General features: G+C 36.6%; 4 protein-coding genes across 6 annotated transcripts; 3 read left to right on the top strand and 1 right to left on the bottom strand.

The window, feature by feature from the left end:
• The first annotated feature begins 13,675 nt into the window (after window positions 1-13,675).
• Window positions 13,676-67,833, top strand: ltk (leukocyte receptor tyrosine kinase). Of its 2 annotated transcripts, none has more exons than XM_079386522.1 (29): window positions 13,676-13,905; window positions 33,324-33,410; window positions 36,689-36,838; window positions 36,967-37,192; window positions 39,176-39,315; window positions 39,549-39,683; window positions 41,799-41,948; window positions 43,622-43,702; window positions 44,780-44,940; window positions 45,439-45,533; window positions 46,849-46,929; window positions 47,191-47,365; window positions 52,065-52,215; window positions 52,325-52,456; window positions 52,736-52,892; window positions 53,824-54,006; window positions 55,261-55,359; window positions 56,903-57,055; window positions 57,151-57,264; window positions 59,784-59,970; window positions 61,103-61,193; window positions 61,287-61,351; window positions 61,789-61,918; window positions 62,161-62,258; window positions 62,419-62,511; window positions 62,632-62,733; window positions 62,976-63,110; window positions 63,247-63,337; window positions 64,048-67,833. In XM_079386522.1, the coding sequence occupies exons 7-29, from the start codon at window positions 41,904-41,906 to the stop codon at window positions 64,987-64,989; spliced, it is 3,561 nt and encodes a 1,186-aa protein (XP_079242648.1). In that variant the 5' UTR covers window positions 13,676-13,905; window positions 33,324-33,410; window positions 36,689-36,838; window positions 36,967-37,192; window positions 39,176-39,315; window positions 39,549-39,683; window positions 41,799-41,903; the 3' UTR covers window positions 64,990-67,833. The 2 variants fall into 2 exon arrangements, with proteins under 2 accessions (XP_079242648.1, XP_079242647.1); XM_079386521.1 differs by having other exon boundaries at window positions 13,678-13,905; window positions 43,602-43,702.
• Window positions 67,834-67,877: 44 nt separating this feature from the next.
• Window positions 67,878-78,503, bottom strand: LOC306850709 (inositol-trisphosphate 3-kinase A-like). The gene is made up of 7 exons (XM_079386523.1): window positions 77,824-78,503; window positions 73,627-73,726; window positions 72,585-72,798; window positions 71,104-71,308; window positions 70,537-70,635; window positions 70,032-70,103; window positions 67,878-69,313 (listed from the first exon to the last, which is right to left on the bottom strand). The coding sequence occupies exons 1-7, from the start codon at window positions 78,250-78,252 to the stop codon at window positions 69,110-69,112; spliced, it is 1,323 nt and encodes a 440-aa protein (XP_079242649.1). The 5' UTR covers window positions 78,253-78,503; the 3' UTR covers window positions 67,878-69,109.
• A 1,110-nt stretch (window positions 78,504-79,613) lies between these two features.
• LOC306850002 (isovaleryl-CoA dehydrogenase, mitochondrial-like) lies at window positions 79,614-88,123 on the top strand. The gene is made up of 12 exons (XM_079385408.1): window positions 79,614-79,935; window positions 81,417-81,506; window positions 81,600-81,651; window positions 81,769-81,938; window positions 82,160-82,253; window positions 83,101-83,231; window positions 83,411-83,507; window positions 83,594-83,687; window positions 83,777-83,858; window positions 85,924-86,028; window positions 86,153-86,225; window positions 86,659-88,123. Exons 1-12 carry the CDS (start codon window positions 79,807-79,809, stop codon window positions 86,790-86,792), a joined length of 1,251 nt encoding a protein of 416 aa, XP_079241534.1. The 5' UTR covers window positions 79,614-79,806; the 3' UTR covers window positions 86,793-88,123.
• A 327-nt stretch (window positions 88,124-88,450) lies between these two features.
• bahd1 (bromo adjacent homology domain containing 1) lies at window positions 88,451-120,919 on the top strand. Of its 2 annotated transcripts, none has more exons than XM_079386819.1 (7): window positions 88,451-88,857; window positions 110,527-112,080; window positions 116,080-116,453; window positions 117,694-117,853; window positions 117,939-118,018; window positions 118,408-118,499; window positions 118,594-120,919. In XM_079386819.1, exons 2-7 carry the CDS (start codon window positions 110,547-110,549, stop codon window positions 118,775-118,777), a joined length of 2,424 nt encoding a protein of 807 aa, XP_079242945.1. In that variant the 5' UTR covers window positions 88,451-88,857; window positions 110,527-110,546; the 3' UTR covers window positions 118,778-120,919. The 2 variants fall into 2 exon arrangements, with proteins under 2 accessions (XP_079242945.1, XP_079242946.1); XM_079386820.1 differs by lacking the exon at window positions 88,451-88,857 and adding an exon at window positions 107,169-107,323.
• The last annotated feature ends 3,846 nt before the right edge of the window (window positions 120,920-124,765 follow it).

Raw genomic sequence — 124,765 nt, forward strand, 5'->3', positions numbered from 1 at the left:
TCTCTATTACAATTGAAAATAACATACTACATTAAAGGATTAGTTCATCATTTACTCACCCTCATATCATTCCAAACCTGTATAAGTCTTATGTTGAACACAAAAGATGATATTTTGAAGATTTTTGTAGAACCAAACCATTGGTCCCCATTGGCTTCCATTGTAGGGAAAGAGGATATAGTATGGAAGTCAATGGAAACCAACTGTTTGATTACCAGCATTCTTCAACATATCATATTTTGTGTTAAATATAAGAAAGAAACTCATACAAGTTTGGAACAACATGATGGTGAGTAAATGACAAATTTTCATTTTTGGGTGAACTATCCCTTTAAATATTACCTTAAACCTAACCAAAAGAATTAACAAAAGCAAATGTGAGATAAAAACACATTTGTTGAATTAAATTTTAAATTGCTTCTACAAGCCTTTGAGTTCTTTTATTGTGATTAAGATCATAGAAGAGCTATCAAGCAAGTTTACTATGTCAGAAGAGCCATATACATATAGGGCTGGTTATGTGACGCACGTTTCAAAATGTATTAATTTACAAATCATGCTTTTTAAGAGTTTTGTACTATTATTGTGGTACTGTGCAAAAATAATTATGTATAATCTTCTCCTGTAATCATAATATGTGAAAAATAATAAAAATTGTTGGTGTATTACCGTCACTATTGGTCATTTCAGCTGGAAACTGCACCGAATTCTAATCTTTGGCAAATGTGGAGAAGGTTTTTTCTAATGAGCCTGCATTGCCCAAATTGAAATGATTGCATGATTGACAAAATGCTTAAAGAAACAAAACAGCATTTTAATAGCACCACAGAGCCATACTGTTTACAGTTTTGGGGGAAAGCTGAGATAGGCTCAAATATTTTAAATACAATAATTACACAATTCACTTTTTAACAAGAAAAATCTTAGCTAACATCTGATCATTTAATATTTGTGCCTGTTTGCTTTTAGCGTTACAGTTTGAAACAAAAAAAGATATACTGGAAGAGATAGACTCAGGGATAGTCTGATTTATATCATGTACTAAATATGTTTATTGTTCTCCATTTATTCCAAAATATGGGTTGACAGGTTAAACCTAAACAAGTTTAAGACCTCATCCAAGCTGTGTTTCGAGATGTCTTGCAGCATGAATGCCAGGATCTTGTGCAAGAAGCATGTCAAAAGAGAAGGTCCTACAACACTCAAAGTCATCTGTACATACCAGACAAAGCCTGTTTAATGTGTGTGATACACCAGAGACCCACAGATAACTCACTTGCTAGCATTAACACCCATTGCGTATTCTTTCCAGGCCATTGAAATAATGCACTCACCTAATTGCATATCAAGACACACCTGTTTCTCTTCCCAACTACTTCCTTGAGCAGTCCCACACAGCCTGTAAAAATCCTTCAAACTTGCAGCAGCACGTTATTGGCAAGCTTGGAGTACGGTGGACTTATTAGCTTTAGGTTGATAAGCATAATTCACTTTATCTCCTCTCTGCGACTGCCCCAGATTTTACTTTGCCAATAAAAATACACAATGTGCAGTGAGAATATATCTTCCTGTGTGGGAGATTTGAAAATACTCAGATTACTTGTGATTATATCCCTCACTGTGAATGTTGTTAGGGCTTTTATTGTTATTCTTCATTATTTCATGTTATCGCAGTAAATGTCAGTTCTGTCAGGACCACTATCGTAAAAAAAAAAAAAAATCTCTACACTAAAAAACTACACTTTCGTCACCTCCCAGATCAACTTTACCTGAACCCTCTGTTGTAGTAGATCTGGAATACATGAGGCTAAAGCCATGAAATAAGGAATAAGCAAATGATTTTAAATTAACTTCAGACATCTGAAAACTTAAGTACCTAAAAAAAATAAACTGCAGGACCAACTGTAATTATTATATATGAAACAAATTCTTTCCATAAGTCTTTGCTGAGGTGATTCAAGGGGCTGTTTGATAACTTTCAGGTTTGATACACTTCAAGGCACGCTGAATCAATTAACTGTGTTAATAATACTAGATAATATGTGAAACTGTCAAAGAAGAAGCCAGTGTTCTGCTGATTGGTATTATTGAAAACAGTTCACATATGAATTTAGTTTGCACAAGCTGAATAAAAAAAGGCTTTTTAGAGCTACTCATGACGTCAGTTTATAGGCCAACTCAGAAATTTCCCATGGTTTTTAATTTATGATAAAATTAAGCTGTAGGAATGTGTAACAACACACGGATACTTATACTTCAGTTACAGCTTGTGCTATTTAGGAGACTTTAATACAGGGGTCGGCAACCTCTTGGTCATAAAGTGCCATTTAATTGCACACCCACACACACACACATATATATATATATATATATATATATATTTCATTACTAAATTTCATTACTAAAAAATTAAAACCTCACGATCCATGATATTCCAGCATCAGATCAATCACAAACCTGCTTATTTGATCAGTAACAGAAATAGCAGAGAATATTACATATTTCTGAAGCAAAGAAGTTTAAAACTAATTGTACAAAATTAGGTTTAAATTTAAATATCAGGTTTCCAATGTGACCCTACTGAATCTCAATGTATGTACGTGTAATCTTACTAAATTAATTTCTTATACACATGATGAAAAATACTAAGTGAGTGACAAAGCCTTACGTCTTCGATTAGACCTCACATGACTACTGGGAGAAGCTAATTTGCTTGTATAATTATGATAATTTCTTGTTGAGTCGTATTGGGTCTACAGATACGTCATATTAATTGGTTGTATAGATGCACATCACAATAATGAAGCATGCTGGATATCGCTCAATTTGTGTTTTTCCCATTTAACTAATTTTAACGGGTCACTGCACAGCATGACCCTAACCACTAATTACCAATTATTGATGTACACGTCCAGTTTGGTTAAATAGATGTAACGAGATGGAAAACCTGAACAAATATCGGTTAACTACTAATCACTTCTTCCACGAGGAAAATGGTGAATGGTACAAAGGGTTTCTATCAAACAACACTTTATAACATTCAGTCGTCTCTGAACTCTTTATTAGAATTGAGAGGGATCAGATGACAGTATTTAGACATCAGCAAAACCTTTCCACCGAGAAAGTGTTCCTGTGACATTTATTAAGATGCAGCTGGAGTATAGAGATATTTAATAAGTTTATATAGTCCAGATGATTTTGGGGATGGGAAATGAGTTCCTATTGATTGCAGACTGACTGATATCATGACAAATCTGAACATAAATGTGATGCTGTGTGGACTGCTTTTACAAGGTCTTTTACTCAAGAGAAAAATGTATTGCAAAATTTGCTCTCCATACATTTTCATTGGTGTCTGGGAGATATTCTAAACTGTGACATTCATGTCAAATGGGAAGATATCTGTATCATATACCTTTTTCTGCATGGTTTCTTCAAAGCTTAAATTAATGGTGATTAAATTAATTAATGCATAACATTTATATATACAACAAAAGGGCATTGCTGTCTTAATGCAAATGAATAGCTCAAAGAGTGACTCTTGTACAGCCTGTTCAAATAAAGTATTTACTGATACTGGTTCGCTTGAGAAAGTATAGCACTTGAATATTTTAGCAATGAAAAAATTCAATTTTTTTGATAAACTGCTTGAATGGAGGACTCGCTATTCTATTTTTGCTCAGTGTTGCTTGGAAAATATACTTGTCTCATAATTCATCATTATTTCATTATTTTTATTCATACAGTTTTAAATCTGCACATTTGAGTGTAGTTTGTGTGTGCATGTATGCCTTCAAAAATATGCACACTTTACTGGCTTTTTTAAATCCTCATGCTAGTTGATGTTAAATTATCCACAAATAATGTTTTATTCACACACACTGAGGTGCATAAGATTGAAACCCAGATTTAGTGATAATATAGCGGAATGAGAGACTTACTAGCAAGTTTTAAGAGGCTGGTTATTTTTGAAGGGAAACACCAAATTAGGTATGGGATTTTCAGCACAGCATGGGTTAATTTAACTTTTACATTCTTTTATGATCAGATGACACTATAAAATATGAATGGATAATATGATAAAGCTATAAAAAAGGTAATTTGCTGAGTTCAGACAGTGTAATATGCGGCCTCTTGCTATGTGCTTGTTGTTTTCCATCTGATTGTTTGTGCCAGCGCCTCGGCCTATTCTAAATGCAAGTGGAAAGTGAGTTGTTGGATGATTTTATTCTTTGAATGGAATTCAAAGTTTGGGAGCAACTTCAAACTGTTTTCTTTTAATCATATTTTGGATTGCTAAAGGAATATGTTGTTCATTCTTCTCTTGATGATCTACTGAACTCCACAGTCATTTTTCTCTCTAATAGTGTATGAGACTGTGAGGAATCATTTGTATTTTATTACAGGATCTTTAAGGGATGATGTAATGTTCAGGTCCAGTAGTGCTCCAAGATAATCATTTCTAGAGGCTTTTATATGCATCCAGTTGCCACATTCCTACCAGATGAGCATATCCATCTCATTCTAACTAGACAACAACCGCATGCTCTCCAAACTCGACACACGGAAAATGGAACGAAGTCCCATCATGACAATAAAATTCAGTAATTTCAGCAGAAATCCATACGATTGAGAATTTTGCACGATTTCCAAGCTCAGATTTTGCAAAAGGTTTAAGTTGATCACACAGCTTCACTATATTGACCAACAAAAAGCTTGGTCACTATATTTCTGACAATGCTAATGAGCTAATGTAAATAGCTAATGTGACTGCACCTTAATCTCAGGGCAGAACATGATTTCACGCAACTGAACGTGAAATTATCCGGATATTTTTTTAGACCTATTGTTTAATGAATAGAGCAAATTTGGACATACTACTCATCTTGTATACTGCTTTACTGCACTTACTATATTAAGTCACTGGGTAATGTGACTGACCAATCAGTCAATTGTGAGTTTTTCACAATTGAATGTAATAATATTTGATAAAGCATTAAATTTATTATTTATAATTATCTGAATAAACAGTTATCCAAAAAAAGTAATATATTCCAGACTATTGGTTGTTTTAATAACTCTGCCATACTAATAAAATGTGCAATCATAGGTGTGTTTTAGTCACTTTATTACTCAACATGGCTCATCTAATCATAAGTTATTTTATTAATTCACATATCTAAACACAAGCCAGCTTCACTCTAATACCTAATTTCTCACATTTCTATTACTCCAAATCAGTTCTCATCATTGGCTTAGGCAGACATCAATAAAAGGATAAGGAAAGGATCATATATCAAAGTTAATTCTTGTGTTTTTATTATTAAAGTTCATTTTGAGTCAGTACACGATGAGTAACATTTGGCTTGTCACTTGTCACATGGTGTTTATGATCAACTATATTTCACGTACTGTACCACAACTTGTGCAGTGACAGGAGAAGTTATTAAAATGAATAAATAATTTGTACATTAAAACTAATTAGCACAGATGTGGATAGTGGAATTTCTGTTTGCATTTTTAAATAATTTTGACCTTGCATGTATTGGATTGGATACAGTGAGAAATTTTAACAATATTCATCAAGCACATGAGCAGTTTATGCTCCTTATCTAACAACTACAGCTAGCAACATTTATCACAACAGTTTCCATTTTTCCATTACAGTGTGTGTGTGTGCGCGTGTGTGAGGTATGACTGTCTGTCAATTATGTTGTACAACAAAAAAGTTATTTGGCATGCAAGGAATCTCTACATGGAAACTGAACTTAAAATAAGAAATAGAATAGTATATGCATGAGCCTAAAATATGCTGACTACATTATATGGTGAAGTTTGTAAGGTGCAGAGTGAACCTGACTTTATAAAGTGCTGAATAAGCATGTGCATAAGTTTGTAAGGTCAATGAAGGAGATGTTAACACACACCCGCAGCTACCCATGAGATCAACTTTAAATTATACATAAAGAGCTGAACTGACAAAGACAATCTCTGAAAACTGTGACAGGAGTGTCTGACTGACTAATGAAGCTGTCACAGATTCACCAATCACATCATCCACACCAGCCACCTACACCCGTTCACAGTCACCTGAGTACTGATTACAAACACCTGATTCCACTTACCTGGGCACTATATCAGTCTACTCACCTCAGTCCCTTGTTGGCTGGTCTCAAGGTTACATGCCTTCTCTCACGCTCCTACCCACATGTCTGGATCACCGTGACTCTGTCTCCTACCTCTTGCTGGAATTCCCTGAAAAGTATTAAGATAAGGATGATTATTCCTCAGTTTGATGAGCTTCAGTTAAGTTGCCGTTTCGAACTCCTCATTTGATATCTTCTTTCAGTTTGTGTAAATAAAGAACCTCTAAATCATTCATCCTGCGTATGCCTCTCAGTCCAGATGTGACAGAAGAGCAACCCATAAAGAATTATTCACAAATGTGTTTACACAGATTGAAGGTGGCTATGGAGACACGGAATCCCTCTCACCGGATTCCTTCACCGAACTGGTCCAAGCACTCCGTGAGTCTCTTCAACCTCCTCCTGTCATGCTCTCTGCCTCAGCGTGTCCCATGGCCAAACTTGCGACCTTCTCCAGGTGGCTGCCTGTGGTGGCTTTTTGCTCCAATGTTCACTATACTTCGAACGGCAACCTCATCAGTTTATAAAAAATAGAACAAAGATCGTATTTATCATGTCTCTACTGTCTGGAAGGGTGCTGCAATGGGCCGAAGCGCTCTGGAATTTGCGCAGTCAATTAGTGCGCTCCCTGGATGCACTTCATTTCCAGCGATATCGTCGACCTGATTGCAAAGACACTATTTAAACTGAACTGAGCTGGATGATGACATCACTGAATTCAATAATGAAATGCCTTTAATTGAAAATCTTTTTTTTAATCTTTTCATTTTACATTATTGACACACTATTTTCCTTTTTTGATATTGTGCAGTTGCTTTGACACAATTTACTTTGTTAAAAGCGCTATATAAATAAAGGTGACTTGACTTAACTTGACTTTTGTCGATCATTTCTTTGAGGTTTTCAGGAAATCTACCTTGGCGGTTTCAGTGCACGACAAGCTCTTCCGGCTACGGCAAGCGGCGATGTCCATCCACGACTATAGGGTTGCTTCCATACCCTCGCAGCGGATGGAGTGAAACTGCTCTCATAGCAGCGTATTGACGTGGTCTCAACCCGTCCATCACACAACAAATGTCCATATACGAGGACACCCGTGGGTCTAGAGAGCTTTCTACAAAAAGCACTGCACATTTCCCAACATCTCACTGCTTGCCGCACCGAAAATTCCTCTCCCACCGCCTCACCGGGAAGCACTCTACCAGCACCAGAGCCGATGCAACTGGATCGTTATCATCTATTGTCTGAGGAACGAGCTCGCCAAATCACCCAAGACTTCTGCTTGTACTGTGGATCCAAGGATCATTTTCTGCCTTCCTACCCTGTTCTCCCCACACGCTCAGTGATGAGTACGGTCCATCTCTATTCTGATGTCTCTAGTATACCTCACATTAATGCTCAGCTAATGTACCTGAACCAATCTTTTCTAGTCAAAATCCTGGTTGACTCTGGTGCTTCAGGAAACTTCATCTCCTCCATTAGTCTTCTCCAAATCAAACTCCCTCGACTTCGCTGTACCACCTCATATCAAATCTCTAACATCCAAGGTAAACCGCTGAGTAAGGGGTTGGTGCGCCATCGCACCCCGGAAGTCACTCACTGTATAGGAAATTTCCACACGGAGCAGAATTCGTTCCTGGTGCTGGAGGAGGCTACTGTGGACATAGTCCTGGGATGTCCCTGGCTAGCTAGACTAGTACTTTGGTGGAGTGAATCCTGTTTCAGGAAGTGTTTGGCAGATCTCCCGGCTCCAGGCCAAAGCATTCCCTCTGTATCAGTCTGCTCCACCACTATCAAAAGTCCAGCTTCCCACAACTCCGTCCAGATTCCAGCAGCTTACAGGGCTTTCCAGGACGTGTTCAGTAAGGTCGCAGCAATGCATCTTCCACCTCATCGGCCATGGGACTGCGCTATCGACCTGCTGCCTGGGGCCAAGCTCCCGAAAAGATGTGTCTATCCCAGAGCGCGATGCCATGGAGGAGTACATCAAGGAGGCATTACAACAGGGGTTCATCCGTCCTTCCACTTCACCTGTGGCGTCCAGTTTCTTTGTGGCGAAGAAGGATTGGGGCTGCTCCCTTGTAACAATTATCGAGCACTCAACTCTCAAACCGTCAAGTTTACTTATCCACTCCCACTGGTGCAAGCCTCATTAAAGGAACTCTGTGGAACCTGGCCTTTCACTAAACTCGATCTGCGCAGTACTTACAATCTAATCCGCATTCGAATAGGAGACGAATGGAAGACGGCCTTTATAACCCCATCCGGGCACTATGAATACCGGGTTATGCCGTATGGCCTTTCAAACTCACCATCCATCTTTCAGAACTGCATGAATGAAATCTTCTGTGACATGCTCAACCAATTTGTGATCATCTACATCCTCATTTACTCGTCCAATCTCGAAGAACATCAACGACACGTCTCCCAGGTACTCCAATGTCTCCGCCAACATCATCTATACCTCAAACTAGAGAAATGTGAATTTCATCAAACCACAATTAAATTCCTGGGCTACATCATCACACCAGAGGGAGTGCAAATGGGCCCGAACAAGGTGGTTGCCGTAAGGAATTGGCCGCAACCTACCACGATTAAGGAGCTGCAGAGATTTCTGGGGTTTGCAAATTTCTATTGGCGCTTCATCGCCCATTACAGCCAGCTATCTGCTCCACTTACCTCTCTCCTCCAACGTAAGCCAAAGACCCTCACCTGGATGCCCGAAGCCACACAAGCTTTCCAGCAGCTGAAATCATCTTTCTGCACCGCTCCTTCCCTGACTCATCCTGATCCGAACCATCGTTTTGTGGTGGAAGTGGATGCTTCCACTCTAGGAGTCGGTGCAGTGTTGTCCCAATGGAAGGGTGAACCCCCAGTACTCCATCCATGTGCGTACTTCTCCAAAAAAATGTCCCCGGCGGAGCAAAATTATGACATCGGGAACTGCGAGTTGCTGGCCATCTAACTCGCACCGGAAGAGTGGTGGCACTGGCTGGAGGGGGCTCAACACCCCTTCGAGGTAATAACAGATCATAAAAATCTTCAATACCTTCGTGAAGCAAAGCGCCTGACTCCATGACAAGCCAGATGGGCCTTGTTCTTCACACGCTTCAACTTCACTGTCACATACCGCCCTGGTCATAACCTCAAAGCAGATGCTCTATCCCGTCTTCACCTACCAAATCCATCACCTGATAACCCAGATCCCATTCTCTCGCCCACTGTGTTTGCATGTCCTATTGTGTGGAATGTGAATGATCAAATTCGTGCCGCCACTCTGACAGAACCCGCTCCGCTGGGAGGTCCAGAAGGGAAGTGGACTCCATCCACACTTCATCGGGATTTGGTCACCCAGGCAGCCAACAAACCCTCTCGCTCCTCTGGAACAGATACTGGTGGCCCAGCATGGCTCGTGATGTCACCCGCTACGTCAGAGGCTGTTTGGTCTGTGCCATCACATTCACTCCACGCCGCTTACCGGAGGGCAAACTAGTACCCCTACCGATTCCACGCCGACACTGGTCCCATATCGGTATTGACTTCGCTACTGATTTTCCACCTTCCAATGGATTCACTGCCATATTTGTAGTCGTGGATAGATTCTCGAAGGCCTGCAAACTAATCCCCTTACGTGGATTACCCACTGCCTTAGAGGAAGCTGAAGCTCTCTTCCAGCATGTCTTTCGAATCTTTGGTCTCCCAGAAGATATCGTTTCGGATAAAGGACCGCAGTTCATATCCAGGCTCTGGCGTGGTTTATTCTGTCTGCTTGGAGTATCTGTCAGCCTTTCCTCAGGTTATCACCTTCAAACCAAAGGCCAGACCGAACACAAGATCCAGGAGATCGGGCAATATCTCCGAGCCTACTGTCACCAACACCAGGACAGCTGGAGCCAGTATCTTCCCTGGGCCAAGTCTGCTCAGAACTCGTTGCGACAAGAAACAACAGGTCTAACACCATTCCAATGCGTACTCGGATTTCAACCGCCACTCTTTCCCTGGACTGGTGAGCCTTCAGAAGTCCCTGCGGTTGACCACTGGTTCCGTAAGAGCGAGAGGGTATGGGACTCAGCACATCTCAGCATCCATCTCCAGCGGGCAGTACGGAGACATAAGGAAGATCATGGGTGGACAGAGATGATGTTCTGGAGCCATCACTCCTCTCCGACTTTAATCAATCACACCCTGATCGTCCCGCTCCTAGGGGGTGTGGTAGACCTCGCCGTCAGTCACTGGTGCCAGGAGACGCCCGTGGGGGAGGGGGTACTGTCACAGATTCACCAATCATATCAGCAACACCAGCCACCTACACCCGTTCACAGTCACCTGACTACTGATTACCTGGGCACTATATCAGTCTACTCGCCACAGTCCCTCATTGGCTGGTCTCAAGGTTACATGCCTTCTCTCACGCTCCTACCCACCTGTTTGGATCACCGTGACGGTGTCTCCTACCTCTTGCTGGAATTCCCTGAAAAGGATTAAGATAAGGATGATTATTCCTCAGTTTGATGAGCTTCAGTTAAATTGCCGTTTCGAAACTCCTTATTTGATGTCTTCTTTCAGTTTGTGTAAGTAAAGAAGCTCTGAATCATTCATTCTGTGTATGCCTCTCAGTCCAGACGTGACGGAAGCTGTTCAGTTTGTATAAGACAGAAAAGATGAATAAGGTCTGTGGTTAAGATTACTTGAAGAAACATTTGCATTTTGTTCTACAAAACATAAATGACAGACAGTCATACCTCATACACACATCTTTGTAATGGAAATTGTTGTGTGCTTCACAAATGTTGTTAACAATTTGCTGTAAGGATCAATATTGTGCAAATTATTGTTTGATTTATGTTGTAGAACTACAGGAAAATTCCTGATATTCTGCTTCAGGATATAGTTTCCTATAAATCTTTTTCTTTCTTCAGCCTTGCAGGAGGGGTCATAACATATAGTATGAAATCACAGGAAATTGTTCTTTATGAAAGCAGATATATTGCAGAAGTTCAACTTAGAAATATAAGCAGACACATGTCAGTGCATACATTTCATCTTCAAGTAAAATATATTCCGGTCATTAAGTTATTTTCTCAAGTGAGAATTTTTAGTTTTTTTTCTCTCCAGAACAAATATGGCATGGACATGAAAGCATTTCAGGCCTCTCAGTTGAGTTGACTGATGTTCATGAAGAGTTTTTCTTGTGATATGGCAGCCCAAGGCTGGCTTTACAATTATTGGGAAAGGATAAAATTTAATAACTGACCTGAGAGGGATGATTCAGCCTTATTACAAACAAAGAAACTGTATCACATAAAATTGTTTCTGCCAAACCCTTTAGGGCACAGAGTTAAAATAAGGATATAAAATATGAATGCATTTATGCTGCTTTGAGTGTCCTCTGAATCTTGCTGGAAAAATTCAGTGGCATACTGTAAAAAAATAATACAACACAGAAAACTGAAAGGAAAATGTACCCGCCCACCACATAATAATGGTAAATTATTCTCAAGATGAGTCTTACTTATTGGGTTTACTGTGATCAAAATATGTAAAATATAGCATAACCGATTTGCATTTTCTTGGAAATGCTTTTGCAGAAGCTCTACATTATGATTTAGTTTTTTTTTTTCTTTCGTTGCAAAATCTCTCCTTGAGCAGTAAATAACAAGCAGCTAAATGGCTTGGAGAGGGTCAAGGGATTGAGTGCTTTCAGCATATATTATACTGCGCTCAACAGACATATCTGAAGCACACTACTGGAGTAATGAGTGAGCTGTTTAATGTGCTGAAAGAAGCATTGTGCTTTAACTTTCTGTTTATTCGCTGAATGCTGAATATATAATTTATATATTTTTTCTTTAATAATCAGTATGTTCAAATTCCATTTGAATGCTTGGTCAAACTTAGTGCCAATAATTTTGTTTATCATCAATAACATGAAAACAGTCCACTGAGGTGTTTCTACACAATTTCCTATTGATATTAACATTACCATTATGCATTTGGCAGATGCTTTTATCCAAACATATGTTGCATACAGTATATGAATTGTATGCATCTTTTGAATTCATGTATTCTCTCAGTTGACCTATGTTATTATGTTGGGTTGGCTGTCTTTAATGTCCTTTCTTGGAATTATATCATTATCTTATTTTTCCACCAAAGGGCAGAGGCCAGTGATAAGTGAGTAAAGTTTTTAAGAATAGCTGAGGTTTTACAAAGCATATTACAATAAAATTCACACATGTATCTGCCACTATATCCATTGTCTGACAAATCATACAGTTTTAATTGGCAATCAAACTTTAAAACAGACCTCAGTATACATGTTCTGGACTGCTGACAGACATTACATTTTCAATCCTCTCTGCGTATTATAAAGGAAAATTTGAGTGGGAGACATAAACCTTTGTTTTTGGCTTCATTTAAGATTTTAATTCATTTATGAAATGATGCTGTGCTAATGTCATTACAATGTAAATAATTATTATTTTAACTGTAAGAGACTGTAAAAATGCTACAGTAAAAACCTTTTAACTGTAAGTTATCTTACTATACATGGTAACAGTAATAAATGTAATGGAACATTTTAGAAATGACACTGCAGGACACTAATGTATCATTTAACTGCTTTTATGTTCATTTTTCTCAGTGATATACATCAAATAATTAATATTTGCTTTTGTCACAGAGCTGAGAACATAATGAACATATTTTAGTGCATTACATCTACAAACATTATCTCATATTTTTCTTATGCTCGCGTGTTCCACACAGAAATATGGAAAAACACAAGAATTTGGACCAATTATTATTTTTTTTTACTTGAGAGATAATAGTCAATGCCTTTGATATGTCTTTGATAAGTCAGCTATGTGCAGAAGATCTAGGGCAGGAAGTGAACTATTTCCTGAAACATTAAATGCCAAACGTCCCATCATTGTTCTAGAGAGCTGACAGCCGAATCTAAACTCTATATTAGAAACTCATGTCAAACACATGCTCCATCACATGACAGAGAAACACAATAACCCCCAATTCTGGCAACTTGCTGTGATGCTCTAAAGACATCTTTTCTTTTCTTTTCTTTTTTGTTTGTCTCTTTTAGGAAAGTACAATCCAATTAATTAATACTTACCGGTCATGTGACGTCAATATGGCAGCCTTCATGAAAGGGTGACCTGCTCCAAGTAAAATTAATTGGCTTTTTCTAGAAGACCAGTAGCCTATGTAGTGTCACCTCATGTGAATGTACATGCATTAATGTTTTTTCCCCCCTAAAGCCCTGTTCATTTCTTTATATGGAAAGCCTGACTTGTAAAACAAATGTGGAATTTCCCAAAAAATTACTGAGTGCACCTTTAACCCAATGGTGCGTATGAGACTGACCTACCGTGATTAACCGGCATTAGGACCGAGCGTCAGTTTATCAGGAACAGTAACAAAGAGAGAGAGAGAGAGTGAGAGAGAGAGAGAGAGTGAGAGTGAGAGAGAGAGAGAGAGAGAGAGAGAGAGAGGGGCGCTGCAGCATCAGCATCATAATGAATCACAGCAGTTCTGAGGCGCGAGAAGCAGGAGACGAAAGATGGAATTGGATAGTAACTAAAAGACGCTTTATTTGTTATTATTGAGCTTTTCTCCCGGGCCAGGAATAAAAGTGGACAGAGATTAGCCTAACAATACTTTATCTCCAGGATCCTTCCTTAAGGAGCAATGGATTATCATACTCGACAAACTTTTTTAAAACTTGCTTTTTTAATCTTCACAGGTAAGTGTTTGCAACAAATTCTGACCTGCTGGTTTCTGGCGATGTTAAACATGTTCAAACGAGACGTTGATAGAAATGTATTCAGACTTTGATGGTTACAAATGTCATCTTGATGTCATGAGAAACAGAATCGTGAAACCGCTAATTTTTCTTCGATTATTGTCAATTGGCAAACACATGTAAGCGGATTTCCACATAATGATTTTAAAGGACGGCATGAGATGCTAACCGCGCAGATTTCAACAGCACTTTGAAATTAAGTTAATTTATTCCGAGGCATTAAACCTTTTGACATCTCAGAATATGCCTGTGGCGTCGTACTAATTAAATAAAGTACCCTAAGAGGAAGAACTAACCGTCCTCAGACTTGAGCAGGCTTGGGGAGATTCGTCTGTTCTTGCCAACCTTTGTTGACTTAAAGACAAACTCTCTGTAATTCCTCTTTTAAAATTAAAACGAGCTTTATATTAAGGACAAATAGCTATGTGCTTTCCAAAAATATTTCTTACTATTGTTTGTTATTTGTTTTTAATTCATGACTTATAGGAGGCCATTTGAACATTCCGTCTGAAATCAGAACAGATGTTTAGAATGCATTTCATGTGTAGATTTAGGTTACAAAATTATAGAAACCGGGGCCAGTTGTCACACTGTTTATCCCACTAAATATTTTTAAGGGTGTTTATTGCCACAAGCCAAGTTCTGCAAGCTCAAGAGAAGATGAAACAGTTCATTCAATATGCTTAATAATTGATTTTGGCTTTGGTTGTACTTTTATGGGCTATGTTAACCTGTCATTAAACAGCCGTTACATCAAAATTCAAACTGGAACATTTATTAAACAATTCATTTTGGCCAACAAATATGGTAATGAATCAATTTAATATTGAAATCATGTGGCATCTTTCAGAGTTTATGTCTATAAAAAATTGAGATCCCATTCAACACAGTTATAAACCTTCATTATATAGTTAACTCCTGTCTAAACGTATGCCAGTGTGTTTTTATTATATCCATTTAATCAGCCAATACTTTGAAGGACATAATTCACAAAAATTACTCTTATTTAAGAGGGCTTTGCATATGCTAATGTATCTGTTGGTTTGGGTCTACGAGATGTGATATTTAATCTAATCCTTCTCATTAGTACCTCATCTGTCCTGCTTAGACAAAATTACCTCATCAGCATCACAGATTATCAACTTGTGTTTGTTGTCCATTAGGCAGGAGTATGGCAAGAGTATGTATGATTTATATAATGCGTGTGTTGCTTTTATGGTCATTTTTTATGTAATAGCAATCTGGAAAGAGTGGTCCACATGAGCAGTTTTGGTTCATGTTGGACAGTACGTCATTTCTCTGCAGTATTCAGCATTCTGGCCATTTAGTATTCAGTACATACATTATCTGTCTAACATATTTATTTTATGCATTTGTTTGTTTGTTTGTTAATATTTTTGGCACACACCGACAATCAGTTGTATGTAATTTTGCCCTCCTTTGTTGAGCTGAGCTTTTAGCAAAATTGTATGCGCAGATGTCAGTCTGAGAAAAAACTGAAACCCGCTTTCAAGTAACTCAAGGCACGTACACGTATGTAGGTGAATACTGCCTCTAGCCTTTTACATTCCCTTTCTTTTTCTCTAGTGGTTTCGCTATTCTCTTTTCAGTTTCATCTGTTGAATTTTTTTCCAAGCCAAATTAAATAATTTCTGACTCACTCAGGAATGACCTAGAGTACTAACAGCTACGGTATGTAATATTACTAAAATGTTCTGCTTTTTTGATGAACATTAAAGAGAGAAAGCAGCTCTCTGATATCATGTATTATGAGTCTGCCCTGTCAGCTTATAGTCAGCTTTGAGGGTTTTTAACCATCTAGGGATTGTGAATGTCACTGCTTTAGAAAAAAAGTAAGAGTTATAATCCAGACCCAATGTCATTTATTTTACATTTCGTCTGTTGGCAGATTTTCTAACCACACTGAATCAGAAGATAGATTATTATCGTGATAGCAAAGAACCACCCCAAAGACATGTATCATGAAAAACCAGACTTTCTTTTGTTTTACCCATTTTGCAGTGGATTTATGTGAAATATTTCACATGAAATAATAATGTAATAGTGAAATATCAGAAAACAAACTCACTCAACAGTGCAGCAGTGTTGGTCTGTGACAATATAAAACATCCCAAAAATGTGTGGAAAGTTTATAACCACAATTTCCATCCAACCAAATGTATTGATTATCTAAATGGAGACAGGATTGTTAAAAGCCAAAGCTAGCATGAAGCTAGCCAATCACATTATAGCTTGCCAGATCAAGCAACATGAAATATGCATTAGACCGTCTCAAGCAGAGACTAGCAGAATGTTGGACCCCACCCCCCACATTTCTGATTACGTATTGACCTAAATGGCAAGGTCGCACCTGAGGTTTACTACATTTGTATTCTTACAGCACTTTAATTAAGTGTTAATAAAGTGTTTTTATAAGGGTAAATTGTAACTGACTATTTTAGAAGATCATTTTAACTAAATGGGAGATGATCTAGAGAGGTGGCTGCCTATGCAGCTGATTGAAATAAACATTTTTTATAAATTTATCTTTGCACATCATTATTTGTTTTTAATTCATGTGCCCTCATAATCTATAATCAAAATAACTACCAGATTCAGATCCAACGATCCAATCAATTCCCAATGAACCAAATTAAATCCTGCCCTATGTTTTGTTCAAAAAGCCATTTCCCTCAGATATATGTCACAATAGGGAAGAAAAGACGATCGCAACCTCCATTTCATGCCCACTTTAAAATAAATGAAAATTGTTGATTGCGGCATTAAATTTAGATCTGATCGAATTTCTTTTTACATATTTTTGTACATGTGTTTGTGTTAAGCTTATGAATGCAATGGCCAATCAGAGAAATTTAGATTATTACCGCTGACATTGAGCCAATTTTCTCATCCTAAACTGTAAATATCTGATATGACTGTAAGTGATTCATTTTTCAGTGTGCACAGCTTCAGTGATTGTAACAAGTTTGTTTTGTGAGAGTGCTTAAAAAAATCTGAGAAGCAGGATATACGTCGACGAAAGTCTCCATTTGTTTTCCATTTAATCTCATTGATGTTTAGGAAGCTCAGCTGAGATGTTTTACTTATTTATTTTTTAGTTTCCTGAGTGAACTCTCGCTGAATTTGCGATTCAGCGATTGGAGAAAACAGCTCAGCCTTGTCATGTGTGTCATATCAGTTTCTCACATTTTAAATGAGCAATTTCATCATTACTTTTTGTTGTTTGCAATTTGACATATGAGACACTGCTGACACACGAAACCATAGTAACAGTGACCATATAGCCTTAGGTGACATCATTGTGACAGTAATATAATTTGTGAAAAGCTTCAGCATTGTTTTGTTGAATGTATGCTGTAAGTACAGTGTTAAATGTCAGCACCATGGTTTCCGAGGAAACTGCATTTTGTTATTCCCATACCTTGAATTACTGAAATGACAATATGTCGACTTTGACTTAAAGATGGTTTTAGTTGTGGAAGGGAAGTGGGTGCTTGCACGTATAAGTGGTGCTCAGCATGACTGTGTGTCTGGTGAAATGGACTTCCTTTGCCAAGGTAGCTGCATAATCGTCCAGTAATTACAGGACTGAATCTCGAAACACAGATCAAAGTGTTTGCTTTTAGCATCGAACATTAAAGAGGTGCAATAAGTGTGTTGTAATGTGCATCACTGCAACGTCACTTGCAAGCAGAGTGTTTGTGCTCATAGCCAAAATAAGCAGTTCACAGTCACATGTTTTATTAAGCTGTCAGAGATCATTATCATCTCTGGCTCATGCCCAAATTGTGTTGATTGTCTGTTCATCTTTTGACCATATGGATAGATAACCAAAAATAGAGCCAAATAATACAAATAGAGGTCTGAAACTCGTAAAATAGGAGTTTTTTTTTTCTTTTTTGCATAACCTTCAAACAATCTGAAGAGGGCCTTTAGAAAAACCTCTGGAGGTTACACTAATTTTTATGAAATATAAATGCACATTACATACATTTAAAAAAACAAAAAACATTAAACATAAAAGTTCATAGAGAAAAAAATTATGAAGAAATGGTAGAATGGGGATGCAAATTATACCTAAATTAAGCCCACTTAGGTTGTAGCTAGTTTGGGACTTTTATTCATATTTATTTTCTCTAAATTACCAAACAAATAAAACAAATCTTTGTTTGATTAATTTTGATTTACAGGTTTGAATGGTAAAAAAAAAATGGAATTGAGAATATTTACACCCTTCATGCTGTATATTTTTAATGTATGTTTTTTGTAAGGGGAGAAAATCATGCAGTAACAATATTGCACAAAAGTCAAATTTTTTATGATTTTTTAAAATTTATTTATTCATTCATTCATTCATTTATTTATTTTTGTCATGGGAGAAAATCATGCAGTATGTTGCACAAAGGCCAAAATCCCCATCTTAAATGAAGTCATTTGATTTGTTTACAACTACCTTCTTTCCATCTTATTGTTAATTTTGTCTTGCATAATGGTTTAAACTGTGGTTTAAATGGTCTAATTAGTTCTCACTGTAACATGGGGTTTGTGCCTGTAAAAAGATAGCAGGTCACCAAAGTGTACCATAGAAAGGGGCAGATACTTGAAGTACTTGTAAGATTCACACAAGATCCATCTAAACAGTCTCAAGAGGGCCAGCCACACACAATTAGCCTGTAATTATTGTTCCCTCTGTTATACCTACTACATAATAATGAAACACTTTGATTCCCGTGGAGCAGCAGTCCAGATGGGCTTGTGTATGTATACAGCTCTCTTTAGATGCTCTCAGGAGACTGTTTTGACTTTGTCATGTTGTTGACATTTGGTTTGTGACATTTAGTGAATCGATATTAAGGTGGTTTTAGAGACCCGTGGCTTCTTAAGAGCAGCAATTGAATCTGAAATGTTGTTGTTGCATCACTCCTGTTCAGTGAAGATGTGTTGAATACATCCTTCACATCAGAAAGAACAGTCAATCCTTTTGGTTTGCCTGACCCACACATAGTAACCTTATACGATTAGTCCATGAATCACTTGATGTTTTTGACATCTGGCAGTGTAGATTGTTATCAGCAGCTCAGATACGGTCTAGTTAATGATTGAATGATTAACAAGTGATGTTCTCTCAATGGCATTAAATCTGATAAGGGTCCCCTTTTTTATAGAGTTGTGAAAAGAATCAGGAGAGGATGGTGGTTACAGAAACACCACAACATATAAAATGTCACAACATATAAACTTTAATAAAACATAAAAAATAAATGAAATCTTTCACAGGAGATTTTTAATGATATTCTAAAAATATAAATTAGAATATATGGTCCATATGCACAACAACAGCCTACAGAATATTTACAATTATATATATATATATATATATATATATATATATATATACATACACACACACACACACACGCGCAATCCTTCAGAAATCTTTTTAATATGCTAATTTATCCAGCCTTGATGAGCATAAGAAACTGAATTTTCATGCTGATTTGGTGATCAAGATACATCCCTTATTATTATCAATGTTGAAAATAATTGTGCTGCGTAATATTTTTAGTGGAAACATGATGCATTTTTTCAGGATTCTTTGATGAATAGAAAGTTTAAATGAACAGCATTTATTTGAAACAGATTTTTTTTGTAATATAATAAATGCCGTTACTTTCACTTTTGATCAGCTTAATGCATCATTGCTGAATGAAAGTATTCATTTACTTTTTTGTAAGTGTAACTGTGATACTTGAAGTCACAATTGGCCCCTCCCCTCAAACGCAGATGAGCCAATGGCAGTTGAGTATCAGTTGCACGGGGACCAGAACTCAGACATCTTTAGGTTTCAGCGCCATAGAGAAACATTGGAACATCCAAAGCTTTCATCGGTTTGATGGTGTTTATGCTACAAAAATGGAAAAACAATGGGACTGGGGTAAATTAAACATTTACCTAAACCCAACTAAAACAGAGCAAAATGTCCCTAAGCATTCAACCCCAATCCCAATGAAGATGAAAACATTCATTTTCTAGTTGTCATTCTCTCATTAAGTTACAATTTTCATCTGCTTAAGCAGAACATTAATGTCATCTTGTGCTTCAGCAATGTATCTCTGGCTAAAACTATAGCTAACATTAAAGTTAGCGAGTCAATGCTACGGTGCAAACCTAAATAGCGAACTGTTCTCACATCATGTACAGTGTTGGTCAAAAACACATAAACAAAGGTCTACACTTCCATATTTAACTGGTTAAATGTAAATTGATTGAATCTTACACTGTGGTGCATGAGCAGTGTTGATCCGGGATGATGTCATTGTGATCCTGAAGACCTTGACAAGAGGCTTCTCCCATTTGCATTGTGATCTGTATTTTTACATGCTTATTTTAAAAACTTTTATGTATCCCTCCATGGCATATTTAAGTCCCACTTGAATGATGGCCCTTATGTGTCCAAAATTGATCAAAAACATCATGGGACAAAGTTTTCACTCTGACTGCTGTCATTGTAAGACAGTTAGCAACTCCGTTTGTTTGTCCGAGTGAGTGAGACTAAGGGGGGGTGGGGCTTACCGATAGGTCAATTGTGATATTTGTCAGTCTTGCATATGGTGATCAAAACATTTCTTTGAACATACAGTGATCAATTTCTTTCTTGCTATCATGTTAATAACATACTGTACTAGTATATATATGCTCCTTGCAATAACAAACAATAGATTCAGTCAGAATAAAGGCTTGAAACATTTAACTTTGATGGATGTTCCCTCATATATGATAGAGAGTCTTTTCTGCAGTGATCTGGCAACAGGACAAAAGACTGAATGAAAACAGACTCTCTCCAAAGCGAAGGGACACAACTGCTCTCATGTGTGTTTAGTCCCGCTATTTTTTTTTGATCTTCTAATTGATTTTAGTCCAAGCAGAGCCAAATCCCATGATAGATGGTGTAGGCCTGATCTGAATTATTTCGAAAAAATAATAATGCAGCCTTCAGTTAGTCAACATCAGTGTCAGAATGTCATGTTATTTCTGATTATGTCTTCAGGTCTACAGACAGAAAATGACTTTCTTTTCTAAGAATTCTTAGTAGAACTCATCTTTTCTCTCTTGAATTCATTGGTTCATTTCTCTCTTGAATTCATTTGGCAAGCCGCAGCATTCATACTAACTCAATTGCTGTTCCTGCTGTGCTGGCCCGTCTTTGCAAAGCCCACAATGATCTTTTGTGCCTTACTTCACTGAGATATCACAATTACATGTTTTACTGATAAATCTGTAAAGACGTGCAAAATGAAATAAATTTTAAAGGTGTTCTGTGGAATGGATGCAGAGTAACATCCTGCTTTCTATCAATGTCCCCTGTATAATAGAACTGTACAGACAGGAAGTGAATGCTGAGGGTTTAAACGGGGTAGGAGGTTTTTTCCCCCCACTATGAAATATATCTTAAAACCCTTCTGATAATTTGACCCTAGCTGCAAGCAATTACAAGAAAAATTCAATTATGTGAGTAAATTTTTTGCAAATGCCAAAAGCCTGATTTTCCTCTTATGAATGGGGGCTCAGATAAGTGGGCTTACATACTCTCACTCTTCATTTTTTATTACAGTTGACCATATATTTTTTGTTAAAAGTCAAATGTTCTTCATTGTAGGGCTTAGTTTGAACATAATGCACATCTTTATCAGCTAATTCCCTTTAGGGATGCAGAACGAAACATAATCTGTGACTAAAAGTCAGGGCTATAATGTTTCATATTGTTTGCAGAGGTGGATGGAGAGTTCATTTGGACTTTTAACATTTATAATAATAATAAATGTTTCTTGAGCAAAAATCTGAATATTAGAATGATTTCTGAAGGATGTGACAGTGAAGACTGGACTAATAGCTGCTGAAAATTCAGCATTGCCATCATAAATAATACATAAATAATAATAAACTACATTTTATGTATGTTTATATATGTAACGTCTAGCCAGCAGAGGTAGCCCTCACCCGAGTACTGAACCTGGCCGCTCCCTCTGCTGTCACTTCCTGTTTGACTCTCATCAATTCTGAGACCTGTTCACGTGCTAGTCGTGAAGTATTGAATCTGTCAAGCACATCTTATCAACAAATCTACACTCATTCACATCCTTCTCTTCACTCTCTGAGGCAGAAGTCTCCAAACTAACCCTTTCTAATCATCCTACTACTTGTCCGCTTGATCCTATTCCATCTCATCTCCTTCAAGCCATTTCTCCTGCAGTTGTACCTGCACTCACTCACATCATTAACCAGAGGTGGGTAGTAACGAGTTACATTTACTTCGTTACATTTACTTGAGTACATTTTTTGGGTAACTAATACTTTTAGAGTATATTTTAAAATGGGTACTTTTACTCTTACTCAAGTATATTTTTAGAGAAAAAACGGTACTTTTACTTCGTTACTGTGGGCGACTCTCCTCTCGTTACTGTATCTTAATGCAATACAAGTTAAAAATGCTTCGGTTTATTCCAAACGCGTCGTCTACTTTTCTCTGGGCAATGAACGATGCCCATTCGCGAATGATTAATTCTTTTGAGTCGATTCTGTTTAAAGGCTTTATCAAACCAGTTGGCAAACCAGTGAATCGGTTCGAGAATCAGTTTGAATGATTCGTTCAGTTCCCTGCCGCACGCGCTTAGTCTCTGAAGCGGTTCTCTCTCAGATAACAGAGAGTTTAAGAACATCAAGAGCGCTGAAGACGTGGCTTTGGATCTACAGTCAGTTGAAAGCAAATCTGCAAAGGCTTGTTTGCTAGAGCTATATGAAGATCTTTTATTAGATGAACACCGCGTGTGCTGTCTACTGTTCCACAGGTAACGTTAGGCCTATAGGCCACGATACCACTATGACATTACCAGTTTGTTGTTCATGTACCTTACATTAAATACAATGTATAATTTATACATTAAATAAGCTGTCACAGAGTATGAAATTAACACCCGCGGAACCCGCGTTAGCTCTGCGCAGCAGAGACACAATTAATATTCATATTTTTACAATATTTACGCTTGCAAAAATATAGGCTACATTTGTTTACATTTTGCAGAACAGAAGATCCGTCAATATGCATTTGTTTCGTTATGTTCAGAGCAGTCATGTGAGGCGTTTTCAGAGGTTATAGGATAATACATAATTAATTTACTTTAAAATATAATTCAGTGATGCAAATCAGAATTTTCATCAGCTGTTACTCCAGTTTTCGGAGTCATATGATCCTTCAGAAATCATTATAATATATTGATTTATTACCAGTGTTGGAAACAGTTTTGCTGCTTAATATTTTTTGGAACCTGTGACATTTTGTTCAGTATTCTTTGATGAATAGAAAGCTAAAAAGAGCAGCACTGATAATAAATCAACATGATTTCTGAAGGATTATGTGACTCTGAAGACTGGGGTAAAGGCTGATGAAAATTCTGATTTGCATCACTGAAATAAATTACATTAATATATATATATATATATATATATATATATATATATATTATATATATATATATATTTTGAACGGCAGTGTGTGTGTGTGTGTGTGTGTGTGTGTATACACATACACATTACATAAATGTAATCTATATATCTAAATAAAAATAGACTATATTCAGTACCTATATGATCCAAAGTAACTAGTAACAAACTACTTGAGTAGTTTTTTTATCCGATACTTTTTTACTCTTACTCAAGTAACTATTCAGACTATTACTTTTACTTTTACTTGAGTAAATATTTCTAGAAGTACTTTTACTTTTACTTGAGTACAGTTTTTGGGTACTCTACCCACCTCTGTCATTAACACATCACTTCACACTGATGTTTTTCCCTCAGCATTTAGACAGGCTCGTATAACCCCACTACTTAAGAAACCCACCCTTAACCCATTTCTTTCAGAGAACTACAGACTGGTTTCCCTTCTTCCTTTCATTGCTAAAACACTTGAACGAGCTGTGTTAAACCAAGTCTCTGCCTTTCTCACGCAGATCAACCTCCTCGACAGCAACCAGTCTGGTTTCAGAAGTGGACATTCAACCGAGACTGCCTTGCTCTCAGTTGCTGAAACCCTCAGACTTGCATGAGCGGATTCCAAATCTTCAATACTTATCTTGCTGGATCTGTCTGCTGCTTTTGACACGGTTAACTGGTTAACACCAGATCCTCCTGTCAACCCTATGGGTAAAGGGCATCTCAGGAACCGCACTCCAGTGGTTTGAGTCTTACCTCTCAGATAGGTCCTTTAAGATATCGTGGAGAGGTGAGGTATCTAAGTCACAACATCTAACAGCAAACCCATCACAATTTCACCATCCAGTTAGGCACATCAACCATAACTCCTTCAAAAACAGCCAGAAACCTTGGAGTTATGATTGATGATCAGCTGACTTTCTCACATTGCTAAAACTGCCCGGTCCTTGCTTTATACAACATCAATAAGATCAGGCCCTTTCTTTTGGAACATGCTTCACAACTAATTGTTCAAGCTCTTGTTCTGTCCAGGTTGGACTATTGCAATGCTCTCTTGTTAGGTCTTTCAGCCAGTTCTATCAAACCTTTACAATTAATCACAGCAACAAGATAATTTTTTAATGAGCCAAAAATAATGCACGTCACACCTCCGTTTATCAATTTGCACTGGCTACCAATAGCTTCTCGCATAAAATTTAAGACATTAATGTTTGCCAACAAAACCACCACTGGCTCTGCACCCCTTTACCTAAATTCCTTACTTCAGATTTATGTGCCCTCTAGAAGCTTACGTTCTGCAAGTGAACGTCACTATATTGTGCCATCCCAAAGAGGCAAAAAATCACTTTCACAGACTTTTAAATTAAATGTTCCCTCCTGGTGGAATGACCTGCCCAGCTCAATCCGAGCAGCTGACTCCTTAGCCATCTTCAAGAATCGGCTGAAAACACATCTCTTCCATCTTTATTTGACCCTCTAACTCTGGCTCTCTCTATTCTAATTCTATTCTTAAAAAAACAAAACAACTAACACTAGCTTTTCTAATGTTTTTGTATTCTATCTATTTGTTTTCTGTTTATTTATTATAGAATTAACAAAAGCAAAAAAGGTCTCTAACACTATAGCTTGCACTTTTCTTTTTCTATTCTATCTGTTTTCTTTTTATTTATTATATAATTAAAAAAACAAAACAAGCAAACCTTGCTACGTGTACTGCCTTAAGCTAACTGAGACATTTTATAGCACATGCATATCATTGCTCTTTTGTTGATTTTGATTGCTTCCATTGTCCTCATTTGTATGTCGCTTTGGATAAAATCGTCTGCTAAATTACTAAATGTACTTTTGTGCTGTAAAAAATGGTCAAATAAATGCAGCCATGCCTAGGATTTTGAGTTTCAAATCAAAACTCGATCAGATGGTTGTTAGTGTGTCAAACAGAGCAAAATCTTTCCATGATTAGTTGAATTTGTGTCTTTTCTACTCATCTAAATAGCAACACATCTTTCTAGACTCCCAAAACTGCCTCAAAGTCCCAAACAAACCCAAAAGCATGTTCTGTGATCTTCACTAAGTGCTACAATTAAGCTACATTTATGGAGAAAATATGTGCTGACAACATGGTTTAGAGTTGCAGTAGTGGCTTGTGAACATTCATTAATGGCCTACATATGTCTCTTCTTCAACCTTTTTGTTTATGATCTTCTTCATAAACATGTATATGCTCATTATATTGTTGTTAGGAATGTATTGAAAAGGACTGTACGATTTTTTTCTTAACTGCTATTAAACATGCTATTAATATTCAGTATTTGCGTTAAAATACAAAAAGAATTGGATATAATGCCTGAGTTTTATTAGGATGACACAATCAGATTTTCAAAACCCCAAGTGACGATTTGGAACACTCTACAATGATGGCAACTTAAATCATTTTAAAAGCACATTTGGTTATGTCTGTGCAGGTAAACAGCTGGAAAATAAATCATATGTTTATATTAAGTGACAGTGTATTAAGTGTCAGCAGTGTACAGTAATTTACAGTACCTATACTGCTGTCTATGCTGATAACATGACCCAAACAGAATAAAAACAGAAAATGCTCACTGCTTTGGAATGAATAACCTCTATAGCTGTAATAAGAAGACATTTCATACTTGAATGCTGCTTTTAAATGCTCTAGCATGAAGATAAACGGTGGATTGTGTGTTGTTCACTCAGGGGAGGGGGTCTCTGCTAATACGGCAGTGTCTATCAACAGTCGTGGGCGGGGCCTGTGCAAAGTGATGTCACGTTGTACAGATTCTGTGAACCGTTTGTTGTGAAACACTGCTTGTGATTTATTAGAATTAAAAAAAAGGAGTGGGCAGATTTTTATCATTGTAGTGCGGTTGTGTAAACACACTGCCAACACACATTTATGTTCAAACAACATGTAAAAGGGAATTTTGCATAACTGGTGTCCTTTAATGCTAACTCTGCGGTTTAATATTAGATTTTTTTGTTTTATACCCTTTAGAAATGCCGGGATTTAAAAGGGTTTGAGTTTTTTTCTCTACAAATCCTTTAACATGCAATCTGATATTGTTCTGTCCTTGAATGTTGACAAACTGCACCTCTGCACCAAAAACTCAAATTTTTTTGCATATCCCTCTAAATTTAAAATCAGTTTAAATATTAAGTTTAAATATTAGTGACATGCCTAAACCATTAAATGATAATGTTTTTTGGTTAGTTTTCTTCATTTCACAACTGACTCTTTTTTCATTATTCTCAATTTGTCTGCTGTTTTGTCTAAATATCAATAAATATAGCAATCTGGCAACTAGTTATAATAATTGATTTAGAATTATGTATAGATAATAGATTTTAACAAGGGAGAGCAGTTACCTCGCTGAAACAGTTGCTGTGGTTGTGTTGGTTCATTTTCTGCATCTGGCTCAAACATATATGGCTCTATTACAGCGCTTACCATCTCAAGCATCAAAACACGTCACATGTTGTGTTTTTGATAGTGGAAATAAGGATGAAAAATGATCATTATTAAAAAAACTTTTTTGGTGCAAAAGTTTTCTTAATTCATAAGCTAACCTTAGAAACATAATATCAAGATCTGAAAATGCATGACCCCTTTTAACCCACATTGAATGGCTCCTCCACAGCATCAGACATTAGTGGTGAGGATTGCCTGTGCGCCTCTCAGCTGAAATAGAGAGTATTAAGAGTCGACATTATCCTCTCAGAGGAAGAAAGAGTATAAGGCTTGGACAGACTTGGGCACTATCAGCAGATGAGTCAGCTGCACGCTGTGCTGTGTATCATGTTGGTGAGGAGTGACAGCACTCTTCTGAGAGTGTGCGCTTAACGAAGCCCAGCTGTCAGATGTTCCTCTTTTGCCCTAAACTGGGTGGAACAGGTAGGCCAGATGCCATGCTTCACCACTTGGATACAAATCCGAAGACTGTCACACATGCAAATCAAACACAGAGTGCTCTCTTGGCAGAGCAAAATAAGTGCAAATTAGTTGCGCCTGCTGAAGGACGGACCCCCTAGATAAAAGCAGGTTAACTTGAGGTTAAAATCTTGAGCCATTAGAAATGTATATAGAATTACACATGAGAGATTCCTTCATCTGGAGATTTCCATGTAATGGCTCAGGATTTCTTAGTTTTAACCTTCACTGAAAAACCAGCATGGTATACTGTTCATGGTTTATTGGCTCCTCACAGAAGTTCAGATATTCATTATTTCATATTCATACTTCAATAAATCTGCAAACTGGATGAAAATTCATCTCACAGAGCCAGACTTTTGTCTATCAAGTCCAGGCATATCAGTATACCTCTAGTCCACATTCAAAAAAAAGATGCTTAGATGCTTTTTTGTCTAAATGGTTCCATAAAGAACCTTTAATAAATAACATCTGAAGAACCTTTCTGTTTAACAAAAGGTTATTTTTTGTCAAAGAGGGTTCTTCAGATTATAAAAAGGTAAGAAAGAGATGGTTCTTTAAAGAACCTTTGACTAAATGTTTCTTTGTGGAACCACAAATGGTTCTTCTATGACATCGCTGTGAAGAACCTTTTTAAGCACCTTTATTTTTAAGAGTGCTTTTTTTGACAAATCTAAAAAGTATCACTTGAACACACTGCAACGACTACACACTGTAAAAAAAAAAGTTACAAATTTAAAATTTTAAGGCAACCAGCTTCAGCAGATTTTTGAGTTCTCTCAACTTATTTTTGTAGGAGATTCTCAACTTTTTGATGTATAAACTTAAAACAAGACGTTGAGAACTCAAAAATTCGGCTGTATTCTGCTGTAGAATTACAGTGTAAACTGTAATAGTAATGCAACTCAGTAGCCAGTATTGTGTTTTTAATTTACTATAAAATTTATTGTTAATTAAAAACTTTTAATTTAAAATGTACTTTTAAGTTATTATAAAATACTGTAATTTTTACATTTTATCTGTTAACCCATAACACTGGAAATGTGTTCAATTCAAATAAACACAAAAACAATTAATTGTACACATTTATTTTGCAGTTTAATAAATTCTGTCTAAACTTTCCAGCAAAGAGGTTCAGACGGTCATGCTTCTCTCCATTGAACCAGGACACACTATAGAACATATTCAGTGATCATCTTAGTGCATGACTAGCTTAACACAAAGCCAGAGTTGAGTTTGTCCATATTGGCGTTGGAACATTGCTTACACACTAGATTGACATCCATTCAAAGTCAGTGAGTTTCCTGATCAGTGTACAGACTTGCTGGTTGATATGTCCTCTCTGCCGTCTCTGGATTGATGCACAAGAAGTACCTATAAACAAAAAGGCAGAGAGGAAAGCTGTTAGTTTCTTTCAGGTTGGATGAAAAAGGTGTCAGTTCCCAATCACCACATTCAGTGGGTCACCGCTGTTGCAGTACAGACCAAAAAGTTACAGAACAAGGTGATATTAACCCTAACCATTTAAATAACAGCAGCTTAAAAACATTTCCATCACAAACACAAAGTCAAGAACAGTCCTGCAACAAAGTAGAGGTGTGTGATTTATCCAGTCAGAGCATTTGCACAAAAGTATGTACATAACTTCATACTGTTTGCAGAGGATGGAGCATCCTTTTAAAAACAGCTTCCTCTCTGGTCTCCAGCACAGCTTGTTTGGTCTCCACACCACTTGTTTGAGGAGAGAAGGGGGTCGTCCTCACTTGGCTGCTGTGGTCCTGGGCGGCTCACAAAATCCCAACACATCCAAACATTCCTTGTTTAACCCACCAAATAAAAAAACAAGCCCTCAAGTACAATGTTATGTAGAAATGACTTGGTAAATTCCAGAGTGCAAGAAGCATCTTCAGCATAATCCGTCCGATGTCAGCATCCATGCCCTTGTCTTCATTGTGTCACCTGGAACAGAAACAGATATACGTACTGTTACCTACTCTTTAGGAGTGACCCCGAATAGTCGATAATTCAATACTTTGATAGGAGGAGCCTGATTCGAATCCCAATCTCACAGTCGAATATTCGCAGAGGTGTTATGATCATGCCATATGGGGGGGGGGGGGGGGTGCTCAAATGTCTTTATTTCACATAGAACTACCGGTTTTCTCCCAATAAGTTAATATACAGCCTATTAAGATAATGCTGTAAATAAGAATCTGAAAAGAAGGAAGCTTTAAATAAATATTTATATATTGCTCCTGCTGAAGGACGGACCCCCTAGATAAAAGCAGGTTAACTTGAGGTTAAAATCTTGAGCCATTAGAAATGTATATAGAATTACACATGAGAGATTCCTTCATCTGGAGATTTCCATGTAATGGCTCAAGATTTCTTAGTTTTAACCTTCACTGAAAAACCAGCATGGTATACTGTTCATGGTTTATTGGCTCCTCACAGAAGTTCAGATATTCATTATTTCATATTCATACTTCAATAAATCTGCAAACTCACAGAGCCAGACTTTTGTCTATCAAGTCCAGGCATATCAGTATATGTCTGGTCCACATTCAAAAAAAAGATGCTTAACGATGCCAGAGATTAACCATTAATTTTTGTCTAAATGGTTCCATAAAGAACCTTTGATATATAACATCTGAAGAATCTTTCTGTTTCACAAAAGGTTCTTTTTTGTCAAAGAGGGTTCTTCAGATTATAAAAAGGTAAGAAAGAGATGGTTCTTTAAAGAACCTTTGACTAAATGTTTCTTTGTGGAACCACAAATGGTTCTTCTATGACATCGCTGTGAAGAACCTTTTTAAGCACCTTTATTTTTAAAGAATTATTTATTTGACAAATCATACTGTCTCGAAAAAACTTCCAGCGACAGTTGACTGTGTTATTGCCTTGTTTTTGCATATGTCTGGACTAAAAAGTATCACTTGAACACACTGCAACGACTACACACTGTCAAAAAAAAATAAATGTTGAGCCAACTTAAAATTTTAAGGCAACCAGCTTCAGCAGATTTTTGAGTTTGCTCACTTTCATCATTTTCACTTTTTTCTCATGCACTGGTTCACTGAGCTGAACAGTCAATCAGAGTGATCTGTTTCAATTCAACATGCTCAATCAGCCAAAAAGCTGCCGCTGCCGCTAGTGCCGTGGTCCAACTACTGCCGACAGTGCAGAACACAGTGAAAACTGCTAACAGAAATTCATTGATGGTCTAACGTTCAGCTACAGTCGACCATCAACCCCGAAACACACTGTACGATTTTCAGCTGTCCCAGACGAAAGACTGGCATCGTGAAGCAATTGCAGCAATTTCGGATTCGCCACGATTGTTTCACGATGACAGTCTTAAGTCTGGGACAGCCGAAAATTGTGCAGTGTGTTTAGGGCTTTTGTCTGACTTGTTTTTTTTTTTCATAATTATTTTACTGTTTGAATATTGGTGAAACGTCTATACTAAGGTTATATTGTGGCAACTTGTATACTGTGTAACATGCCCCACTATTGCATGTTCAGTAAAATAGGCCTAGCCAATGGTAGAAATGTCCAATACTTTTTATGTAGTAAAAATTTTAAAGTATGTGTCCATACAGAAATTGACAAAAATAAACCCACTTTAATATTCACTGATGTAAATACAGTTGTGCTTGACAGTTGTGTTTGAACTAAACACTGTAATGTCTTTCAAAGATTCAGTGTCACTGACATGGCTGAACTTGACAAATCTGGCAACTATTTCTTCATCTAAACTACTCATACAGTGGCAGCCTAGAACTTGCTTGTAAACGGAACTTTTTTTTTTTGAGGTACTAATAGAAACCTTTGCACTTATACAGCCAAACTGCAGCTTGCAGTGCAGTCAGTCTTTTATTAGTCAATATTTGTTGACTAATCATAAGTTAAGTTTAAAGTATTAGGGCATTTCTTGGATTACATAGCCTGTACTTATATTTAGTTTATTTCTGATAGTGTGACTAATTCGTCAGGAATATAGACCCTTTTTGTGTCATTTACTGGAAATAGGATGTTCATTTGCAGTTAATTTTATGAGGCTTGAAATTTAGCTAACTTGCCCATAATGATCCTTTTGGCAGCTGCAGTCTGTTTGTATATTTAGCAGTAAATCACATGATTTTATCACATGACAAATTCCCCATTGGCTATATGGCTTTGATTGAGCATTTATGAATCTTGACCTTTTGACCATTTGAGTCCTTACACACACACACACACACTTGTAGTCCCATTTGTTGCTAAAATTTGCCTTATTGATTCTTTTTAAGTATCTTCCCAGGCTATTTATTTCCATGCTTGAAACTTTCAGATGAAAAGGAAGCCATTGTGTCACTCATGTCATCGGTTATAACGTCATCAGTTTGATTTAGAATGGCACTTTTTTGTAAGTGTTTTGCTCTTGTGCCGAATGTACCATGACCATTGATTGGCCAAGGAATTTGTTTTTGTATGAATTATTTGCCATTTTATTGGTTTTAGAAATATTTTTTACATGCACTGCAAGTATGTCTTGTTTACAGTTTTTCAATTAATCAGGGCCTGCTAACTTCAGCGGTTCAAAATATATTTCCAGAAAGATTGGCATAGTTATCTGATATGACAAACTTATCTGCTATTTAATATCATAAATGTCACAGAAATTATGATTGTACAGTATTTGGTTCATCTAATAACTTTAAACATTATCTAAACATTAAAGTCACTGATATGTTTTTTGTAAATCCTGCTTCATGGATTCCCATCTTCATTAGCATTCTGTCAGAAGCTTTTCTTTTTAACTTAACACAGTTGACACCATTGAAATCAAGGGAATATTTCAGAAGAAGGAGTTCATTTTAAACCCCATCAAACAGATCTGGTTTAGGTCGGGACATGACTGGAATAAGTGTACACCAGTGATTGTGTAAGTGTGGGTCATAATTGGCAAAGCATATTCATTACAGAGCTGATTTTGGCACACTGTAATCCATTGCTGTGATAATGAACTTTCATCAAATGTTTTTATGTTTTAATAATTGAATGGACTGAGTTTCCCTGTTCTTTCGTTTACTTTGCTTTGGCAACCTCTCTAGATCTTAAAAAAATTTTTTTTTTAAAAATGACGTGTGGTAAAATGCCTAAAACAAAATGCTGACCATCTTTATGCCTGTATATGGAAAATGACTTTTTTTCCCTGGAATGTGCCACTATATGCAAGAAGAAAAGTTGACATTTTAGTATTTTTCTTTTAATGTGCTGTTATAATAAATGACATAACTTGAAAGGTGGCCTGCCTCACAATCCAGTGCTTATCCGAAAAGAAACAGCTGTTGTTTTAGGGAGGCAAACTTTAGAGACTAAAGACTGAAGTAAGATGTTGTTTCAACTATGTCCTATGCAAAACAAGAAACTGTGTATAATTTATAAGAATAAACATGAAAATACATCTAATATTAAGGTGTCTTGTTAAATCTTTAATTTCATGTTTTAATGAATTAATTTATTTGACACATATATAGCCGTGAGTGCTGATGATGAATGTTAGCTGATAAATGGAATGTTTGCTGATTGTTAGAACACTCAGCACTGTATCCAGCTGCTTGAAATGAATGCTTCATTGATAAAACACAAGAACTGCACATAATGTTGCCTGTGTGCAAAACCACTATGCAGATCCTAAAATGTCATGAAGCTTCCTGGGTTTTTTTGGCTACTACTAGCATAGAGATAATCAAACCAAAAATCACTGATCTTCAGTCAAAGATGTTGGTTCTTTAATCTGAAGGCTGTTCTTAAAACTGACTGGTCCTATTATTTATTAAATCATGTCATAAAAGAACAAGGACCTTCTCTGATGGTGTGTTTGACCTTTATTCTTCTCGTCTTTCCTCAGTTGTCAGGAGCAGTTGTGCTCTGTTGGAAAGAGCAGTAGAAGATCCATTGCATCCAAATCCTCTCGATTCCAGTCCTTTAGAAGACAGTGAGTGTAAATCCTTCAGCAGTTGTTTTCTTCCTTTTTGTTTCACAGTATTTTTTTCCTAAATGGAGTTTGTCATTTCAGTTACTACACTGAGCAGAGAAGAAACATTGATCTTGTTAAGTATTCCACCCAGGGGCTTTTTGTGGTTTCCCTTGTTGTGGTCTTTCTTCATCAATAGCCTTACATGATTCCAAAGACAACTTGTCTGTGTTTTTCCACTGGAATGCCTGATGACAAACAGAATGCCCTCAACTGTCCAAACTGACATGCCCTTGTCCTTATTATTTAATTTTATCATAAGGTTTTGCATTTTTGGACATACTTTAGAGGAACAGAGAGTAAAAAACAGTTTAATTACTTTCTCTTGAGGCCATTCCAGTGTGATCCTACCACTGAACCCAATTTCTTTCAAGTTTTTTGTGCTTTTTCTTTCACATTTTGATTCCTGACAGACAATATTGGAAAGGGCAGTTTTAGGGAATTCATTGTATACATATATATTATAACTACATTTATTCAACAAGGATGTAATAAATTGGTGGAAAGTGACAGTAAAGATATTTATAATGTTATCGGGGGGGTGAAAACATCTAATAAATGCTGTTTGTTTGAACTTTGGATTCATCAAAGAATCCTGAAAAAAATGTCACAGTTTGTACAAAAATATTAAGAAGAACAACTGTTTTCATTATTGATAATAATAAAAAAGTTACCAAATCAGCATTTCTGAATACTTTCCTGTGTTTTTGTGAAATATCATTTTATATTTATTGATATTAACATGATTAATATTTACATACATACTTTATAAGAGCACAGTGTAGCTTACAGAGCTGGGTAGATTACAAATACATGACAAAAACTGTAGTTAGTAATGTAATTACATTACACATTTTATATAATAAAAACAGACTACTTTAGATTACTTTTCGATTACTTTTGACCTACTTCATTTTTCACATTGATTTAAATGGGATAATATTGTACGATATTGATATAAAAATGCAAAGAGTAAGAAAATATATTCTTATTTTAAGAAAATATATATATTATTTTGTTGTTAACAAAAACATGAAGTGCATTAAACATTATATTACTTCAAGGTTTCCCAAACTTGGTTTGTGAAGGAACTGCAGGGGGTTTGTGGGTTTAATGAAAAGCTAATAATTAATTAAATCATAAGAAATAAACAAATAATTGTAAAGCGAATCAAAACACTTACTGAAAAATGAAATATTTTATTTTTTTTACGTGCATGTCATGTGATCATAAACAATAAACTAAAATATTTTTAAAATATTTTTATTATTTTAAAATTTCAGGTGCACTTCAAATAAAAATATATTAGGTTAAAGAGGATCAGATGACAAAAAAGTTGGTGAATTTGTGAATTATTGCTATTGTGAAAATAATATGCAATAATGTAATCCATAAAAATTGAACTGTAGTCTGATTACGAGTATTTTAAAGTGTAATTTAGTCCAATTACAAGTGCTTAATTTTCGGAAACAGGTTGCATAATACAGATTACATGTAATCAGTTACTACCTAGCTCTGGTACTGTAAGAATTATTTGCCTTTCAGCAAGTGAATTATGTATAGGATCACTATACAATACAATACTTGTGGTAAAATGTTTTATGTTTCCATATAGTATTATTCAGTTTTATTTAAGACAGTTATGCCTATGGGTTGCTAATATATATGTATTTATAATTTCTCTATTTTGATTACAACTCGAATTCCAGAAATGTTGTGACATTTTTAAAAAAAATTTGAATAAAGTGAAAACTAAAAGTATTTCAAGTCACATGAGCCAATATTTTATTCACGATAGAACATAGAGAACATAACAAATGTTTAAACAGAGAAATTTTACACTTTTATACACTAAATGAGCTCATTTCAAATTTGATGCCTACTACAGGTCTCAAAAAAGTTCGCACAGGGGCAACAAAGGGCTGAAAAAGCAAGAAATTTTGAAAAGATTCAGCTGGGAGAACATCTAGCAACTAATTAAGTTAAATAACATCAGGTCTGTAACATGATCAGCTATAAAAGGAATGTCTTAGAGAGGCAGAGTCTCTCAGAAGTAAAGATGGGCAGAGGCTCTCCAATCTGTGAAAGAGTGCGTAAAAAAGATTGTGTAATAATTTAAAAACAACGTTCCTCAACGTCAAATTGCAAAGACTTTGCAAATCTCATCATCTACAGTGCATAACATCATCAAAAGATTCAGAGAAACTGGAGAAATCTGGTTCGTAAGGGACAAGGCCGAAGACCTTTGTTGGATGCCCGTGGTCTTCGGGCCCTCAGACGACACTGCATCACTCATCGGCATGATTCTGTCATTGGCATTACTAAATGGGCTCAGGAATATTTCCAGAAACCACTGTCGGTAAACACAATCTGCCGTGCCATCTGCAGATGCCAACTAAAGCTCTATCAAGTAAAAAGGAAGTCATATGTGAACATGGTCCAGAAGCGCCGTCGTGTCCTGTGGGCCAAGGTTCATTTCAAAGTGGAAAAGTGTTCTTTGGTCAGAGAGGAGGGAGACCTTCCAGCGTGTTATCAGCATTCAGTTCAAAAGCCAGCATCTTTAATGGTATGGGGGTGCATAAGTGGATACGGTATGGGCAGCTTGCATGTTTTGGAAGGCACTATGAACACTGAAATGTGTACATAAAGGTTTTAGAGCAACATATGCTCCCCTCCAGACGACGTGTATTTCAGTAGGACAATGCAAAACCACATACTTCAGTTATTACCACAGCATGGCTTCATAGTAGAAGAGTCCGGGTGCTGAATTGGCATTAAACGTAAAATATGCCAAAGACGACGTCTGTTCAGCAGCTGGAAACCTATATCAGACAAGAATGGGACCAAATTCCAACACCAAAACTCCAGAAACTCATAACCTCGATGCCCAGATGTCTTCAAACTGTTTTGAAAAGAAGAGGAATTGCTACACCACGGTAAACAATGCCCACGTCCCAACTATTTTGAGACCTGTAGCAGGCATCAAATTTGAAATGAGCTAATTTTGTGCATAAAATTGAAACATTTCTTTTTAAACATCTATAATGTTATATATTTTCTATTGTGAATAAAATATTGGCTCATGTGATTTGAAAGTCTTTTAGTTTTATTTTATTCAAATTTAAAAATTGTTTCTGGAAATCAGCTTGTAGTATGTATTTTACAGCTGGTCATTATTTTGCCATTGCAGTTTGAGTTCCTTTAACCTCCTAATATAGAGTTACTTCATCTTTCCACAGTTTTCTTCTGTGATTTTGAATCTCCATGTTCGTGGACGTTATCCAATCACAGCACTGAAGGGGACTGGTATGTCACATCACCACAGCAACACAGATACAATAGATGGGGAGTCCAGCCAATCAAAGATTATTCCACTGGAAAAACGGATGGTATTGATAATAACGTCATTATATTTTGACACACAATTCAAACAATAGCTGGTTGATTATTTTTTTCAATTTATCAATTGTCTGTATAATCACTGGCAGTCTAGTAATAGTTTTCTGTCCTTCAACAGGTCATTTTCTGTTACTAAAGCCCACCTCGACTCATTTCGCTGCTGACAGATGTAGTTTCCACCTGACCAGTCCTGTAGTGCTCAGCAGTGGGCCACTGTGTCATCTTCGTCTTGCTCGCTTCCAACCAGAACCACATACAGGAAACATATCCGCTTTTGTGAAACACACTGACTATTCCGTCATCAAACCAATAGCCCTTACAGCCAAAGAACAAGGAACTGGCAGGTGAGATAGAGCTTCAGTTCTTCAACTGTAAATTCATTGAATTGCCTCAAACTTGAAGCAATTAGAAAATTACAGAAATGGAAAGTCACGACAGTTACACTCGTCCCCAAATTTTGTTCATCTTCTCATCAAGGCTGCATTTATTTAATCAAAATGCAGTAAAAACAGTAATATTGTGAAATATTATTACAATTTAAAATAACTATTTTATTATAATATATTTTAAGATATAATTTATTTCTGTGATGGCAAAGCTGAATTTTTAGCAGCCATTAATCCAGTCTTTAGTGTCACATGATCCTTCATAAATCACTCTAATGTCCTGATTTGGAGCTAAACCCCCCCCCCCCCCCCCCCACTTATCTTCAACAAAGTGAAAACAGTTGTGCTGCTTTATATACCATTATATTTTTTTCTTTGATTAATTATATGATGAAAGTTATAAAGAACCATGTTTATTTAAAATATTTTTTAGTAATGATGTGAAAGTCTTTACTTCACTTTTAATCGATTTAATACATCCTTTCCTTCCTATATAATTTGTTATAAATGTGACCTTATTTGCCTACCGCCTTTAAACCTGTGCCGAGGACTGTTCCATAGATGCATGTGTGACAACTGTTTATAGTTTATTGAACAAGTATGAAAAAATATTGTTTAAACCTTTTCCATATGTAAAGCTTATTTGGATTTTACAAAATTATCTTTAAAAATACAGTATCCTAAAAATGGATGCTTCTTTTTTTGCAGAGTACATATATATATATATATATATTATTACAGCAATATCTAAATATTATGGTGATGTCATGACTGATTTGATTGACAGATCATAAAACGAGAACCAACATTTTCAGTGCCAATTTTGAAAGTAAATAAAAGAGCAATGACATATGCACTTTACTTTCACACAGAATAATATAAAGCAGCATTCTGTACCCACAAGAAACGAATGCCAACCAGAAGACTTTTGTTATGGAGATGTAGTTGGTATTGATTTTCTTATGCTGGGCACATCACGCAGAAGATGGATGAAAGCATTTTGTTTCTAAAAGTAGGACCTGATGTTTCTTTTGGCGTAATTGGTTCTGACAGAGAGCTAGGAATAGATGGTGATGCAATGCAATTTGGAACGAGCCTTACTTTCTGCATTTGGCTATATGGATATGGATCTGAGGTTACGCCATGGAGTGTGGTGTATTATACAAATCGGGCATAGAGTACCCCGAAAAGCGCTATATAAATGTAACAAATTATTATTAATTAACTAATTAAATCAGGCATATACTTAATAATACCATCCAACTCAGAGATCTATGTTTAGTACAGAATGCATTAGCTTTCTGCGTACTTAAGCTCCCTACATCTAATGAAGCACTCTCACATGTATCTGAGACATTCATGAGTTCCACGAAGCTAGCTTCTTTCTCGTAGTTATTTAGCTCAATATTCACACACTTCTGAGGTTCATATACTTTAAGCGGCAAGAACGGAATAAAGACACACTTGTTGAAAAGGTTTAATGTTAGGTTATGTATCTCTAACCCAGATTATAATATTCTAAGAACCTAACATTCCCATTCAATTATGAAAATGTAATTTCCAAAAGATCCATAAATGTTCAAAGAAAGATCCATAAATGTTTTATGAATGATTATAGATGTATATATTTTTTTTGATTATACAAAAGTTCTGTAAAAATATTAGCACAGTGTTGTGACCTTGAAACAAGGTGAAACATGGAATCAAGTATATGCTACATTATAGTATATGCTTCTGAACATAGCCTTACTTTTCTATAAAACGTGTGGTTGATTCTGTCCTCTGAATATTATAGAGTATATTTAGTCATTAAAAGGGTTAATCTGCAACTTTTTCAGTAGATTTACAGATGATTTCGAACTTGTGCATTTTGTTTTGCATCCTTTGGGTTGATCTAAAATTGAAATGATTGTTAAAAGCATTTCTTTTTGTGTGTCCCAGGCCACAGTGGGAGGTGCTGGAGGCTGAGATTGGCCAGTTAGATGAGCCTTTCCATGTGACAGTGCAATACTCTTCCTGTAGCAGCCATGAAGTCGGATTTCTAGCATTTGATTCACTTGAGTTGAAGGATTGTGTCATGGGTAACGCCTTATTAATTATTCTCAAATATTATCAAACTCAAATGTGTTGTATGTATTACTTGCATCTGTAGAGCATTTCAACTTATATGCAACTAATATTTATGGAAACTGTTTAATTTGCCCATTTTAATATTTGACATTAAATATTTAAATTAATGCATTAAATGTTATTGTTCTATCCTTATGTGGCACTTTTGAACAGAATATTTATGGTTTTCTGTGGTTTTCTACAGGTGATGATTATTTGGGTTCAGACTGTGAGAAATACTCATCACTTCACTGTCATTCTGGAGGCTGCATTGAGAAGCGAAGAGTATGTGATTTTCATACTGACTGTCCACAAGGGGAAGATGAGGGCTTAATATGCAGTGAGTAAAATGAAAGATTTTTGATATTTTATAAGCCATGAAGATGCGTAGTTTCTGTTTACCAGTCTGTCAGTAATTGTGAGCTCCACACTCAAAATCTGATTCCTTTTCAAAGTTTAATACAATAGCTGTTGCACACATCAGACCATTAAGTTTGTGTGGAGCTCTTTAGCCTTTAAAAAAGACAGTATTTGGTTATTTTAAATGTAGAGAACAGGCTGCATCTCACCAACCCATTAATGCAGTTTATGATAATGAAAACATTTCTTTGAAAGGTGGTCTTTTAAGCTATAAATCCGTAAGATTTGCGAGATCATTCTTGCCAATTTGCATTTCGTTGAGAGTGTTCAATTAAAGTATGAACAGCAGTGTGACAGGGCGATATAAGAGGGTGCCGTTGAGTAACTGGCTGGCTCTGTGTCATTAGCTGTATTAAATCTTAAGGCCATGATAAATGTCTAATCCTTTCACTGGAGGCGTTGGATTAGCAAACCTGCTCTGTCAAAGTTTTTCACTGAGTAAAGAGCTGCATAAAACGCCTGAAATGTATGAGTGTTCGCTTTCCTCTAGGAAAACTATTTGCATATGTATTGATTTATTTAATCTCCATAAACATTTATGCTATGCTTAGTTTATTTATAATTATTGTCTGTGTACAAAGAACTTTGTAGATGGTAATATTTGGCACACAGCACTTACAGTATAATCCAATTAGATAAAAAAGGTGAGAACAAAGATTCATAGAATAAATCCATATTTACAGGCAGTCTATTAAAATGTATTAAAGATTTATCTGCTACATATATTTCATAAACATTCTGGTAATTATTATGGAATTAACAAAAGAACTCTAATTCAGGATTAAAAAAAGACAGTAACAACCATGTGATTATGAATAATTTAAACTGTAATAAACAGAATTTGATTAATAATTTACCATTTAATTCTGTTAAATTTATTTGATTTGTTTAGCATTTTTCATAATTCATATTGTTTTATTTTGCTGTCATGCCAACACTGATAATACGAAATGTTTCTTAAGCAGCAAATCAGCATAGCTGAATGTTTTCTAAAATGATCATGTGACTATGAAGTAGTGATGCTGAAAATTCAGCTTTGCCATCACAGGAATAAATTATATTTGAATTTATATAAAAATATAAAACATTGTACAATAGAAAAATGTTAAACAGTATTTTATAGATGACTGTTTTCCTTGTATTTTTGATCAAATAATTGCTGCCTTGGTGAACTTTTATATGGTAGTGTATATATTTATAAATAAAATGATGCACATTTTGTATACATTATATATATATGGCAGAAGTATGTAGAAGCATTCTAGCCTTATCTTGAATTGTAGACCAAGACATTTTATTCTTTCCTCTGATATAGACCTGTGGAAATAACTTTTGATATTATGTGAAGGGATTCATATGATAAATAACTCTGACAGCATCCTTATGAAGATGATCAAAGTAACTCCCACTAAGTTTAAGCTTCTTAATTACGTCCATGACATTATAAAACATGTCCTCTGTATAATTAATCTGTCAGTTAGTTAAATATGTCCTAGCCTTTACCTAATATCCAGAGACCAAATTAGCACACGTTAGTTGGAGTCTTGTCATATCAACTGTCATTTTAGGTATGAAATATTTAAAGTGTATAGCTCATTGAGGCACAATTTGCCTCATGGTGATTCATCTCTATTAAAACCATACATTTTAGACTGCAATGAAATGTTTTATTTCTGGAAAAAAATCCACCTGTCCTTGTCCCATGTTAACATAATCTATTATTTTAAGTAAATGATATTGGAATCATGTAATACTTGAATACTTTATTACTGTATCAGATTGCTGAAAATAGACTTTTTTGTCCTATACCTGGACTTAAAGCTGAATTGAACAAACTGGCAAAACAAACTACATCAGCTTTGTTGATTTAGGCATCATAATGATACATTTTAGTAGACAATGGATAAATGGAAGGAGGAAATGTAATATTTCTCTGAGCTTTTAAAGCTTTGCTTATGTTTGCCAACACAGTCGGTTGTATTTTGCGGATACAGATTTATCAGACATTTCATAATTTGCTTAATGTCTTTTGCAGACTCCTTACCTTTGGGCTCATACTGTTCATTTGAGCTGGGCTCATGTGGATGGTCAGTGGCTGATTCACAGTCCTCATGGAGACTAGTTAGTGGACAACAGCTGAATGAAGACACAGGTCTACTGGGCACAACTCTGCAATACACTCAAGGTAAATGTGAAACTACATCTTCTTTGAGTCATTATATTGGTTACCCATCAGAGTTTCCGTTCCCAAGACATCCAAATCTTAAAGCATGTTTAAAAGTGACAGTAAAAATGATATAATATTACAAAAGATTACAGTAATGGCTGCTGAAAATCACGATTACACGAATAATACAATTATTAATGTTAAAATGGAAAACAGTTATTTAAAATTGTATATTTCACAATATATTAGGTTTCTTTGAGAAACATTGAAAAGTCTTACAGAGTCTGTATGGCAGTGTATAAATTTGTTGAACTTATAATACAAGTTATTTGTGAAAGGATATTAGTACATATACAGAACACATTTTATAAACATAATATTAAGGGTGGGCGATATGACCAAAATCGTATATAACAATTTGAGTAATTGATGTATATTGATGGAATGATATATATCACAATATAGTTATTTTTGTTTAAATAAGGTCTTTATGATAGAAATAGTTTTGATAGAAATTGTATAATTCTTGTCACCAGTGTCAATATCACAAAAAAATTGCCTAAATAAATAAATAACTCAATCTCAATGAAGACAAGTAAACAGTGATCAAATAAAAAAATAATAAACTAATTACAAGCAATAGGACAAAAAAATAAGAAATGCTACATACAGTGTATAAAGTAATCAAATGTATAAAAACACTGCATATTCTTCACTGTGTAAATAAAATATATATTTCTTCTTATTAAAGTGACAAAAGTCATTTAGTCAAAAGCAGTGAGACATTTTCTCTCTTTTGTTGTTTGATTAACATGAATGACAGACAGCAGGAATATTAAACTGCTGACACATGTTTTCTTTTTCATCTGTTTGCTTTCACTTTAGACATAAATTACTGTTTACGAGGACACTTGCATAGATGGCCAGTTTGACACATACAAGTGTGTGTATTTAACCGTTCAAGGCCTATAAAGCGGCAAAAATGTTATCACACTGATAGGTCACATCAAAATGTTTTACAGAACATAGAAAAATAAATAAATAGCATAGATATGTGCAAGTTAAGAGAGACATTAGGTGATGTAGTTGAACTAATATGTGAATTTAGATGCTTTGCTTTCCATGTTTGTTCATAGATTTTTTATTTTTTGTCAAAACTGTATTCTCATCAGATTAATACACCAGCTTTGAGACAAATACATATAGGAGACACATGTGAATAAAAAGACCATATTTTAAATTTATCTTCACAGTCCTTTTAGTTATGAATGACACCAGTGGGATTTTTTATGACATGGGAATCAAAAATATTTGAAGGAGAACTATCTTCATGATGCGTTAATGGCACCTGTGATTTTAGCATGATAGAAATGTTATCCTTGGAAGGAGTATGTAATGATTTACAGGCTGTAGGAGTATTATAATGTGATGTATTTGTAAAATGATGCAAGACTAAATCTGAGATCCACAATACAGGTGTCCAAGTCCATTTTATGACTAGTTTTATTTGAACTCGCTAAACTGAAATGTACTTTTTTTTTAAAAGACATAAATAGTTTTTTTGTTTTTTTTTGTGTGTTTGAGACTGGTTTTCCAGCCTCGCCTAGTACGTTTTTTGTCTTGTAAGCATATCTGAGCACTCTATAGAGTTCTGATACTTTCTCGCCTCAGGGCATTTTCTTTTCTTAAAGGTCAGAGGTCGTGGTGATGAAAGTGATGCGTTGGTTCAAAGCCCATCTCTCCCTTCAACTATATCCAATCAGAACTGTCAGGTAAGAGTTTATGTTGACAGTCAAATACTATGATTTTATAAGAGTCTGTAAGATTAAAAAAAAAAAAGAAAAAGAAAAAAAAAGTGTTTGAAGAAGTCTCTTATGCTCACCAAGGCTACATTTATTTAATCTAAAATAGAGTAAAACTAGCAATATAGTGAAATATTACAATTTAAAATATATATATTTAACACATATGTATTCATTTGCTGCTAAAGCTGAATTTTCAGCAGTATTTAAATCTTTTGCAATATAATAAGACTTTCGATCACTTTAATGCATCCTTGCTGAAAGCAACTTATTAACCCCAACTTTATAGGCAGAAGTGTATGTGTAACGAGAGAGGCATGACAATAAAATGGGGATCCAAATGCAAGGCTTTAATAAGAGTGCAGTCAAACAGGCGTGGTCAACAACAGCAAACAACGATGGCAGTGGCAAGGCAAAAGAGTAATCCAGATAATCAGGCTATGGTCAGGGAAGGCAGCAAAACAATCACAAACAAGAAAACAGTCCAGGGATCAAAACGCGAAGGCAAGGAAAGAGAGAAACTAGAAACACAGAGACTTAGAAACCACAGAAGAGCTATACATCATTCAATCGTAAGCAAAGACAGAGCGTGTGTGCTACTTTTAAAGTCCTTCTAATGTGAGACAGCTGTGAACTGATGATGAGATCTGATGAGAGACAGGTGATGCAATTGATGAGTCTGTGCAAAGGATAATGGTAAATGGAGTCCTGAGTGAATGGAAAGGTACAGGATGGAGTGCCCTCAAGAGGAGCTCATGGGCACTCAAGCTGGTGATCGTGACAGTATGTATGACTGTTCACATAAACTCATGGTTTTCCTATGCCACAATATTTGGATTCTGAGTCTTTGCTTTATGGGCAGATTTCAAGTTAATTGTCCATGAAAAATGAGGACACATCTCTACAGCATATCTACAAATAGCTTACACAGAGTAACAACACATGCAGCCAAAGCTTCAATTTTACACTTGATTGCCCATGAATAAGATATTATTCTGCGACATCTGGTCTTGTTGCAGATGCTCAACCACTAATTTTTCTGTGCAGTTGCAGTTCTCTCTGTATCTGTGCGGGGATTTCAATGGAACGGTGCTCCTGTCAGTGGTGGAGAACGGAATGTCAGCTTCTCCACTGATTTGGGAGAGATCCGGACACTGGAAGGACGCCTGGCAAGAGATCGTTCTGCCAATTACAGAGATCTTAAAAGGGTGAGATGATTAGATGGATGAGTAAACAGACAGGAAAATACTTTATTAATCCCAAAGAGGAAATTTAGTGAAAAGGGAGGTCATTTTTCACAAAATCATATAAAGAGTCCATCCTGTGTCTAGTACTTAGGTTGAAAGGGTTTGGCGAAATCTGGCGAAAGATACCATCAGGGGCGTCTTATCTCAGCTGTCATATGATTTTCATAGAATCATAATCTAATCATTTAATTTTAAGACATTTTGACTGGAGTTCACAAACCTTGGAAATCCTTGACAAATCATAAAACATAATCCCTTTCAAAGAGTGTCTTAAAATAACAGTAAAAACAAATAAATAAAATGTAAATTAGGATGAGGCTTACCCAGAAGAATTTTTTGGAATTGTTGACCTGTACTCAACAATTATTTTATTTCATTGAATGTCTACATTTACATGAATAAATCTGATTTCACCTTTGCACTTATTCTAAAATAGTTTGTAATTTGTGTTGAGCACAGCTTCCATCTTAAAGTGCAGGCCTTCTGGACTTCTGGATCTAAAGCTGACATTGCACTGGATGACATTTCATTAAGTGCCGCATGTTTTGACACAGGTAACCTTTCAGCCTCACAGATGTACACAAATGTTTACACACAAACACGCTGGCAGAATAATGAGTCATTTGTTCATCCCTGGTGCAAAAGTTTATTGACCATACCACAGACTCTTGAAGTGAAGTGACATACGGCCAAGTATGGTAACCCATACTAGGAATTCGTACTCTGCATTTAACCCATCCAACGTGCACACACACAGCAGTGAACACACACACACCGTGAACACACACCCGGAGCAGTGGTCAGCCATTTATGCTGCGGCGCCCAGGGAGCAGTTGGGGGTTCGGTGCCTTGCTCAAGGGCACCTCAGTCGTGGTATTGAGGAGAGCGCTGTACATTCACTCCCCCCACCTACAATCCCTGCCGGCCCGAGACTCAAACCCGCAACCTTTGGATTACGAGTCCGACTCTCTAACCATTAGGTCACGACTTCCCTTGATTGCATCCAAGCACTCAACGATAGGGCGTTTTCAAACAAAATTAAGTATTTAGTGAGACAGATGGAGAATTTAAGATGTAATGCACACACATGATGTCTAACCACTGTCTCCAGTTAGCAGTGGGAGATGGTTCTCATAACGCCGTTGATATAGATTCAGCTTAATTAGTTTTGAAGGAAGAGAGAGCGATAAGAGGACCTCCTATCTCGCAAATGTCGTAAAAATGCCAACAATACACTTTCTTCTTTTCTAACAAGCATTTACAGATCTTCAGAGTCAGGTTTCTTGCCACAAAACGGTTGACCGCAGGAACTGACGAGCCCGTTAACTGACATTCAAGACTTGTGAAAGTCAAGATTTAGTATCCTCGTTAACTTCGTTTCCTGGAATCGGTGATTTTGAGAAATTCCTGAGCCATCTGTTCACTAAATATCATCTTTCTGTTTAGTCCTCCTCTTGCTGTCATATTATTGTTGTCAATGTCTGTGGTCCCTCAACACCTTTAAATCTTATCCAATAAAAGCCATTGTTTCAACCCTGTTGAAAGGATCAGTTTAGACCAGCAGATATGTCCATAATGGTCCAAGCTGGTTTATCCTGGTTTGTGCTGGTTTAGTGGCTTTCTAACTGGTAGACTAGTGAGAATCAGCTGTATCAACATTATTGTCCTACTGGAGATGGCTAACCAATGAAGTCCTGTTGAATAAGCTGGTTAATGTGATTTTTTTTGGTGAAACCAGCATCAAATACAATGCTGGTCTAGTCAACCAAAAATAAAAATTTAAAAATTAAACTACACACAGATTGTTTGATTCTAAGTGTCATACTTTCATTTTTGTTCCTTGTGCTCTTTCCACATCTGGTTTATAAGAACTAAATGAACTGCTTCTTGGACAAGGACTACTGCATGATTTAGACTTCTTCAGCCCTCTCCCAGAACCCTCAGCGTCAGGTATGGTTCCTCTCCTGTGCTTTGTGCAAATACACTACTTTTCAAAAGTGAGTAAGTTTGTGAAAGATGCCTCTTATGTTCACCAAGGCTGCATTTTTTTTTTATCAAAGACACAATAAACGGTAATATTGTGAAATATTACTACAATTTTAAATAACTGTTTTCTATTTTAATATATTTTAAAATGCACTTTATGGTTGTGATGGCAAAACCAAAAGTTGTAAAATTACAACAAACAAAACCAGGGTCTTCTATTTTCAGAGGCGTCCCTAACAACATGGTGGTTTACATCCTGTGGAGCAAGTGGACCTCTAGGCCCGACTCAAGCCCAGTGTGACAGTGCCTACCGCAACAGCAACGTCAGTGTGGTGGTGGGGAAGGAGGGCCATCTCAGGGGGGTTCAGATGTGGAGGGTTCCAGCTACCAACATGTACAAGTAAGTTCAGAAGATTTAAATCATTCTGGTTTAGAGTCGTTCTTGGATTCAAAAGCAGGTACTGTGCAGGTACTACCTCATGGACTTTGTGGAGAAGCTGTTTGATGAATTAAGTCTTATTGGGTAAAGAGAACCTATTATGCCCATTTTTACAAGATAAGTCTCAGGTGTCCCCAGAATGTGTCTGCGAAGTTTCAGCTCAAAATACCCCATAGATCATTTATTGTATCATTTTGAAAATGACCATTGTGAGTGGAAGCAAAAACACACCTTTTTTGTACATGTCTCTTTAAATGCAAATGAGCTGCTGCTCCCCGTCCCCTTACCAGAATAGGGCTGTGCCTTTACCCAATATTATCCGTCTGCAGTATAGGAGGCCGCACTTTCAGGACTGCAGTTGTAGGACCGCATTTCTAGGACCCTAGTTTTTTGTGACAGCGCCACCTACCGAGTCGGAGAACCGCAGTCCCAGGAACGCATTTCCAGGACCCTAGTTTTGGAGGACCGAAAAAAGTGCCATCAAGGCAGTATTTCCACCCAGTTTTAATTACATTAGCGTTTTAGAATTTTTTAAAAGTTTTATTACACCCAAATACTACTTTCTTTATTGCAATTAAACCTGGTTCCTAGGGATGTTGAGTAATTATTGGGTCTAAGTAGCATAATATAATAACTCAAGTAAAATAAACAAGGAATCATGGTATAATCTTTTCAGTCACTAGATCAACCACATTTTCAAGTACAGAGGGAAGACACAAGGATGACTCTGGGGGATGATTTAAGATTGTGTATATTTTATAAAATAATATATTACAACAGTTGAACTTGAACACACACAAAAACAAATTTGTTCATGACGTGAACCACATAGAAACAACTTCATGGACAACGTCTTCACTGACTCCTAAGAGAGAGAAAGAGAGAGAAGTGAATGAAATAAGGAACATTTAGTTGAACATGTTCTACTCTCTAATTTTAAATTTCATATTTAAAAGATCTTAGTTACCACAGAGCGCACACACATATACGATACAAAAATAATTATATCAATCTTCATACCAGTTAATGTTCATAATAATATTATTGCATACTGTTCAAAGATTTGGAAAAAAAATATTTTGATGTTGTGGGAACAAAGGTTCTTGAAACATTCATGTCAATAAAGCCCATCTGAACTGAGAAAAAAAATAATAGAGAGAGATGCAAGAAATCTGAATAGAAATAACATATTATTGACATGACTTTTCCTGACCTTTAAATGTTTAAAGCACATATTGTGATGTATGCAACAGCACTACCTACCACCTGGATGATCTCCCCTCTTTTCTCAATTGTTTCTCTATCACCCTATTCAATTCTTCCACTTCACTGAAATAATAAATTGAGAACATAATCACTGCTAGGTTAACAGAAATACTGTTAACGCTTAAAAGGATACATTGGACATTGTGTAAAAACAATTCCATTTTCTACTCTTAACTGTGATGATAATCAAGACCAGAGAGGAAGGCCTGTTTAGCATCCTGCAGAGACAAATTCTGAAGCCCAGCCAGGCCATATATGATGGCCTATCAAAAGAAAATTGTTAATTGAAATATAGCATAAGGTATAATATACAGCAGAGTTCGAAAGGGCAGAAACATGCACAATACATTATATTGTTATGCACTTCATTTAGAGTACAGTGCACAGTAAATGACACAATCTAACACGTGGTATTTTAACAGTCAATTATTATGATGGCCTCTCTGTTATGTCTGACTATTAAAATGTCATATGTCTCAACCAACATAATAAAACCATGTCAAAATGAAGAGACGTACTCATAACATGTATTGTGGGGTAACGTTAAACAGGCTGACTGTTAGCACGTGACAATTAAAACATTACGATTATTTTAACTTAATTAAAATGGAAAAACAATGAGTAATTAACAAGCTTTCACGACGAACGTGCTACAGTTTATTGTGCTGTCAATAAGTCAACACAGGCTTATCATGCAACAGTTTCGTTAAATGAATGTGCTACTCCCTTTACCGCCTTTATCATGTCTTACTGTGTGGAATTTGCATCCGTTTTAGAGCCATATTAGTTTAAACTTCTGCTAGACGATTTTCTGAGCACACACATCCAAAGCACGCGCAGAATGTCCAAATTCCACGGCCTCTGATCTTCGCCTTTCTTCCTCAAGGTGTCGGACCTCGGCTTGGATCATATCTCTCCTCTGCCTTGGGTCTGCTTTCCTCCATTGTTGGAAGAGTGGTTTGTCCCGAGTCCTTGTCTCCCCATGCACGGGTTCCCGATGATATCCTTCAACTTCAGCATGCTCTCAGCCTGCGCCACTGATGTGTCCGCTGCCCACTTGCGTCCTGATCTTGTGGTGATTCCTGCATCTCTGACTTCTTCATCGCTGGAGTCTCTGTACATCTTCACAGCCCTGCACTTTGCCACCTTAAACTCTTCGACCACTGATGATAGGCGTAGCTGTAACTTTCCAGACCTAATGACCTGCGGAGGTGTTTATTCACTTGATTCTCGAACTCCTTCCACAGATGTCATAGGCACTTCATAAATTGTCAGTAGCCACATGAGTCTTGGTAGGAGGCCATGCTGAAACAGCCAGGCCTTGAACTTTCCTGGTAAGCCTGATCCCTCTATCTTTCTCAACCATTCATCTGCCTGCTTCTTTGTCCTGGATACGTTGCTTATGTCAGTGAGAGAGGCTTCACACCACTTCCCTAGGCATTTTATTGGCTTTTCCTCAATTGAAGGTATAATCTCCCCCTGAAGTTGGAGTTGGAACTTGCTGGCCACTTTCCCATTTCTGATCACCATGCTTCTTGACTTCCTTGGCTTGAACTTCATTCTCGCCCATGTCGCCACATCGTCAAGTGCCTTCAAGATCCATCTTGCTTGTACATGAGGTGGTGTTGTAATGATTAGGTCATCCACAAAGCCTCTTATTGGAGGCTGGCAGATGATAAACAAAATGGGGGAGATAGTACAACCGGTTACAATTCCCTTTTCCAGGTCTTGCCACGGAGTTGAAAAATGGGCAGTCTTAAACCGTAACTTGAATCCTCCAAAGTAGCTGGTGATTATTTTGCTGATATGGAGGGGGATATGGTACTGTTCCATAGCTGCTTTGATGAGGTCATGGGGGACTGATCTATTAGCGTTGGCCAAGTCAAGCCATACAACTGTTAGATTGCCTTTGCTCTTCTTGGCCTCCCGGATCAGTTGGTTGAGGACACCCGTTTGTTCCAAACACCCAGAGATGCCTGGGATGCCACCTTTCTAGATTTATGTATCAACATACTTGTTCTTAACCATATCTTTTTGGCCAGAACAGAGAAGAAGATCTTGCCTTTGATGCTCAGGAGATAAATAGTTCGGAACTGACTAATCTCAGAGGAGTCTTTTTCTTTTGGTACGAAAGAGCCATCTGCTCAAATGAAAGATTCTCCCCTCAAAATCCAATTGCAAGGAGATGCGTGTCAATGCCAGGTGTAAACAGTTCTTTACTGTCTTCCTGTCTATCCTCTCTCTCTCTTCTCCTCTCATTCACACATTTTTTATAAGGTCCGCTAGAGGCATGACTCATTGGCTGTAGGCACTGATAAATCTCTTCCTGTACTCTACTTAATCTGGCCCCTGTGTAGTCAAGCCTTTGAACTGATTTACAGTGATTATAGAGGCTAGTCATGGGAGCTCATTAAAAACAACTCCAAAACTGACTGTGAAAGAAGGGCATGCAGGAGAGGAGATGCAGGAGACAGGAAAACATGCCAGATAACTATCAGATGAACGTATACAACACTATTATTGCATTCAGTGCCAAACTGAAATATAGAGATCAGACACAGGCTATCCCTCATTCGTAAACTGAATTATTTTATATTGTATCATTTTGTTTTGATGCCCTAAGCACTGGCTGGCTTTAATAACAACAACAACAAAAAAGTTTGGCTTGAGATATGAAGTTTTATCTTGTGAGGGAATTAAAGTCTTTTTTTCACATTTTAGGATTAACGGTTGTATATTCAATATATTAAAATGATAGTATAATCACAGCCCACTTATGGCTTAATAGCTTAATATGCTACTGGCACATTAATAGTATATATTAATGCATGGATTTTCAAACTGTGTGATGCCAAGGACCCTCAAGTATGATGATCCCCTTGCGAGGGATTCCTTTTCTAAAATATTAAGGCAACTGTATTTTTATGTATAATGACCCATTAATTCTGTGATATTATTATTAATATTAAGCATGATGTAAAGAAAACGCGTTGTTTCCAAAATAATTTGCTGTAATTTTGTCCGTGTGCTAAAGTGAATGCAAATGATTGAAATATTATCTGGAAAATATTTACTAAGTTGACAATGTTTCTTTTTTATTATGATTTATAAATTTAGTATCTATTGACAAGTTAGAATTATTATGTTTTGCTTTACATACAGTATGGTTGTGATTAATGAGATTAAATATTAAAATAATTTATTTCAAATAAATATACTGTCTTATAAAATATAAAACAGTTCAATGTATCTTAAAAAGAGAACTTTAATTTTAAGGCCATAAACTCAAATTATTTTCTCTCTTTATGGGTATTAGTACTTTGGGATAGCAGGTGTCTTATGTTGGTTAATTCAGTGCATTGAGAATACTAAGGGAACATCCTCATTTTCGCAGGATTTCAGCTTATGGAGCCGCAGGAGGCAAAGGAGCAAAAAACCATAATAAGCGCTCACATGGTGTTATCATCTCAGCTATCTTCCCACTGGAGAAAGGTGACATACTCAACATCCTAATTGGTCACCAAGGAGAAGATGCCTGTCCAGGAGTGAGTGAAGCAGAAAATCAGACTTGGCCATTGGGTTGCCATGTTATTTACAATGTATTTATGTTTAGCTCTCTGTTTACATCTCTGTGCTTTCTTCAAATATTCACAGAGGAACCCCCTGACCCATAAAATCTGTCTTGGGGAGTCTTCTGTGATAGAAGATGGTTTTGACAGCGATGGTTCAGCCTTAAAGTGGGCAGGGGGCGGAGGTGGTGGTGGAGGAGCCACATACATTTATCGGGTAAGATCTTTCTTTTCTTCTGGTTTTCTTGTCTCAAACACATCTTTAAAAACATCCATCACAGCCTTTTTAGTCCCCTTAAGGGGAACCATGTGGACGGCAGTCGTCGCCTGATAGTGCCTGTCTAGACAAGCATTTTTGAGACATCCTGAAATAATTTGAGGTCATCTGAATTGGAATACAGATGGAAGTGAAGGCCCGTCTGGAATCATAGGAGGCTTTCTTTTTTACTTGAATTAAAAATAAGTCTGATGTTGTTTTTGGGATGTCCGGGGGCAGATGGAGAACAGAGAACCAGTGCCTTTGCTGATTGCAGCAGGGGGAGGGGGAAAGGCTTACCTGGAAGACCCTGAGAACAGCCTGGACCAGATTTTCCTGGAACAATATGAGAATGACACCTCCGCACCTGGTGTCAATGGCAAATCTGGAGCAGCAGGTACTCTTTCAATAACTAACTAACTAATATATATATATATATATATATATATATATTTATTACATTTAAGTTAATTATATTTTATGGACCAAAATTCATTCAGTTGATCACTTCAACAACAGATACATTTCTCTTAATTAAAAACAATGTTAGCTTTACTACAAGCTAAAAATGTTGTTCATTTCATCAAGCCACTTAAAGGGGCAATATCTTTTTAAATATATAACTGTGAAATTATTTATAATTTAATCTGAGACATTTTTCAGACACTTTTTTTCAGAAGAATTAATAGTTTTGAGTGAATAATGCAGGCAATCTGTAAGTTGTTTATTTTTGTTTCATATAAATTAACCAGTGGTTCTGTAGAATGAACCATAATTCCTTATTTCTTATTTCCATGTAAGAGACTGCATGTCCAGTCAATCACCAATGTCCAGCATTAGGGCTACTCTCAGTCACTGCTTGTTTACTGTGATATGATATTGAAATTACTTTCTTTGAATGTTAATAATTACTCTGTGATTTAGATTTGGATAAAGAACAAGTATTATTCCAGCAAATTCTAGCTATTTCCACATTTATGAGTGTTTTATGGGCTCTCTAACTTCATTAACTACCTACCAGCGTTTTCACAACAGTACAATATTGTCATCAATCGGGATCACATTATCTTATGAAAATCCTGTAAATTATGATGGATGTTTTGTGGGATTGGCATCTGGAGGATGCTTTTTTATGCAAAATTGTCATAAGCAGTTCTAGGCTCTCACTTAATAGACATATGTATCTGCCAAAAAAGTAGAAGACGGGAAAATGAGTAATAATTATCTACAAAGCATCCTCAAACCAAAGGAATTTTTCTGTGGAACAACTTTAAACTAACATGACCAGCCCTGAGTAGACAAGTCTGAAGTTCTGTGTGTGTGTTTAGGTGGAGGAGGTGGGTGGAGCGACCTGTCTTCTCTCTCCTGGGCAGGGAAATCTCTTGTGGAAGGAAGTCAAGGAGGCTCATCCTGTCCTGAGGCTTTGTCAGTGCTGGGATGGGCTACATTTGGAGGGTTTGGGGGAGGTGGGGGTGCTTGCACCGCTGGAGGCGGTGGTGGAGGATACAGAGGTGAATGTTAGATTAAAAACACTTGCACATATGTCACAATCACAACCATAAAAACACAAAATTAAGTGTTTTAAGTCTGGAGTTTCTCTTTTCTAGCTGAGGCCACAGTAAGCTGCCATTTTGTCATTTTTAAATCGTTTGTATTTCATTTTGGGGTCAGAAATATTTTTTATCTTTTTTAAATAAATGCTCATGTCTCTTATGCTTGCTGAGGCTGCATTTATATGATCTAAATATTATGAAGTATTATTACCATTTAAAATAATGTATCTTGATATATAATTTATTTCTGTAATGGAAAGCTGAATTATTTAGCAGCCTTTACTTCGGTCATCAGTGTCACAGGATTATCCAGCAATCATTCTGATATGCTCATTTGGTGCTCAAGAAACATTTATTTTTATCGTCAGTGTTATAATTGTTGTGCTATTTTCAAAAGTACATAATTTATTTGAAATATTGAATTTATTTTGTAACTATAAATTTACAACACAAGAAATGACTTAACTGTCACTTTTAATCTGTGTTTGCTTAATAAAATTATATAAAAAAATTCTATAAAAATCATTTAGATGTTAGTGTATAATATTGAACATAATATTACATTTTAATATTATTAAACTTAATAATATAAAATTGTATATACCTTTATTTATTATGTGATATGCCGGTACATTGCATTATGCTGTATAATTCCTTTTATTTACATTTTTTTATTTATTGATTTTTACTGCAAAAGCATATTTGATATTGTAATTGAAAACATGGGAGAAGTCTCAAGCTACATGGTTTAGATCAGGGTTCCTCAAATCTTTCCCTGGAGGGCCAATCCGCTGCAGAGCTTAGCTCCAACCCTGATCAAACTCACCTACCTGTGATTTTCTAATGATCTTGAAGACTCTGATTAGCAGCTCAGGTGTGTTTGATCAGGGTTAGAGCTAAACTCAGCAGGAGTGGGCCAGATTTGAGGATCCCTGGTTTAGATCATAGTTGAAATGTTCTGCTCAAAGTTATTATTGACCCCTTGCTGTGAGTTTTTACTGACACATTCTCTAAATCAAAGATCTGTTGTTAGTTTTCACAAAGAATGACTTGCTTTGTGAGGCAGATGTTTCATTTAAAAAGATTATTGGACAGCCATTGTTAAATCGTCACATGTGCATTTGCAGCCCAAGCCGTTTCTTTTCTATGTGGATTGTTTGATTTAATGATTTTTAAAACTTTTATTATTATTTTGATGTCACCTTTGCCTAGGTGGTGATGCACCTCTTCTTGATGGCATCACAGCAGATGGACAAGATGGTGTTTCATTTGTTCATCCCATGGGAAAGATATTTCTTCAACCACTTGCAGGTCAGGCTTAATCTAATCCAGACTGTCTATAATGATGTACAGTCCTGCTCTTAAATATACATACCCCTTACATCTGTAAAATGTTTGACATTTTAAGATAACATAAGTGAGATAACATCTTAAATAAAAAACTATAGCATCTTTAAAATCCACAAATCCAGAGAGAGTCAGTAAGCTTATAAGCAGAACTGTATTTGCAGATATGTATCACACACACATGTGTGTCGCCTAGAACAAATCTGAAATAAATCCACCAGTTGTTTTAGTGTTTTTCAATACACTGAATGTGCTAACACCAGTGTTGGGAGTGTTACAAAAGTAATGCATTACAGTAACGGGTTACTTTTTGTTGTAACGCAGTAGTGTAAGGCATTACTAATTAATTTTCAGTAATATTTTACTTAGTGCATGTTCAGTAACGCTTACAACAAACTTTTAGCCCAAAATTTTATAAAAAAAAAAAAATTATTTTAAAGTCGGGCTCCGACCTTTTTACGTCCCTAGGGCCGGGCTTCGGGCCTGTATTAGGCTTTTCCTTATCAATAATTGATAGATGTCTTAAATATACTGCTTCAAATACACGCAATGAAGCAAAAGCCTCAGCAAAAGTAATTACCATGAATGTGTCCGGGGGAAATAGTAAGGATTCACCATCTCCTCATTAGACGCGCCTTTAGAGAGAAGTGCATCTTCAAGGATAATGATTATGTTTAAAGAGTTTTTGTTTTCATTTTTATTTATTTCGTTAAGTAGTCATTTAAAGCTTTCTATTATATATATTTATCATGCCAGACTGTGAGGCATTCGCTGTCTTTTGGTTCATTTTTGTGAAATGCTCCTGTTCAAGATAAAAGCACGACGTTTTGTTGATATTGTGAGTGCACACAAATAAAAGTAGGCCACGCGCACATCCACAGTGATTCAGTAATGACCATGAAATTGAGAAAACTGAACTCGTGGTAGATAATATAAGACCTTATGTGACTTATTGAAGTTGGCGCCACTCTTTATTACTGCAAGTGTGTTTTGAGTTAAAGGGCCAGAAGAGGACACATTTTTTATATTGCTTCATGATTACATTCATTATTAATTCATTAACAACCATTATAAGATGCTTAACTGATTAGTTAGTCAGGAGAACTAGTTGCTAGTTAACTTACCCGTTAAGCATAATAATGTAGTAATTTTTATAAATGCTGTTATAAACTATTACCTTTTATCTTTAATTATGAACTGTATTTTTAAGTAGACATTGCCAATAATATTTAATTTTTAGTTTTCTATTAAATAAAATATTTTCAACTGTAAATGTTTAATTCACAGCCGAAAGTTTATTTTGGTAACTGTATATTAGCATATAGTATCAAAGCAAAAACACTACAAACTTTTTTATTATTTTATAGAGACTTTAAACTTCTGATAATTTAGTTGAATAGTTATCTCTCTTCATTTTTTTATTTTTATACAAGAATACACCCTAAACCAAAGCCCTGGGGTTTTGAAGCAGTGCTGTGCACTACTGATGTTTTTGTATGTGTTCTAGCTATGGAAAGTCATGGGGAAGCTGAGATCGAAGTGTATCTAAACTGCAGCCACTGTCAGACCCAGAGCTGTAAAAGAGATGAAGATACCAGACTCATCTTCTGCCTGTGTGACAGCGACGAGGTTCTTGCATCAGACAACATCACCTGCTTAGGTATCTAAACAGCTGGTCCATTTGCCCTTAAAAGTTTGTCTATAAAAGCGTTTTTTAAATGTTTCTAATTCATCACTTCCTATGCCATCCTCCAGTTGTTCCATTGGACTCTCTGGCAGATGGACCCCCATCTCTGATATTTATCCTGGCAGTGATCGCGTCCACAGTAGTCACGGGTGTCGTTCTGACCTGTGCCAGCCTCATGCTCAGTAAGAGACTCTTCCAGTTCTGTGTCAATTCTGTGCCCTCCACATTCCATCGTCTCTGACATACTTCTTTTATCTCCCTATGACGTTACAGGACATAATTTGTCTTTGTAAAACTGCATTTCCTAGAAGAGCAAATTCAGGGGAGTTCAACATCAGTGTTTTTAGAGCTGGTAGGAACAGTAATTATGAGAAAGAGTGGAAATTATATCCAAAGTTATTCACTTTAAAAAAAAAAAATTGTGCCCCTCAATTATTTTGAAAGTACAAAACATTGGAGCCACTGGGCATGAGTGTTTCATCATTTAAAAAAACCTAAAGAATTTGCTTACAATATGTGACATGAACAAAACTGTGACACTAGGGACAATTATGTGGCCAAATTTCATACAGCACTTTAATACTGTGGGAAAGGGCACAAGTAACAGTGAAAATTGACATATACACTACTGTTTAACAGTTTGGCATCAGTACGTTTTTTTTTTTTTTTTATATGTTAATTATAATAAAAATGAATTCACCAAGGAGGGATTAAATTGATCAAATGTTACAGTATTAAAGACATTTATATGCAATCAAATGCTGTTATCAAAGAAAATTACAAAAATTATGAAGCAGCACAACTGTTTTAAAATTGATAATTGTTGCTCAGCATTTCTGAAGGATCATGTGACACTGAAGACTCGAGAAATCGCTGCTAAAAATTCAGCTTTGAATAAATTACATTTTAAAATGTATTCAAATAGAAAACAGTTATTTTAAATTGGTAATAATATTTCACAATATTACTGTTTTCACTGTATTTTTTGATCAAATAAATACAGCCTTGGTGAACATAAGAAGCTTCTTTGAAAAACAATATTTAAGAATTATAGCAACCCAAACTTTTGAACCATATTATACACTTTTTGTATGAGCTATCAAATGCATATTCCAGAAGCTTTAAGTTATGCTAAATAAGCTAGCTGTCAGTTAGGCCTCCAGCAATATTCACATATATTCGCTTGTTTCTTAATTCCTGTCATTCTGTGGTTTCTCTTGCTGTTAATTTCACACTTACTGAAAACATGTTTCTTTTAATATATCTTTTATGTTTGAACAGTGTGTTTTTAATATTTGTACAAATCACTTGCTTGTTTTTTTATCTAACTGCTGTTTGTAGTGTTGCACAATACCCCGTAAAGGAACAAGGAGGGAACTAAAACATGCCCTTTGAAATTAATGCATATAAGTAAACAATTAAGCCAAATTATTTTCAAAAACGAACTGCAGTCTCCCTTATTGGCTTTTTTGTAAATGTGCAGACCAGTATCTTAATTGTAAGTGCTGCTATTTAACTTGTGTGTTTTGTACTTGCAACAACATTTTATGCTTAAAAAGGTTTATTTTCCAGTACTGGACAGTGAGGGAATATTGAGGGTGTCATAATGCACTGTCCATATAAATCTGAGTGTCTTGTGGAATTAATGAAGATATAATTTTTCTTCAAACATTTTGGTTAAAATTCATAATACTTTCATCGTGCTGGTGGCTGCCCAAAATACTGCCCTTTGAATTAAGCTCTTGTAAAGAGAAACTTAAAAAAAATCCTAGTAGGAGTTTTTATATCAAAAGTCAAAAACCAACAATCTGTCACAGTACTCTAACTTTATGTATATGCTATGGACTCTTATTTCTATAAATGCTTTATTTTTTTATTGACCATGCGTAATATCCCATATCCTCCTTATGTTTGATTTAAAAACACATATTGTTTGTTTGACCTGTGCACTAATTGTAAAATTCTGTGCCATGACTATGTATTTTTAAGATAAATAAAGACGTGTCATAACACAAATTCCCAAAGAGAAGTGAAACAGACTTATTAAAAGTTTTTATTTTATTTTTTTTTATTTAATTTTTGGCAATTTACATGTACACAAAATCATCTCAAAACTCAAATGCAAAGAGCAGAGCGAGGTCTCTGGGTCCATAGATAGACGAGCTCCACTGGACGCTAATTGTGTGTCTTCCCCTGAGCTCTCCCCCATGCAGGTTGGTAGTCTTTGCTTGGGTTTCCCCCCTCTCAAACCTAATACCTGGTCAACTTCCTGCCGGCCTCGCTTCGCGCCACTGCGCCAGCAGCCCGACGGCAAAAGGGGACCTCTCACCTACACGCAGCGCCCTCCCCAGCAGACTACCAACCTGCATTGGGGACATGGGCAGCCTCCACTGAGGGTGAGTCCACCCTGCCCGATCACTTGCTGACAGGCCCAGAGATTCAGTCCTCACCTGAGGGGCTTTTTTGGCTTTAAAATGCACAATTTTGTCAGGGGAAGAATAAGTGCACTTGGTTGTTCTGTTGCTTTGAGAAAATTACCATCATGCTGAAAGCCTGTTGACACTTTTAGGATGCATCACTTTCATCTTACACAAATCACACTCTGAGACCAATAATTATGCAAAATAAGCAGGTGGAATTATTCCCAAAGATAACTTCCTAAAATCATGATCACTTTTGCTGTGTTCTTGTCTTTTTGCAGTCTATTACCGTAAGAAGAACCATCTGCATGCGGTCAGGATTCGACTACAGAGCCCAGAGTACAAGCTTAGCAAAATCCGCTCGTCCACCATAATGACTGACTACAACCCCAACTACTGCTTTGCTGGCAAGGCGGCCTCACTGAGTGAGCTTAAAGAGGTTCCACGCAAGAACATCACCCTCCTCAGGTATCTATATGCTGCTTCATACATGCTGTTTGAGGTCTGTAAGATTTTTCAAATGTTTTTGAAAGAAGTCTCTTATACTCAGCAAGACTGCATTCATTTGATCAAAATATGGTCAAAACGGTATTATTTTGAAGTATTATTGCAATTTAAAATCTATTTTAATATACTTTAAAATGTAATTTATTCCTGTGATGGCAAAGCTGAATTTTCAGCAGCCATTACTCCATTTGTCTCAAATGATCCTTCAGAAATTATTTTAATATGCTGATTTTGTGCTCAAGAAATATACAATTTCCTATTATCATCAATGTTGAAAACAGTTGTACTAGTTATGCTTAATATTTCTTTTTTTTTTTATTATAAATATCTTTAATGTGACATTTAAGGCATCAATGCTGAATTAAAGTATTATTTTCAAACTATTGAACAGTAGCGCATAACATAATTCTGAAGCTTTAAAATGTATTTTTTCAGAATTAGCTTTTTTTTCTGCTTTATTTATTCTTTAAGACTTTAATCTTTTTTATGAATATAGGTTAAAATTATTTATAAAAATTCTAATATTGTTTAATGTTTATTCATAATACATTAATGCTAATTTATATAAAACAAGTAACAAATACAGTGGTTTATGTCAAATAATCTTGGTTAATGTATGACATTAACCTAGACTAATACTTTACTCAGAATTCCATGTTACGCTCTGTGAATTCTGCAGAATTTGATTTGAGAGTCCGACACATCCACTCTGCATTGTGTGTTTGCATTATGTCTGTGCACTATGGCTTATTATGGCTAATTTGTAATGCTCTCAGCTCCATTTAACACATTTTATCACATTTGCATTCGCACAATTTCACAAACTGCCTTCAAAGTTAATGAAAATATAACCCCAGGTTGCGCTGATCCTGTTATTAGTTAAAATAATGTTCTGGGTTAAATACAAGTTGAGCTCTGTTGACAGCATATGTGACGTCCTGTTGAATAACAGTGAAACTTAAAACTAATTTTAGTCTGGAAGTCTGCAGTATGTATCTCATTTAACCTGCAATATTCCTTTAATATTCTGTGATGACATACTGAAAATGAATTCCACATTTAAATATGTGAGTAATGATATTTTTAACTATAGGGCGTTGGGACACGGTGCCTTTGGGGAAGTGTACGAAGGACAGGTTTTAGGTATGAATGGAGAAAACACAGCCATGCAGGTTGCTATAAAGGTGAGTGTTCCCAGATCTGCCTTTCCCTTTGAAACCGGTTTCTGGTTTCTCTTAATTGATCCTGTGTTTTATCTCTTTCCATCCTTCTGGCAGACTCTTCCAGAAATCTGTTCTGAGCAGGATGAGATGGACTTCCTAATGGAGGCTATGATTATGAGGTATGCTTGGCTGTAACATACACTCACAGCACTGCTCTGACTGCACATGTGTGCGACAGACAGAAAAAGACATTGTCATTCCAATCATCTTCTCTCAGTCAAACTAACTGTAGGCTATGAAATCTGTTAATTTCTTTTAAACATTTGTTGCGATTAGCAGGGGTCACATCTGTTGTTTGTTTTTGAAGGTATGACATCTTCTTTAATCAAGCAGCAGATGTTTTCTAGTGATTCATAGTCTTCTGCGCAAACCGTATTTTAGTTAATGAACAACATCATATCCTTCATTTGCATGGGCTAGATCAGTGATTCCCTAAAAGCGGATACTCAGATTTGGCTTAAAACTGATCATGCCGAAATTTAAAAATAGCATAATATAACGTATTATATAAAATTATATTGTTTGGGTTTATTCCTTCACTCTTTTGTGTGTTCAGTAAGTTCAGCCATCAGAATATTGTGCGCTGTATTGGCGTCAGTCTGCAGATCCTGCCTCGCTTCATACTGCTGGAGCTCATGACAGGAGGAGACATGAAGACTTTCCTCAGACTAAACCGACCCAGAACTGTGAGTGTTTGTGTGTGTTTGAGTGTGTAGACATCATACCATCCTCGGTTTCTCAGTTAGCACTCATTTTTGCTGTCATTTGTTGGTTTGCCAACATGTGTGGAACATACTTTGCTGTAGAAAACAACATAATTATGAATAATAAATTACATTTATTATGGAGAGAGGTAAGATAAACACAATTTTGATACAAAACAATTCACTAAAAGAACTTTAAAATGTACAATCTTGTCTTTCCACAGAATCAGCCGTCTTCTTTAAGTATGCTGGAGCTTCTGCATATGGCCAGAGATATCGCACTTGGCTGTCGTTATCTAGAAGAGAACCACTTCATCCACAGGTGATTTCTCAAAGCCAAACCTCACTGAAATTTGCCTTAAAGTATCCGTCATTGTCTTGATAAGTGGAAAGCACTCTTCAGTGAATATATAGATGTCATTAACTCGCTGCAGCCTTTGACCTTGATGTCTTCCACAAGTCAAGTGTGTGATGTGTTTCAGGGACATTGCAGCACGAAACTGCCTTTTGACCTGTCCGGGTCCAGAGAGAGTGGCTAAAATTGGAGATTTTGGGATGGCTCGAGATATTTATAGGTGCTTTCATCAAACTTCTTATCTCACATCCTTTTTTGTGGTTTAATACCTGTTAAGTATAATAATGAGGCATTGATTAAGGCATTTATAGTTTTGATAAAGGAATGCTTTGCATTGCAGGGCGAGTTACTATAGGAAGGGTGGCCGTGCCATGTTGCCGGTGAAGTGGATGCCACCTGAAGCCTTTCTAGAGGGCATTTTTACATGCAAGACTGACACCTGGTAATAGTTCTGCTTTACTGAAAGACCTTCTTAAAGAACAATAGTTTTACATCAGTTATTAGTGCTTTGGACTGTTATGCAAAGATTCAGGTAAAATACATTTTATAGGTATAATATTTGGTAAATTATTAATTAATATCACTAAATTTTTATTAAATATTGTATATTTATAAGATAGAATTAGAGCAGAGACCTGGGACCAGACATTGTAGTTATTACATGCAATTTGTCTCCATCTGCAGGTCTTTCGGGGTACTGCTGTGGGAGATTTTCTCTCTTGGATACATGCCTTATCCCTGCAAGACCAATCAGGAAGTGCTAGAGTTTGTAACAGGTGGAGGTCGTATGGATCCTCCTAAGAGCTGCCCAGGCCCTGTGTAAGTAACACAACCAGCTTTGAGAATGGATCTTGAGCATGACTTGAACTTATGTAAATGTAAAAAATGTAACTAAAAAATGTACAGTTGTAAGCAATAAAACGTTAGTGAAATCTTGGATTTTGTTCTGTTTTAGTTATCGGATCATGACACAGTGTTGGCAACACTGTCCAGAACACAGACCAAACTTCTCGACTATTTTAGAGAGGATCAACTACTGTACACAGGTATGACAGAGTCAGAGTTTGACGGATTTAGATGTCAGTATTTTAGGTGGTGTGTTCATTTAATTTACTTAAATGAGAAGTTTCAAACTTTTTGCTGTCAAGGTCCACCCTTCCTAAACTATATTATTTTTTTTATAAACACCCATGTATACTGTTTCAGAAAAATATTAAACATAATATTTTAACACGTTTCTAAAATTACATAATCAGCCTTTTAAATTTTTGTAAAAATATATTTTTTTGTATTATTTATATACTTCTAGTATAGTATTTATTAATATTTATTTATTTTTATATTTTTCATTTTAATTCTGTTTAAGTTGTAATAATTTTGTCGTTTTTGTTTATTTCTATTTAGATGTTTTATTTTTAGTAATTGTTTATACTTCAAATTAAGCATATGTATTTCAGATAGAAAAATCTAATGTTCAGATTTGTATTTTATTTTAATAAAAAAAAAAAAAAACATTTTTAATAGTTTTAGTTATATGTAATGTTAGCAAATCTGCTTAAACCCCAGTGGCAAGGAGAAACTAAAAAAAAAATTCTTCACAAAACTTCAAATCTAACATGTTAATTTCTTAATCTTAAAAACTTGATATCAACAGAATAAAATTATCACAATTATTAGATGAACAATACAACAATTTTTTTTTGTCACATTTTTTTCCATTTCATCACTCTTCGTCACACATTCTATGATCTGTCAGGACCCTGATGTCATCAACACCCCTCTTCCAGTGGAGTATGGTCCAGCTGTTGAAGAAGGCGGCACTCTGATCCGTCCTGAAGGATCAGGCAGTATGACCCCTCTTCTGGTGTCCCACTCTATGTCCCAGGATGCTTCCCCTCGACCGGGCATTACCAGTACAGCCCCACAGGCACTCAAACCTCTCGCACAGGAAGTGGGCACGTACCGAGAAACATTGGAGACTTGTTGGGCTGAGCCGGTTCCTGCTCCTGGAGTCTGTCCAGGACAGTGGCTTCAAGTCCCAGAGCACCGGCCGTGCTCCAGGAGCAGTTCATCGTCAGGCAGCCAGAAGCTAAAGAACAAGACAAAAAACCTTTGGAACCCCACCTACGGTTCCTGGGTCCTGGAGAGTTTCGGGCGAGGGAAGACAGCCCTTTGCCACACCCAGTCCATGCCTCTGTCTTGCAACCCCACGTCCATGTCTGTCCCGTCCACTACCTCAGAGCGCATTGACCCTGGAGTAGAAGTTAATGCAAATGTCTCGACATCCCCACCTCCGTCTGCTTCATCCTCCCAGACCACATTTAGTCCACCGGGGACTTCCTCTCAGAAGGGTCCGACAGGGGCTACGGGTGGCTCGCTCACGGCGGTTATGGACTTGGCGAAACTCCAAAGCTTCCCATGTGGCAATGTAAACTATGCGTATGACGAGCAGAGCTACGAGACTGAGAGTTTGCCTTTAGTTGTGTCCAAATCTGTAGAGCCCAGCACCAGTTCTTCAGCTACGTCTTCACTGGCTGCCCTCGGCCTGGCCACAGCATTTACCCATAAACCACTGGTGAAGCGCCATGCTAGCTACGGACATGAGGATGTAAGGAGGTACACCCAGTCTGAGAAGCCCACGAGGGACAGGGATTCTGGCTTTTCCTTGTCTGAAGACCTCAGTGTCACCCCCGTGTAGCATTGAAGAACGATCCGACTGAGCAAATGCCTCATTTTTTTTGGTGTTATTTTGTTTTTGGCACAAAGCTATTTTACTGCAATAACTGCAGTGGATTAGCTAGAGGCGGAATGACAGGTTAAGGCTGGAATACACAACTTTTAAAATCTGAATAAATTTAAAACACTAGGCATCATACATTTAAAGGGATAGTTCACCCAAAAATGACAATTCTAATTTGTTACATTTATATAGCGCTTTTCTGGGTACTCAAAGCGCTTTACATAGGAGGGAATCTCCTCAACCACCACCAATGTGCAGCATCCACCTGGATGATGCGACGGCAACCATATTGCACCAGAACGCCTACCACACACCAGCTTATTGGTGGAGAGGAGACAGAGTGATGAAGCCAATCAGTGTATGGGGATGATTAGGAGGCCATGATGGTCAGAGGCCAATAGTAAGGATGGCGAATCGGGGCAGAGATCTGAGAAAAAGTTGTGTAGTGTATTCCAGCCTTTAATTACTGCCAGTTGGAAACTATGTGCGAGAGACTACATTATTTCTGTGCGGTACCAAAGACATGAGGAGTCGCAGCTAATTTGCCATTAAGAGGCGGCTCTCCAGTAAATGGCTGATGATTTCTATGGAAACTTCCACTTGGCTAATAGCAGCCCTTTTACACTGGATTCTCATCTACTGTCAACACTGTGAAAACACATGATGTTCACTTTAAGGACCACATGAAATGAGAAGTCCTTTTCTACTGATTAGTCGTAATTAGCAATGAATATATATGTAGGTTTAGATGTGCTTTACGAATTAGCATTTTGCAGCTGGTTTTAAGTGTATATTACAAGAAGATCCAAAGCATGTGCAGACCCCACACAAAAGGAAAATCGTACTCCATGCCACATAACGATCAGTCACAAAATCTAGTAAAACTGATTTGTTAATTGACTTTAAGTTATTTGAGTGACTTGACGAACTTTAAAAGAAACACAAAAAAGTTTGTCTAAAAAAAGGACGGTTCACCAAAAAATGAAAATGGTCATTATTTACTCACCCTCAAGTTGTTCCAAACCTCTAAGACATTTATTTTTCAATGATTTTCAAAGTGGTTTTTGTCCATACAATGAAAGTCAATATGTTGTTTTGGACCGCCATAGTTAATCTGTCTGTATTTTGTCCTCATTAGAAAGTCATGGAAATGCTATCACAGATTTTTTTCTTTTGATATTCACCAATATCCACCTAATATTTCCCATAAGAGCGGGCACGGCCATTTGCAAATTTAATGGGTCTGGCTTCCAGCTATTTTTAACTTTACAAAAAAGCTTGTTTTGCTGCTTGATATTGCAAACTGGTGTGTTTTATCATACTATTTTATTGTAGTATCTTAATTATGAACACATTGATTTGTAGTGCAAACCGTTTTAGCATTTACTTTGTTATTCTCTGCGGCTAACAAACCGTAAGTCTCAGATTCACAGAAAACGGCTTACTTCCGTGTTGAAAAATAAGGTGGATAGAAGTTTACTCAACTACTGTATGACAGCTTGTTTCTGAGAAACCCCAGAAATATAACACCGCTCCATTGAAACACAAAGTATCTTCTTTTGTGTTCTGCAGGAGAAAGTCAGTCATGAAGATATAAAGAATAAATGATGACTTTTTTTCTCTTTTTGGGTAAACTGTCCCTTTAAAGCTTAGCACTATCACCAGTAACAGAGAGGTAAATTAAAAAATGTGGCAATGTGTTGCTCTGTATTAGTAATAAAGAAATACTGACAAAACGCACCCTTAATCTCAGATCAGGTGGACTTTACAGGGTGTTTTGAATAGAAAGTAGCATCAAGGACCATTTATTTTGACTAGATTTAGTGTTTTGTTCTTTGTTTTGTCTGCTGGTAGTTTTGAAAAATTTACAAACTGTATGTTGCCTTTTCACTGAGGGTGTCTGTTGTGTGTAAAATGTTGAGAGAATTGTGAGGGCTTGCACCGAATGTGTCAATGCACTCCTCTAGGGAGCTGTCAGAAGACAACCATTTTTGCAATCCATTTTTTTAGCATCTTTCCCTCAAAAATAAGTCAAAATAAATGTATTTTATCTTTAGCTATCCTAAGTGAACTGTGACTGTGTAAATCACCTGCAGGCAAATTCTAAGTATTACAACAAACACAATCACTGCATAACACCTCAGTGTGGTAATATGATGCATGAGAAGTTTGATTTCGAGACCATTTTTAGGTATTACTAATTATTCTCAAATATTTTATTACATATTGTAGTTATTAGATAATGTTTTTTTTTATGTGACGATATTTATTTTTGTGTGCATTTATTATTTTAGTCAGGGACTGCTGAAAAAAGCCTTATGCAAATTTAGAGACAGATGAGACTGAAGTGTATTAGCACAATCTTACATTTATTTTTGTCTTGTTTAACCATTTAAATATTTAATATTTCGACTGCCTTTTAAAAAGCTTACTCTTTTCTTTTCTTTTTTTGTAGGATACTGGATAGAAGGGTAGAAATAGTTTTACTTTAGCCAGGAAAATGTGTGCTGTATTCTTGGATTAATATTCCTTTCACACTGAACTAACCCTTATGATATGTAGCTGTAATATTTAATTTCGGTTTTATTGGTGCTTGTTTTATTATTATTTTTGTTGAGGTTATCACTGCCAATGTTCTGCATGTGTCTTGCTTTTTATAGAAGACTTAGCAGGGGTTCATTTCTAACCAGCCACACTAGAGATGAACCATCATATAAAGTGAATTTTAACATACTTGTACTACCTGTATTTTTGTTAAAAGATGGACAAAAATCAAACCTTAAATAAATTGTTTTTGACTATAATCCTGATATGAAAGTCTAAAATGAATGTCAGAAATACGGAATGATTTTTGAGCAGATGTTTTATTTGTCAGAAACATACTGCACAATAGTGTTTTGTTGTAAACAAAATAGTGTCACAAAGTTAAGTTTGTCTGATCATGAAACACTTTCAGTGGTGTGCAGGTATAGAAAATTACAACCCAAGTTCTTAAACCATAAAACCAATATAATATAGCCATAAAATAATCTGATGAATTTATAAGACCACCCTTGATTGATCACTGCAGTCCAAGCGATTAATATCATCCTATTGTACTATAAATGCACTAGTGTTGTGCATCATTCACATTGCATTGCTGTATATTTGTTCTACTTAACACACTGCATGTGCTGCACCTACTATACACTCTAGTTTGATGGTACTTTAGAAACAGTCAGTTGTGCAACGTCAATTTGACTCTTTGCAAAGACCTGCCCCACTTAGTTACTGTTGCTATGTCCAACATGGCATGCTGGTCTCAAGCAGTGAAAAAAAGACAAGACAAGACAGAGAAAGTTACTTTAGGTATGAAACAAAGTCTCAGCTGTCAAATTTGGTAATTTTTAAAGAAATTCAAAGAATAGGCCTAAGTACCGTTTTGTGGTTCTTTAATGTGTCGTGACAGATCGCTGTAGCGCCTCAGTTCAAGCGGCACATGAACCGACTGTTTTAGTCCACCGATATTAATACTCTCCTGTCTGATGAATTGAGCGGATTTGGCGATATGATTGGTCAGATCACCTGTCAATAAAGCTCCCTGCAAAGGGTCAGTTGTTTGACTAGTGTTTGCTGGGCCTAGACATGGAGCAATGTTACATAAATCTAACCTTGATTCTGTTTTATATTAAGTGTGTAGAAATAAACAATTGATTTTGATAGATTCCAGCATGCAAACCCAGCCAAAAAATTGGACAAGACTGATTTTGTTTCTCATCATCTTAAAAAGTTTGAAAGGTCTATGCTTAAGTGCTTCAAATTCATTTTGTAGGCAAATAAAAATTGTACTCTCATGTGAATTTCTCTACCAACTAAAGGTTTGTTTTCAACCTTTTTTTGTTGGGCTTTGGGGAAGAGTAACTGTATAATGCATAATGACGACAAGTTATCATTTTTAAATGATCATGGTATATAATACTGTTACAGCTTAATACTGTAAAGTAATGGACTTTGTCACTGGTAGCCTCCCTATAATGCACTGCAGAAGGTTTATAAGTGTCTATCAGCATGCCGTTGCTGTCACTTGTTTGCGGTAAGGTCACTCCCCGGCCAATGAGGAAAGGGTTTGCAGCAGGTTGTTCAGGCCCAATAAGTATCCGTCTTCTCGGTTGCCCTCCTCCCAGGGTCTGTAGTGATCCAGGTTCTGTCCATCTGGAAGAGGTGTGGTCTTGCCAAAATCAATGAGCCAGACTTCAGGTCTCTCTCTGTGATCATGAATGAAGAGAAGCGAACTCCCAATTACCTTAAAGACATGAAACATTTTTGAGGTGAGCCATATCATCCGTAAAAACAAAATAGCTTTTCTATTTAAAAGAACCATTCAAACATTTGGGTTTCATACTTTTATGCTTAGCAAGGCATTTTTAACATCATAAATACAGTAAAAACAGTTATATTGTGAAATATTTTTACAATTTAAAATAACTTTTTTCTATTTGAATATATTTTAAAATGTAATTTATTTATGTGATGGCAATGCTGAATTTTCAGCAACCATTCAGTCTTCAGAGTCACATGATCCTACATAAATCCTTTTAATATGCTCAAGAAGCATTTCTTATTGTTATCATTGCTGAAAACAGTCATGCTGCTCAATATTTTTGTAGAAACCATGATGCATTTTTTTTCAGTTCAACAGAACAGCATTTATTTGAAATATATATATATCTTTCATAACATTATAAATGTCTTTACCGTCTCACTTTTGATCAATTTAACTACAGTACAATATAGCATTAATAATATGGTACATAATAATAAAATAAAATACATTTATATTCTTAGACATTAATTAGCTAGATACAATTTTTGAAAATCATTAAGTCGATTCTTTTTTCACTAATGCTAATTAGATATTAATTGTAAATATATTGCAGTACACGTTAGACATTAATCTTAATTGGAAAATTGCACAACTAAGGTAAGAATTTTTACAGAAAACAAAACATCTTGTATTTTACCTCATGTTTGTTGAAGAACTCTGAGGCCTTCAGTGCCTGTTTAATTTCTTCAAGTCTTGTAATATAGGAGTTCTGTTAGGTAGGTGAAGGAGAGGAACACAACATTGATATTAAGTTAACTACAATTATGCTAAAGGTCACTTTTTTCAGTATTCATTGGAGTGAGGCTCCAATTACACAAGGGCACCTTGTAGATGCAGTTAATTTCTGTTTGTTTTTTTCTTTTGAGGCTTTATACCTTCCTTTGCTATATATAATATATCCTTTAAATGTAACAATCTTAAACCATAGAGATCATATACTGAACAGATGAGGATTTATGATACTGTTTTAACTTCCTAATGGGAGCATCACAGAGTAAACGATATCTGGCCTTTTTACATCAGACGTATATATCCTGGATACAAACTACTTAAGGTGTTCATTAAGCCACAAAGAGAACACTGTGGGTATACATGCATTATATTACAGAACAGGTTGGTCAGGTTCTCAAGAACTCACGCACAATTATGTTTTTATTGCCTTCGACAAAGTCCTTAAAGACCTGAATGACGTCTTCCTTTGACCGGGTCTTTTTGAAGTCTGTATTGCAGGTTTCCCCTCTCTGAAATAAGAAAACAATGTATTGTATTGAATATAAAAGAAAAAAAAAGTTAGAGCTTTTACTGACAAAAACAGCAAGTTGAGGATAATATAATGTTCCCATAGTCATAGAAAAACATGGAAATAACTGGAAATTTTAAAGTGAGTGGGAACCTTATTAACGTCCGTATGCTCTCAGAAAAGGTACAAAAGCAGTTACTGGGGCTGTACCTCTTCAAAAGGTACCCTTTTGTATCTTTTAGGTACTAATATGTACACTTTAGGTAGTAATATGCACCTTTAAGGTACCAATTTTGTACCCTTTAGGTACAAAAGTGTACCTTTTGAAAAGATTCCACCCCAGTGACTGCTTTTGTACCTTTTTTTGAGAGTGTACAAAACGTATCAGTTAATACACTAATTCTTGTACACTTAAAAAATTCTGCTTGCTGTGAACAGGCAGGCTGTGATTTTTAGGCACTGTGGCTACCTTAATACCCTCAATGCGGAATCCCAGAGTGTTAGTAGAGCTGAGACTTTCTCTCCATTGCATATAGCGTGGTTTGGTAACAGCCCTCTGTTTCTTCTCCTCCACTGTAGGAGCTTCACTGTCCAACTCCAGCATCTTATTATACAAGTCTTCACGCAGCTTTGGCTTCACCCTTGCCCGCACCAACTCCTCCTCCAGATATGTCCTGAAAATAAGAAAGACAGAAAGAAAGTAGATTGTAACCTATTGGAAAGGTCAATTAATCATGCCTGAAATATTAATTCAGTCATCAGCAGTTTTTTTTAGTTTTTTTGCAAGCTTGAACTTTACTTGACTTCCTGTGTGAGAAGAGGAAGTCACCAAGGGACTCCTGGCACAAAATGTCTCTCAGCGTGTAAAATAATGCGTGAAATGTGTGTGAGAAGGAAGCCCTCAGGGACGCCCTGTGTCTGCCTTGCTAAGAGTGCGTTTAAGTTTTGACTGCATGTGCACAGGAAGTGGTTATTATTGTTGTGCGAGGGCCTCTCTCTCCTCATGAGCTCCACACATCACCGTGACAGGATGCAGGCCAACAACCAGAACAGGTGTTTAAGCAGGCAGAGTGAACCTACCATGCACAATATATTATCATGACTATAAAAAGGAAAGAATTACACATTAGCAAAACAAGTAATACTTTCTATATTTAATAACAATTATTTTAATATATTATTACTATATTCAAAAATAACATTATATTAATATAACTAATAGTATATATTTAAATATTTGCACTGCTCTTTCTATTTAAAATAAATGCTGTGTTCTTTCTATTATTTAAAGAATCCTGACGAAATGCATCATGGTTTGTACAAAAATATTAGGCAGCACAATTGCTTTTAAGCATTAAAATTAGCATATTAGAATGATTTCTGAAGGATCATGTGACACTGGAGACTAGAGTAATGGCTGCTGAAAATTCAGCACTGGATCGCAGGAATAAATTACATTTTAAAATATATTAAGATAGAAAACAGTAATTTTAAACTGTAATAATATATATTACTAATATTTAAAAAATTGAAAACAAAAAACAGCCTTGGTGACCATAAGAGACTTTAAAACACTTAAAAACATTACCAACCCTACATTTTTGAAAGTATTGTATATCATAAATTTTATAAATGAACATGAATATTATTTTTTTAAACGTAGGTAGTTAAGTTTAAAGTGATTTGATTAATTAATTTGGTTTGCATTTTATTTGATTGGGTGGTTCTGTGACTATTCTTTTAAAATGTAATCAGTTGTTTAAACCTGTTTTGATTGATCATAAAGAAAAAAATAAAACTTACGAAGCTCTAAATGTGATTTTCCACATGCATTCCCTGTATCACTTGTAAACATTATAATATACAAATACATCATAAAAATTTAAATACAAAAAAATTTATAATAATTCTGAGCAACGTGTCCATGAAAAGTAGCACCCATTACTCTACCTCACTCCCATCTTGCAGTCCATGACGTTGGGCAAATCAAACTTGGCCAAAAGGTCTTTCATTTTGAGAAAAAGCTCTCCATCTCTCTCGACCACACCATAGTAGCTGGGCACGAAGGAATGTAAAGCATCCTCTTTCAGCCTCTCGAAACACAGCTTCTCATTCTCTGAGAACTTCTTCAGTATGGAGCCCTTATCCCCTGCTTTAAAGCTGCCTGGGCAGAAACACAAACAGACAAAGAATGACTGGAGTCACTGGAGCACATATAATCAACACTGAGCCGCACAGCCAGTCAGCCAGATCTTAGTCAGGATGTGTGCCTTAATCATCCTGAATAGTGAATATGAATATTGCATGATGACTGTGCACAAATGCATAGTGTTGAAAAGGGTAAATAATTTATGTTTGATATCCGAAAAATAAGTTTTTGGCATGTCAATATGCATGAGTCAAGTGTCATCACATAACACTAAACAAAACCACTTCCCTAAAATGGTATCAAATGATTGTACTTCCTCATGTATTGAAAAGAAAAACTGTGTTGTTTGCAATAAAACAGCCAGAAGACATGAGCTAAAATCAGTGGCGTTATTGCCAAGGAAGCAATCTGATGGAGATGATTACTGACAGTACAGAAATAAATAATATCCAAAAAGAAGTTAAAAGCTGTAAATAAAAGCAAAGCTACATAAACTATGCGTTTACCCTATTTTTGCATACAAAATAACTGCTGTCTAAAATAATAACTAAAGAACAAAAAGCATATTCAAGTCTGATTTGGTTTTAATAATTGCTTTCTAAAATAATAAACTAAAATAATAGCATAAAACATATACATGTCTGACTTGAGGTTAATTATTAAATAATAAAATAATAATTTGATAAAAAAAAATTAAATGGTTGTTTTTTAATAGTCACAAACGTTGTAAATTGCTGTCCAATATGCATTTACCACGGAAACTGTGCAAACTGTGCAAATATGGAACTGAAACATAAATTTACATTGTACTAAAATGTGCAGCTTTTTGGGGGGAGGATTTACCTTTATGGCCTGCTAACTGAACCCAGGACAGTCGTCTTCGCTGTGAGGTCAGTAAAGGGCAATTGACAATAGTCTTCAGCTTCCACCAGGCATTGCTTTGCTGGAACACATTAAAACATAATCATCCATGACTATGAAATAAGTGCATTCAATATTTCAAATACTCTGCTGTAAATACAACTCGACCCTTGACCGCCTGACAATAAGTCTGAGATAAAAGAAGTGTGACCAGTCGCCGAAACCAACTGACAGTGTTTTTTCAACACTGCACAATGTTCCTTAAGTGTGTGAGATTGAGTCATACACACATGGTCTCAGTTGGAGCTGTGAAGCTCTGTAATCTAGCACTTCAGCCCATAACATAGATGTCTGGTTTGCTGCCTATTTCAAACAGGCATTCTGAAAGACATTTCTGTTCATTTGAGGAGTAAGGTCTCTTCGCATGCTGTGAATTTCTGTTGACAGCACCTTGTCCTTTGATTATGTGACATAATTCCAATTGAACCAGGTGAACCAGGAGATTCAGCAATTGTATCCACTTCCAAATAGAGTCAATTCTGATTTAATTTTGATTTTATAGTCATGATGTAACGGAATAGCGACAGATCTTATCTTCTATATTGTGACGTAAATCAGATTAAAACAGATTAGTGCAAGAAAATAATGCAGGGCAGGACTTGGCTCTATTGATTACTTGTTGACTGGATGGAGGCAGATCTAAATATAACCTTGCAGTCATGATTGTAAAGGTTGTTTTACCAGAAGATTGAGTTATGACATTTTGACTAATTGTTAGGTAAAAAAAAAATGCATGTATGATTTTTTCAGCATAATATTAATAACAAAGAATTGCTGGACTATGGCAAAAAAAGTATGTAGAGAAGTTTCTTATGCTCATCTAGGCTGCATTTATTTGATCAAAAGTAACTGTAATATTGTGAAATATTATTGCAATTTAAAATAACAGAGTTCTATCTTAATTTCTATTTTAATATACTTTCAAATATAATTTATTCCTGTGATGTAAAGCTATATTTTTTTAGATTCTTTGATGAATAAAAATTTAATTAGAAGTAAAGCGATGATATTCTGATGCTTTTGATTGCTTCTCTTCTTTGAATTTGCAGCACACCACATCTGCCAATTACATCAATTGTCGATGAAAGCTTTAGGCTACAACCTGTCTGAGAGTCGCCACAATGGCGAGTGATAAAAATGTGTTTTTGGATTTTGAAAGTCAGTGTTAAGTACTACTGTAAGGTTAACCCTGCCTGTTTTAAATGTTTGAAAATGTTAAAAACATCCATTAGAAATGTAGAAAAGTAATCAAAAAGTAATGCAATCAGTTACATTACTTTACTAACACAATTGAAATACTTACTTGTTACATTTTAAATATAGGGTAAGTTGTAATCTGTAACCTATTACATTTCCACAGTAACCATCCCAACACTGTGTACCTTACAGAGATCTGCACCTATCACTGGAATTTTAACAGTATTTTTTGTTACATAATAAATATTATGTTTTTAACAGCAGTAAAAAATATCTCTTTTTCTTAAGTGCACTTTGTGTGTCGCTATATAGTTAATGCGTTTAGCATTCATACGGCAGGAAAGCCCATAAAAAGAAAATGAAATTAAATCAATTTCTCTCTAAATTGTAAAAACCTTTAGGAAAATGAATACCGCAGGTGTTGAAATGCTAAGGGTGTAGCTGAAGTTCAGTGTTGACATGGTGTTCAGTGTTCACTTGACATGGAAAGAAACATGTTTGTTACTTTCTACCTCTGCTAATGTGCTGATGAAGCAGATGAGTGAAGTTTGCCAACATATGTTGAATTCACCCTCAGGTACAAAAGCTGAATGGGAAACATTTACAGTGCAGCAATTATTATTAAGCATTTAAAATGGATGTAGTACATAAAACTTTGCTTTGGGGGGGGTTGGACAAGATCCAGAGAGTACATCATATATAAAGTCAAGGAGACTGCGTACGGCCCTGTATAAATACAGAGAAAAGCCATAAACCAAAGGCTATGCCCTGCACTTTGTGAAGCTGTGCATACACACATTTTTAACACACCCATAACTAAATATTGAACTGGAAAGTCATGCAGACAATTCAAACATCATGGTGCCAACTCTCAAACAACTACCAATCACGTTTTATAAAATTGTGACACGTTTCTACGAAAATAAATATATTTACCTTCAACAAACATATCTACTGAATCACAAAGAGTCAACACTCATCTATTTTGTCTCTTTGCTCCTAAAAATTACATTTTAGTAGTAAAAATGTGAAAATATAAAAGCTGAACAAAAAGACACAACTCAGTCTTACCATAATTACGTTACTACTCCAGAAGATTGTTAGGTTTTACACTGCCAATCTTCTTTTGTAGTAAAAATGTGCTTCAGAAGAAAAAAATAGAATAATTTCATATGTGAGTAATAAAATCCGTATATTGTAATTACAAGAGTTTATAAAACTGATCTGAGTTGCTCAACCATCGAACTGCGAGTGGAAACTTGTTTGTGACACTGTGGCTTCTGCTTAAATGTCAAGCGGCAATGAGTCTATGTTTTGATACAGGCTGATAAAATGAAGTGTTTGTCACTGTATGTGTTTTCCTTCGCAGAATAGGTGTCTGCAACAGCTATGTGCAAACATTCAATGTATAAGCTCTCTATGTTTTTTACAGTGTCACCGAGCTTGACTTTTATTGGGCCAAAGAACATTAACATTGATCAGCTCATTCAGTGCAAGATGTGTAACTTTCTGAAAAAGAAAGAGTAGATGCTATCCAGACATGGCGTCCAGATTTAGAGAGGCAAAATGTTTAAAGTACAATGACAGTGAAGCCCTTCTATGGCTACGAATGAGCTTGAGGACCACAAAACATGAAACATTCATTCAGAGTAATCACATGGCAGAAGTGAGAAACAAAACAGAGATGATTGGTTAGATTTATCTATAAAGTCAGCACTTTGTTAAATATATTACTTCTACTTTTAAATTTAGTCCTTAGTCCTTTAATTTACATTCACCCTTATTTGGCAAATGCTTCTATTCAAAGTGAGCTTTAATGCATTCAAAGTAGCTTTCCCGCCCACTAACTGCAATATTTTTCGAAAACATTTGCAAAGGTCATCACTTTGGATTCACTTCTGTTACAGAGATTACAAGCATATGAAAAAAGGCTTTGGCACATAGCGGTTAAGCCTGTTGAGCTTGTTATTTTAACACTCAAAGTGCTGCCAGTTTATTAAAGATGCACGCCTGTGATATTTGCTAAAACTACATTGCTCAATGCAAACAAAAAATAAAAAAATTCTGATAAAAACTAGCCTACTTTGTAAACAGTGAAGGAGAAACATATTGATCTGCTATGGATGGATGGATATTTCTGGAAGATATTTCCATAGGATATTTATATTTTTTTAGATACTTACTACTGTAAATATTTCATCAGAAAGAACATACAAGAGCCACCTGATACAAATCTAGCCTCAAATGCCATGTGTCGTGTCACAGTAGTTTTGAACTGGCAACCCAGTGAACAGACATGATTTCACAATTAGGAGCAAGTACAGACAAACAGACACCCACACAAACATACCATAATCATGACCTTGCACGAGCTCTTTACAACTATCGATTGAACACAAAGCTGTCATTGGATATGCAGATTTCAATCAAAAGTTTTCTAATGCCTCAGTCATGAGTACAAATGAGATTCCTCAAGATACAGCGACAGGTATCAAAAGCCTCATTGGTAACTCAAGAACAGATAAAAAAGGTTTCATAACTTTCAACAAGACAGTTCCACGTTATTATTCTCATGTTCTCATGACAGGTTTCGAATTGTCTGCTTTTAATTTAAAAAAGATATCTGTATGAATAAAGAGCCCATAATTTAAGTCTCCCCAGAAGTCTATATTTACCATATAATAAATTAATCACAATTAAATGTGAAAATTATATCTCAGTAAGGTTGCGAGTCATCATAAGTCCACTTAATATGTGTTGCTCTGGTAGTGGTTTTGTATGTGGGTTTTAAACAGCTATTTTAATTAGGTCAAAGCCCTAGTTTTGGTTGGAAAAATATGTATATAAAGTGCGAGTTAGCCCCTTGCCTCTGTCCACCGTTCTTTATTGATTATAGCACGCGTGAATGATTACATAACCTACCTCTCCTGAGTCCACCGAGTCGCTCAAATGCTCGAGAGTCACGATGCCGTTGCTTTTGGTCTCGTTGTCGCTGAGGATGTCATCCTCGGACTCGTCAAGCGCCGTGGAGGAGCCGTTGGAGGAGATGGAGGAGTTGGAGAGTTTGCGGCACAGCTGTCCGTTGACCCCCAGATGGTCCTCTGTGATCTCCCGTGAATCCCCATCATACGTGATGGTCACCCGCGGCACTAGGCATCCTCTCCCCAGTTTACCGTCGGAGAGAAAGCCTGCTTGCCCGCTGAACTGTTCCGCCATCTGTGCTTGATCATCACAAATCTCGGTGGATGAAAAGTTTCCTGCGCGTCCTCCTCCTCTCCCTGATCCGTCGCAAATCGGAGACGAACGAGAGAACACCGCCTCTCTTAGCGACCCCCGCCTCTGTTTGGGCATCGAGGGGACAGGAGAGCTCAGGCTATGCCTTCTCTGTCCGAGGGGCCACACGCACGCTGCGATATTGAGTGGGGGCCCCTGAAATTAATCCAGCGTGTCAGAGACTTTATTTCCAGTAAATTACGCAACAAACGATCTCCATCCAGATAACTTTGTTTGGTTTAGCGTGAGTCCGTGGACGTGCATTCACAGCCAGGGAGCCCGAGTTGAGTGAACACACATCTTCCGCATTTGAGACGTTTCCATGCTCTTCCTGACTTTTAATTTGTTTGACTTTTGCTTGATTGCGCATTTCCTTATTCAAGTGTAGTACCATACCGCTGTTTATTGTGTATCGGGTAAACCTTCACTTTATCTGAAAAATATCAAATCATTATCTAATATCAAAATAACAAGGAATGAGACTGTTACAAATGTAGTAAAAGTAAAGATAAAATTATTCAAAGTCACTTTAATTACTAGATTTCATTCAACTATTTGTTGAAATATCTATACAACAATGTTATAAAGCATCATTTAGTTTATTACTAAATATTTGATAATATTGTTCATCAGATTTAGCCTGTGTTCATAATAATATATGTCAAAAACAGATGAAATACTATTTAATAATCCTTTACCTAAAAGATCTGATTCTCATTATAGTTTACTATATTTTTTATGCTGTAATTCATTCATACATGTTGTGGCTGTCAGAACTTTACAGGAAACATACAGTTATACAAGCATTTTGGTGACTGTGTAGAAGCTGTATGCCATTAAATTATATAATACTACCAAACTGAAGCTATAAAATCTGGTTATTATCTGGCTGATAATAAAACTGATGTATAAAGGTCACATGATGACTTAAAATTCTTCAGATTTGCCCTTTCCGGTAACTGTGGTCATACAAAAGCAAAACACATAACACACGGCACAATAATAATGAAATAAATATCAACTAAATAACAAAAAAACATTCCATTGTACATAACCAATAACAAAAATAAGCAGACAATAAAAACATTATAGTCAACAATATTTTGTCCTTAACCACATTTATTCATTAAATATAATTTTCTCTGTACATTATAAAATAATTCTTACTTTTTACTTCTAAACAATTTATATGAACTAGAAAACATTTTAAAGTAAAATCACTTGTAAGATATTGTTTTTTTTTTGGGGGGGGGGGGGGGGGTTTACAAACTGGGATCTTTCCTTTTTAGTATCATAAAATATTATTTCGTCTTGTTTTGACATTTTTCTGTTATTTTTACCGAATGTGTTAAGGTAAGTTGAAGTTAACCAATGAAGAGTTTTTACTGTAGCATCTTTCGCAGTGTTTTGTGATGGTTGTCGTAGCGGTTCCTCGCAGTAGGTGGCAGTAGAGCTCTAGAGGCAGCTAGAGGTCACGCACACAACACAAGAGAAGTAGAGCGCAATTCTTTCCAGAGCATTTTAGTGAGGTTCAGGATTGCTTCCCTGCACTCTTTACCTCTCCAAGTGCAATTGCATAATTAACTCAACAGTTTTTCCTAGCTTTGGTCTGCCTTCGCTGCAATTCTCAAGATGTTGGCTGTCAGAAGAGCACTGCGTCTTTGTCACAGAGTGGCAAATGTCAGTGTTTCGCGTCGTGGATGCGCTGGAGCTGTTCCCGTGGACGACATCGTGAACGGTCTCACCGAGGAGCAGATCCAGGTATCCACACACCTGGAGACAAAGCTCGTGAAATGTCACCGTTTCCAGTTAGTCTTGTTCAAGTTTCGCATGGATGCGCTAACGTTAGTTAGCTGGGCTAGCATACATGATGACCTTTAACTTAAGTCTGTGTTCATTTAGTTGGCAGGCATTTTTTCAATATAACGCAATTATATTAATTTTCAGTTAGAGCATCGTTCACATTGACTGGTCAAGAAACTGTTACAGAGCGGTCGTGTTCCTGACATTAAAAACACTCGAAATACTGATCCAGCCTTGAAATGGAAAAATTTAAGTACAGTTAAGTTAAATTTTAAATATTTCTAGGGTTTTAGTAACTTATATGATAGACTGACATACTTCCTATGCTGCCTGTGCTAAGTGAGCATGCTTTGTGGGTGTGAACGGACGGCGCGTTTTGATTGGACAGGATCATTTTATAAACCCTTTATTAGCTTTGATAGAAGTCATTTAACACAACTCACAGAAATCTGCTATTGAACATATTGCATAAGTTTGTACATGACACTCTCATAGTGTTTTTAAACGAATGAATACTTTTATTCAGCAAAGGTAAAATAAATACATTTATAATGTTACAAAAGATTTCTATTTAAAAAAAAAATCAGTTTATCAAGAGCCCTGAAAAAATACAACATATTTGTTTTCAACATTGTAATAAGAACTGTTTGTTAAGCAGAAAATCAGCATATTAAAATGATATCTGAAGGATCGTGTGACACCAGGAGTAGTGATTGCTAAAAATTCAGCTTTACATCACAGGAATGAATTCCATTTAAAAATACCTCGAAATAGATTAGGTTATTTGAAATTGTAATATTATTTCACAATATTATTGTTTTACTGTATTTTTTCACTGTATCTATATGAATAGTGTACATATGTAGGCCTATAATATGCTTTGTATTATAACAAACTCGGATCAATGATTTATATATCTTTTTTGTGTTTGGCTTTTGTTAATTGTTACAAAAATATATTTTTTATATTATTACTTGTTCTGCAAGTGTATTGATTCCTGCAGGCATAGAGGTGCTATTGGACAGGATTGGTTATAAACATTAGTGGAATTCATGCATTAGAAACAGTACTTGTTTTGTGTTTGGGCTGTTAAAAAGTTAATTTTTTTGAGGAGGAGGCACTGCCTTCTCAGGCAGAAAAGATAAAATCATGGTATGTTGGTCACTGTAATACTTTGATAATCTTTGAAGCACCATGAAACTAAAAATACCACAGTGTATAAATATGGTAATCATGCTGCAAAATGTTATTGAAGCCGTTATTATACCATGCTGTTACTGCCACTGTATTTTTTTTATTAATTTTTTTTGCAAGGGACTTTATGCTAAAAGATTTACATTTAGCATCATGGAATTGTTTTGTTGAGGTTTTTTGGCAGCTCATGTCATTTGTAGATAGTCTGCCCTGTGTTTATCATGCATCTTTGTTTTGAACACCAGCTCAGACAGACAGTCCAGAGATTCTGCCAGGAGAAACTCGCTCCCTATGCTGATGAGATTGACAAGAAAAACGAGTTTCCCCGCATGAGGGTGAGTTCCCATACATGACACGTATCTCATGAGTCTCTCTGTAATAATCCTGATTAATGACTCCTTACAAATATGATATGCTTTTAAAACTAGGACTTTTGGAAGGAGATGGGTGAGCTTGGACTACTTGGAGTTACTGCTCCAGGTTGGACCATTTACAGGCTGTCTTCAAAAAACATTGTTTATGAGATAACTGTTGCTGAGACAGTATTGAGCACAGTCTGATGGGATTCTCCTGTGCTGTTTTTATCCATGTGTGCAGTGGAGTACGGTGGAACAGGATTGGGCTTCCTTGATCATGTGATTGTTATGGAGGAGATCTCCCGTGTGTCAGCAGCTATTGCTCTCAGCTATGGCGCACACTCCAACTTGTGTGTAAATCAGATGGTTCGACATGCAAACCAGAAACAGAAAGAGAAGTACATGCCGAAGGTGTGAGTCAACACATTTATTCATTTAGCAGAGCAAAAGTGATGTCTATTACATTTTCTATTAAGCTAGCTTTTTAAAACTGACCCATGACACGATGCATTAGGGAAAATCCATTTTGTAAATGCAGAGTAATTAAATGTATTTAGGTTATTTTCGGGGTTCAGTTGTTGTTGTTTTTTTTTGTTTTTTTTTTTACAATTATGCATATGTTTGTGCTTCAGTTGATCACAGGGGAGCATGTGGGTGCCTTGGCCATGAGTGAGCCCAACTCTGGCTCTGATGTGGTGTCCATGAAACTGACAGCGAAAAAACAAGGTGACTGACCTTCTGTTATCACTCTATGTTAGTCTCCACTGTCTGTTGCTATAATAAGCACCATTACATCAGTGCCATGGACTTGTAATAACTGGTTAGAAATACATGCATGTTACAGCATATTTGTTGACTGATTTGTCAGATATGTTGTCCTTTCATATACACTACAGTTCAGAAGTTTAAGATCAGTAAGGTTTTATTTGTAAAAAAAAATTAATACTTTTGTTCAGAAAGAATGCGATAAATTGACAACAGTAGTGACAGTGAAAACATTTGTAATGTTGCAGAAGATTTCATATAAATGCTGTTCTTTTGAACATTCTATTCATCAAAGAATCCTGGAAAAATATATCTGTTTTCACGAAAATATTAAGCAACACAACTGTTTTGAAAGTATGAAAAATAGACATTTATTTTGGCATTTGAGATTGCATTACTAAATTTCTACATTACTAAAGATGACATTTAAATGTAAATATGCCACAGATAAATATGCAAGAGCTGATATATTTCTAGTGATCCAATAAAATAAAAAAAATCAATATAATAAATTGTTATTGATTTGTTGTTGCTACATATTAGTGTTTGTAATATACGTTTGTAATGCATATTTATACAATTCCAGGGCCTTTCAAAGAAACTGGCAATACATCTACTATAATGACCTACAGTATTTGTGATTTATATTGTTTGCAAAAAAATAATTTAATTATAATACATTAACTACTTTTGAATGCCCGTCTGAATAAAAGATGCATCTTTCCCCTATTGCTAACAAGACAATCCCTGACAACACATGTTTGGTTGTATTATAACCTTCTTTTCCCTTTGATCTGTCATCATTAAGGGGATCATTACGTGTTGAACGGTAATAAGTTCTGGATTACGAACGGACCAGACGCAGATGTTCTGATTGTGTATGCTAAAACAGACCCAGAGGCAGCAGCCCGTGGTATCACTGCTTTCATCGTAGAGAAGGTTAGAGAAGCCGAGCCATTCATACTGAATGATTGATTATGGTTTACTGTTCAGTCTGAAATCATATTACACCTAGCGTTGAGATTCTGATTGAATGTTTCATTTTTAATCTGTTGATCAGGAAGGCAGCAGCTTCAACTGATAAGCATATCATAGTCATTGTGCTTGTGTTCTTGAAGGGCATGCCAGGATTTAGCACAGCGCAGAAGCTGGATAAACTGGGAATGAGAGGATCTAACACCTGTGAACTCGTCTTTGAAGACTGCAAGGTCCCTGGTGTGTGAAGTATATTATGCATATTTGTGAGTCTGAATATGTTGGAGGTCCAAACAGCAGATTAAGATGGTCTGTTGTGCTTTCAGAGGAAAACATATTGGGCCCATTAAATAAAGGAGTATATGTTATGATGAGTGGCTTGGACCTAGAGAGACTCGTCCTGGCTTCTGGACCTGTTGGGTAATTGTTGCTCTGTTTAGTTTTAGTAGCATGCTTAGAAGTGTAAATTGTCAAATAGTTATTTTTGGCCATTTTCTGCATTCCCTCAGCATCATGCAAGCTGTGCTTGACCATGCAATTCCTTACCTACATGTTCGTGAAGCCTTTGGACAGAAAATCGGACACTTCCAGGTACTTCCAGGATTTGTTTTGTTGTTCAACATGTTTTATGTTTGTCTGCTAATAGATGAAATTACTGCCAACAAACATTCTTCCATGGTATTTCTGGGTTCATTTATTTATTCTTAAATAATACTTTTATATGAGATGTTTCCCAGGCTTTAAAAGTGTTGCACTATATGTGCACCCAAATTAGTTTTGATGAATAGATTTCCTGACAAAAAAATGTGCTGCTGTATTTTTGAGTAAACATAATACAACCTTTTCAAACTGTGGTCTTAAGAAATATTTCTTGAGCATTAAATTAGCATACAGGTGCATCTCAATAAATTCATTTATTTGTTCATTTATTTCAGTAATTTAAAAGTTCATTTATTTCAGTAATTCAACTCAAATTGTGAAACTCGTGTATTAAATAAATTCTGTGCACACAGACTGAAGTAGTTTAAGTCTTTGGTTCTTTTAATTGTGATGATTTAGGCTCACAATTAACAAAAACCCACCAATTCACTATCTCAACAAATTAGAATACTTCATAAGACCAATAAAAATTTGTTTTTAGTGAATTGTTGGCCTTCTGGAAAGTATGTTCATTTACTGTATATGTACTCAATACTTGGTAGAGGCTCCTTTTGCTTTAATTACTGCCTCAATTCGGTGTGGCATGGAGGTGATCAGTTTGTGGCACTGCTGAGATGGTATGGAAGCCCAGGTTGCGTTGATCTCTCATCTTCCTCTTGACAATACCCCATAGGTTTTCTATGGAGTTCAGTTCAGGGGAGTTTGCTGGTCAATCAAGCACAGTAACACCATGGTCACTGAACCAGCTTTTGGTACATTTGGCAGTGTGGGCAGGTGCCAAGTTCTGCTGGAAAATGAAATCAGCATCTCCATAAAGCTTGTCAGCAGAAAGAAGCATGAAGTGCTCTAAAATTTCCTGGTAGATGGCTGCGTTGACTGTGGACTTCAGAAAACACAGTGGACCAACACCAGCAGATGACATGGCAGCCCAAATCATCACTTACTGTGGAAACTTCACACTGGACTTCAAGCAACATGGATTCTGTGCCTCTCCACGCTTCCTCCAGACTCTGGGACCTTGATTTCCAAATGAAATGCAAAATCTACTTTCATCTGAAAAGAGGACTTTGGACCACTGAGCAACAGTCCAGTTATTTTTCTCCACAGCCCAGGTAAGACATTTCTGACGTTGTCTCTGGTTCAGAAGTGGCTTAGTAGCCCTTTTCCTGAAGACCTCTGACCGTGGTGACTCTTGATGCACTGACTCCAGCTTCAGTCACAAGAGTTTGAATCAGCTTTGCTTGACCGTATTCTCAAGCTTGCGGTCATCCCTGTTGCTTGTGCACCTTTTCCTACCCAAATTCTTCCTTCCAGTCAACTTTGCATTTAATATGCTTTGATACAGCACTCTGTAAACAGCCACACCTTTCAGTAATGACCCTCTGTGACTTACCCTCTTTGTGGAGGGCGTCAATGTTCGTCTTCTGGATCATTGCCAAGTCAGCAGTCTTCCTCATTATTGTGGTTTCAAAGAACAAGAGATACCTGGAATTTATACTGTAGGGATGGTCATTAATTGAAACTCAAATGGAAATATTCTAATATTTTGAGATACAAATTTTTGACTTTCATCATCTGTAAGCTCTAATCATCAAAATTAAAACAAAAAAACTTTTGAAATGTTTTACTTTACTTGCAATGAATCTAAAATATATGAAAGTTTCACTTTTTTAAATAACTTGCAAGAAAAAATGAACTTTTTCACGACATTCTAATTTATTGAGATGCACCTGTATTAGAATGATTTCTGGAGGATCATGTGACACTAAAGACAATCTTCGCAATCATAGGAATAAATAAATACATTACAGTACATCTTAAATCATTTTTGATCAAATAAAAGACTTCTTTCAAAATCATTTTAAAAACTCACTAACTCAAGACTTTTGAATAGTATTGTTTATACATGTAATCTTATGTGTTTAAGATCTGAAAAGTTCTTAAATTTGTTCCCTTGGCAATAAAATTAATCAAATGAATTTTCCCCATTGACTAGTTAATGCAAGGAAAAATGGCTGATATGTACACAAGGCTTAGTTCATGTCGACAGTATTTATACAACGTTGCCCGTGCTTGTGACAAAGGCCATTTCAGTGCTAAGGTAAGAGCTCTTTACCCAGTTTTTGTTATTTGACTGCTTTATTTTATAATGTTACATATGGGCCTGGAAATGATGCATACAGTCCTTGCAGAGTATGTAGTATTGATTTGTGATGTTATTGTAGGACTGTGCTGGGGTAATCCTTTATTGTGCTGAGAATGCGACTCAAGTTGCCTTGGATGGAATTCAATGCCTGGGTGAGTGCCTAATAGTTAGCACAGCAAAAACTACAAGAAATAGCTCCCGATGTACCTTAGACAGAGATCAGGGCCAAACCCCTCTGTCTTCATTCATTCTTACCACAGCATGGAGTTACTGGGTGGATAAAACTGCAAACAAGTCAAACTTGTAACTGTTGACGTAGATGCTTTGTTTTTCGAATGTACTATGTAACGTGAGATAATTGAGCATTTGTGTACTGATTGATTGTAAACGCTTATATATTGATCCAACCATTTGAGCCGCTAATGTTAGACTGGCCCTGTTGCTATGACAACAACTGGAGATGAGCTCAAAAATGGAACAATTCAGGATCGTGTTAAATCATCAGCAAATTAAGTCCTTCTAATTCAATAAGCCCAGGTCTAATGACTCAAGTTCTAGTTGACTCACGCTTGCGTCTGTTTACAGGTGGAAACGGTTACATTAATGACTACCCAATGGGGCGCTTCTTAAGAGACGCTAAACTTTATGAGATCGGAGCTGGAACCAGTGAGGTCAGAAGGATGATCATTGGCAGAGCCTTCAATGCCATGTTCAAATAAGTGCAGCACTTAACGAATGAGCATCTGATCCTACACAGACTGGGTCGCTGTGGCCAGATATTTCATTTATATCTGGCATCCTAATTTTAACACCTTTATTAATATGAAGTGTAATTGCTAACCATGTTCAAGAACATGTCATGGTGTTTTCTTTGGATGTCAAATGCTGTTATATGATGTTCTGTAATACATGGTGACCTGGTCTCACATATAAGAACTAATGCAATAGAAAGAAATGCACAAACCTCAAGTCCTTTTAAGAGGACCGACTATGAATTTATTTTATGTAGATGCACAGTTAAATGCAAATTCCCTGAAGAAAAAAATGCTTATGATGATGAAAACAGCCAGAAACATTAATTTGTCCCAGGAGCCTTTGTCATGTATGGGTGTTTCTGTTGCATATGATACTTGTATAGAACTTGCAGTTGTCTTTTTTTTTTTTTTTCTCAGAACACGGTCACTCCGTGTAAGCTATTCTGCATATCTTCTGCATCTCTGCCCCACTAACATCATTATTTGAGGCTCTTTTTCATATATGAACAAAAAAGGGTTTCTTTATACAGGATATTTATTGAATTCTGTGTCATTCAGATATACTTTTCCTCTTATATTTCTTTGTATTTTAAGATTGGTTTAAATTTAAGGTTCAAAAGAAGTAATACATTTGTGAAATAAGCTATTGTATTGACCATTATACCTTGGGGTTTTCAGAATCCCGCCTTACTGAATAATTGATTGATTGTTTAGAATAAACATTATCTTCTTTTCATCTGATGGTATAAGATTTGTCGTGTCACTCATACTTTCTCAGATTTTATTAGTTATTTTCAGAAATGTATTTTATTATTGTCTATAATACAGCATTTTTTTTCTTTAGCTTTTTCGTTTTATTTTAATTTTTTTAAATGCTTTTTTAATTTCAGTTTTAGTGTTAGTAATTTTAGTAGTTCAACTAAAACTTATTTTATTTCAAATAGTTGCCAAGGCAACACTTCCCGTTTTCATTTTATGTTTTAAGTTTTCCATCTAATATTTATACTTTATATTATTTCAGCTTAATTTCAGTTTTTAACAGTTTTAGTTAACAATTTATGGCCTATTATTTTCTGGAATAAGATGCCTCAGAGCTGTTCACTATTTCTATTATCAGTACATTTCTTTCATTCTTAAAATTTTAAATAAGATCTTTATCGATATTTTACACAACACTGACATTTATTTTTTATAGCCTATATATTAACCACCTTGTTTATTCTTTGAGCAGGTGTGAAAAATTACTGGCCAATGTTTTTTTTTTTTTTCTTCAAATAAAAAATTTGTTTTTCCTTTGATATAATTAAATTCTAATACCATATGATCTATTCCCAGTTGTAAGATAGAACTGTACTTCATCATCTTATACTTAATATTCATATACTTAATTGTGAGAGATAACACATGGTAGATCAGTTATGAGTTAAAAATAAACTTTTGTAGAGTACACAGATCATTGAACTTGCATTGATCATAGTCATTAAATATTTTGTATTTGATGCAGTGAAATTCATAAGCTCAAGTGTCTAAATGTTTTTTGGGGCCACTATATTAATAATGGGCTTTCATGTTTCACATTTGCCTATAGCCCTTTAAGAAACTCCATGTTGTCCCAGCATGCCATACGTCAACCGTCGTACAAATCCTAGTTAGCTGCCTACCTAGACAGCATAACGGACAACATAGACGAGTTCCTAACCCGCATTATTGAGCTTTATAGGTTCGTGCAACATATTTTAGAGAATCAAAGGCGCGTTGCGAGTCAGTTCGGTTGACTATGAGACCAAACCATGCAGTCTATGTAGACAGCGTTTAAGGTTTTGTGACATCGCCACTAACAGCGGATGGTGATGTTACGTAAACTCCATGGCAAAAGTGTTTGTGTCAGTTCTGCACGAGTCCAGGTGTCCTCCTCAGGATGACAGCACAATGAGCTCCTCTTCCCATGTATCCAAGAGAGAAACGACACCGGACCAGCAGTGCGTGTTACCAATAAACTCTGTCATTTAAATCCACGACACCATTCAAGGTAAGAGAATCTGTATGCTACATTGAAAATAATGAAGTCGATATTTTTTAACGTGCTGTCCTCCAACATTAGCCTAAGTTTCATTTAAGCCCGTCACACTGTGAAGTAGCCAATTTAAGAGGGCTTTTAAACAAGAAGTCTAATTCATCGTTTAGTTTCGGTGTTAATGACAGGATTGTTATCTATCTACTTCACATTCCGAAACTAGAAGGCTCCCATAATATTTAACGAATTAGAGTTTTTGCGCTAACGAGAACGTTCGAGTCTGTCGCGTCGCGTCGCTCGCGGTGTAGGTGATGAGTTTGTCTAATCTTTTGTTTGTTAGTAACGCAATCACGGGTTGTAGTCTTTACACCGGGTATTCACCTGCGAAAACACTGGAACTGACATGTTTGCTCTCTTCACCTTGTCTGACTTTTATTCGAGTAGAAGAGTCAAATGCCATAGCTTATTTCCAATTTTGTTTGGAAAAATTGTTATTGCACTTCCATTGATACTTGTACTTTGCTTCTTGTGTAGAGTACTTCATTTGATTGGATCCTAAAGCTTTAGTTCTATGAACTGAGGCTTTTTATTGAATGTCACCTAAAAAAATATTTTCACTTTGTGTATCTGTTTGAATTAAGTTTTAAGTGTAGTATAAGATAATGGTGCACTAATATTTGCTGTAATAAGCTTTTCATGTTTCATGACATTACATAGGCTATTACTCTACTGTGGGATGTGACAACAGTTGAAACTTTTGTTTCTGTCGATAAAGCTTCATGCTGCTGTTCATTTACCTGACTAGAGATGTCATTGCCTTTTCAAGTGCTATCTACTTTTTTTTTTTTTTTTAAATCAAGAGTGCAGTAATAATTTCAATACATTTTGGTTTTACTCATTTATTCACAAAATGTTTCTCCTAATGTTTTTAAAACAGTACTTTGGATCTCTTTGACGTGTCGTTGTCATTACACTTTTCATTTAGACTCGTAACACACCGAATGTAGATACAGTCAGGTCCATAAATATTGGGACATCGACACAATTCTAACATTTTTGGCTCTATACACCACCACAATGGATTTCAAATGAAACGAACAAGATGTGCTTTAACTACAGACTGTCAGATTTAATTTGAGGGTATTTACATCCAAATCAGGTGAATGGTGTAGGAATTACAACAGTTTGCATATGTGCCTCCCACTTGTTAAGGGACCAAAAGTAATGGGACCGAATAATAATCATAAATCAAACTTTCACTTTTTAATACTTGGCTGCAAATCCTTTGCAGTCAATTACAGCCTGGAGTCTGGAACGCATAGACATCACCAGACGCTGGGTTTCATCCCTGGTGATGCTCTGCCAGGCCTCTACTGCAACCGTCTTCAGTTCCTGCTTGTTCTTGGGGCATTTTCCCTTCAGTTTTGTCTTCAGCAAGTGAAATGCATGCTCAATCGGATTCAGGTCAGGTGATTGACTTGGTCATTGCATAACAGTCCACTTCTTTCCCTTCAAAAACTCTTTGGGTTGCTTTTGCAGTATGCTTTGGGTCATTGTCCATCTGCACTGTGAAGCGCCGTCCAGTGAGTTCTGAAGCATTTGGCTGAATATGAGCAGATAATGTTGCCCGAAACACTTCAGAATTAATCCTGCTGCTTTTGTCAGCAGTCACATCATCAATAAATACAAGAGAACCAGTTCCACTGGCAGCCATATATGCCCACGCCATGACACTACCACCACCATGCTTCACTGATGAGGTGGTATGCTTAGGATCATGAGCAGTTCCTTTCCTTCTCCATACTCTTCTCTTCCCATCACTCTGGTATAAGTTGATCTTGGTCTCATCTGTCCATAGGATGTTGTTCCAGAACTGTGAAGGCTTTTTTAGATGTCGTTTGGCAAACTCTAATCTGGCCTTCCTGTTTTTGAGGCTCACCAATGGTTTACATCTTGTAGTGAACTCTCTGTATTCACTCTGGTGAAGTCTTCTCTTGATTGTTGACTTTGACACACATACACCTACCTCCTGGAGAGTGTTCTTGATCTGGCCAACTGTTGTGAAGGGTGTTTTCTTCACCAGAGAAAGAATTCTTCGGTCATCCACCACAGTTGTTTTCCGTGGTCTTCCGAGTCTTTTGGTGTTGCTGAGCTCACCGGTGCGTTCCTTCTTTTTAAGAATGTTCCAAACAGTTGTTTTGGCCACGCCTAATGTTTTTGCTATCTCTCTGATGGGTTTGTTTTGTTTTTTTCAGCCTAATGATGGCTTGCTTCACTGATAGTGACAGCTCTTTGGATCTCATCTTGACAGTTGACAGCAACAGATTCCAAATGCAAATAGCACACTTGAAATGAACTCTGGACCTTTTATCTGCTCATTGTAATTTGGATAATGAGGGAATAACACACACCTGGCCATGGAACAGCTGAGAAGTCAATTGTCCCATTACTTTTGGTCCCTTAACAAGTGGGAGGCACATATGCAAACTGTTGTAATTCCTACACCGTTCACCTGATTTGGATGTAAATACCCTCAAATTAAAGCTGACAGTCTGCAGTTAAAGCACATCTTGTTCGTTTCATTTGAAATCCATTGTGATGGTGTATAGAGCCAAAAATGTTAAAATTGTGTCGATGTCCCAATATTTATGGACCTGACTGTATGTTGTTTAAAAAGTTATTTTCAATATATGAATTGTATTTTATACACCGTCACTAACAGTTGAGTCAGTCTCAGGTGATGAAGCCCAGGCTTTATTTCTAACATCAGAATATAAACGTAAAAGGCATGCATGACAAATATATTTTTAGGCCACATGACTGACGGTCTGGTGGTGGTGGTGGGTAAGCTTTTTTTGTTTGTGGTATTTCTCATGTTTTTTGAATTTTCAGTTTGATCAGCTACTGGTTTGCCAGTTTTTATGGCCATTATTATGCAGAACCTCCTTTCATACTGTTGTCATGTTTGAGGAGCAAGCGTATGTTCTGTTGTCCCATTTTCTGATCCAATTATAGGATATCTGAATGATGTTGGGTTATGTAGTCTGATTCAATGCGGTTTAATTCACATTCCTTTTGGCTGCCCTCTTTAAGTGTCTGAATTCTAAAATAATGACTACATATTCATGCTGAATTGTTTTGTTTTTACATTTCATTGGTTTTGTTTGACCTAAATGTAAGTAAATGTGGTCTGAAGGTTGAAAATCTACACTTACAAGGCAGCGTTCTCCAAAACATTTCCTATAACCATCCAAAACAGTCAGCTAAAGGTGAAATGTTTTGACTAAACCGACAAGATTAAATATAACCTACAGTATAAATGCTACTATCAAGAGAGGATATAAATAGAGCACAGGTCTGCTGAATATAAAGTGACAGTAATCATGGTATTACGTAGATGGAAAGCTTGAAGCTGAAGCAAAAGAAACAAGTGCTATGACTAAAAATCAGGAAAGGTTTTATTCCCTGTTTAGGGCTTCGGGGTCCATTATATTTATTGTGGTCCTCAAGAGTATTACCTTCCTTGTAAATAGTTGGATTGGTATATAGTAAGCAATGTTTTAATGTTCTAATTTTTTAGAGTATTTAATGTAAATTATATTCCTCACTTAGTTTAACAGATTTATATGAGACTCTCATAAACTGCTGGATAGAGAATGTTTTCTTATGTTTTCACAAATAATGACTTATATTGGTTACAGGTGGAAAAACAGTTTTACACATATGGAAATGAATATAAAATCTCATGTTTTCTCTGGTCATTTCATAGATTGTCAAAAGAATTATTAGGGAGGCACTAATATTAAAACAATGAGAAAAGGCTGATATTTAAATTCTCTGCATTTTTGTATAAATAAATGTTAAAAGATCATTCATTTTATGTGCTGCATGTGAAATTAGGCATTACAATATAATGAGTATGAAAAATTTGTTCATTTTGAGATTTGCTTAAGTTACATTTAACAGTGTTATTAAATTATGACTATTTTGAAAGCTTAATTTCTAACCATTAAATTAATCTAGTTTAAGCATCCAGTATTGACAAAAACGGATAGATACAGATGTATCATAATTAAATATCAAACCGTTTTCAGATATAGAAATAGTTTTCTTTTGTGCTCCTATTATTTTCCTTGTCAAATGCTCTTAGTTCAGCTCAGTCTCTTGCTGAATCAATTCAGCTCATGTTTAACATGAATTATCACCTCTTGGGAAAAAGAAATCCATCAAACATGTATGGATGATTAGGATTTTTCACTGAGCAGATCATCAGTGATATCCCATTACAGACGGCAGCTTATGTGCAGCAAATTGACTTTTAGATTAATGGTCCATAACCTCTTTTACCAAATTTGTACAACATGGAGTATAACAGGGCCGCCTCGTCTCCACTCGTTGCACATCAAATCTAAAAATTTGACATGGAGAATTGGATTTAAAAAGACCACGTTGTAATGGTTACACAACGGCTTCACTGTATTGACATGCATTACAAGTGGAGATACAAGGTATGCGCTAGTTTATCTTTTAGAGCATTGATTATTTTGCTGATACAAACAAGATATAAAATAATACCCTCTATTGATTTAATAAAGTCGCTTTGCTGCTGATCTGCCAGCACTAATATAAATGTCTTCCAGCAGAACTAAGGGACAAAGATAGAATTTGAACCAAGCAAAGCCTCCAAATTTCTTTTTGGCAAAATTGGCAATTAGGGATGCACTATACAGTAGATATACTGGTATCATTATATACACTCTCCTCCAAAAGTATTGGGACAGTGAGGCCAATTCCTTTATTTTTGCTGTAGACTGAAAACATTTGGGTTTGACATCAAAAGATGAATATCAGACAAGAGATTTACATGCTGGCTTTTATTTCCAGGTATTTACATCTGGATCTGACACGTAGGGTTGTAACGATATACCGGTATGACGGTCTATCGCGGTTTGAACATGCACTGTTATCATACCGTAACCATTTGCATATCTACGGTTTAAAAAAAAATTATGAAATTTTTTTTTTTATAAATAATCTCACCCGCGCATATACAATTTATTTCGGCTGCTTCACTCTGCTGAAATGACAGAGACAGCGATTGTATCTAATCTCCATCCCCCGCCGAAAAAAAAGTTTAAATTTGCAGTATGGGAATACTTTGAATATTACAAAAAAAAAAACACGAACGTGGGGTTGTCCTTGAGGAGGAATCCAATTTGCAAAAAATGGACGCAAAAGCAGGCAATACATCCAACATGTTCGCGGACATCATCCCTCCGTGCAGATAAAAGTATGTCGCATTTAGAACAAGTTATAAGGCCGTATAATTTCCGTGATGCAGAGGGAATCCCGGTGCAGTCGTGAACATGGGATTTACAGCATAAGGTTGTCACTAAAACGCACAATCTGATGTAACGAGGTTGTCACTAAAACGCACAATCTGATGGATGGATAAATCAAAAGTAGATACGAGTGGCGCCGTTTTATCTACTACATACTGAAGTACGCATGCATGACACTAATGGTGTTTTCAGCGTCTACATAAACATGAACATCAGCAGAGCTGCTCTGAGAGAAAACCAGTTTTATTTGAGAAAAACCATTGTCAAATACACTAAACGCAAAGATCTGCTACAACCCGTCAAAATAAAAGTTCAATTTAACTTGAAGTCCTGACATGAATAAATTAGCATTGTACAATGTACTTAAGTTATGGCAACAATAATATTCTTTATAATAATTAATTTAAACATTATTTTTAAGGAATATCATGTTTGTCCATGTTTTAACTTAGAATACCTTTGTTGTGCAGCACTTTGCCAAAAACAAGTGTTACATTTTCATTTGAAAACATTTTAAAACATTAATTAAAATGTTACAAAGTGCGATATAGATATAAGGCTTATAGCTTTATTTTGTAATTGTTATTTTGTTTTTGTTTTTTTTCCTTAGAAAGGAGGCTTACTTTCATTAAAATTATTTAAAGTTTATTGCAATAAAGGATTTGTTCACTCGAATAACTTGTTCTTATTCTTTTAAGAGTCATTGTTACTGATAAGAATTATTGTTTAATATATACCGTGAAACCGTGATATTTTCTGAGACGATTATCATACCGTGAAAATCTCATACCGTTACAGCCCTACTGACACGCAACTTAGAAGATATTAGGTGCGTTCGACTTGAAGCACGGCTACAGACGGTGGTCAACGAGAGTAGCCGCTTGCAGTCAGGGGCGGAGTTGAAAACGGAGTCGTCTAGTCGGACACTTCGGGGCTCTCGTAGTTTGCTGCATCTACCTCAGTCATGGCAGATCACGTGGCGTTTGCTTGCTTTATTGCAGACGAACTGGAAGCTATAGAAATGCCGTTATTGTTGTATGAAATTGAGCACAATGAGCAACGAAAGTGAGTAAAGGTTCAATGTAATAAGTATTGTTTTTATATATCCAAAGGGACATGGGACCATACCCAACACCAGTGTGACTCGTTATTTCTAATACTAACCAATCAATGCAATTACACTTAACAATTTTCATTAGAAGTGATTCTTTTTTTATTACTATGTTGGTTTATGTTTTAATAAACCTTTAAGATGTATGTAATATTTTGAAAGGGTGTCATCACGACAGAAACAAGTTTTAAGTAAATAAACAGAACATATTGAAAATGTGACTTGTGCAGTATGATTCATTGTGTGTTTTTGCTACTGCAACTTAATAAAAATAATCTATGAAGATAATAATTGTATGTACTAAATGTGGTTTTCATTACAGATAAAAGAATTAGGATGTTACATATTTGTTTACTTATTTTACTATTTCTCCAGTTAGGTAAGCACATTTTAGTAAGACAAAACACCATGAACATTCATACGTGAACACCATAAACAGGCCTACGGATAAGCCCAATTTATTTGCCTTTCTATTATGATTTATACCAGCTTATGAAAGTGATCTGAATGTTGTATTAAGTTGACATCCAGCCAGAGTTGTTGGCAGTAATCACATGCAAGTGAAGATGGATGAACCCAGCAACTAGACAATTAGTATCAATCAGAATCCATGATGACCACATTATATTAAAAGTCTGTAAGATTGACATTTGATTTATTCCATAAAACAATGATTATCTAAATAGGTTATGCAGCTTAATACTGTAAAGGGTCTGTATGAAAAAGGTCCAAAATAAACCTATGCACAAAACCTATATAAACTAATTAACAAAAAAGTGATTGCAGTAAAAATAATTGTAATCTTTTAATAAACATGATTTACGAGATGAAGATGACATGAAAAGTTAATTTATTTTAATTTTTTTGAAAGTCCGTATATGAGCATTAGTGGGACTGAAGTTGTCAGAATAAACCCGAAATACACGTCCTTGTTGTCATGTGGTGAATTTGGCCAATCGTGAAACAGCTGTGTCGTCATCAGCGCTCCCGCAGTCGCTCTGGAGAAATTGCGCCGGCTGAGTCAGCCGGTTGCTCTCGAAACGCTATCGCGGTACTTTTTGATGCCACACGTGACAGTGACGTGTGGTCGGCGCCGGTTCAAGTCGGACTAAATTTCTAACCGGCATGCACTGCTTCAAGTCAGCCGCCGATCGGTCTGCTAAGTGCTGCATGAAGTCGAACGCACCTATTGTTTGAACCCACCCATTTTTCATGTGAGCAAAAGTTTTGGAGCATGTGACTGACAGGTGTATTTTGGTGCTCAGGTGTGTCCTATCACAATGATTATTCAAACAATAATTAGCACTGAATGTCTACACTCGGTTTCAGATTTGGGTTTTGCCTGTTCAAACTGCATTTATAGTTAAGAGGTGTAACCAACATGAAAACCAGAGAGCTGTCTATGGCTGAAAAACAAGCAGTTGTGAAGCTGAGAGAAGAAGGAAAATCAATCATAGCCATTGCACACACATTGACCATAGCCTTTTCAACCATTTGGAATGTCCTGAAGAAAGGAGCCACTGGTGTAATAAGTAACAGACATTGATCAGGTAGACCAAGGAAACAACTGCAGTTGATGACAGAAACATTGTGAGAGCTGTCAGGAAAGACCCTAAAATAACTAAGTGAAATGAGCAACAACCTCCAGAGGGCAGGAGTGAAGGCATCACAATCTACGGTTCGCAGAAGACGTCATGATCACAAGTACAGAGGCTACACCAGAAGATGCAAACCACTCATTAGCAAGAAGAATAGGCTGGAATTTGCCAAAAAGTACAGAGACGAGCCTCAAAAATTCTGGGACAAAGTTTTATGGACTGATGAGACAAAGATTAACCTTTACCAAAGTGACGGAAAGGCTAAAGTTTGGAGAAAGAAAGGATCTGCTCATGATTCCAAACATACAAGCTCATCTGTGAAACACAGTGGAGGTAATGTCATGGCTTGGGCTTGCATGGCTTCTTCTGGGACGGGCTCATTAATCTTCATTGATGATGTAACACATGATGGCAGCAGCAAAATGAACACAGAAGTCTACAGAAACATTTTGTCTGCCAATAAAGAAAGATGCAACCAAACTTATTGGGAGATCCTTCATCATGCAGCAAGATAATGACCCAAAACACACTGCCAAAACAACAAAGGAGTTCATCAGGGGCAAGAAGTGGAAGGTTTTAGACTGGCCAAGTCAATCTGCAGACTTAAACCCTATAGAGCATGCCTTTTACCTGCTAAAGAGGAGACTGAAGGGGGTAGCCCCCCCAAAACAAACAACAATTGATAGATGCTGCGCTGAAAGCCTGGAAAAGCATCACAAAAGAAGAATGCAAAAGTTTGGTGATGTCAATGGGTCACAGGCTTGATGCAGTTATTGAAAGCAAAGGATTTGCAACTAAATATTAAGTCTTTTTCACTTTAATCTATGTTAATTCTATCTGTTCCAATACTTTTGCTCACATGGAAAAATGGGTGGGTTCAAACAAAAGGTGCTATCTTCTAAGTTGTGTGTCAGATCCAGATGTAAATACCTGGAAATAAAAGCCAGCATGTAAATCTCTTGTCTGATATTCATCTTTTGATGGCAACCCCAAATGTTTTCAGTCTACAGCAAAAATAAAGGAATTGGCCTCACTGTCCCAATACTTTTGGAGGGGAGTGTATAATGAATTTTGTATGTTTGTCATGTTAATTTCTCCTTTTTATATTAAGGTTATCTTGAGTAAATCCCATAATAAATATTAATTTGTTATACTGTACATTATACTATTGTGATGAAATTCACTTTACTACTGTAGAACTTTAATATAGGTTTAATAGCCCAAATATATGTTGTATGTTGCTCCCTTTGACCATGAAATCTCAGACTTGTTGATAGTCTTCCCATCTTTTCCCATTTAAAAAGTTTATTTTTGCACTGAAAAATTATAATCTGACCAGATAAACCAGCTCTTCATGTTCCGTTTTAAATATTTGAATCATCTCCTTCCTCATGCATATTTAAGGATCCATTTCCAAACAGTGCTTTGAATTACTGCGTGTACCAAAATGTGTACCAAATGTCAGCTGACTAATCAGCGATGACTAATTGTTGTTTTCCCTTGACGGCAATGTCCTGAAAGCTGTTCCTGGAAGCCTATAGAGATGCAGTCTCTCACTGGTGACACTATATGAAACAAATGTGTCATTTTTATTAAGATAATTTAGGGTGAGATTGGGGTTATGTGAGTTACAGACTCATATGTCCCTTCTTTTTATCCCAGAAAACCCCAAAGGCAAGACATTCTTCAGGCTGCATCAAAAGTACTTTGATTACAGTATTTCTATTTGACTGAAGACACTATGGAATGTTCTTCATTACCTTGAGGACATGTGTCCCTGAGATTTCCAGCTTGCACATATGCTTGACGGGGAAGAGTCGTTTCATGTGGCTAATCTTAAACCCATCAGACACGACCTGGGCCCGTGCCAGAGTCACAGCTGCGAAATTTACTGGTGTGTTCGGGGAGAGAACGGGGGGTAAGAGTGGCCACCGAAACCAGATTCAGCTGTTGCGGGTTTGCAGCTGTGGTCAATGTGAAGGGGTTGAAGCTCTCCTGGTCTATTATCGCTGCTAAAATGTTTATGCTATAAGGACTGTAAAACCTGTTCATGAGCCACTCTAAAATCTTTCAGGCCAGACCTCAGGCTTTCCCCTGAAGCTTGTGAAGCACATGGTCTTCAGAATCACAGATGGCAACACCCAGCATGCGAGAACACAAGATTGAGCCTCTGTTGTTTGTGCTGGTCGTTACACAGCTGGAAACCCAGTCGAACTATTGTTGATTTTTCTCTCAGAATGCTGAAAGTATCTAAAGCTGTCAATTCTTTCACTGTAATCTTAACAAGATTTGTCACACGAGTGTATGAGGGGAAAAAAATATCCCTTGCGCTTTCCTGGGCACTTTGCCCTGCGTCTTTCATGCCTTTGACGACAGACTCTTTAACAACTAACAAGAGTTTGACTTCCTGTGTTCTGTCAGTTCAGTGGCAACAAACTCTCATGTGAGAGTCTGAACTAACACCAGCAAACAAATGAACATGTTCTGTACATCCAGAATCACTTTACTCTTGCTTTAGATGTTTTAAAAGATCTGTAACACTCTTTTCAGACTATAGGGTGTAACTGCACATAACCATTTGTGTTCAACTTGACAGCAACTTTAAATTAAACTAAATTTAAACTAATGCACCTTGAATTAATTGTTGAAATGGGTTTCCTTAAATGAATAGTCCACCCCAAAATAAAAATTGTTGTCATTTACTCACCCTCATGTCATTTTAAACCTTTATGACTTTCTTTATTTTGCAGAACATAGAAGAAATTTTGAAGAATGTTGATAGCTGATCTGTTTTGATTATCATTGGCTTCCATTGTATGAATAAAAAAATACAGAGAACAGCTTACTCTGAGCTTTAAGGCCCTGTCCACATGAACACGGTTATTTTAAAAACCGCAGCTTTTTCTATGCGGTTTGGCCTTTTGTCCACACGCAAACGTTGCACCAGGTCACTGAAACTGAACATTTTTGAAAACTCCTGCCAGGGTGAAGATTTTCAAAATCTCTGGTTACAGTGTTTTCATGTAAACGGCGAAACCCGAAGATTTTGGCTTGTGCCCTCAGAGCATGCATTGTTATCTCCGCCTACTGGAAACTTTTTCAGGCTTCTGATTGGCCAACATGGCTTTACGGTTGAGACTATATCGCCACCTGTTGGATTGGCATGCTCTTGACAGCGCTTCATAGCATGCGTTTGTGTTTTCATGTGGACGGAGATTTTTTTTTTTAAACGGAAGAAGGAAAAACTGTTTATAAAAATACCCATGTACATGTGGACATGGCATTAATTTGAGGGTATTGTCATCATAATTGGAGGTTAGGGAATTACAGCTCTTTAATATGTACCTCCCCCCTTTTTCAAGGGACCATAAGTAATTGGACAATTGACTCAAAAGCTGTTTGATGGACAGGTGTGGGGTATTCTTTAGTTATTTAGGTCTGGAGTTGATTCTAAGTGTGCCATTTGCAGTTGGAAGCTGTTGCTGTGAACCCACATCATGCAGTTAAGGAGCTCTCCATACAACTGAAACAAACAATTATTAGGCTTCAAAAACAAAACAAATCCATCAGAGAGATAGCAGGAACATTAGGATTGGCCAAATCAACAGTTTGGTACATTCTGAGAACAAAAAGAATGCACTAGTAAGCTCAGCAACATAAAAAGGCCTGGACGTCCACAGAGGACAACAGTGGTGGGTGATCGGAGGATCCTCTTCATGGTAAACAAAAACCCTTTCACAACATTCAGCCAAGTGAAGAACACTCTCCAGGAGGTAGGCCTGTCACTGTCAAATGTCTACAATCAAGAAGACTTCACAAGAGCAAATACAGGGTTCACCACAAGGTGCAAACAAGGTCAGATTAGACTTTGACAAAAAACATCTAAAAAAAGCCAGACCACTTCTGGAAAAGCAGTCTTTGGATGGCTGCAATTAAGATCAACCTGTACCAGAATAACAGGAAGAAAAAAGTATGAAGAAGGCTTGGAACAGCTCCTGATCCAAAGCATTCAACATCATCTGTGAAACATGGTGGAGCAGTGTGATGGCATGAGTGTGCATGGCTTCCAGTGGCACTGGGTTACTGGTGTTTAGTGATGTGACGGAAGACAAAAGCAGCCAGATGAATTCTGAAGTGTATAGGGATATACTGTCTGCCCAGATTCAGCCAAATGCAGCAAAATTGATTGGGCGGTGGTTAATAGTACAAATGGACGATGACCCAAAACGTACAGCAAAAGCAACCCAGGGGTTTTTGAAGGTAAAAAGTGGAATATTCCTCAATGGCCACGTCAGTCTCCTGATTTCAACCCGACTGAGCATGCATTTCACTTGCTGAAGAAAAAACTAGAGGCAGAAAGACCCACAAACAAACAACAACTGAAGTCAGCTACACTAAAGGCCTGGCAAAGCATCACAAAGAAGCAAACCCAGTTCCAAGGCAGTCATTGCCTGCAACGTTTTCACAAAATATTCAAAATGAACACTTTCTGATTATATTTATTTGTCCAATTACATTTGAGCCCCTGAAAATGTGGGGACTGTGTAAAAAAAAATAAAAATAAAAAATGGTTGTAATTCCTAAGCATTTTGTGTTGTATTTTTGTTCAACCCCTTGAATTAAAGCATAACATCTGCACTTCAATTTCATCTTGATTTGTTTCATTTTTAATTCTGTTCTGGTGGCATACAGAGCCAAAATTATAAAAAATTGTGTCCGTGTCCAAATATATATGGACCTAACTGTAATTCTGAAATTCGAAACAAAAACAGAATGGTCACTTAGTGCTGTGAAACTATACTACAGAAAACCTATCAAAACCAAACAGAAATGGCAGACAAGCTGAATGAGATGCAGATTCACTCTCTGCCAGCAGGTGGCGCTTATGGAACAGCAATAATTTAGTGTTTCCTTGGTTACTGCTGCAAATCAGCCCTGTGCTTATGAACACTACAAAAATAGGCTACATTATACAAAAAGAAAATACCATCAAAACCAGGGGTGTCAAACTCAGTTGCTGGAGGGCCATAGCCCTGCAGAGTTTTGTTCAACCCTGCTCCAACATTGCATACTATGCGGTTTTCAGTTAAGCCTGAAGGACTTGATTAGTTGGATCAGGTGTTTAATTAGGGTTTGACACACCTGAAAACTTTTCTAAAGACAGTCAGTTCCCCTCAGAGATACATTCATATAAACTCCTACCCCCAATTGTATTGTGATTAATTTAACATGTCAACCGTTTTGAATCATCACATTTTAATCGATTTTCAACCGGCTAACAGTGCATTACATTCCTACATCAGAGTAATACACATGACACTAAAATAGTGTGGTAAACTTTAAATAACATGAAACGCCCTAATGTACGTTACTGATTTTCATTTTAAATTAAATGGTAATAATTTTACTTGCAAAACCCATCAGTTTGACACTATATTGTACTATGAAATTACATATAATTCAAAGTTACATTATTATTTAGTGTTTTTCATAAGGTTTAAAGTGACTTATTACAAACCTTTATAAAGTATAGCAGCAGCGGGATGTTTTTAATTCGGAGAGCCAAACTAATATTAAAGCTTGATTATTTTTCACATCAGTAATGAATTAAGGGTAGTTGAAGCGCTAGATGGCATCCCTTTATTAGCACCCATCTTCATCTTTCTCATTTGAGTGTGATTTATATATTTATATGAAGATTGGATTTTATTTGATATTATTGATCTTTACATCAAGTCTTTGTCTTATGAAGCCATTCTTTCTATTTGTGTTCCTTTTGTTCAGTTTGCCTTCATGCCGATTCACATACACAGATGTCACATTATGAAGCTTGTTATTAGGATGTTTGTAAATGATAAATGTCAACTATCAAGTCAAATCTTGTTTGCCAGAACAACCTCTATACAACCTGTAAGTGTATCTTGTATATATTCAAGCACTTTGACTGTAGAACAACTGCACAGGTAGCATTAAAGTGAAGAAAAAGCTCAGTGTTTCAAAATGCAACCAGTATGTTCTGTCCCACGTGCGTTCGAGAGATGCTCTGTTGTTTTATTGGTTTGTTGATTAAACATCAGTTTGAAATCTGCAGTAATGAACAGTGATGATGATAATTAGCTAAAAAGTAAACAAAACAAAATGGAATTGTCTTTGAAAAAGGCTTTTGTCATTAGCAGGAGATCCACCAGCAACCGTAACCAGGTAGCAAAGCTTGAAAGCTTAGCCTTTCTTCTGGTTTAATAAATTAATCTGAAAGTGCCTTTCTCTATAGTAATTGTTGTTATCAGCAGGATTGGTTTTGGCTTTATTGATCAATCTCTAATGGAGAATTAAACCTTTTTTTAAATTTCGATTTCTCTTTTCTAATTGTACGTTTCTTTTGAAAAAAAATATTTTCTACTGCATGCATAAAAATGGCCTATAAAACTTCTATAAAATCACTGCTAAAGTGCAAATAAATGTTTTGTTGCTTTTGTTCTGGAATGTTGTCTGACAGTTCATGACAGTTCAATTTATTCTACGAGTACCACTATACAGCATATAGCGATTATAGTATACTTACAAATCTTGCATTTAATGGGAAGCTGTCAGAGAGGAGCAATTTTAGGAGACAATTTATCTGAAAGCTCCACTGTAGTGCACTGAAATGGAGTAAAGTGATCACTCTGAGTCACTAAACTGGCAGAAGGTCGCGCGGTGGACAGTGAACTCTTGGACAATGTGTTAGTGTCAGTATCAGACTGTGCCGCTCTTGGTGTGATGACGCAGTGGGTTAACATTAACGCTTTTTCAGCCCCTTCTCTGTGAATTCTCTGCTTTTCAAATGCCAGTGTGCAAATGAACCCATGGCACCAGTGTGCTCGAGGCCACCTGAACTGATAAAGCTTCATTTTCGGTTTCTTTTGAGTATTTTTGTAGCCTAGTTATCATAACAGCTGATGTGCAATTCCTATCATTTGAAAACAAGGATAATAGTGTCGGTTAGTTGTTTTGATAGGCAGATGTACAAAAAGTACATTATATTCAAGGAAAAGCCAATAATGCATAAAGCAATAGTTCACCCCAAAGTGAAAATTTGCTGAAAGTTTACTCAGCCTCAGGCCATCCATGTACATTAGTTTGTTCCTTCATCAGAACAGATCTTGAGAAATTTAGCAATAAATCACTTGTTCATCAATGGATCCTCTGTGAATGAGTGCCACCATAATGAGAGTCCAAACAGCTGATTAAAAACATCATAGTAATCCACATGACTCCAGTCCAACAATTAATGCCTTTTGACATGAAAAGCTATGTGTTTGTAATAAATAAAACCATCATTAAGATGTTTTAACCAGCCAAAATCCATAATAATGCTTCCTCCAGTGAAGAAGTTCACCCCTGTTGTCCTCTCACATCAAATTCTAAAGACATATTTGTTTACAACGCTTTTGGACTGTTTTTGCTTGAAATGGTGCTTGATCTGTGCATATTTCACTCCAAATTCAGACAGAATGACTGTTTTCACTGGAGAAATTATTTGCATGATGAATTTGATTATTACACATCTATTCACTCTACACTCTTAAAAATAAAGATGCTTAAAATGTTCTTCACAGCGATGCCATAGAAGAACCATTTTTGGTTCCACAAAGAACCATTCAGTCAAAGAACCTTTTTTGAAACAAAAAGGTTCTTCAGATGTTAAAGGTCCTTTATGGAACCATTTAAACAAAAAGGTTCTTCTATGGCATCGTGAAGCACCTTTATTTTTAAGAGTGTACAAGATGTTAATTGATGACTTGAGGATGAGTAGCCTAATTTTTCAGCAAATTGTAAATTTTGGGTGAACTATTGGTTTGTTTTGTGATGTAGCACAGTTATCTACACTCCTGCATATAAAAGGGTACTAAAACAAATGAATTTTCTCTTTACCAGTTTTCTCTACTAATAGGCAGAACGTTATTGATCTCCATAGGGAAATTCAAATGAGTAATGTCCCTGTTTTTGGCATCGACATACAGACAACCAAGTTTTAATCCTAGTCCTTTGCTTAGCCATCTGATCTATCAAAGAGAGTAAACATATGTTAAATGAGGCTGAATTATGTGAGTTAAATAGCCAATTTCAAATGTTTTCTTTTTCTTGTTAAAACAGCATGAAAACACATTTCAAGTAGTTTAAGATAATCATGAGAAGGCCAAGCTGAAGGCTGATCTGCTGGAAAAACATCTTTACTTTGAGGTTTATACCATGAGCTTTTGTCAGTGTAAAATGAGCTTAGCTTGCAGTGGTAATTGTTACGTCTATTCATTAGTTTTTTCGTTAGTGTTCTATCATTTTAAAAGTCAAATGGAAATTTGAGATGACAACAGACATTTGCTTTGCTTTTATCATGATTGGTTCATAAAGCAGAAAATCACCGTTTCGTTTTGTAAAGCTTTTTCGGCTCAAGATACTAATGGACTTGATAGAAGGGTTTTGTATTTCCACCCACTTTATTGCTAAGATTTATGCCATATAGGCTGTGTTTGCTATCCTGCCACACACAATGTGCTTTAAAGGCTCCCTGATTAAAACTGTAATCAACAGGATGGCAGTCATTTTAGGGATCATTCATTAAACATCTCTATTTGATACTCACTCTTTTCTGAGACTCTGCTGCCTCAGAGGAAGAATCTTTGAGCATTAGATCCTAGTTAATGTTTCTTTGTGTGTGTTAAGATCTGGCCTCCAGCAAGTTTTGTGAACATTTGTAAGTGCTTATCCATTTGATCTGTTGAGCTTATTGTCTAAGTATGCAAATTCCATTCATTTTTCCTAAATTAAATATTTTCTACTTCCGAATAGTATTAAATCCATCGATTTATGTTAAAAGAATGTAGGCATTCCTTTCAGATTAGCCTTTGAAGGACCTTGAAGCTTTTGTCCTCTTATTTCTGTTGCAATATTGTTGGCTATCATATCATTTATGGATTTCTCAAAGCACTGTCAAGTGTATCACTTGGCTTCACAAACCAACACCCAGGTGTGTTTTTAACTAAATGTTACCTCTGTGGGTATTTTATTCACATTTCTCTAAGACATCATATCTTCATCACAGTCACACTTTTGGCTTTAGCTATCTTAAAGGTGCCATTACTTGTTCAGTGTAAAGATGCAATGTCTGATAAAGGCCAGACTAAATTAGACCTGCTTTGACCCACTGCAGCCCCTAATATGAAAAGAATGCAGTTGTAATTGCTGTGTGAATGCATTCATACCATCTCTGAACAGCAATAAATAATCTGTGGAAATGCATCTCAGAAGCGCTTCTGTATTACCTTTGCTGTGTAAATTTGGCATTAGAAAACCAGTAGTTTAATGAGGAGATGCTGCAGCTGTAAAACTTGATATAAATCCCATCGATTTACAGTGCGGTACTCAACTACTTTCCTCTATTGCTCTTAAAATCATTGAACAAACTATATTTTCAGAAGTATAAGCAACACTTTTTTTTTAAAGAAAAAACTGAAATCCCATAGCTATATAAATCTGACTTCATAATGCAGTTTGCAAATGAAAGGCATTTAATTCTCAAACATCCGTGAGGGCGAGAGTTTAAGAACATGACTCTGTAATATTTATACTAGGGACGATAAATCATTATTCAGTTGAAACAGTGCTTTTAAACCCCACACTATAGGATGACTTGCACTTCTTTTTCATTGTGATTTATGAACGTTCATATAAGTCGTAGGTATACATGTTTTTACATGCATCTCACATTAAAGAGACAAAGACCTAAGCATGACAAGCATTCTATAATGAGAACCTCAAAAAACAAACAAAAAAACCCCAACCAGTTGTTTGAATTCGATTTGAATAAGGGAAGTAGGGCTTGCTCCAGAGAGGATTGGGAGTTCAATATGACTATATGTGAGCAATAACATGACTTTTTAAAATAAAACTCGTGCCTAGACAGCTCTGATAACCTCATGCAAACTTTTATCCCTTGGCAATTATTTGATTGTCTAGTTTCTGAGTATTGCTGGTGATCAGATAGTCCAAGGCAGTCCATTATGTAATAGCTGTTGATCCAAGGCACTTGCTCACTGCATGCGATCAAGCATTGACCAACAGTGAGTTTTACGGAGCGGTGGGATCTAAACCTCATCCGATGCCTGTCATTTTTGCATTTTTCTTCACTCAGCTACCTGAGTGATGCCAACGAGACCTCGTCCCAGCACAGCGGCGGCTTCACGAATGCAGCGCATGAATATTATCTCGAGCAGCATGCTACTTCGGAAGTAGGTCACCCATTAAACGTGTCTTGTCAGCTGTGTGTGCTCCCCTCGTTTCATTTCACTGTTGAACATCGATATTATTGTAATAGCTCAACAACAGGACCCTCGTCGCTCGCGGAATGTGATTATTTGATCGGGAACACAGCGGAGTGAGTGGATGGCGAGGTAAATGAAGGATTACTAATGTTTTATCTTGGTTATGCGCTGTTCTCTCGCGCTTGCCGTGTCGCGTTCGCTCTCGGTGGGGAAATAGCCTGAAACAAGACATGATCCGCAATCATTGCTGTATACATTCTGTTTGAGAGGCGCTTTTTAGTTGGACTTGCGAAACTGTTCTTTCGTCGTGCTCAGGATACCATCGAGAAGCTCGGAAATTTCGGCAGGGACCGACCGAGCGCTTTCCGCTTCGGCGTTTGAGTCGCACGTTTGGCCGTTTAGTGTCATTTTCAGCGCTGACATTAATTGCTCGGGCTTGAGTTGACCGTGCTGGTTCGGTTTAGCAGTTGGGGGGTATGCGGTGGCAGAAACCGTAGGATGTGAAGCGAACAGCGCTGTTTTTTTTAGTGTGTGTGATACGCCCTATGAGCCATGCAAGCTCCTCTCATCATCATACACCTCCAGCACGCGCTTGCAGCCTTTATCCCGGATTACTTTAATCGCGCTGTACATTTAACTCAGATGTGTTTCCTTCTTTCTTTTTTCAGCTCTTTTTTAGTCCACACCTTCCCGTTCTCCATATCTGCAGTGTAGGAGGAAAAAAAGAACAACATCTATTTGTGTACAGTGAGTGAGGGGTAAATTCCCAATTGCGCGAAGGAAAAATCAACTTCTTTAGTCTCTAAACGCCAGATGTCACGTTAAACCGCATTCCCATCTATTAAAGCGCAGACTGGACGCATTTTCCCTAACGTTTTCGTTTTACGCCCGAAACGCCAGATGGCTACCCGGTTATTTGCCAGAAAGTCATGGGCTGAGACCTCAACCCGAAAAAACACCCGGAATGGTGGTAAATTACGGGCAGCAGTCCATTTCCCTTCACCCTTCCTGAAACTAGAAAGGCAACTTCTAATTTTCCACAATATGGTGCCAACAATTCATCCTCCAGCTACCTTTCATTGGAGAGTTTGTGTTGTCACTCAATTGGACATGACCAGCAGTTAGTCTGTTATTTTATGAGCCCCACATCCCTCCAGATCAATAACTTGTGACATTCACAGAATTACAGACTGTTGATTTAGTTTTTAGTGGCACTTTGAAAGTTTATTTAAAGCTTTTCACATTTGTGAACTCGCACTGTAGGATTAATTTGCAGTAATGGTCTTTATACGAGCAATGGAAGAGAAGTAATAGGCTTTCACCAAAGAATTGTATTTTATGGGTGTGTGAAAAGTTTTATTTCTGGGCTAATTTTGAGTCTTGGTAAATTAGAGATTTTAGAGGGTTTTTTTTTCTATATTGTAACCATTGGAAATCCAACATTTATTATTTTTATTTTTTTATGCACGTTTTTGATTACCATAATCATAAACAATAAAATGAATATCGGCCGCTGCTGTAACATTTTAAGTTTGGTTATTTTATTTTTAGTATAAGGGTCAATCTATTTGGTGAAATATTTTAAAATAGTCACTTTTGTGGTTAGTTGAACCGCAGAATGATTCCTCCCTTTATCTGTCATGGCTGAATGATTTTAAATGGTAGATAGCAGTAGGAGAGCTGAAGAGGTTTGTTGCTGAAATGAGAGAATGCTACAGTTGTCAATTATGGTAGATGCCTTTTTGTGTCCATATTTTACTGTTTGGTTTTAGGAATGTGCATAAAAGTGTTTCTTTCACGGGTGCTGAACTTGCTCTGTGCGTTGTAAAGGAGAGCACTGCATGCGTCTGAGGTTGACTGATGGTTATGATGACCTCTTTTATTTGACAGATGGAGTTTCAAATACAGCAGCTGTCAAACTTAATAACCGAGCACATGAATAAATGAATCTATTCACACAATCCAAGCAAGCCTGTAGCATTCATACTTTTTCAAAGCTTTTCTGTCTTTCATAGTGGAGCACAGTGATACTAATAATACAGAACATAAAACGCAATGTCGTATTTGAAATTACAGCGATGCATCAAACAAAAAAAAGATGTCTGATTAATAATAATAGCTACTAGGTTAAACGTCAGAGTCAGCGGGAAAGCCTCAAGGACTTCTGTTCTTTTTAAAGGAAGAGGAACTTGTCAATAGGTCAAAGAAGTTAGTGTTTTGTGTCAGTTAGAGTTAAGTTTCATATGGAGCCCAATTACTGTCGTATGTCTCGGTGTGTGTTTGACCCCTGACTTGCCTTTCATTTGATCAATAGGTCTTGGGGAAACATGTTGGACATGTTGAATCTCCAGAACGTCACTATGAGGAGATATTGATGAATGTCCTTGAATACTGCATTCATTTCTCATCTGCAAGTTTAAAAGAATTCTGCCTTAAATGTGCCACAACGACTGCAAATCATATGCATTTTATCTGGAGAACAGCAATTTAAGTGCCACTTAAGAAACTAGAGGCACTCAGACTTGTTATTTTTAGGAACCAAGTGTCTCTGTTCAACTGTCTCTTGAAGGAATTCCCAAAAATTAAAGTTGTCATTATTATTGAGTGTCCTGTTGTTTTAAAGACATTGGTAGTTTCAGTCATTTTACATCATGGCACATGAAACATTTCCCTTTCTTTTTAGTTTTCAGACGAAATAAAGCTATATGACTTACTTTGCCAATGACAGACTTTTTTGGGTGGACTTTGCATTTAAATTATGCAGAATGTCAAAGTCTAAATAGAAATAGCTGACCTAAGTTTCAGACATTGTGGTGCTTTCACCATACTAACACACAATGTCATAATAGTATGTTTTGTGGTCTCTCTGTATATGTTTTAGCAATTACATCATTCATTTGAAAAAGATATTCAATGTCTATTAGAGATTAATGTAATCAGTTCTTGCGCCCATGATGCCAGTATGTGTTAAATCTCAGAAATGTTACACACATGCATTTTATGTATTCAAGTTGAAAGATTTTTGTTAAAAGACCAAAACCGCATATGCTCATCAAAATTTTTTTTATTGCACCTACGCAGTTTAGTGACCATGTTTGTCCCTGTCCAATTCAAATTCTATAAACTCTTGCCAGACCAGCAACCTGATTAAGGTGGCACATAAGGCCACGTTTGTGCTGATTTTTCAACATTAGTTCACATAGCCGGTCACATTAATATTAATTAGTAGAGGTTATGAAAGTCGTAATGGCTTCTGTACACACTATATATTTAATCACAGCGGTTACAGCTTTGAGATTACAAATTAACAATGCTTTATATTTCCTTTATAGGTTTTGCATGGCAAAGTGTGATGACCCATGCACGGCAGAGGAACTCTTTATGTGGATATAAGAGTGAATCTGCGAACCAGGTGAGCTGTCAGACAACTATGGACAGAACTTGGCCAGAAAAGAAGGCTAAAAGATGTTCTACCCAAAGAGGAAAAGGTAAGGAGATAAAAGGAAAGGCCGCTGAGAGAGACCGGAAGCTGTACCCTCTCAGGGGACGACATGGATTGGGTGAAGTAAGCGCGCTTAACTGCTGTGTCGTATTGACACGCTTGGACGAGAGCGAAACGTGTAGAAACGGCATGAAGGCCCAGGTGAAGGAAATGCAGGGGAAGGCGAAAATCTGCAAGTGCCGCAAGAAAGCCTGTAAGACTTGCCGGTCAGCGCCTGAACCAAAAAGCAAAGTGAAACCTGATAAATCTGCCTTATACACAGAATTCATCCTCGAACCTCGCCAAAGGCGGCTGGCCTCTCTGAACGCAGAAGCCGTTAACAGTCTGCTGTTGGACAGAGAGGACCCCCAGCAGACATCAAAGTCCTCAAAGAAGCAGCAACAGACAAAAGGAGACACTTCTCTCTCTAAAGACACAACAAAAGATAATGATTGTTCCAGAAAAGGCCAAGACAACCGGAAACGCGCTTGCACCGGAGAGACCGAACAATGTCGAAACCCAAAAAAAGCAAAGATGGAGTCTGATGCTATTGATCTGCAGACTTTAAACAGTCCTGCTCCCAAACGTCTGGCGGGTTTAAATGCGGCCGCCCTGCTCAAGCTTACCAGCACGTCCTCGGGAGTGAAGCGCAGGGGTAAAACAGACGGAGCAGTGAGAGGGAAGCAGCTACAGTTGAAATCGCGTAAACAGCAGCACAACTTGGCCTGTCAGTCCAAGTTAAAAGTATCTCAGCAATGCTGCAGCCTCTGCGAGAAGCAAGCGCTCCACAGTGAGGCATTGTGGGACGGGAGCACAGGAAGCCATGGCTTTATTAGCCCAGGATATCAGTGCAGATCCATGCTCGGTTATCCCCTCAAGCCTGTGAAGGAAGAGAAAACAGAGACTGATGTGAAATCATATTACTGCTGTTCCCAGGAGAGATCAGTGGAGTACTGCCATAGACTAGCCCTGTTCCTTGGCCAGAAAACCTTCCCGGAAACTGATGAACATTCTCTGAAGGGATTTATTCCTTCTCACACCCTGACGCATCCAGCAATGCCCATCGGTGCCCATCCTTATCCCTGTTACCCTGGGTACTACGTACACATCGCTCATCACGGGACTCCGACTCTTCCCGTAAGCTCAAATCCAGGGAGCCACACGGCCTCGTCCGTACCCCCGCTGACAGTGTGCACTAGCGGGGTCCAGAGACCCAAACTACTGCCCTCCTCGGTGTCCCATCCTACGGGGATCCCTCATCCGGCATACTGTAACTCTGTGGGCACCTGTTACGGAGAGGCCTGCAGGCTCAGTAGCTATGCCTACAGACCCACGCAACCCATCACTAGCAGGGGCTGCTCGTACAACGCAGGATGCTCCGGCTGCATGCACAAAATGGAAACAGGTAGGATGGAAAATGAAATAAGTTTAAATGATCTCTTGCTTTGTCAAATTAGCTCCGTAATTGTAACTTACAGGGAAGTTTGAGAGATAGCTTGCTGTTAACTCTGATGTCTGTTCTTGTGATTATGATTGAAGTACAGAGGAGAGACTAGGTAAGGTGTCACATTTTATATTTAAGTAGGGCTTCATCTGATGCAATTGGAAAAAATAAGCTAACAAGATGCCATCAAACTTTAAGCACTTTTTAAAGCAAGCATGCACATGTGCACCGAACAGACAGCGTGCAACAGAAAGGAAGCATAATGAGGTTAACTAAAATATTTTTGTTGTGATATTAAAGGCTAAATTTAGGTTTGAAATTACAGTAACTGTATTAAGGGGAAAAAAGAAAACTTTATTATGCTTTATAATTTAGAGATTTAAAACAACTTTATAAAACTGGGCAAGCAGTTATTTGTAAATGTAACATTTTTGTGCTTAATATATAGCATTGTTGAAATGCATACAGTACATTAATGCAATCTAATTTAAGTAATTTTTTATATACGCTGAAGTTCAAAAGTTCAGTCTCAGTCAGATTAATACTACTTTAAACAATACTTTTATTTATTAAGGACTTCCAAAATTGATTAAAAGTGACAGTAAAGACTTACATTGTTACAAACATTTCTATTTAAAATAAATGCTGTTCATTTGAACTTTCTATTCATTAAAATAATGCAGAGAAACAACTGTTTTCAGCACTGCTAATAAGAAATGTTTCTTGAGCACCAAATCTCATTGAAATATAAAATTTTTCTGCAATATCTGTCGAAATATGAGGGGGAAAAAAAATATTTTTCACCAGATGATTTGAATAGTTATATTTGGAAATAATTAATTTTTCTAATTGTTCTAGATTTAGTGTGAGGACTGAACCTGCATTAAAAATTTAAAAATATTCTTTTTTTTTTTTTTTTTTGTGAAATGTTTTTGTAGTTGGCCTTTTGCAAGAATCAACTCAAACCTCTTTCAAGTTTTTACAGGCCACATTCCCACTGTTTTTGACTAATTCAATAAGACTACAATAATAATAATAATTGTCATAACTTTATTGTGATTATTAGGAAATAAAATATTAAAATAAGTTATATATTCTTAAATAGACTTAAGTAGACTTGTTTTCAAAATGACATCAGTATGTAAAATAAGGAATGACTGAATTGTAGAGAAAATGTTTTTTTCTGATGTGGATGGAGTGATTTCCATTCATCATTCTACGCCATGTTTGTATCCTCAACCTTGAACCAGTCTCAGCAGCAGACGTATTTGTGAATGAGCTCGCTCAGTCTCTAAAGTGATTGATCTAAAGGTGTACACAACAAATACAGTGACTTTAAGGGATGTCAAGAGAAACCCCATCGAGGTCCCATCAAGGTCTTAAGAAAAAAAAAAAAAGAAAAGTCAAATGAAATGAAATTCCCTTCCCCAATCACGTCATTGTGGCTACATGTTCCCTGCAGTCTGTTCACTGCTGTTTCGAATGTGAGTAATTGCCACAGGTGGGGAGGGTGCTGGTCATTTTTGTTGGCAGGAGACTTGAACTGTCAGTTCATTGTGAGGTGGCAGCTGTGGTCTCGCAGCCGCTTGTGAACCTCAGCGCAGGCAGGGACCTCTGCAGACTTGCTCCCTTGTTGGTTTTTAACCACACGTCTGAGTTATACAATGTAATTTTTAATTCGCTGTAATCTCCGTTAATGAGACCGTAATCTGACTCTCTGTGGGTTTCTCTTTAGGTACAGTGTGACTTTACCGTGACAAGACAAACAAGCAAAGCTGAAGCATTTTTAGTACTACTTTAAAGCTGGTATATTTGGTTTGTTATTAAATGAATGTTCAAATTGTGCCATTTTTGAAAGTGCAAAGCTTTATACTTGGAAAGATATCTGCAATACTGAACAATTCAATAATGTGTGCACTAAAAGCTGAGTATTAGGAGAGTGCAATTTGATGGAAGCTGTCTATATACTGTAGGGAGAAGTTTTCTTCCAATAACGCTTCATGCTTGATTGAAGCTGCATTACTCCTTAAAAGCGATCTCTATACACAGAGGCCAAACCCTGTGAACAAGGTTATCTTAAGTATTGTTATCCTTTATTTGTGTAGACAGTGTGTGATTACCACTCTAACCACGTCATTGTGTGCACTTAGTCTGAGGGCTGTTTGATTTGTTCAGAATTGGTGTTCAATTTACGTTTGTTCCCTCTGTTAGAATTTCAGGATTCCAGATTGTAATAAAATGTCTGCGTTTGCTATTCATTGATGTCAAACCTCAGGGGATGGGTAGTGTGATAGCGCTGATAGATCTGTCCTGCGTGCCTGATTTTGCACGAGAGGTCCCTGAGGAGACCATCCTGCTTCAGGTTAAAACAAACAACAGGTTAATCAGCTATTATAGAGTCATTCTTCTTTCTTCTTTACAGTGGGCAGTAACAGAGTAATTCTAAAAAAGATGATTGAAATGATTTCAGATAAGTCACTCAGTGCCTCCACTCTCTGACCTCCAGCCCTGGGCTGATTTGACCTCACATATAGACTGAACCGCATTTAATGACAAAATGAAAAATGAACCTCGGAAGCCTCACCAGATTTCCATTTTAATTTTAAGATAGAAGACCTATGATTTAATTTAGAAAACATTTTAAAGGAGTAGTTCACTCAAAAATTTAAATGTACTTACCCACAGGCCACCCAAGATGAACATGAGTTTGCTTCTTTATAAAAACAGGATTGAAGAAATTTTGCATTACAGTACTTGCACAGTTTTTCATTGCACAAGACATTCTGCAATGCTTGGGTGAACAAGGGTTAGTCCACCCAAAAATTAAAATGCTGTCATTAATTACTCACTCTCATGTCATTCCAAACCCATTCAAAATTCTCATGTCACCCATTCTCTGTCTATTGGTGAGCAAGTGATGTAATGCCAAACAAACTCATCCACATCTTGGATGGCCTTAGGGTGAGTACATTTTAAAGTTTTAAAGATCAGTTTATGAACTATAAAACTTAAAATGGTTTTCAAATTAAATGTTTTTTTTTTTCTCCTAATTTGACAGTTCCCAACTGTGCACTTTTAATTTCTTGTAATTGCACATTTGTGTTTCCCACAGTGCGTCCCAAATTTAGGAAGTTTAAAGAAATAGTTTGCACCAAGATATATTCTCCACATGAAAAGTAACAAGTATTCATTTCTAGATGAGTTTAAATTATAGTTCAGCTAGTGATGAAATATGATCTGTCATTATTCTCATATTCATACTCACCCTCATGCCATGCCAAATGCATATGCTGAACACAAAAGGAGAGTCTTCACATTTTCCACACAACAACAGTTGATAAAGACTAATTTAGGGCATTACACATACTGTATGGACTACTTCATGCTTTTATAGTGCATTTTTTTACATTTTTGAACTGTGGTCACAATGAACTTGTCACTGTATGTGAAAAATAAAGGTGTGAACGGGAAACCTTTTGTGTTCCTTTTGTGTCACACCTCAAATTTCCTCATCACTATGGGAACCACATAGGCAATTGACAGGAGGTTTCCCAAGATTGGCTCATTCACCCTGAAATTTTGGTCATGTGTGTTTTTAGATGCCTGCACAAACATTTAGCACCCTTGGATCACAGCAGTTGGATGTTATTGGACTGATAATGCGTTGTCATTATGTTGGAAGTTCAGTTATGTATTAATAATCAAGTGTTTCACTGTTTTCACATTTCTAAATTGATATGTAGTTCCTGTCATAAAATCCAATCCTTTCAAGGTTGTATATAATTGTGGTTAGAGGCTCTTAGCTTTTCATCTGACCACGCAGCATCTGGCACACTGACTCATTTATGGCTGCATTAGTCTGCTGTGTTGTATTACATGCAATATGGTGTTTGTTTATGATCATAAATGCATGTTGAGCATTTTATGAACCAATGATTTTTGCTTCCTCTACTCCTGTAGAAGACTACTCTTACCCCCTGGATGACCACAGCTCGTCCATCACGATGCCTTCTGCCCTGCCTCTGTCCATCTGCCCCATATCCAGTGTGCCTCCACCCTCCCAGTCAGTGCCCCACCTGCAGACGCCTCTTCCTGATGCCAGTCGACCCCAGGTGCAGATTAGAGTGGGTCGGGAATGCCCTCAGAGGGCCAAGCCACCCAGTGGCTCTCGTTCTAGGGTGCGGGACTCTGCTGTTTGCCCCCACATTAAGGATGGCCAGCTGGGAGCGGGCCATGGCAGTGGTGCTGCCAAGCAGTCGAAGATCAGCCGTCGCCGGGCAACAAACGGCTGGCTGCCTGTTGGTGTGGCAACAGAAAAGGAAGTATTCATCGTGGTATGTATTTGAGTTGCCCTGTATTGAAAGTTTCTTTTAAAAACATTTAGGTACCCAGAGCAAGACTTAAAGCAGTGGTTCATTGAAAGAGTTTGCGTTTATTCCTGACAAATGACTAAGTGCTGCCCCAGGCATTTTCCTTAGAAAAACATTTGTGAAATGTCAGTAGTATACACTGTGAACTGCATTCATTGGAAATTGCATTATTATTATTATTATTATTATTATTATTAAATTCCACCGAGGTGCTTTTAAACAGATATTTCTAAACATGTTTTAAATAGCCAGTGAGCAAACCTCAGACAATGAGCAGTTGTGTTTTAAAAATGTTTGCATCATGCTGCTTTCTATTTCTCCATTTTAGCATTTTTATGATCTAGAACATCTGTATTAAATTAAGAGTTTATGAAATGTTTTTACACAACACTTTAGGATTCAGAAGGCAGTATGTGTAGTTTACTAGGTCTATGGGCTGCTCTTTAGGGATTTGGATACTAGTAATAGCCTTGTTAAATAGAGAAATAAAAAAAAAGTAATTTTGATGACTCTACTATGTAATCATGGTATGTGTCATTCAAATCAGAATATTAGAATGATTACTGAATGATCATGTGACACTGAGGACTGGAATGGCTGCTGAAAATTCAGCTTTTCCATCACATGAGTAAACTACATTTCAGGGATAAATTACGATTATATTCAAATAAAAATTCTTAAATTGTAATAATATTTCACAGCATTATTGTTTTCACTGTATTTGTGTTCAAATAAATGCAGCCTTGTTAAGCCTAAGAGACTTTTTTCAAAAAGATTAAAAAAATCTATCATCCCCAAACCTGAATGGTAGTGTAGATATTTTTCTGCAAATATAATTTTTTTTTTTTATAATTTTAGTGGCAGTGCTTTAATTAGCATGTTGACAGTGCGCTGTGCTTATTTAAAATGTGTTTTAAAATTAATTTTTAAAGTGCCTCTCCTCTGGCCCACATGTTGCATTAAGACATCAAGTGTTAAGTTAAAAATACTTTTTGAAATGCATTTTGAGACTAGTCATTCAGGCAGTCCACAGACTACTTGATTAAGCTATCCTAATAAAAGCTTTTATTAATCAGGCTGGTTTCACTTTGACCCCTAATTGGAGGTCTTAAAATTTGTAGTTTCTCAAATATCTGACTTGATCCAAAAGTGTATAATGAGAGAGAATGCAGTGTGTAACTCTATATTTTTCCTTTCGTTTAAGGGTGAGGACTCCACATCCCTGCGCAGGTGCTATGAAGGAGTGCAGAGAGATGGAGAGGTGATCAGGGTCAGAGACACAGTGCTACTGCGCTCAGGTCCCAGGAAGAAGTCATTGCCTTACGTGGCCAAAGTCTCTGCCTTCTGGGAAGACCCTGAGTCAGGTAAACCTTTTTCTGAACAATGTATTCACTAAAAACATCAGTGAAAGCCACAGAAGAGCTCATAATACTCTATTCCTACTTTCAGGGGAGCTGATGATGAGCTTGTTTTGGTACTATCGCCCAGAACACACTCAGGGGGGTCGCAATCCCAGCATGCACTGTGAGGTGAGTCTAGAATTGTTCATGGCACGGCAATGTGGTCCTCTGGGGACTAGCAGTGTCAACATTTGACTTCCTTTGATTGAGTTTCATAGAGGAAGTAGGCAACACAAGTTTCCTGTGTTCACTAAACCACTGAAGTAGAGACACTGGACAAACAAATGGACTCCCAGCACTCTCAAACACGTTATAAACACTGTATATATACTATAATTCATAAATGGATGTTTTAACATTCCTGCATCTTCCAACATCAATATGTGATGTAATACTAAGATTCTAAAGACTGTATTTTTTTTTCTCTGTGTATTTGTTGCAATATTTATTTTATACATTTACAGCATGGATTCCCTTAAGTTGAAAATAAAATATTGATGGTGTGTGAATTTTTCCAGAATGAGATTTTCGCATCTCGGCATCAGGATGAAAACAGTGTGGCATGTATCGAGGATAAGTGCTATGTGTTGACATTAGCACAGTACTGTAGGTGAGCGATCGTATTTATCGGCTCATTGCAAGTGTCAAATGTATCATCGCCTCATATCCTTTGTATAAATCGAATGTGATTTTGAATGTTTCAGATTTTGTGCCTTGGTGAAGTGTCGTGAGGAGGGCTTTCCCAGACGTAGCTCCCTGGTCCCTCCTTCCAGCTATGTAATTCCAGCTCATCGTTGCATGCCCAACGACATCGACCCCGACTTGGTGTTCGTCTGCCGCCATGTTTACGACTTCCGCTACGGACGTCTGCTGAAAAACCTGCAGTAGGTCTGAATGGAGCCATACACTGAAACCAGAATCCAAAACGTTGTGACACAATCAAAACCCTATCAACTGGATGGCCACAAGTCTTTAGGGAGTTGTTGTTATTTTCTGTTTTCCCTTTAGGATGAATGCTCTCGGCGTAGCACTTCTGAAAAAAGTTTCAACTGTTATCCCTTGTGACTTTGTAGAGCGGCATTCTGAGCACAACTACCTTGAGTTCAAAGGTACCGATCGCCAAAATGTGATTTTTCACGCCATGAATTTGAGTATTTATTTTTGCAGTTATCTTTTATATTTGCTGAATGAGTGTAAAAAGACGAGGAAATTAATGCAGGTACATTAAGAATGATCTTGAATTATGGAATAGAGTTCTAATGTTCTCTCTTTGGAAGTAAACGCACCCTAATCTGTAGATCGAAGGCTAAAAATATTTATTTTTAGATAAATTGAACACAAGCTCCGTCTTTTAGGAGCCACCAATCAGTTTGATTCACAACGCAATGGCCAATCATTCATTCAGTCATCGTAACAGGGTGTGGGGGATCACAGACTTATCATGGCGGACCAAATATCCCAGAATGCATTTGGTTAACTTAACATTCTGTTGATCGACCAATGAGTAATGAGCTCTCGTCCTCCCGTCGCCCATCATGACTTGCCTTATATCCAACACCGAGGTTCCCCGTTTTCTGCCTTCCCAGCAAACCAAAGGTTATCACGCCACTCCTTAACATCCACTTTCGCGACTCCATTAGTTTGCACTAAAACTTATCATTCACCGAGTCAGCAGTCTGACTCAGTTCAAAATGCCACCTGCTACTGATCTCCAATGCAGGAAAATACTGTGTATTTGTTGTACGTGTACAAAGAGATACAAGAGAACTCTCTAACTGTCAGTTGCAAATGTGAATGGACAAACTTTATCTCGCGCGCACAGGCCTGCTTTCAACGTGTGCCCTTTGCTTCTCGTCCTACATGGTAGTTTTGTTACAAGATCGCTAATTACGATATGAGAAAGCTGTTTTATATGGTCTGTTTGTGCCTTTAAATAGTTAACAGTCTGTTATGTGAAGAAATACTGGGTGGGTGATTGGTTTTGTTTTTCCTCAAGCCTCTTCACGTTTTTGGCCTGCTTGTTTTGCCCCACGTTGTTATCCGTGCTAAAAAGCATTGATAAGATTGTCTGATCACACTATGCTGACCTTCACACTTTTTTTTTTGAGGACTTTACATAAGATGGAAGAGTCAAAGAGAAACATTGTACTCACAGGGTCTCAAAAAAGGTGAAACTCCTATGGATAAGGAGACCTGTTTGTTTTTTTGTTTTTTACATCAAGACAATTTGTCTTAGGTTAACAACTTTCTTTGTGTTCAGATACGCTTTAAGGTATTCTTGAATCCATTCCTTTCATGTTATTGAGATCTGAGTGAATATTAATCAGTCGGAAGTAATTTTGTCATTGTGATGAAGATGAGATGATTTTTGTCGTTCGGTAGTTATACTCCCTTTGCATAGCCTATATCTATCTATCCATCTATCCATCTCATGCCCAACTTCAGTAGTGTTGACCAAAATATACAAAACACAGAAGTGAAATAATCTCGTCCTGATCTTCTGTTCTTTTTTTTTTTTTTTGAGTTATCGCAGTAAATGTCATCTCCTAGCATCAGATATGCCAGTTTAGACGTGTTAATGCCATAGCGGTTTCGCGGAACATTTAAGCAGAGCTCGTTTTGCTTTGGTTGGCGGTGTGGTTGAGTAGACTCCTTAATGGTTGCTGTTTGTGTGAATTATGTATTTTTGAAATGTATACTTTGCTTGCAGAATGTGGCAGATACAAACATTTAAAGCTGGCAGATACAACATGTTGTGTACCAAAATAAGGAGAGAAGGAGAGGATTATGTTCATTCCTCTGTATACAAAACTGACCATGAATTCCAAGCTCTTTGCTCCTTTGATGAATGGCTGTTTGTGTGTATGTGGGCGAGCGTGTCTAAACAAATATATATTTCAGTGCAGCATGGAAGTACTGGGCATTCTTTGAAATAATAGATCTAGCACAGCGCATTTGTATTATTTAAGATAGAAATGTATATTATAAGAGGAAAATATTTAAAAGGAATAAATAATATATGACCATCAAGTTCTTTGTCTTATTTGTTTAATTCCTTGACTTCTGATGTATTGACGTAGATCCAAATGAAGCGTAAAGCACATAATTACATATTTAACACTGGTCGTAAGATATTAACAGCTTCTCAAAGCCGTCCTGAGGCATTATGTCAAAAAGCTTCATTAAATAAATCCATATTACATAATGAAGGTTTTCTCAGTTGTGTGCATATTTTTCCTTAAGGCTCTGTGTGTTGCTGTAAGCTACATTAAATCAATGTTCAATTAATATTACAGTGTGTATTAAAAGACCTAATCACATCAAATAGTATTGGACAAATATTTAAGAAATAAAGTCTGATGGAGAGCAGCTCTTTTTCGATTTTTAATTGACAGTGATTGTCATTTTGATTTACATTTTTATATAGTTAAGACAACACAAGCTGCACTGGTGCAGTGTTACCACAGGGTGTCATCCTGAACCTACCTTGACCCTCTTTTGCCCGACAGTACTAATGCAGTCTTATGAGAGAAATGGGACCATCACAGCTGTTGCAAATACTTAATATTAACAGTGAAACATTCACCATTTCCATGTCCTCTTTTAATGCAAATCAACAAAAACGCTTGTTTTTGTCTCATTTAACTGCCGTGCATTTTAATTTCAGTTGATTGATTGATTTTAGGATGTATTTGCATTTATGCATTTTGCTTTTATCCAAAGTGATTTACAGTGCATTTATGGAGTGCATTTATATTCCCTTGGAGTTGAACCCATCTACCAATTGAGCTACAGGAAAACATCTAAGCACTTCACTTTAACATTTCAGGTGAACATTCACTGTTTTAGAGACATCTAACTGTTTTTAAGGCAATAGTTTACCCAAAAATGAAAATTTAATCACCCTCAGGCCATCTAAGATATAAATTAGTTTCTTTCTTCATTGGGACAGATTTGGAGAAATTAAGCGTTACATCAGTTGCTCACCAATAGACCCTCTGCAGTGAATGGGTGCCGACAGAAACGGCTGATAGAAACCATCACAATAATCCTCAAGTAATCCACATGACTCCAGTCCAACAATTAATGTCTTGTGAATAAAAGCTGTGTGTTTGTAGGAAATAAATTCAAGATGTTTTTAAATGTAAAAGTCCATAAGTCTTCGAAGTAGTGAAAAAGTCTATTGCCTGTTGCCCTCTCACATCAACGTCTACCAACGTGTTTGTTTAGAGCTGTTTTGAACTGTCTCACTTGTAAACAGTGCTTGATCTGTGCATATTTTTCTCCTGATTCAGAGGGAGCGACTTCTTTCTCTGGAGAATGCAATGTTATGTATAGAGGACTTGTTACAAGATTGTGTAATTGATGGACCAGAGTCATGTGGATTAGTGTTTTTATCAGCTGTTTGAACTCATTCCGACGGCACCCATTCACGCCAGAGGGATGCACTGGTGAACAAATTATATAATGCTAAATTTCTCAATCTTTTCAAGCAAAGAAACAAACAAGTCTACATCTTGGATGGTCTGATGGGGAGTAAATGTTTAGCTAATTTTGATTTTTAACTGAACTGTTTCTTCAGTGGTCATCTTAGAAGCCTACTGAAGCTGTCCATTTCTTGACTTCTGAAATGAATTTTCCTCTTTGACACTCAAACTCTCAGTGCCCTTCAAACATAACCAATCCCAGAATCAAAGTGTGATCCACTTCTGGATTTATTTTGCTACCTCGATCCTTCAGTCCTCATGGAGACTAGTTTGGAAAGTACTTGCAAGCAGATGGAAAAATCTGCTAGCTGTTTTATTTATTTCCTTATACAGGTTTCTTGCCAGAAAGGCATTTGTGCATCTTATATGATGCTTAGCATACATTGTACTGAATCAAATTTCCATGCTGCTGACATTATAGAAATATGAATTTGACAACAGCTGTGTATGACAAATCTTTATATAGCATTTGGTACATATTTCGAATACAAATATAGTGTACATTTGGTGAATTCTGTATTTTTGTTCCTTAATATACCTGAGTGCAGCAGACAGCTTGAATGGAGTTCACTGCATGAGCTAAATTAGATTCTTCTGCAATCTTTTGTTTGCATTATTAATGATCCATGTGAAAAATTATGTTGGTGTCTCGGAAGCAATAATGATGTTTTTGGTTTTCATTTACGTTAATGTTGTAAGATAAGCACATTTTGATGTTGCCATCTGTCCAGTGAACAAGTGCTTTCATTGGTTCTTACATAATAATTGCTGTTTACCCTAAAGAGCAACAGTTGCTATCTATTTTAATCATTTCAATTTAGTCTGTTTACTATCCAACTGATCTGAAATCATATAGACATGCTATATTTGTATCTGGGGATGCAGAAAATATTTAATACATTTCAACAATAAAATGTTCTTAGTCATGCGCGTACATCTGGTAAATACACCTAGACTGACTGACAGGAAAACAAATCATTCTAAAATGCAGATGTTTAACATGCAGAGCCAACACGGATCTATTATTTATTCGCAGTCCAGTGCATAAACAAACCCACAACATATTTACAAACAATTTCAGAGCTGTAATCAAATCTTAGATAATGAAAGGAAACACAATCAAATTTTGCAGCTCATCCCTTATCAACCAAATGCACGCAGCTACAGATTCAAAATGTTTCCATGGCATTTAAATCTGTAAGTTAATTGAGCAGGTAAGCAGCATTATAAATATTCATTAGGCATCCTATTTATACGCATATCAGTTCTTGTATTCCATCTCAGTATCGCTGTGAGAGACTTGAATGGTGCACTTTTTGCTCAGTCCCCCCCCAAATTAGATCAGTGAGTGACTCAAAAAAATAAAAAATGAGGCTCTGGATATGATAAGCAAGAAATATCCCCGTTGCTCACATCTGCAGCGTCACAAATGGGTGAGAGAGTAAATGAAATCAAGCAGCAGTCTTTCTAGTGTTACCTCTGTTTGCTTCTTTATAGGCTATTTACATTCATTGACACGTAAAATTCATTCATATGCATTTTATTCTGTCCTTTTTTTCAGGCAGAATATCATCATTCCTGCATTGATCTTTTAATGTCAGATACGAGATAGCAACAGATGTCTCAGCACAAAAAATGCTGGAAATTCTATTGCACACACTGATTTAATACAACCCTATAATACAATATAAAATAAATCAAACTATTTAAAAAACATATTAAAATAAGTAGCTTTTAAATCATAAAAAGTGAAATATAATTTTTTAATGCGACAGTTCAATAAACAGGAAGTTAATACTGAGTAAATTAAATTTTACTCTCAGTATGGTATTTTTTTTGCTGTGTTCTTGCTCTGTCAACTGAGTCAAAGTAGAATTAACCATTTTGTGTCTCCTAGCAACCCACAGTATGGTGTTTGGTTCTGGAATGAAGTGGTGTTTGAATCAGTTGAACATGTTCAATCAGTGAAAACAAGTGCAGACCAGCACCAAGAGACGCCGACCTGATGAATGTGTCTGTTGCCGTTTGTCTGCATTTGTCTGTGCAGCGTGTAATGTTTTGTCTTGTTTCTCAATGAATCTGTGTTTTTGAATCAATGATTCAATGACTCGCTCATAAAAAAAAAAAGTTGCATGTCCCCACCTGTTTGTTAAAAATTTAACCTGCAGAAAGAGAAAAAATCCTGATAGGTAATGTGCAAACATTGATAATAAGACCACCTTCTTGTCCTCTTTTGCCCATGTTTTGTCTCTTGAAATGGATGTTTAACCCAAAGGTGTTCCTTCACTTCCTTTTGTTTACACAGTTTCTTGGACATCTGTCCTGCAAAAAGCCTAATCACCAAATGTATATGCTTCAAAATTCTGTTGGATAACAGTTTAATCCAAAA

This window comes from Barbus barbus (assembly GCF_936440315.1).
Source record: "Barbus barbus genome assembly, chromosome: 30".
In the NCBI taxonomy this organism is placed as follows: Eukaryota; Metazoa; Chordata; class Actinopteri; order Cypriniformes; family Cyprinidae; genus Barbus; species Barbus barbus.

Coding starts and splice junctions, on each gene's coding strand:
- LOC306850709 (XM_079386523.1), bottom strand. CDS start 78,252: ATGCCCAAACAGAGGCGGGGGTCGCTAAGAGAGGCGGTGTTCTCTCGT. Junction 70,636..71,103: donor TCCGCATTGAGGGTATTAAG/GTAGCCACAGTG, acceptor TTCTTATTTCAG/AGAGGGGAAACCTGCAATAC. Junction 70,104..70,536: donor AAGGCAATAAAAACATAATT/GTGCGTGAGTTC, acceptor CCTACCTAACAG/AACTCCTATATTACAAGACT.
- bahd1 (XM_079386819.1), top strand. CDS start 110,547: ATGACCCATGCACGGCAGAGGAACTCTTTATGTGGATATAAGAGTGAA. Junction 116,454..117,693: donor AAAAGGAAGTATTCATCGTG/GTATGTATTTGA, acceptor CTTTCGTTTAAG/GGTGAGGACTCCACATCCCT. Junction 118,019..118,407: donor ATCCCAGCATGCACTGTGAG/GTGAGTCTAGAA, acceptor GAATTTTTCCAG/AATGAGATTTTCGCATCTCG.
- ltk (XM_079386521.1), top strand. CDS start 13,851: ATGGATTATCATACTCGACAAACTTTTTTAAAACTTGCTTTTTTAATC. Junction 61,352..61,788: donor ATGGAGGCTATGATTATGAG/GTATGCTTGGCT, acceptor TTGTGTGTTCAG/TAAGTTCAGCCATCAGAATA. Junction 62,259..62,418: donor GAGAACCACTTCATCCACAG/GTGATTTCTCAA, acceptor GATGTGTTTCAG/GGACATTGCAGCACGAAACT.
- LOC306850002 (XM_079385408.1), top strand. CDS start 79,807: ATGTTGGCTGTCAGAAGAGCACTGCGTCTTTGTCACAGAGTGGCAAAT. Junction 79,936..81,416: donor TCACCGAGGAGCAGATCCAG/GTATCCACACAC, acceptor TTTGAACACCAG/CTCAGACAGACAGTCCAGAG. Junction 81,507..81,599: donor ACGAGTTTCCCCGCATGAGG/GTGAGTTCCCAT, acceptor TTTTAAAACTAG/GACTTTTGGAAGGAGATGGG.